Source organism: Pteronotus mesoamericanus, unplaced genomic scaffold, assembly GCF_021234165.1.
Source record: "Pteronotus mesoamericanus isolate MK-2021 breed Mesoamerican mustached bat unplaced genomic scaffold, CSHL_Meso_final contig_291, whole genome shotgun sequence".
NCBI classification, from domain to species: Eukaryota; Metazoa; Chordata; class Mammalia; order Chiroptera; family Mormoopidae; genus Pteronotus; species Pteronotus mesoamericanus.
Genome location: NW_026555124.1, coordinates 10,416,276 through 10,560,454, shown reverse-complemented (window position 1 = coordinate 10,560,454; position 144,179 = coordinate 10,416,276). Strand labels below are relative to the sequence as shown.

Genomic DNA, 144,179 nt, shown 5'->3' with positions numbered 1-144,179 from the left:
AGAAAATAAAAACATCTTAGGAATGAAGGCTACATTAGAAAAAAACAAAAATAGGGATAAAGTATGATAAAAGCATGTTAAAACATGAAGTACAGGCTAGAGAGAAAGATAGCATAAAGAAATAGAAATATAAAAATGATATAGAGAAGTTGTACAGAGGAGGTTCAACTTCTTAAAAAATAGATACGTGATTAAAATAAAATTTGGCAATATAATAAAACAAGTGTTTCTTGAAATAAAGGTTTTAATCTTCAGGTCAAAAAGATGTACTATGTATTTGGAAAAACTGATATAGAAAGATGAATCCAAGTTATATACTACAGGAACTACTCATCTTCAAGAATAAAGAACTAATCACATGAGAATCCAAGCAAAAAAGACAGATTGCTTATGAAGAGGAAGAAATTAGATTGACTTCAGACATCTCTACAGTGATAATCAAATGTTTGAAGATAGTGGTGCCTGACTACATAGTTTTTGAGAGCACGAGGTCATGACCCCAAACTCCTTACCCAGATATGATACATCCAATAACCAGGCAAAGACTTCTGGTTGTTTCTCTATGTCCATTCTCTTCTTTCTTCTTAACACAGAGAACCCAGATTTTGAGCTAGACAATTGCTATCAGCTAAAAGACTATATCTTATAGCCATGTAATAAAATTTCTTCTTGTGAAATATAAGTAGAAATGTCATATGCTACTTCAAAGAAGACTCCTTAAAGGTGAAGGCCTATCCTTCTTGACTCTTCCTTTCATCCTGCTGCCTGAAACATGGATATAATGGCTGGCACTCAAGTAGCCTTCTGAGAAATGAAAGAGCAGTGAGCTGAAAGACTTCAGGTCTCCCAAGAGTTCATTGATCCATTATGCCAGCTCTGGACTTCTATTATGTGAGACAGCAATAAACTTTCAACTTGTTAAAATCTTTTATGTGTTTGGGTGTTGGAGCGGGGGGGAGATTCTTTATTTTGAACCAAACTCTAAATGATTATGCTAGACAGCTGTCCTTCAGGTATAAAGGGACAGGACTTCACAAGCTTGGGAAGAAAATTAGATGATGAAACTGCCAGTGAGAAGCACATCAAAATAATATAGGAATGGGGAATATGGAAGCCACTGTAAAAGAATTAATGAAAAAGTTTTAATTCACTTAAATATAAAAATAAAGTTAAGAACTATGGGAATTATGATTTCAGAACAGAATGTAAGTGATAACAGAAAAATTAAGAATATGGTAGAAAAGTAAGTGTGCGAATTTTCTTGCATTCCATAAGATCTGTAGATATAGTCTCAAGTGGAACTTAAAGAAAAACATTTTACATAATGATTTCAACCTTTTAGTATTTTTCATAACCTTTAAAAGAAATTTAGTAACTAATAACTTTCTTTTTTAAAAACTTAATTTTTATTGTACTTTTTATATTACCTTTTAGTCCCCTTATACCCTCCTTCCCCCAGGGATCACCACACTGTTGTCCATGCCCATGAGTCCTTTTTCCTTTTTGCTCAATCCCTCCACCCAGTAACTAATAACTTTCATAGTTAAGAAACATGTATTTAATGTTCATCGATTCTTAGTTTCATTTCAATTCCCTTCACCACCATTAAATGAAAATCTAAAGTCATTACATATTTTTTGTCTTAAAACAGCATGCAGAGTATAATTCCCATTTTTGTCTACCAATCTGACTCTTTCTTATTCCACTTACATTTACCTGTCTACCTACCTACTATTTTCCTATCTGTATCTTAGATGTATATATAAGGTCTTGAAAGATCTTCAACAAATGTCACTTTTTGTAGGTCCAAATGGTGGAATTTTTTTTCTGTTTTTGAATTTAATAAGGATCATGTTTTAATTTGATAAAATATATCAACTGTAAAAAACTGGTTTTTTTAACAGAGAAATTCTCTCATTTCTTTCTGGAAGTATTTTGTGACTACGCACAAATAAAAATGAACACCTGCCCCCATGCCCAAGCATTAATCAAACTTATATTTGAAGATTTTATTTTTATTACAATGATAAACAAAGGTAGTAACTGTACAGTAGAGACTTTGGAATGAAAAGTCAATATCCTCACCTCTTGTTTTACAGCTCCCTGGGGGCAATACTTAACAATTGTTCTCTAACTTTGTTTGTCAAAGGGAATTTTTAACCTCACAAGAAAATAAAGTAGGTAGGAAATGTTGTATCCTCATTTCATAGATAGGCAAACTGTGTCCAAGGTAACAGATTTAAATAGTGGTAGAGCTGGGATTAGAACTAAAATGTTCTAATTTCCAGAACAGATGTTCCCAGAGAAAAGCAGTAATTATTATTCTCCCCTTGTTGACTACAACTGGTTTTCATGGCAATAAGATAACTAACACATACCCAATAGAGCCATTGGTTCATAGAATTTTCAGCTTGCAAGGGACCTTAGAGGTTGTCTTATGTGGGGATTCTGCAGAGGATTTGGGCAACCTTCTCTTTAGGCTTAAGCTAGAGCCCTGCTGATAGGTGCCTCTGGGCTCCCATTTCAGCCCTCACCCATTTTTTTTCTTATCTGATTTACATATTAATGATCCACATAAGACTCCATTTGAAAAAGAGGCATGATTTTTACAGATAGGTTTGAAACCACTGATAACCTAATCCTACAGAAATGGAAAGGTGATTTAACATAGTCATTGTAAAGTGAGGAAGTTTCAAAAAGTACCAACCAATTCATAGGAGAATAAGCAATCTTGGACAAAACTTATTTTGAGACTGTGTGATATCATTACAATTAGGAGCAACTGCTTTTTTGAATTCACACTTCTCTTTTTTTTTTAAACCACTAGATAAGAAACTCAAGTGTATAGACTGTACAAATCTTGTGTGGTCAAAAAATTGTAGATTTGATGCATGAACAAGAACCAGAGAAAAATTTTAAATGCCTTGCCTTACAATGTTTCATGTTCTAACTTTGACATTTGTCTAACCAGAAGCAGCTGTCTGTAGTTAAAAATGTGGATCCATTTTAAAGGTGGCAACAATGCTCTTTAGTAGATATAAACATCACTGTTTTTGAGGCTGATGAAGGCAGTTAAAGGAAAGATGTAGGTGATTTAACAATTTATATTTTTCAGGTACTTTATAGATTATAATCTAAAAAATTGTATTTGGTCCACTAGGAGGGGTTTTTAGAATGAGACATACCCAGCCTCAGACTCTTTTCACCATTTGCAGCTGGGCAAACCCAGGCAAGCCAGCTTATCCCAAATGATGCTTGGCTTTTCATTTGTGAAATGAAACTACTGTGAGGATTAAGTGTAAATGCATGTATTAAGTGTCTAATCCTTCCTCAAGTAATTGTAACCTTCTTCCTTTCTTTTTCCCAGAAAGCTGGATGTGATGTTTTTATTAATTGGACCCTATTTTAAATATACAGGAATACAAGCTCTGATATAGGTAAAATTTTTTTCTGTATTATTTTGTATTGGTTTCAGGTGTATAGCATAGTGATTAAACAATCGTATACTTTACAAAGTATCCCCCCCCCAATATTTCCAGTACCCATCTGGCACTGTACATAGTTATTCCAATATTATTGACTATGTTCCCTATGCTGTACTTTATATCCCCCTGACTATTCTGTAACTACCAATTTGTATTTCTTAGTCCCTTCACCTCTTTTACCCAGTCCTTCCTCCCCTTTTCCTTCTGTCAATCACTAGTCTGGTCTATATGTCTATGATTCTATTTCAATTTTGTTATGGTAAATTATTTTTAATAAAGAATAATTTTTGCAATCTGAATCATAACTAGTAGTCAGTATACTGCAATGAAAAAGCACTAGGTAAACAATCAGAAGACTTTGATTTTCACCTCCAGTTTGCCACTTTAAGGTTGAATCATATGAAATGATCATTTTATAGGTCACAAATGGTTGAATAGATTTATGATTCTGGATAAAAAATAATCTCTCCAAAATTAGAGAATTACTTGTGATCATTGGTTAAACATTTATCATAAGCCTATTATGTGGCAGGCATTTGTTTTAAGTGATGACTATATAGTAAAGAATATGACACTGTCTTTATGGTACTCTATTCAATAATAGAGACATATAATAAACCAGCAAATAAGCTTGTAAATAATATTTTTTTCAGGTAGTGATAAAATATTTAGTAACTAAATGATCTCTAAGGTTTACTCCAGCTTAAAAATTATAAAATACCAGGTCATTTTTGTAATATTATATTGAATTAGTTAATGTAAGATATAGCTGTGGATAAATTTGTACTTCTTAAAAACAGAAATAAATGCTATAACTGTACGAAATCTTTAGAAATTTCAAACAAAAGGATTTAGGAGGTTATATTATTAGGAAATGGGTTTGGCTGCATGTAACAATCAGAAATACAAAATAGCAGTGCCTTAATAGAGCAATTTTCAACATTTTTCATCTCACAGCATATATAAACTAATACTAAATTCTGAAGCACACCAAAAAAATGTTTTTTGCCGATCTGACAAAAAATAGGTGTAATTTTTATTCATTCACATGGGATGGCTATTGTTGTGTTAGCTGTTGTCATTTTTTATTTGACAATCTAAGGGAAAGGAAGTCATGGTCCCTGACTAAATAGTCAGATATTGCATATTTTAAAAACTCTTGGGGCGCATGTGTTAAACATTGCTGGCTTAAAGAATAAAGGGTTTATTTGTCTTGTGAATCAGGAAGTTCAAATCCAGTTGCTCCAAAGCTAATATGGCATCACAGGGCTTGCAGGGCAAGCTGCTCTTGGTCATTTTTACCATAGGCGTTCTCCTTCACACTTGTTTGCTTAGTGGCAGATGGAAATTCCTCCCATCACACTGCACCAATGTTGCCAGCAAAAGGAAGATAAAGGTGAAGGGGTAAAGCTTAATGAACAGCTTAATATGCCTCCTTTTTCACAAGTGTTCCCAGAAGTCTCTCCTAGCAACTCCCACTTACAACTCATTAGCAGAAACTTGACCACCCCTAAATTTTTCAGCTGGGCACATGGCTACCCTAAACACAATCTGGATTATATTAATATTAATAAGGAGGAGAGTTCAGATGGATGCTGGCTAGAGGACTTGCAGTATCTACTAGAGGGATGTACCAACCTCACTATGAAATATGATTCTGAACATCAGAAACAAACATTTACCAAGGGAAATCATTACTTAAAAATTTTTTGGCATAAATCTTCTCATATAGCAAATGCTGTCTGGCATCCAAATGATCTCCAATTCCCTTCTCCAACCTCTACCTCCATGGATCTATTTAAGTTCTATTTTTTTAATATTTACTAAAGCCTGCTTGTAGTATCAATCCCCAGGCTTGGTTTGAATAAGTATGCAAGCACTCTATTATCTTAAATGATTTTCTATTTTGTTTCTATCACATAAAATTTAAGAAGACATAACTAAACAAAACCAAATGATAAAATAAATAGCTAAGAGGATCATGTTGGAAGAAAAAAGAAAGAAAATAAAATTCAAGGGGTGCTAGTCATACAAGAAGGCAGAGGGCCTTAGGATTATGGTAGGGTTCCACAAGTGTGGATACACCTTATCATCCAGGTTCTAGCAATCTAAATATGTGTATAAAACCTGGTAAAAAAAAAAGTTTACCAAAATTCATTATCCAAATAAAAAAATTGGTTATAATGATACATTGGTATTCATTGTGTACATCAAGTAAAGTGTTTTAGGTGAATGCCAGCTGGTTCCTTCAGACATTCCTTACCCTGGAGTGCAGAGAAACTCTAGAACAGAAAGTGAGAGGTACAGGTACACAGGGCCAGTGCAAGGTGCGATTAAGGTCATACTTGCATGGAGCTGTGGAAGCCATAGAACCAGTCTCTACTGAGCCAGGCCAGTAAGCCAGGACAAGTGGCAAAATGAGACAGATAGTTGAATAGACTCACAAAGCAATTTACAGCTAGATACAGAAGGTAACCTCCCTAGAAATAACATCTAGGCTTCCATTGTATTTTAGCTTCAGGCCCAGAAAAGCAGCAAAACCAAGTGGGTGATGCCAGGACCAACTGCAATTACTAATGACCCCCCTACCCTGAAAGCGCACACCTGTAAAACTGATGAAATTCTGCTGAAACCCTCCCTGAGATCTCCCCTAAGACTCCCACCTGCAAGAGAGATAGAAGCCTTAAGACAAAGGTCCCAGTGCACTCTCTCCCTCTGGGGAGCAGCCCACACTATTTTCTTCTTCTTCTTCCCTCTCTTATTCTCCCACAGGCATGCATCTCCTAAACTCTAAGGGTAACCCACAAGACTTGCAACTGGGGGAGCAATGGGCAGCAGCAGCAGCTATCCTACGCTAATCCCCTGAACCTGTCCCCAAGGCTCCCTTTTCTCTGTGTTCCCTGTGAGTCAAGGCAGCCTAGCCTAGGCTATTCTGTTGCTTCTTTTTTTTTGCTAAGCCCTTCCTTGTTTCACTTTCCCAGCTTTAATAAATGTACCCTCATAATCACCTGAACTCATGTTGTAAAATCTTTGCTGCACAAAGTCAAGAACACACACACTACTGGCTGGCCCTAGGCAGATCTACTTAGGACCAGGTCCTCTGTCTGGTAACACCATGGCAGTGGCTGAAGGCAGATGTGAGGATATAAAGTAGCCCTTGAGAGGCCATCAATTCACCACCCGACTCTTTTGAACCAGGCTTTCTTGGGTTAAAGGCTGGGAATACAAATAGTTAACAGGTTCCCAGGTAATACTTATAGGCACTGAAATTTCAAGGAGCATGGTTCTAGAGTTGTGCTTCTCAAATATTGGTCCACAGACCGGCTACCTCACAATCCCTTTGGAAGTTATAAAAAATAAAGAATAAATAGCAGAGAATTAAAAATCATGTTTTCTAGGAGTCTAAGTATCTGGCTTAGACACTTAGGAATAGATCCAAATACTGTAAGAATGAGCCAGGTGGACCTAGTGACTTGATTCTAACAAATAGAATATGGCAGCAATGATGGAATGTCACATTCCAGATTAGGTTACAATAAAACTGTGGCTTCTGTCTTGCTTGTCCTCTCTTGCTCTCTCTTCTTGGCTTGCTCTGAGGGAAACCTGATGCTGCTTAGTGAGTTGCCTATGGAGAGGCTCACAGGGCGAAGAACTGAGGGAGGCCTCTGGCCACCATCCAGTGGGGAACTGAAGCCCTCAGGCCAACAACCCACAAGGAACTTAGTCCTTCCAACAACCCATGAGTGAGGATCTGAAGCGAATGAGACAGCAGCCCTGCTGACACCTTGATTGGGGTCTTTTAAGATACCTTAATTGAGACCAAAGCACACAGCTAAGCTTCCTGAACCCTGATCTATAGAAACTATAAGACAATAACTGTTCGCTGTTTAAAACTTCTAATTTGAGGGGGGTAATTTGTTACCCAGTAAAGGATAATTAGTACAGAAATGCTTCATGCAAAAATCTTTACCAGTTTTTAACATTTGGCATATAAAAGAGTATGTCATGGTCATATGGCATTTTCTTTCAATGATAAGGAATACCTTATTTCTTGATACTGTCAATAAATATAAAAACTTACTGTGCAATACAAAGTTTGACAGATTAGGGTTCAAGGTAGCCAGAGAGCAACTATAAATCCCCAACACAGAATAGGTGCTTATTAAAATGAACAGAATTGAATTGATAGGCCAGAATAGATGACCAAGAGCACTTAAGGATAGAAGAGATTACACTTGATCCCATTGGTTAGTAGTTTTTGATCCTTTCCATCAGTCAGAATCACCTGCAGGGTGCATTAAAGCACAGATTGCTGGGGCTCTTCTTCAGTTTCTGATTCAGTGTTCCTGAGGTCAGGATGAATAATCTGCATTTCTAAGAAGTTTTCAGGTGATGTTGTTGCTGCTGGACCAGGAACCATGCTTTGAAAACTACTGCAATAGGCAGTAGTTTCTGGAGCTTCCTTGTGCATGTGTGCGTGTGTGAGCATGCACAAGCGTGTTCCCTTGGGTGGGCCGGAGAGGGTGGATGGTTACATGAGAAAGTCCTCCTAGATGACTCATAATGCATCAGAAGAACAGCGAGGTTGACAGCACCAAACTTGGAGCAATTATAAGGCTCTTCCTGAGATAATTAGGTGGTGGTACAGGGGAACATGGAATTTCACAGCCAAGAGAAGTTAAAAAGAAAGTATTGAAAGGGCTTGCTGACATCGTCATTCTCCACCAAATATTGCAATTTAAACAATAACTCTAGCTACAGAGGAAGAAAGTAAAATTACTGTTATTCCAAATGAAACAGCCTCATAGCCATGTTCACCCACCATCAGTAGAGATATTAAAGTACCATTCAGCGTGGCTCCTTCAAGTCAGGTGGTCTGAGCTCTAGTTGCTGCTATAATTAACTCTACTCATTCTATTTACCTGACAGAATTTCCTTTGGGTTTCCAGATGGTCCTGGCTTCCTCTAGGTTCATCAGCTGGAAGTCCTGAAAGCCATTCAAACTCCTCAGATTTGTGCCTGATCTGATTATCCCAATTTCAGAACACTGGGTGTAATTTCCCCTATTGGCATCTGTTGTCTCTGTTTCCAAGTTGAAAATGATTCAAGCAGTCAAAAGAGTAACTGATTGTATTCATTCATAGGCTGTTTTTGAACTGTATTTATTTCCTTCATGTTCTAGAGATAGCGGTGTTAATAGAGTGATTTCCAAAACACAGCGCGTGGAGTTGCTGATTTCCAGGTTTGTGACATCTGCTAAGATGCCATAAATAATAGTGGTGAGGCAGTAGCAAAGAAAGCTTCTATTCATCTGCATCTTAGCATGCTCACCTGAAGATGTGATTACTCTTGCATTTTCCCTATAATTCCTTGAAAATTGTTCAAGAGATCTAGTATGAGTAGGATAATGTCTAAGTGACAATTTAAGATGCTGGCTTAGTTTTGCTGTTTGGGATACTGACCACTTTCCAGCAATTTCCAATACCAATACAATGCCTCCAGGACTGGCAGCATCAAAGCACTATTGGAATATCAATAGCTGTGGTTGATTTACAGGTGTTGATATAAGAAACTGCCAAACCTGTAAGAATTTTTATGAGTTTATTTGAGCCAAACTGACGACAATTACCGGGAAACAAAATCTCAACAGAATGAGAAAATGTTCCAGAGAATGGCAGTTTTGCACCTTATTTTATACAGTACAATCAAAGAAGGAGGCGTAAGGGGATTACATGAAATCTGTTGGTGACAGATTAGGGAGGTAGAAGAAAGCAAAGCAGGGGAATGTCTGGAATTGGATAGAAATTAAAAAGAAAAGACACATACTTCTACATTGATGTGTATTAGATAATTAACAGTTAACAATGAACATGATAACAAAAAAATGAGGGGTTCTTTCACCTGCTGTGGTGGGAGAGTGTGCCCTTAGGGGTCTGTAGAAAAAGGAAATTATCCTGACATTTGAAAGATATGTTACCATAGATGCAAAAAAACAACAGACAGGCTCAGATAAGGTAAAGATTGACCTTTGTCAAGAAAGATACTGGCCAGAACATGACTACCTGCCAGGACAGGCTTTTAATTAGGAAGTTTTAATTTCAGACCATCCTATATGGTTACTTTAGGTCTCTGTAAGGGACACCATGCAGGTCTCCACGAGTTTGTCAGGTTTAGTATGTGGTCCCTTTTTCATCCACACAGATAAAGGAAAAAAATCAAAGTATCTTGAGGGTTGAGAGGATGTAAGTTTTTCTGCAAGGAGTCTCCAGTCTAGCAGGTGAGATATATTTGTGAACAACCAACCAAACTGGTTGGCATAAATAAAATTTCAGGGCCAAAATAAAGCATCCCAAATGCTTTAAAATTTGTTAAAATGCAATGAACACAAATTACTTTCCAGTATTATCATTATAGTTGTTTCCATAACAAAGATCAGTAGAGACTCCTGGACCTGAAAAGTGGGGGAAAAAAGGAGGAGGAGAAGAAATTCTTTTGTTCCTCTCCTTTCCCTGATTTATTTATTAACCTTATTTCTTGAGTAAATATTCAAATAAGCAAGTGACCTGGTTTTTCTCAGTCTATTCTCTGCCCTGCCTCCTTGGCACAGGGCTTGGTGCTGAACACCTGTATGCACATGAAGTATGAGCAAAGTATCCACCTAGATAGATCCAGCAATTAAAATGTTTTTTGTTGTTTTGTTTTTACTTTACCTCCTTTAATAAAACTGCTAAAGGTGTTAACACATATACTTTTAAGTTAAATGAAAGCAAATGCATTTTTTTTTTAATTTCAGTATAAATCTCTTTTAGGCCAAGGTAACAGAGTATTGGTGTAATCTCTGTAGAGTAAAACAGGGTTCACCTCTCATTATGCAGCTAGGCTAATGTTAATATGTCTCCATTCTAAAGGCAGGTTTCAGGGTAAACCGCCCCCAGATGTCTGTACAGGTGTACCTCGTTTTTGTTGTACTGTATAGGTGTTGTATTTTGTTGTTGTTGTTGTTGTTGTTGTTTTCACCAAGTGAAGGCAAGATCCTCCACAAGCAAAGATCACTAGCAAAGATTACGATTTGTTTTATTGTGGTGGTCTGAAGCCAAACTTGAAATATCTCTGAGGTATGCCTATAATCTGTTCTCTGGGGCCAATCTGATCCACAAGGTTTAAAGATTACAAAATGACCATGGATTTAAAAAACGTGGATTTCACTGGATTTTAATTCTTAATCTGTCCATTTTCTCAAATTTATCAAACATACAATTCGTGGCAACCCAAACCCACAAATACACTTACTGCTATCAGGTTGTTTACATCTACTTTGAAGGTCTTTTCAGTTAACCTTTTTCCTGACCCACCCCACAATTTCCTCTGGTTTGTTATTTGACAGACTATCCAAATACTTTACCTAAGTCATTTGCTTCCTTCCTACTGAAAGTTTTTTGTTTTGTTTTTTTTAACTGCTGCCACCAACCCCTTTCTTCCTGAGCAAGGATGAAGATTTTCTTCAGTCTGAAATCAGGGCTTTTACTTTGTAAAATGGAGCATTTTGAATTGCCTGATGGAGGACAGGAGCATGTATGAATTATAAATTCAGCCATAGAGGTATAACATAATTGTTAATATTTAGAGTAACTACATTTAAAGGTAATAAAACATTTCAAGGGGAGGGCCTTCTAGGCTTGTTATAAAGAACAAATAAACTGTTTTCATTACAATTAGCATGTCAATTGTTTATGTGAAAAGAGTTCGTTCTTTAAAATAGTTTCATTATTTCCCTCTGAAAACTCCCCCTTTTAGTCAATTGTTTAATAGATCATATTCTCAGAAATGGCACAAAGTCAAAGTCAAAAGATCACAAACTCCAAGTGAGTGTATTCTGAATCCATGGGCAGGAAGCTTCCTTACTTGCCCAAGGCAGAGGTCAGTGTGTATTTCAGTTCTCCCAACGATAACCTAAGGTTTCCTGAATTTCCTTCCCATAAGGCAGACTTAAAGTAACCCTTTTACACTTCATCACTCCTTTCTTTGGGCCCTAGAGTCTAGGGTATTACTGAATATTCACCTGTTTCTGCCCTGGAAAATCCCCAATGTTAACATAGGCCACATCATACCTAAATGCACTTATTTCTCAATTTAACCTCACTGAAGAATTTCCCAATGTAAAAACAGCACCAAGAAGTGTTTTTAAATTGCCAGATAAAAGAGACCTGGAAACATTACCACTGGGTCCTAAACCAATTCTCCTAGTGACCAGCTTTTGAATTTGGAAGAAGGTTGGATAGTCTAAGATACAACTGGTATTGACAGATTATAGTTCTATATCCTAAACATCCAAGTTAACTACTACTCACATACTCTGGGCTTGAAAATAACAGAACTATCAATTAGTAAAGCCACCTTTGAGCTCAATGATAATAGGGTCTGAGTGTGAGCCATAAGTCATGAGATGGGGATATAACCCTGTCCCCATCATTAATTATAATCTATATAACAGATCAATTCAGAGGAGTGGTTTTACAGGCTTTTGGAACCTTCTGCTCAAAATAAGATGGGAATGGGGCAGATGAATCCCATCATCTATTATTCCATAGATAGAGTTCTACTCTTTTTAATTTCAAAACTTTTTGGATTTTGATGAATAGTCTGTTGAAATATAAATATCTCTTTCAGCATTTATTACAATTTTATATCAGATAACATATCATAAAAAGTTGCTATTTTAGCAGAGGTTGGTCAGGAAGAGAAGGGAAAGCTGAGGCTGATGAGAGAGAAAGAAGGACATCAAAACAAAAAAATTTTCTTAATACCCAACATCACCAAATAATTTATTTGGAATCAGAATTCAAGAATATTTGATGATTGTTGAAATGTATATTTATTCTGATCAGTTTGTGCAACTTATCCAGTGCAAATTATTGGATAAATTTTACATTTCTTCTGGGCTGGAGTTTATTGATGACTTCAAATTTGGGATCTTCAAATCTGAAGTCTGGGAGCACATTCAGCTTCCTTTACCATGCATTTGCTTAAGCTTACAAAGCTCCCTCTTCAACTCTTGCTGATACTCTGGGCCAGTATCAACATGTCTTCCAGAACTGTCGCTTAGTTCTGTATTCCCTAATCTTGTCCATGAAGAGTTTCTGTACAGGATCGAGTTCCTTATTAAATACCACTGCTGTAACACCAATATTCCTCTTCAAATAGACTGAGACTGCAGACTGAATGACAGAGGAGAACCTGAAGAGCCTCTGAAGAATCATAGTGATCCTGTTATGGACAAGAAGGATCCTGGAGACAGTTTCACCAAAACAAATTTTATTACCATTCCCAGCCCACTTTTTTAGGACTACCTTAATCTACTTGCAATTACCCCTGATGATCATCTCTGGATTGAGGCCGGTAATTTTTCTGAACAAATATCAAGCTTAACAATTTGGATGAAGAATAAAGACAACTTTACTACTTGCTAGCCTTCAGTCCAAGGCATGATCATCCCTCTTCCATTGGTAAATGAATGCATTATTGCTTAACTTTCTGAAAGTACTCACTAGTCAAGCTATAATGTTCACCTGGGATTCTTGTGTATACAGAAAATACAACACATGACCTCTGTTTGCTTTTCACTTTTCATAGGAATCAGTAATATCAAGACATTCCCTGCAATGCTAGAAGACTAGAAATTTGCATTTTGAAAATGAAAAAAAATAAGGGAGGATCCATTTAAAGTTTTCTTGTTGATAGTCCAAAATGTCTAGCCCTACCACTAATTGAATTAACAGAATAGAAATCCCAAATAGCTGAATTGCTGCTACAAAGGAAGGAAAATATACATACCAACTGCAGTCTTGTGACCAGTTGTAGAAACAAGGACTAGAGCAACCACTCATGTTTTCATGTTAACACGCACATAATTATAGCTAAGCAGTACCCCCTCTTTCTTACTATTTCATATAAGATATGTTGGTGGTAGTTAATTTTATACTTTAGTTCTTAGGTTACAGGATACCCAGGAGAAACTTTTCCTAAACTAGAAGAATGAACCAGAGAGAGGTCCAAGGAAGAAGACCTTTTAATTTCTCCTTCAGAGATACTGAAAATGTTTTCATTTGCACAAAAGATCATTGCACTTTGTTAGCTGAAAGCATGTTCAGGTTCCTATTGTTTAGAAATTAAAGTATGGTTAGAAGGTTATGTATAGATGTTGAATACAAAGGGGTAGAGTATGATTGCTTTGTTGAGTCACTTTTAGCATGTATTCTGAACTCCTTAAAGAGGTCCTTCCTGTTCTGCAGAAGCTGGAGAGTTAAAAAGCATATTTCTGATTTCCTGACTCCTGAGTTAAAACAGTTGTTTGAATACACATATCTAACTTTGCTTCCTCTTGAAAACCTAGAAAAAGTACAATGAAGAGGGTTTTTTGTTTTGTTTTTTTTTAAGGCATAAACCCTCTGGGGTTGGGAACACAAGGGGCAAGAACAATAACATTTTGGAAGCTACATGGTAGTAACAGGAAGCAGAAAAACAAACCAATTTACATGGTAGAATTCTAAAGATTCAAGAACTCATACTTGATAATATGGAAGCTAGGCTGAAGGGGCACCATGCTGAAATAAGAAGGGTCAAGTGAAAGATGTTTGAGAAACAATTAGATCCTTATTCCCCATTCCATACTCCTGTGTAACCCTCCTTTATCCTAGCAGAACTTGGAGGTTATTCCCTATGGAGGTAAAAGATGTCAGGACTGGGGAAAATCCAACCCTACTGAAGGTTCGGTCCTATACCAACAAATGGTCCTCCAGATGTCTCAAAGGTAAACCTCTAGCTTGATAAGTCCCACCTACTTGCTCAGAGCTACCAGTATTTTCAATCCTCACTTGTTCTTAGCTTTTTAAAATATTTTTCTGAGGTATAATTTATATATAGTATTGAAATGCAAAGATCTTAATTGTACTGAGCAATTTTGGTAAATGCACATCTGTGTAACCCACACCTTTAACACAACATAGAATATTTCCAACATCCCCCCAAATTAGTCCCTCACTTTAAATTATGAACAACAACAAAAATAAATCATAAACAGACAACTAATGATTATAAGACATCTGAGGAAAGACCCTAACATAGAAGATAAGGACTAAAGCAAACGAATTTTTATAAAAGCAACTTAGGAGAAAGAACCCTTTTAGGAAAAATAAAACATACTTTTGAAAAATTATATTAATTCCTTAGAAAGATGAGAAGAGTCTGCACACTAAATGCAATGAAAAATTCAGAGAACAAAAAAAGAGCTCTTAGAAATCAAAAACATGAAAACAGCAATGAAAAAACTTAATAGAATTTTTGGAATATAAAGTTGGAAAAATTTCCCAAAAATAGAGGAAAAAGACTAAAGGAGGAAAATAGGAGAAAAATGATAAGAATAGAGCCCAGTCAGGAGATCCAACATCTAAATAACAGAGGGGAAGAAAGCAGTAATGAATAATTTAAGAGCACACCTAGGGTTTCTAGACTGAAAGGGCCTACTGGATGCCCAAGAGAATGGATGAAAATTAGACTCACACAGCGGCATAGCATTATGAAATTTCACTAGGAACAAAGAAGAAATTCTACTAAAAATTGGTTGCAAAGCAGAAATCAGAACAGCTTCAGATTTCTCAACAGCAGCACTTAAAACTAGCGGTCAATGGAGCAAAGGTCTCAAAACTGAGGGAAAAATATTCCTAATCTAAAATTCTATATTATCACTTTATCAATTAAGTGGAAAGGTAGAATAAAAACACTTTCAGACATCCAAGATCTCAAAAATTTTATCCTTTACATTGCCCCCCCTTTTCCCCCCAGAAAACTGCTAGCAAAGTATGCTCCATCAAATGAGGAAGTAAAGCAAGAAGGAATATATAGGTCCAGCAGAAATAAGGCCTGCTTGAGTGTGGTTGGTAGGGTAATAACATGGGTGTAATAATTTATAGTTTTAATTTGAAAATTTCACCTAAAATGTCATATGGTATGCTTGAGTGTGATATTGTTATGTTACAGAATTACACACTTACAATTTTGTAATAAAATATTTTGTAATAAAATAGGGTTATTTTATTTGTTATATGTTATTTGTGCCAGACCTTGTATATGGGCCACATGAAACAGCAGATTCAACACAGCAGAGAGGCAAAGGGAATTTGTTAGATACCAAGAAGGCAGACCCTTCAATGACTGCTCTACACAAAGCAGAGAATATCTTTTTAGAAAGTCCAAGGCCAAGGACTGTCAACAGCCCATATCTATAGCTGCCCTTGCCTCCAGAATTACTACATAGGCACAGTGAAAGCCCATGCATGGGCAATAAAATGAACTGATGAGACAATAACAGAAGATGTTTCTAACACAATGGTACACTGAAGGCTGGGGTCTCTCTATGTACTGGCAAAACTCTCCTCGCCTTCATTGACCATAATGAAAATACAATACAATACAATAAAGCAAAATAAAATAGCATGAAATAATAAAATAAAATTAAAATCTACCAAAAGAAGAGAAATTCTTCACATTAATATATATATGCTCATATGTTATATATGTAGATGTGTGTGTCTATGTCCTTGTGTATACATAAAATATCTCTGGAGATATTATGAAGAAACCCTAGTTTCCAATATCTACTTTCTTTTGGTTCCTTTTAATCTTTTTACCCTGTACATTAGCTATTCAAAAAATGAACTAATGAATAAAATAACATTTTCTTTAAAATATTACAAACAACATGCCCATCGACTGAGCAGTTTTACTTTTAGGAATTTATCCTACAGATATGCTTGTACAAATGTGAAGTTCTGTCAATACAAGGCCATTCCCTGCAGCGCTATTTGTGATAACAAAGGACTAGCTACTGCCTAAATGTCCGCTGAGAGAGAAATGGTAAGATAAATTGTGTACATCTACACCAGAGAATGCTTTGTAGTCTTTTAAAAAGAAGAATGTAAAAGCTAATTATGTGTTGATATATAATAATATCCAAGATATTCTATTAAATTAAAAAAGGCAAGATTTAGAAGAGAGTGTATAGTTTATTATGAAAACACAGGGAGAAAAATGTCTCTGACCCCTGCAACAGATTACCCTGTTTTATGTTGTTATTGCATTCTGTGTTTTGTCTTTGTTATACTATACCAATGACAATAATAATGATTATTTGAGTTTTAAAGAAATCTCACACTTCTCATACTCCCTTGCAGCTGGTTCTGGGTGTAGAATAGATTGCACCAATTCAGTGCATTATGCAAGATTTGGAAAGCAGACGAGGTAGGCACCGCCTTCTCATGTTCTCAGCTGCTGCTGCTAACAGTAATGGCCATGGAATTACCAGGATTTTCTGTAACAGTGCCTAGTGTCCAGAGATTAGCTTCGTAGTTATCAAAAGGTAATTAAAATGGCAGCTTCCTAATCCCTGGATCAGAGTCTTAGTGGTGTGCTCTTGAGCTCGGCACTTCCAGAGCAAGGTCCTGATTCCCGACTTTCCTGACTGTGGCAATCCTCTGGCAGGACAGTTCAGTGGTGATGTTCTGGAGATCATTAGAAAGGACCCAGGTTATCCCACTCTTGTAAGCCTCTGCAGCAATTCTGTAAGCACCCAATTCCCTGTATTAAATGTGCTTACGCTTAAAATAGGTAGTGATTTGTTTCCTGCAACTTAACTTTAACTGATAGAATTGATAATATGGACTTTAAACATAAAGAAACTGCAAATTTCATTTTAGAATAATTAAAGTAATTTACTTTATCTATCCTGTACACTGTAGGCTACCAAAGTGGGTATTAAAGGGTTTAAAAACTGAGAATTACCAATGATATTCTCTTCTGCATGTACTAACAGCTACTGGCATGTCAAAACATACATAGCAAATCAGGACAGAATGTTTAACTTCATTTTTAAAGTTTATCCAAAATATAGAATGAGTAAATAAATAAGAATTAAGGATTATTATCAATAAGTGAATATTATTTAAATTGATGAAAATGAATATGACTAATAGGTGGGCCATGGCTTACTCCACTCTCTAAGAAATGTGTGATGATATCAATCAAAAGGTATGTCAGAAACCACTGGGTGATTCAGATTTCACTCTCATTGACTAAGTGTCCTGGAATGATTCTCAGCAGGCTGGGAAACCCATTAAAACATCTCATAGTTCATAACAATAACAGGCTCATTACTTTTTAATCACAGTGATACTGTGGGAAATGATGATAATTCTGAATTTCGTCTCTTTTAACATTTCTGCAATGTGAATTTGATAGTGAGTAAAAGGGAGTAATACAAGAGCAATTATAGACTGAGTACCACTGAGCACACACTTTATATATGTTCGTTTCTGATGCAGCATTTTATATTTACACTTAATCCAGTGACATTTTTGTGTGTGCTTTTAGAAAAGAAGTATTTGGAGGTGGATAAAGTAAATGACTGAGAAGTCACAGCTCTTTGCAAAGGCAGGCACACAAATGTACAGTTTCCTGGCAGAGAACAGACAGCAACAAACATCCAATTCTGAGTTTTCAGAGCTAATACTCAGTGTTAATGAGGTTGCCAGTGAAGGCAGAATAAGAATTTCTTTGACTCTCAGGCCTGTTAAAGACTGGTTAGAGCCTTCCAATTCTTGACCATATGTGAATTATCCAGTTGTTGGATTACTGTTTTCTTAAAATTCAACCAGTATAACCCCAATTGACCTGTTCTGTCTGAGGTATATTTAGGAAATATTAACTTTTTTAAATAAAGACTACACAAAACCTTATGGGTGATTATGTCCAGGATAAAAATATAAAATATATTATATATTTATATATAATATAAAATATATATATATATAAATATATGAATTGCTAAAGCTAAAAGGAAATGCTTTTTGGATAACCCAGTTAGTTTTGGAATTAAAATTATTTTGAGCTGACAGGGCCCTTAAAGACTTCTTGTCCAGCCCTGTTTGGAGTAGCTCAGTTGGTTTGAGTGTCATCTCATAATCAAAAGGTTGAGGGTTCGAGTACTAGTCAGGGCACACAACTAACTTGCCAATTCAATCCACAGTCCGGGTGTGGGTGTGTGTAAGCTCCCAGTCCTGACAATATGATCCCCAATCCTGGCACCAATCCGTTGATCTGGCAAGTATGGGATTCAACTAACCAATGCTTTTCTCTTGCATTGATGTTTCTCTCTCTCCCTTCCCTTCTTCCTTCCTCACTCTCAAAAAGCAATTAAAAAAATGTCCTTGGGTAAGGACTAAAAAAAAAGATTTCTTGTCCAAATGTTTCATTTCATAGCTGAGAACACAAATGTAGGGAGGTTTCCTGACTTGCCCAGAATAATAGTTAATTGTGAAATTAAAATGTTTAAATCATAGCTTCTCTTCTATTAGCCTGCACATAAGTTTTTAGAAATATCTTTAGAATTATCTGCAATATGGAGGAAATGATCCACACTGAAGCTCCCTAAGAACAGAGCTGGACTCAGGGGTAATGAGCTGATGGGGTGATGGGGTATGTGGCTGGGGGAAGGGGCCTGCCAGGTGTTACTTCACTCAGCTTTGTTGCCAGCACTATAAGGAGTCTTCAAAATCTGCCCTCACTCTCTTATTTTAATAACTCACTCAGATTGCTTATTACTTTTATACTATCACTTTCCTGAAAGTAAACCTTGTATAGTTCCCCCTCAGTTGCCTTTTGTGAACTATGGAATCTTAGGGAGGAGCTGAACCTATGAGGACTCTGGAAAAATTACCTTTGGGATAGCAGAGAGAATGCTCCGTAGCTCCAGGAGAAGAGAGGAAAGTAAGGTTTGCAGTGTATATTTAATGCTGCTGAGCAGCTGGGGGCCAGAAATCATGAGAATTTACTGAAGCTGTTCAATAGTAGTTGGTGGGGCTCTGCTAGGAGTGAGCAGATGGAGTGAGATGAAGAAGTGTCTATGAAGCCAGGAAATAAATTCCAGAAGCTCACCTCAGTACCACTGGCTGTCTTTCAGGATAAAGACCCACAGTTGGGTGCTTAAATGTACTTGCAGATGTACTCAGATTTTAAAAGGAAGTCTGCTGCACATCACATCCATTAGGATGATTACTGTCAAAATAAACAAACAAAAAAACAAGTATTAGTGAGGATGTGCAGAAATTATAAACCTTGTGTAATGCAGTGGGGAATATAAAATGGTACAGTCTCTATTCACAATATGGCAGTTCTCCCAAAATGTAAAAATAGAATTACCATATGATCCAACAATTCTGAGTATATACCCAAAAAAAGTGAAAGCAAGAACTTAAACAGATATTCATATACCTTTTTCATAGTAACATTATTCACAATAGTTAAAAGGTGAAAACAATCCAAGTGTCCATTGACAGGTGAATAGATAAACAAATGTTGTATATACATACAAAAAATTATTATTTAGTCTTAAAAAGGCATTCAAGGTGGCAATGGAATAGGTGGAAGCTACACTCACCTCCTCTCAGGACCAAATATTACAACTAAATTATAGAACAATCAACCTAAATAACCAACTGAAGCCTAGCGGAACAGAAGTCTTATAAGCAAAGATTTATAGAAGAAGGTACATCGCAACTGGTAGAAAGGGTAGAGATGCAAAAGGGCTGGCCCTGCACCCACGTGTAGTGGTTGAGAATCTGTAGTAATATCTCAGCTGCAAAGGTCCTCCTGAGGAGCGAGGGATCTCAACCCCATGCTGAGAGCACCATAGCCAGGAAGAGGAGCCCATGTAACATCTTGCTATGAAAATCAGTAGGGATTCCATCTGACATGGAGAAATGGCAGTCTGTTAGAAACCTAAGTGCTGTCTTAAAGAGCCAGTGCACAGAATCTCGTTTGCAGCCACTTACACTGGGCTTCTGTGGAGGTAGGCTCAGAGAGGACTGGAGTCCTACAGGGAGAGGCTGGGTTGTGTGGCTTTGGGGAGAGGGCTGAAGGGACAGCCACCAAGGTCCCTGTGCTGAGTCCCTCTCCCATACTGCCCACATATGCCATCTTTCCAGGGTTAAGCACTACCCTCCATATGGCCTCAGTCTTGGGAAATACACCAGCCCCACTCGCTTAACTCCGTGTGGCCCTACCCTACCTGTCTCATGCCAACAGAGGAGCCTGCTTGCTGCGGCTACCCTGGGTCCTCCGTGTAGACTTTCTTGGAGGGCACTTAAGGAGATCCTGCAGACTTAGTGGGAGTCAGAAACACCTGGGGTCAGAAACACACCTAAGTTGTGTGACTCTGGGGAAACAGTCATTTCCCCACATCACACCCCACCAGCAATGCTCCGTAATGAAAAATCCACTGTCCCCACCCTCCCAAATATCTGTGGCCCCACCCATCTGAACTCATGCTCTATGGAGAAGTAGCTGGCTGTGTGTGGCCAGCCTAGGCCCCCAACGTAGACTTTCTTGGTTCTTGAGGAGGTCCAAACACATTTGGGGGGTGGCAAGGATGCACAAAGAAAGACTGAGTTGTGTGGCTCTGAGGTGAGGGCCATTATTCCCTCACATGCCTGACTGGTGCTGCTGTTCCTGTGCAGAGTCCCCTCCATCACATGGCCGGATAGTGGTGTGTTTTAGCTTGATGAACTCTGCTGGCCTCACCCTGATGACTCCCTGAGACCCTGCCCTACCACAAAGGACCACAGACCTCAGGCAGGTGGCAACTGGCCTTGCTGTACACTGAGACTTTTGTTGAATGTCCTCAGACCCAGCACTGGCACTGAATTTGAATCTGTGTCAACCTCGGAACACCACTTGACCCTAAATGGTGACTCACAGTGAACTGGCCTCACACAACGCAAGTACCACCAGAGGCTCTTTCAGATCTTGGGGTTCCCTGGGTCTTTGCTGACCTGCCCAAGGCTCGGTGCTGGTGGAAACCAGCTTTGGTATGCAGTTTGGCCACTTCCACATGGACCCAGGCCCAGCAGAGGCAGCCACAAACTGTGGGTTCCTTAATAGCTTCAGTTAGGCTAGGGTCAGTCACAGGCAGCATCTGATATTAACCTGCACTGGAGACCCACCCAAGAGGTCCCCAAACCAACACACCAGGTGGCTGGCTTCAGACCACATCAGAGCATGACACAATTAACTCCAAAGTCACACCCAAAGGGAGATCTCAGAAGGTACAAGAACCTGCTGGGGCAAATTCCACTTTGTGGGGTCAGTTCCTGCACTGTGTTCAGGTCAATCTTCATAGACACCCAGCCTGAGGGTCAACCCTACCCACAGATGAGCCAATAGCAATCAAAACTCAACTACATCAGGAAGGCTCATGTACCCCCACACAGGGACATTCCTGGAGCACCTAGTTCAGGTGATCAGGGAGAATGTACCACTGGGCCCCACAAGACACTATTCCAAGGCCACCATACTAAAACTAGGAGACATAGCAGATCTACCTAATACACAGAAACAAATACAGAGGGGCAGCCAAAATGAGGAGATAAAGAAACAGGTCCTGAATGAAAGACCAGGAGAGATCCCCAGAAAAAGAACTAAATGAAATGAAGGCAAGGGATCTACTAGATAGAGTTCAAAAATGGCCATAAGGCTATTCAATAAACTTAGAGGAAGAATGAATGAACTCAGTGAAAAGTTAAAGAGATAGTAAATACAAAAAAGAATGTAGATACCAGAAGAAAAGACCAGCTACAAGTAAAAAATATGATAGCTGAAATGAGAAATACACTAGAAAGAATAAACTTCAGATTAAATGAAGCAGAGGATCAAATCAGAGATTTGAAAGACAAGGTAGCAGAAAACAGAGCAGCAATATGACGAAATAATTTTTAAAAACTGAGGCTAGTTTAAGGGACCCCTGGGACAATGTCAAGTGACAACATCTGCATCATAGGGATACTAGAATGAGAAGTGAGAGAGCAAGGGACTGTGAACTTATTTCAAGAAGTAATAAATGAAAAATTCCCCAACCTGGCAAAAGAAAAAGACATACAAGTCGAGGAAGAGCAGAGTTCCAAACAACAAGAGGCCCACTCCAAGACATATCATAATTAAAATGGCAAAGGTTAAAGACAAAGAGAGAACCGTAAAAGTAGTAAGAGCCCTGGCTGGTGTGACTCAGTGGATTGAGTGCCTGCCTGTGAACCAAAGCTCGCTGGTTCGATTATGGTCAGGGCACATTTCTGGGTTGCAGGCAAGGCCCCCAGCTGGGGGCGTGCAAGAGGCAATTAATCTATGTTTCTTTTACTAATCAATGTTTCTCTCCCACTCTTTCTCCTTCCATCCCCCTCTCTCTGAAAGTAAATAAATACAATCTTTTCTTAGAAGTAGCAAGAGAAAGCGAGTTATGAGAGGGGACCACCCCCTCAAAAACGGAATTATCTTCTGGAAGGCGGGCCCCTTGTAGCACAGGTTTCACTCGCTAGGTGAGTGTTCTAGGAACCCATCTGTATCAGTGTACCAGCTGGAGCTGTTGTGAGAGGCTGCACTTGGCTTCAGTGAGTTTTTTTGAAGACTCCTTCAACACACATGTTTTCTAATTTTTCAATGGGTGATTTATGAGCATACCTGCCCACACTGAGCTTAGTGTTCAGCAGTTTTTGACCAAAAATACATGACTCCTGTGCCCCACCCTCCCTATTTACCTGATCTCACTGTGAGTGACTTTTTTTGTTTCCCTGGATGAAAAAATTCCTGAAAGGGAATATTTTGCTTAAGTGGAAGAAGTGAAACAAAAAACAGCAGGAGCACTAAACGACATCAAAATCAGCAAGTTCAAAAACTGTTTTGCACAGTGGAAAAAAGTCTCGATAGGTGTATTACATCAAATGGAGAGTACTTTGAACGTGATTGAAGTTTAAATATGTAAGAATAAATACACAATGTTTTATAAATAAATTCTGGTTATGTTTGTGTCCCTTCTAGTACCTACAAGGGAGCTTTCCTATGACTGTCAACTGATTTCTCAACATAAACTGTTCAGGCCAGATGAGATTGGCATGAAATATTTAAAGTGATAAAAATCAAGGGCCTACAGCCCTGGTTAGGTGGCTCAGGTGGTTGGAGCTTTATCCCGTACACAGTAAGGTAAGGGTTTGATTCCAGTTTAGGGCATATATGAAGGTTGTGGGTTCAATCCCTGGTCAGGGCACGTATGGGAGGCAATTCATTGATATTCCAACCTGCTCCCCCGCCACCACATCGGTGTTTCTTTCTTTCTCTCTCCCTCCCTCCCTTCCTCTCTCTATAAAATCAATAAACATATCCTCAGGTGATCATTCAAAAAAAAAAAAAAAAAAAGCAAGAACATACAACCAAGACTACTTTACCCAGCAAGGCTAGCATTTAAAATTAAAGGAGAAATAAAGAGATTCCCAGACAAGAAAAAGCTAAACAATTTCATTACCATCAAACCATTATTACAAGAAATGTTAAAGGGACTTCTTTTAGAGTATGGAAAATAAAAAGAACTGAATTATAAGAAATGAAATGACAATAAATGTGTACCTATTAATAACCAGTTTATTTCTTGTCTTTTAATTACTATAACTTTATTTTTTCAGTTACATTTTATTAATTATGCTATTACAGTCATCCTGACATGTCCCTTTTTTCCCTGTCCACCCAGTGCCCCCTATAATTCCCCCACCATTGTTCATGTCCTTGCGTAATGTGTATAAGTTCTTTGGCTACTCCATTTTCTATACTGCACTTTACATCCCCATGGCTATTATGTAACCACCTACTTGTACTTATTAATCCCCTCACCTCTTCACCCATTCTTTCCCTCCCCTCTCCCATCTGGCAATCTTTTGGTAACTAACTTCTTTTCTCTTGCTTTTAAGAGTCTCTCTTTATCCTTAACCTTTGGCTTTTTAATAATGATGTGTCTTGGAGTGGGTCTCTTTGTACCCATCCTAATTGTGACTCCGTGCTTCCTGGACTTGCATATCTATTTCCTTCACCAAATTAGGGAAGTTTTCTTTCACTATTTTTTCAGATAGATTTCATATCTGTATGAAATCATATGATCCTATCAATAAATGCAGAAAAAGCTTTTCATGAAACTCCTGTTCCAATTTCTTGCTCTTTCTCTTCTCCTTCTGGCACCCATGAGGTGAATGTTGGACCTCTTAAGTTGTCCCAGAGGCTATTTATATTATCCTCATTTTTTGGGATTCTTTGTTCTTCTTGATGATCTATGTGGGGTTTTTTTTGTTTTTTTTTTTTTTTGCTTCATTGTGTTCCAAATCATTGATTTGATTCTCGGCTTCATGCATTCTATTATTGTTTCTTTGTAAATTGTTCTTTATTTTAATTAGCGTATCCTTTGTTTCTGACTGGTTCTTTTTTTATGCTGCTGATGTCCTCACTAAGTTCCTTGAGCATCCTTATAAAGTGTTTTGAACTCTAGCATTTGATAGATTGCTTATCTCCATTTCCTTAGCTCTTTTTCTTGAGTTTTGATCTATTCTTTCATTTGGGCTATATTTTTTTTGTCTCCTTCATTTGGCAGCCTCCCTGTGTTTCTTACTATGTATTAAGTAGAGCCACTATGACTCCCTGTCTTTGTAGTGTGGCCTAATGTAGTAGGTGTCCTGTAGGGTCCAGTGACATGGCCTCCACTATCACCTAAGCTGGGACCTCGAGGTGCGCCCTTTGTGTGGGCTGAGTACACTCTCCCTTGTATTGGCTGCTGTTGGCAGATCAATGAAAGGGATCTATCCAGCGCAGTCAGTTACAAGGACTGGATGTGACCACTGGCCACCAACATCCTTCCTCCATGGAGGATCAGCTGTACAGTGGCAGGGTGGTGGTTCTCTGACATGGTCTGTAGCTGTCCACTGGGTACGTTGGCCCTGGGGTTTCCCGAGTGGTGCAGACTAAGGTGCAAGCCCCAACCTGTGTTTCACCCAGGGCACCCTGCCCGAGCAGTAAAGGAATATGAGGAGGCTGCTACTTGTGCTGGGCTTGGAGATTCCCAGGTGAAGCCTAGATGTGATTCTAATCTGGCTGCGGGTAGGGCTCACTGAAGCCAACTGTTGCTTGTTTGGTAGGATTTAGGAGCCAAGACCAGACATTCTTATGGAAAAGAAGTTGGGTGGGTCCATATATTGGGTGAGGTAGAGCCTCTGTGGATCTCCAAGGTGGGTCACACAGCGTTAACCAGGTTGATGGAGTCTCAGATATGGCACCAGCCTACAGGCTCTACAGTGGGGAGGGCTCAGCAAAGGGACAATGGCCTCTGCTTGACCCAATGCTAGACACTTCAGCCTCTCCCTGTATACCCTTCAAGCTACCAAGCTACCTTGCTACCCTTCAAGCTACCACCCTGGTGCTGGAGCTCAGAGGGAGTGAATCTGAGTAAGTGAATCCATGTGTGAGATCCCCAAGAGGAACTACTTAGGGCTCTAGCAGCCTCCTCCACTGACAATCCCCACTGGTTTTCACAGCCAGTAGTTGTAGGTATTTATTTCCTGGCACTGGAATCTTGGACTGACGGGTCAGGTGTCAGTCTGGGCCTCCTCGCTCCTGAGATATACCCCCTGAATTTTTATCCATGTGGGTATGAGGCCAGCCTGTTCTGTGTCCACGCCCTGCCACCAGTCTGGATGGATGTGGTTTCTTCAATTCTGCAGTTGTGAGACTTCCATTCAACTCAATTTCTGACATTCCTGGATGATGGTTGTCCTATATTTTAGTTATAATTTTGATATGGTTGTATGAAGAGGTGAGCCATGTCTGTCTATGTCACCATCTTTATTTTATTTTTTAATTTTATTGATTATGCTATTACATTTGTCCCAATTTTTCCACATTTGCCCCCCTCTACCTAGCAACCACCAGTCTCTCAGGCAATCCCCCCATCATTGTTCATGTGCTTGGGTAATGTGTATAAGTTCTTTGGCTACTCCATTTCCTATACTGTATTTTACATCCCCATGGCTCTTCTGTAACTACTCATTTGTGCTTCATAATCCCCTCACCTCCTCACCCATTCTGCCACACCACCCTCCAATATGGTAACCATCAAAACCCTCTATGTATCCATGATTCTGTCTCTGTTCTTTTTGTTTGTTTAGTCTGTTGTTTAGACTCAATTGTTTAATTGTTTATTCAATTGAATAAATACATATTCAATAAATATGCATATATTGCCATTTTATTGTTCACAGTTTTGATCTTCTTTTTCTTAAATAAGTCCTTTTAACATTCATATAATAATTGTTTGGTAATGATGAACTCCTGTAGTTTTTTCTTCTCTGGGAAACTCTTTACCTGCCCTTTGATTTTAGTGCTATCTTTGCTGGGTTGAGCAATCTTGGCTGTAGGTCCCCCTTTTCATGACTTTGAATATTTCTTGCCAATCCTTTCTAGCCTGCAAAGTTTCTTTTGAGAAATCAGCTGACAGTCTTATGGGGATACTCCCGTAGGTAACTAACTGCTTTTCTCTTACTGCTTTTAAGATTCTCTCTTCATCTTTAACCTTTGGCATTTTTATGTCCTAGAGTGGGCCTCTTTGCATCTATCTTGTTTGGGACTCTCTGTGCTTCCTGGGTTTGCATGCCTATTTCCTTCACCACTTAGGGAAATTTTCTTTCATTATTTTTTCAAATAGATTTCCAATTTCTTGCTCTTTTTATTCTCCTTCTGGCACCCTTATGATATGAATGTTGGACCTCTTGAAGTTGTACCAAAGGCTGTTTATACTACCCTCATTTTTTTGGATTCTTTTTTCTTCTTCTTGTTCTGACTGGTTGTTTTTTGCTTCCTTATGTTCCAAATCATTTATTTGATTCTTGGCCTCATCCACTCTACTGTTGTTTCCCTGTAAATTTTAATTTTTTTTCAATTAGTGTATCCTTCATTTTTGACTGGATCTTTTTTATGATGTTGAGATCCTCACCAAGTTCCTTGAGCATCCTTATAAACAGTGTTTTGAACTCTGTATCTGACAAATTGCTCATCTCTATTTTGTTTAGTTCTTTCTCTGGAGTTTTGATCTGTTCTTTCATCTGAGCCATGTTTTTTGTCTCCCCATTTTATCAGCCTCCACGTATTTGTTTCCATATATTAGGTAGAGCTGCTATGACTCTGTGTCTTGGTAGTGTGGCCTAATGTAATAGGTGTCCTGTAGGGCCCAGTGGAACAGTCTCCCCTATTACCTAAGCTGGGTACTCTAGGTGTGCCCTTCACATGGGTTTAGTACATGCTCCTTTTGTGGTTGAACCTTGGTTGCTGTTTGCAGATCAATGGGAGAAATTTGCCGAGGCCAATCAGCTACAAAGACTGTCTGTGACAACTGACCACCAACCTCCACCCTCCATGGAGGATGAGCTGTGCTGGGGCAAGGTGGTGGGTGGTGGTGCTCTGACATGGTCTGTGACTGTCCACCGGGTGTGCTGGCTCTGGAGTTTCCCACATGGTGCAGGCCAAGATCAGCTCTCACCTGTGTTCTGCCTGGGCATGACCTATACAGCAATCTGAGATGGCTGCTATTGTGCTGGGCTTGGAGATTCCCAGGTAAAGCCAAACCATGAATCTAGGCTGGCTGCTGATAGTGCCAGGCCTAGACCCACTAGCAAGAGGTATGGGGAATGGGGACTAGCTGAGGTGGGCTGTTGCTTATTTGAGAGGATTTAGGGGTTGTGAAGCATGAGCTAAGACAAGCCATTCATGTGGAACAGTCACTGTTCACAGCTTGGCTGGGCCCATAAATTGGGTGGGATGGAATCTCTGTGGATCTCCAGGGTGGAGCAAACCGTATTAGCTAAATTGATGGAGTCTCAGATAAGGCAACTTCCTGCTGACTCTGTGGCTCTGTGAATGGAGGGTTCAGAAATGGACAATGGCCTCGGCCTGACTTTCTGTCTTGGAGAAAGCTGTCCCCCAGCTCTTGCCTTGATGCCAGATACTTCAGTTCCTCCATGTATGCCACAAGTGCCTTTCACGCTGCTATCCCAGTGGTGGAGCTGAGGGAGTTAGTTTGAGTAAGTCCATGTTTGGGTTCTTAAAGAGGAACTGCTTGGGATTCCAGAAGTTTCTTACACTGACCCAATCCCCACTGGTTTTTGCAGCAAGAAGTTATGGGGACTTATCTTTCCTGAAGTGGAGCTCTGTGCTGGGGGGCCTGATGTGGGGCTGGGACTCCTTGCTTCTGAGATATCCCTCCTGAATTTTTATCCATCACATGTGGATGTGGGACCAGCTTGTTCCAAGTCTCTGCCCATCCTACCAGTCTGGATGAATGTGATTTATTTAATTCCATAATTGTCAAATTCCATTCAACTCAGTTTCTGACAGTTCTGAGTGATGGTTGTTCTATAGTTTAGTTGTAATTTTGATGTGGTTGTACAAAGATGCAAGATGTGCTTACCTATGCTGCCATCTTGACCAGCCAATAATCTGTAAATGTAAATAGATTAAACACTCCAATCAAAATACATAGCATAGCTGACTAGATAAGAAAACAAAGCCCATATATCATATGTTTCTGTGTAAGATTTGTACTTTTTTCCCAAATTTTTGAGGGAAAAGTAAGGATGTGCATTATAAATGGATGTAATGATTACATACATGGGTATAATAATGGGTACAATAATCCCATGTATAATGCACAGAAAAACATGGGTGTATATTATAAATAGGAGCACATTAAACATGGCAAAATATGGTATATGCTGTTTACAAGAGATCCTCCTCAGAACAAAAACAAACGCAGGGTGAAAGTAAAGGGTTGGAAAAAGCTATTTCATGCCAATGGAAACAAACAAAAAAGAAGCTAGGGTAGCAATACTTATATCAGACAAAATAGACTTTAAAACAAAGGCTGTAATAAGAAACAAAGAAGGACATTACATAATGATAAAGAGATCAATCCAATAAGAAGATATAACCCCTATAAAAATTTATGTACTCAAAATAAGAGCACTTAAATATATAAAACAAATACTGATGGATATAAAAGGAGAGAGTTACAGTAATACAGTCATAGTAGGAGAGTTTAATACCCCATTGATATCAATAACTAGGTCTTCCAGACAGAATTCCACAAGGAAACAGTGGCCTAAAATGACACACTAGACCAGATGGATTTAATTGATATTTTTAAAGCATTTCACCACAAATGAGCAGAATGTACATTCTTCTCATGTGAATGTGAAATATTTTCCAAAATACACCACATGTAAGGACACAAATCAAGTCTCAACAAATGTAAAAAGATTAAAGTCATATCAAGCATCTGCCCTGCCTGGTGTGGCTCATTTGGTTGGAACATCATCCTGAACACCAAAAGGTTGGGGGTTTGATCCCCAGTGAGGGCACATACCTAGGCCATGGGCTTGATATTCCTTCAGAGTGCTTATGAGAGGCAAACAATTAATGTTCCTCTTGCTCTCCCTCCCCCTCCTCTCTGTCTAAAAGCAATGAAAAAGTCCTTGGGTGAGGGTAAAAAAAAAATTACATCAAGCATCTTCTCTGACCACAATGGTATGAAACCAGAAATAAATCACAAAAGAGAAATAAAAACTAAAAAACAAACTGAAAAACACAAAGACATGGAGACCAAATAGCATGTTACTAAAGAATGAATGGGTTAACAATTATATCAAAGAAGAAATCAAAAGCTACCTTAAGACAACTTTAAATGAAAACCACAACAACCCAAAAATCTATGGAACACAGCAGAAGCAGTCCTCAGAGGGAAATTCATAGCAATCCAGGCCTACTTCAAGAAACAAGAATAATCTCAAATAAACAACCTAATCTTGCAATTTAAGAAACTAGAAAAAGAACAGAAAACAAAGCCCAAAGTGACTAGAAGGAAGAGAATAATAAAGATCAGGGTGGAAATAAACAAAATAGAGTCCAAAAAAAAAAAAAGAAAAACCACCACAAAAATCAGTGAAAATGAGAACTGCTTTAAAAAAAAACAGAACTCTTAACCAGTCTCATCAAGAAAGAATAGAGAAAACCTAAATATATAAAATCAGAAATGAAAGAAGTAACAACTGACATGACAGATATACAAAAAAGTATAAGAAAATATTGTGAACAACTGTGCCAATAAATTAGACAATCTGAAAGAGATGGATAAATTACTAGAAACATACAATCTTCCAAAACTGAATCAAAGGAAACAGAAAATATAAACAGACTGATTATAACCAAAGAAAATTTAAGCAGAAATTAAAAAAAAAAAAAAAACAACTCCCAACAAACAAAACTCCTGGACTGGATGAATTCACAGGTGAATTTTAACAAATATTCAAAAAAGAATACCTATCCTTCTCAAAATATTCCAAAAAAATTCAAGAGGAGGGAATACTCCCAAATAATTTTAAAAGGACAGCATTATTGTGATTCCAAAACCAAAAGAAGACACAAGGAAAAAGAAAATTTTGGGCCAATATCCCTGATGAACAGAGATGCTAAAATTCTCAACAAAATATTAGCAAACCCAATTCAGATATACATTAAAAGATCATACACCATGATCAAATGCAATTTATTTCTGGGATGCAAGGTTGGTACATTATTGCCAAATCAATTAATGTGATACACCACATTAATAGAATGAAGGATAAAAGTCACATAATCATATCAATAAATGCAGGAAAAGTTGTTCACAAAATTCAGCACCCATTTATGATTTTAAAAAATTTCAGCAAAGTGGGAATAGAGGGAATATACCTCGACATGATAAAGGTCATATCTGACAAACCCACAGTTAACATCATACTCAATGAAAAAACAAAAAGTGTTTCCTTTAAAATCAGGAAAAAGGGATGCCCACTGTAACCACTCCTATTCAACATAGCACTGGAAGTCCTAGCCAGAAAAATCAGACAAGAAGACGTAGAAGGCGTTTCAATTGGAAAGGAAGAAGTAAAGCTGTCATTATCAGCAGATGATGTGATATTGTATGTAGAAGACCATAGATTCTACCAAAAACTACTAGAACTGATAAATGAATTTAGTAATCTAGCAAGATACAAAATAAATACCCAGAAATCAGTTGCATTTTTGTACACCAATAATGAACTATTAGAAACAGAAACTAAAAAAAAAATCCCATTTACAATTGCATAAAAAAATTATAAATAAATTTAACCAAGGATGTAAAAGACCTATACAGTACTCATAAATCATAAGATACTGAAGAAAGAAGCTGAAGAAGATACAAAGAAGTGGAAACATATACCGTGTTCATGGATAAGAAGAATTAACATTGTTAAAATGTCTATACTACCAAAAACAATCCATAGATTCAGTGTAAGTTCTGTCAAAATATAAATGATGTTTTCCACAGAAATAGAAAATATAATCCAAAAATTTATATGAAAACACAAAAGACCCCAAATAGCCATAGCAATCTTAAGAAAGAACAAATTTGGAGATATCACACTACCTGCTTTCAAACTATACTACCAGGCTATAGTAATCAAAACAGCATGGTACTGGCATAAAAACAAACACATAGATCAATGAAATAGAATAGAGAGTCTAGAAATAAACCAATGCCTTTGTGGTCAATTAATATTTGACAAAGGAGGCCAGAATTTACAACAGCATTAACACAGTCAAATGGTCTTGGGAAAATTGGACAGATACACGCAAAAAGATGAAACTAGATCAGCTTCTTACAACATATACAAGAATAAACTCAAAATAGATTAAAGACTTACGTTAGACTCATAACTATAAAAATCCTACACAGAAACACAGGCAATAACATGTCAGCCATTTCTCATAGCAATATTGGTTCTGATATATCTCCTTGGGCCAGGGAAACAAAAAAGATAAACAAATGAGATTACATCAAACTGAAAAGTTTTTGCACAGCAAAAAAAAACCTTCAAGAAAATGAAAAGACAACTTACTGAATGGGAGAGGATATTTGCTAATGACACATCTGATAAGAGGTTAATATACAAAATTTATAAAGAAGTCATACAAATCAACACCTGAAAAACAATTTAATTCAAAAATGGGCAGAGGACCTGTATAGACACTAGGACATAAAGATGGCCAGTAGATATATGAAAAGATGCTCAATGTCACTAATCATCAGAGAAATACAACTTAAAACCATAATTAGATACCACCTTAGACCTATCAGAGTGGCAATCATCAATAAATCAACAAACAAGTGTTGTCTAGGATGTGGAGGAAAGGTAACCCTCATTCATTGTGGTGGGGCTACAGATTGGTGCAGCCAATAAGGGAGTTCCTCAAAATATTAAAAATGTAACTTCTTTATAACCAAATGAATTCACTGAGTATATATTTAAAGAAACCAAAAATACTAATTCAAAATAATATATGCACTGCTATGTTCATCATAACATTATTTACAATGGCCAAAATGTGAAAGCAACCCAAGTACTCATCACTGGATGAGTGGAGTAAAAACTGGTAGTACAAAACAAACAAATAAACATAAATTCTTACATTACAAAAAAATTATGGTACGTATATACAATGGAATATTACGTAGTCATTAAAAAGAATGCAATCTTACCATTTGTGATAATACAGATGTACCTAGAGGGTACTATGCTAAGTTAAATAAGTCAGAGTAGGACAAATATCATATGCTTTTACTTAGATGTGGAATCTAAAGAACAAAAAATAAACAAGCCAAACAGAAACAGACTCATAGATACAGAGAACAGACTGATGGTTGCCAGAAGTGAGGAGAGTTGGAGAGCTGGGTGAAAAAACGTGAAGGGATTGAGAAGTACAGATTGATAGTTACAAAAAAGTCTTGGGGATGCAAAGTACAACATAAGGAATATAGTTAATAATATTGTAATTACTATGTATGTGCCAGGTGGGTTCTGGGAATATTGGGGGGATGCTTTGTGAAGTATGTGATTTTCTAATCATTATGCTGTACACCTGAAACTAATACAAAATAATATGGACTGTAAACTTTAATTGAAAAATAAAATTACAATGGTGTGGGGATGGCCTAAGAGAGTGGGGGTGTTGGTAGAGGGGGCAACAGGGGAAATATTGGGACAACTGTAATAGCAAAATCAATAAAAAATAATTTAAAAAAATAAAATGAAAAATAAATAAAATGTCAGCTGCTGAACTGTAGATTCCAACTAAAAATAGGAATTAAATTCTGACATATGCTACAACATGGATGAACCTTCAGGACACTATGCTAAGTGAAATAAACCAGTCATAAAAGGACACATACTCTGTGATTACACTTATCTGAGGTACCTAAAGTAGTCAAACTCATAGAGGCCAAAGTAGGATGGTGGTTGCTAAGGTTAGTGTAAGGGGAGCGGGGAGTTAGTGTTTAATAGGTCAGAGATTCAGTTTTATAAGACAAAAAGTGTTTTAAAGATGGATGGTGGTAATGCTTGCACAAAAATGTGAATGCACTGTCACTGAACTATTACGATGGTATTATGATGGTAAAACTTTTTGTTTTATGTATTGTACCATATTAAAAAAAAAACAAAAGAGTACAGCAGTACTCCTAAAGTGTGTTAACTGAATTTATAATGAATTCCTTTTAAAATTAGAGATGAAAATCACAGCCTAACTTCCATCCATTCTTCCCTTTATTCTTTCCTCCCTTGATCCCTCTTTTCTTCCCTTTTTCAAACATTTATAGGCTAATTAATGCATATCAAACATTAAGCGAGGCCGTTGGAGGCTCAAATAAAAGATATCATGCCCTGTTCATAGTCCAGAAGAGGGAAAGCACCCCAGGAAAACAGACATCATCATGTGACCAAGGGTCTCATGGAGACATGCTCAGGTTCCTGTGAGAGGTTGGAGAAGAAAACACCTAACACAGCCTTGGAGATGAAGCTTGTTGGAATTTGGATTTCCTAAGTAAAGTCTTAAAGGGTGAATAAAAGTTTGCCAGTTAAAGGAGAAAAAAATCTGAACTATCTTAGCAATATTAGTAATAACATATTCTATAGTAATAAAACTCCTATACACATATGAGGCCTGTCCAGAATGTATCCAGCCATGCACTATTAAAAAATAGAGACATTTATTGAAGAAGATAAAAGATACAAGAAACATTGTACATAGGACAATGATGCCTTAGTCCCCTTTAAAGTAGACACCTTTGAACCTCACACAGTTCTCCCAGTGTCTCTTCCATTGTTCTAAATGCTCTGCAAAATCCTTTGTTTGAATTGCCATCAGCTGCCCCATTGTATTTTCCTGAATCTCATCAACAGTCTGAAATCTCTTCCCTTTCAAAGGTGGTTTTAGTTTTGGGAAAAGCCAGAATCACAGGGCACAAAATCTAGGCTGTAGAAGGGCTAAGTCACCTGGGTGATTTGATGTTTTGCCAAAAAACTGCACCAGACATGATGCATGAGCGGGCACTTTGTCATGATGAAGTTGCCAATTACCAAGTTGCCCATAACTGCAGCTGTTTTTGTGGTATTGCATCTCTCAACTGACAAGGAACATTGAGGTAGTACTCCTTGTTAATTGTTGGGCCTGGAGGGACATACTCATGATGGAGAGCACCTTCCCAATGAAAAAACACAGTTAACATGGTCTTGATCTTGCTGCAGCTTTGCCGTGGCTTCTTCAGGTGATTTCCATTGGGACAACTGGACCTTCATTTCAGCATCATAGCCAAAAACCCATGATTCATCTCCAATTATGACCTTCTTAAGGAAATCTGGTTCATTGGTAATGGTTTGAATCAAGTCATTAGCAACTGCAGCAAGATGTTCCTTATGCTCTGGTAGCAGAAGCTGTCGAATGAATTTTGCCATGACACATTTCATCCCAAGATCTTGTGTCAAAATCTCAGACACAGTAGCATTTGAAATTCCCACATCAGCTTCTAGTTCTTGCACCATCAGTCACTGATCTTTGCTGATTGCAGCCCATACACATTCAACATTCTCAGTTGTTCTACTTGTTGCAGGCCTTCCAGAATGTGGATCACTTTCAACAGATTCTCCACCATCTTTGAAGTGTATGTGCCACATTTATATTTGCACTGTACTCATTGCGTCATCTCTGAAATCCTTCTGAATTTCCTGAATAGTTTCCACAGAGGAATGTTCAAGCTTAATACAAAATTTGATGCAGATTCGTTGCTCTACTCAGTCATTTTTAATGCGATGGCCACACAGTACACATGCTCACTCAACAGTGCTTAGTCATCCCTGCTAACTAGTACAATGAAGCTGTCATTGTTCACACTTGGCATTCCAGTCTACTCTCCTTGGCTGCCAGGCTAATCGATGTCGTGCAAACTGTTCTCATTATATTAACAATGGCTGTACATTTTCTGGACAGACCTTGTCTATATTATTCATCCAACTAATGTATATTAAATATTAGGTGCCAGGCACAGTCTTATGTGTTGGAAATATAGAGGTGAACAAGACAAAGTCCCTCTGTCATAGAGCTTATGAAGAGATTGTCAATAAATACATAGACAAGTAAATACGTGGGTGTATCAAGTTGTTGTATGTGTTCTGGAGAATAATAGAGTATAGAGAAAAGAAAGGGAGTTTTCAGATGAGGGAAAGGACATCACTAATTTTTATATGGTGGCTGGGGAAGGCCTGACTACCAGAGTAGCACCTGAGCAGAGAGCTAAAGACAGGGAGAAGGGAAGGAGCCTTGCAAGAAGAAGTGGAGGCCAAGGAAACAGCAAGTGCAAAGCTCTTGAGGTAGAAACATGTCATGTGAGTTAGGAGGACAATGTAGCTGGAGTAGGAGGATGGAGAAAGTACTGGGAGAGAAAGTGGTGGGGGTTAAGAGGAGGCCAGTGCTCCCATCATGTAGGGAATTTGAGGTCAGAGTAAGGATCTTGGAATGTACAGTGTGAGATGGAAGCTGCTAGAGGGCTGAGTAAAGGAGTGTCGTGACTTAACTTAGGTTTTAAAGGATCATTTGTCTGCTCTCTTGAGAAGACTGGAAAAGGCAAAGGTGGAAATAATGTAACCAATTAGGAGACTACTGCAATAATCCAGGAAAAATTGATGATGGTTTGGACTAGGGTGACAGCAGTTGAAGTTATCATATTCTAGATATACGTTGAAGGTAGAATCAGTGAGATTGCTGAAAGACTGGACAGCAGGTATAAAACAAAGCAAAAGAATCATGATAACTCCCATGTTGCTGGCCTGAGCAAACTAGACATATTAAGCTGCCATTTACTAAAATGGGAAGCCTGTTAGGTAGAGCAGGTTAGGGATAGAAGTAGGTAGGGAATCAGATATTTGGTTTTGGACATGAAGTTTGCAATCCTTATAAAATATATGTGCAGATATCAATTGGCTGTTATATATGAAGGTCCAGAGTTGGGGGGGGAGTGTAGCTTAAGATATAAATTGGAAGTTCTGTCTTGTATTGGTTCAAAGCCATGGCACTGGATGACATTTTCAAAGGAGTAAAGGTAGTTAGAGAAAACGTCTAATAACTGAGTCATGGGGTACTCAGGGGTGCTCCAAATAATCAAATGTCAGGGAGATGAGGCAGAACCAGCAAAGAACACTAAGAAAAAACAGGCACAGGGATAAAAGGAGAACAAAGGGAGTCCTCAAATCAAGTGAAAAGACACGTTTTAAGGGGGATAGAGTGAGCCACTGTGTCAAATGCTGAAAATAAGTCAAGATCGATGAGGGCTGAGATTGTGCTACTGGGCTTAACAGCATGGAGATCCATAGTGACCTTCTCAGGAGCTGCTTTGGTGGAGTGGTGGGCATGAAACTTTCGTTGAAATGCATCTATGATAAAAAAGCTTTTAATGACTTAATTCTCTATGCCTTGGTTTCCTTAGCTATAAAAAGTGTGTTAGTACTTTCTTCATAGAGTTGTAAAAAATAAATGAAAAACCATATCTGAAGTATCTATTAAGGTCCAGTACATATAAATCCTTAATAAATATTTGTTGTTATTTTAGATTTCAACTCTTCGGGGGGGAAAAAGTCGACATTTACTTACCATCTTCCTTAAGTTATTATCTTTTATAAAAGGCTCAGATAAGAACTGCCACATTCAACTGACCATTTTCTCTTTTATATATTTCTTTTCTTTAAATACAGAAATAAAATGAGAATGCATAGACAAATAGAGAATGAGAGGGAGAAGTAGAGGAATTTGAGAGTGATAAAAGCTCCTTTAAAAGGAATTTTGCTGCAAGGGAAGAAGAAAAATTGAGGGTTGCCAAAGAGTGTTTTTGTTTTAGTTTTCTTTAAGATGAGAAATAACTGTGTGGTGGAGGAAATGGTCCTTTTTGAGAGGGAAAAATTAATCATACAAAGTAGAGAGTGGATGTCCTTGAGAGGAAAAGCAGAATAGAATGTGGCGCCCAAATGCAGATGTTGGTCTTAGGAATATTGACAATTCATCCATGACTGAAGGATAGGCCAAGTCTACAGGTATAAATGTAGGTGGGAGGGCAGATGTAGATTAGCAGTATGTGGAATTTCTCTTCTCATAACTTCTTTCTGCTTTGTAGGATATAAAGAAAGAGCTTCAGCTGAGAGTGAGGAGTGTCAGAGGTGCTGGAGATTTGAGAAGAAATGTGAGATGTGAGATAGTCATCTAGGAGATGGGGAAAATGAGTATATTAAAGAAGGGCAAGAGGATTACCTGGCAGCACTAGGTAACTGAGGGCCTAATTGAGGTTGATGGTGACGAATTTAAAGTGAAAACAGTTAACATGTTTTTCTATTGTGTTTACCTGTGTGGATGGTGGTTCAGAGGAAGTAAGAAGTAACATTATCAGGTTTGGGGTTTTGTCAGGTGAGTATATAATGAAAGGAGACTGGAGTAGAGACTAGCTGGATATGCAAAGGGTGACTGTGATGAAGATGGGATATCAGGGAAGTGAGGCTGTGAGAGAAGGAATGATAAAATGGTGGTAGAGTCCTGACAGGGTACTAGAGGAAGAGCATGGGAAAGTTAAAAGGTGGGTTCAGAGAGTAGGTTACTTGGGATTGAGATGATAAAGAGACATGACCACAGAGGGGATAACTGTGATAGGGTGGAGGACTGGATCATTGTAGGAGAAGTGAAGCAGGGATCAAAGACTTGGAGAGGCCAGGATAGGATCATCTGCATGTTATTGAAATTACCCAGAATTAAGACAGGATTATTTTTGGAGAGAGCGACAGTAAGACAGGAGCTAAATTCTTCAACTAATTAGGATGAATGGACCAGGGTCTGCAGATAACAGCAATTACCATTTTCTAAATACTAATTCTAAACTATTAGCCTTAATATGCCAACTTCAGAGATCCTACAGTCTTGATAATTTTCTCTGCCTATGAGACGGAAAACAATCCTCTCAATGAGACCACTAATATTCAACATACCATCACAGATAATCTGTCTCATCTCCCTGTAAAATAAAGCTTAGATCTAGGAAGAAGACAGTTTACTCAAAGTGGGAAATGAGCTGTCAGGGGCTTTGGGACACATAATTGCAATGGATTAATCATTTATCTTTAACAGTTTTCAACAAATATTTATTGAGGGAAATCTTGTATAAATGCTATAAACTCTTGCTTCTGGTTAATCTTGTCTATAGCATGTTCAATAAATGGGTTCAGCTTTAGTAACTTCAGGAAAAGAAAGCTTATTTATTCAACCACTGTCTCTTGACTCTATGATGCTAAGATGTAGGGCTCTTGCTCTCAAGGTCTAGTGTGTAACAGAGGCAAGAAAAAAAAAAGATATATGGTAGAGAGTGATAAAGACCCTAACAGATGCTTAAGATATAATAGGATAAAGGCATAGAAGTGGGACCAGATATCAAGGAAGGCCTTAGAGAAAGGCATAATTGTGTTGTAAACGAAAGGCCTTGAGAAACCTAACTTGACACAACTTGTATTTTCAAACTATTTTATTTAATAGAAATATCTTTGTATAATCTAATCACTTAGGTTATACATCCATCTGTGACTTGCTCTGTGCCACACACTGTCCTGGATCCTGAGAATGCAGCAGTGAGCTGGACGGATCTTTGCTCACAGTCTGGCACTGAGACTGACACTAAATTTAAATGTGAAGAATGTTGTGGCAGAGAAAGAGTGGAGCTATAACAGAGGGGACCTGGCCTAGTTCAAAGGAGAAATGTTAGCACACAGCTGAACATTTGGCTGTTTGTCTAGTTGGCATGCTGTATTTTTGAAAGTAGAGTCATTCCTACAGTTGTTCTGAATTGCCCATAGGACCTAATCCAGGGCCAGGGGAATGTACTTAGTAGCTCAGAACCAACTGCATGACTGATTAGGTCTCTTCTTTTATGCTGGGGAAGGTACTTCTGGATCTTTACCATTCTGAAAATAATCTAGTTTTGTAGAAATGACAGAGAGAGTTCTGATTACATTTTACCGAATAGTTTTTACTGAGTATTTATTAGTCTTATGTGGTTATGATGGTCATGAGATTGTAGTTGAGATCACTTAATTGGGAAAAGTTCTGTGCTGGAAACTCTAACTTTAGCCAGCAATTTCATAAATTCTCATCATTGGTCATTACAGAACAATTTTTCACTGTGTAATTTTTATGGAAATTGGGTAAGAGGTGCCATCACCAGGGATGGTATATAACAGAAGCTCTTCAACTTACCAACTTCTTCCTTGCAGAATCAGGAAGATATAACCAAAGTCCAAGCCAGAGCAAAAGCTGGTTAACTCTGCCCACAACAGATGGTATTAAAAATAGTTAATATAGTGAGTCTTTCAGGGCGTGTTACAGTTGTATAATTAATAAGTACTTGTGAAATTCATTAAAAACAAAGCCAATTTTCCAAACCCCAGAAACAAAGATGTGCAATACCATCAGAGCTGGAAGGGATTTAGAGGTCATCTAGCTTAGGCTGTGTCAACCAGTAGATTTGAAAGCTTTATTTGATATTTTTAACAAAGACATTAACCAAGATGAACCTTTCCTACTCTGCCAATGTCTCTGAGTAGTTGTGTTGACAGCCCCAACACTACATCCCTCTCTTAATCCTTCCTACATTCATTCAATGGCTTCGATGTCAGCACCCAGCCCTGTGGGGACTTCACGGTTGCAGAGAAACTAAAAAGTGGCAGAATAGTGAGGGAACATTCTAGAGTGATTATAATGTTCTACATATTGAAAAAAGTGTGGGTAATACAGGCATATGCATTTATCAAAACACGGGAATGGTGCATTACAGATTTGTGAATTCTATTGTATGTAGATTATACCCCCAAAAACTGTAAAAAAAACCCCGTTCTAATAAATTCTATACATGCTAAAGTATTTAGAGATTAAGTATATTGATGTTTGTCAATGTATCAAAAATATCAGATGGATTGACAGATAAATGGATCATTATGTGAGAAGGCAAAAGGTAGAATCTAGATAGTTATATGGATGTTCACTGCATAATTCAAATTTTCTGAAAACTTTTCATAATACATATAAATAAGTTATATTTATTTAATAATAGATAATAAATACTAATAAAATAAATAAATTTAAAACTAGTAACTAAAAAACATTTGAAATTTTTTATAATAAAATGTTGAGGGAGGAAAAAGTAGCAGAATAGTCTCTCCTAGGCCAACCCAGCCTAGGAAATGCATGCTCAGAGAGCACGTTATTATTCCATTAATATCCTTAAGGGCTCCCTGTACAATAAAATCTGAGCTCTTTGGCTTGGCATACGGCACATTTCATAATCTGTCCTCTCTGACCACATCTTCAATTCTTCAAGCATAAGCATAAAGCTGTAATGACACATGAACAACTGAGCTGGCTAACCATTTGGTGTCCCTTCAATATGGTATTTATTAAATTAATTTTTAATTATCAAAGCAATACATATACATAATTTAAAAGGTCAAGTAGTGCCAAAATACTTATAGCAAAACACAGCAATATTTTTCACACAGCTCTGTCCCACCCCCACCATCCTATTATCCAGAGACCATCAGTTCCAGCTTTTACAATTGTTTGTATTTGCCTCCAAGTTTCTGGGTGTGTGATTCCCTCTATTCATCAAGTTAGACATTATCTATTGATTTTCTTTCATTGTAGGTGAGGCAATTAGCTCTCTTCATCTTCCTCTGCCCATACCCCCATCTTCCCAACATAGTTGTATCATAGTTTTTGGTTAAATCCCTATTCAGTGTTAATTAATATGACTGTAAGTACTGTTTGCTCATAAGTCAAGAGGTGTATGGTGATTGCATTTTCTTTCTAGTATATCTTTTGGTTTCTCTTGAAGCTGATAACTGACTCTGTTTTTTCATTTGCTTAGATTTCATTGAACTAAATGTGTTTCTACCCCCAACAACAGTTCTATAAAACGCTTCTCACTAAAAATTTTCACATGACCAAACCTGTTAGATAATCTAGTAGTTCTGTTTTGTTCCCCCTGATGGCATCCTTCCTGAAGTCCTTCATCCCACTTAATTTTTAAGAGTCACTTCTAGGCCCACAACATCACTAGTCTATCTGAGGCCTTTTAGGACTTCCTTTGCCATCATCCTGGAGATGCCCTTTTCCTCATTCCTGTATTGGATTCCTTGTTCCCTGGGTACAATGTGTTTATTCGTGATTTATTTCCTTATTTCATGAAATATTATTTAGTAACTTCTTGAGAAAGGATATGTGAAAGAAACATCTTTTTGAAATTTTGCATGTACAAAAATGTCTATCCTACCTTCACATATAATCAATAGTTTGTTTGGGCGGGTGGTGTAGAATTTTATGTGGAAAGTAACTTGTATTCAGACTTTTAATGGCAATACTCCATTAGTTTCTAGCTGTCAATATCATTGCTAAGAAACTCAGTATTACTCTTTTTTCCCAATCCTTTGGAATTATATATTTTTCTTTCTCTGTGAAAGGATTTTCCGCCTCTGAGTTTTTGTTGTTTATTGTCCTGGTTTCTAATTTCCACATTGGAGATTTTACTCAGATCTCCAGTCATCTTTGTCTATCCATTTACAACTTAAAATGAAGTACTCAAAAGCTCTTTGGAACCTTTTTATATGAGGATGGATCTATCTTCTGATTACCTGTAATATAAGCACATGGCTGGCCAACTTTTTCATTTGGTATTCCTAGATTTCCGTTTCTGATGGTGTTTAGTTTCTCCTCTGGGAGGAGGGCAGAGAGGTAGTGCCATTAGAACCTGGCATTGAAGTCCTCACTTCCCTCTTTTCACACTCTAGAGCCTCACTGCCAGCTCTCCTCTGTACCTGATCTCCTGAGACTTTCTCACTAAGCTTCTCCAAAGACCTTACATTCATCTTTGAGGGTGTGGAAAAAGTAGCTCCCATACAGAGTAGGTGGAACCCTATAGGTCTCTCTGTTTCTTATACACTCTTAAACAGTCCCCTTTCCACTCCCTTATCTCCCCTCTGCCTTCCAGATATTTGGTACCACTAATTCCTGAGCCTTTCTCCAGTTGGGTGGAGTGAATCAGTTCCTTCTGATTAACGTGGCCCCATGCAGGAACTTTAGTTTGATCTTTCTCTTCTTTGATTCAGAGTCACAATTGTCTCCTAGTTTTACTAAAGATAGACTCTATGTTTCTAATTCTTGCTATTTTAGGGAAATTTTTTAGGAAAAAAGGAGGGGCAGAGCCATCTTTATTCTGCCATCTGAAAACTGAAAGCCTTCCAAATGAATACTGTATTAAGAACAAGCCCAGTTTTTCCTCGTGTTTCTCCTTTACTCTCATACTACTACCAAACTCACAACAATTCTGATGCCAGGTGTGTGTGGGTTTTTTGCCCCCACACCAAACAATTTTGTGACACCAGCTGAGTGTCTTACAATTTAACTCAATTCTGACACCATCTACCTGGAGATAGCATCATATTCCACAAGTTAAGGTCTCAGTCCCATGAAACTGCCCCCTCCCCAATTTTAGACGGCAAGTATAAGTAGTAGTTCTCCAGGTTACCTACCACTTCTCTCTTACTTGGCTAAAAACTGGAAGTTTCCATGATCCTCTCTCTTGGATTCTATTACTTGCTAGCATACTTACAGAACTCAGGGAAACACTTACATATGTTTACCCATCCTATTAAAAGATATGATAAAGGATATTGATGAACAGCCAGATGAAGAGGTATATAGAGTGAGATTTTGGAATGTCCTGAGAGAAGACGCTTCTGTCCCCATGGAGTTCAAGGGTGTGTCTTACCCTCCCAGTATGTGAATGTGTTTACTGACTTGGAAGTTCTCAGTACTTTTGGGAGTTTTATGGAGGCTTCATCATATAGGCCTGATCAATGATCAACTCCATTTCCAGCCCCACTCTGGAGAATGGGAAGTTAGGCTGAAAATTCCAAGCTTTAATCACAGGTTGGTCTATCTGGTGACCAGCCCCCATCTATGAGCCCAAGAGTTACTGCTATCACCCAGGAAATTCTAAAGGATTTAGAAACTCTGTGTCAGGAACTGGAGTCAAAGATCAAATATGAGAACAAAGGATGTTCCTAGCACTCTTATTACTTAGAAAATTACAAGGGTTTTAGGAACTCTATGTCAGGAACTAGAGGCAGAGACTAATATATATTTTTTCTATTATCTCACAGATATTCTTTATTATTTTTTTAAAGATTTATTTATTTATTTTTCGAGAGAGGGGAAGGCAGGGAAAAAGAGAGGGAGATAAACATCGCTGTGAGAGAGACACGTTGATCAGTTGCCTCTCATATATGCTCTGAATGGGGACTAAACCCATAACCCAGGCATGTGCCCTAACCGGGATCAAATCAACAATGCTTTGCTTTGCAGGATGACACTTAACCAACTGAGCCACATTGGTCAGTGCTATTCAAGAAGTTTTAAGATGAGAGACTGGGGGCTGCACGGGGAAAAAAGACCCACAGTGGTAGAGAAGCTGAGCTCTGATTCTATTAGTAAGCCTTATAACTTGAACTAGTTTAGGTCAAAGGGGGAATGTACTTGCCTATGTAACCAAACCACTGAAAGGACAGGAATGGCTGGTTCTTACTAGAACTAGGCTTTTGATCCTCTCAAGACTTACTCTGGAGACCACTGCATTTTCCAAGTAGTGGGGAATGACTTGTGCTCATATTGACATTAGTATCATCAGAAAGGACAGAACTGCTATCTACTAGTTGGCTATTAGAAGAAAAAACCTAGAGAAATCCTTTGACTGTCTCAGCTTGCATTGTGGACTTGCCCGACAGTGGCCTGGAAAGCTCCATTTGGACCACAGGACTGAGGGAGAAGAGTGGCAAGCCCTGAAACAAATGAGAAGTAACACCAGTGTTACGTAGGGCATTACTGGTGTCCTGCATATTCACTGAACTGTCAACCTACAGCTCACCACTCCCCTATATGGACTTCTCCTTTGATGAGATAGCTAAAAAACATATAGTTCATTTATTACTTCACTTCCTAAATATCTATGAGCATCTACTATATGCCACTGGATACTGGGAATAAAAAGATAAATAAAATCCAGTTGCTAACCTCAAGAAGCTCACAGTCTAATTGTCAAAAGAGCCACATAAATAAACAACTGTAGGCAAGTGTTGTGAGTATAGCAATCCAGATGCTTAAAAGACATGGAGAGAAAGGAGGCTGTAATTTCCTCTGAGGAAGGAGTATTTGAGAATGGTGATACAGCTGGGTTTTGAAAAACATAAATATGAGATCACCAGTCAAATAGAAGAGAGAAGAAATTCCAAGAAGAGATCCATCTGCTAAGTCTCATTTATTCATTTGTTCAAATATATTTATTGATTACTGCTAGATACCATGTACTAAGTAGGCACTGGGGATACAATTCTGAACAAAACAGGCATAGTCCTTGTTCTTGAAGTTTGCATTATGATTATGTCAGACAGTCAAATTATCAAACAAATAAATATCTCATTGCAAACTATATTAATTGCCAGCCAGGAAAGTATATAGTGCAATAAGAACCCAACAGGGTTGATAAGAGTGGGGTGGGGATGTAGGGGGAATAATCACAACAAGGAGTATCTAGGACTCATAACCATTTCCATATGGCTGAGTGAGAACAAATGACCCAGCTGTCTTGGACAGGTCAGTAATCTGTTGTTCCCATTTTACCCTTTGGGTTGTCCCATACTTGTAAATAGTTCTTCAAAACCCATGAACAGAGAATTATGAATTCTAGAGATTTTCCCTTCTTTCAGAAAATTTAGCTTTTCTGAGAATTTCAAACTTCCTTTTGAAAATTATGGATACTCAAATCAGACCTCATCTGTCATGTTGCTGCCCACTGCCCCCATCAATATGTTCAAAACCATCTGGAGTTTCTCAAAATCCTTCAGTGAGTTATCTTTTGTTGTTTTTTTAAAAAAAACTTCTCCAAACAACTGTGTCATCAGCTGCTTTCTCCAATGTAGTGGTTTTTTTTTTAATTTAAGATTTTTTTTATATAAGTATACATGTGATACAAAAGTTTTATCTCATAAAAGTTTATAATTAAAAAAATACATAATTACTTTTATATAATGCTTTCAGTTTAGGCCATCCATTATCATGAATCCTTTTGGTCCCTGAACCTGCCTTTGTTTCCTGTTCTAAGGCTGGATGCAGAATATAACTGCCCCTATAGGGAGGGGCTGAAACTGCTAACAAGGGAACCAGTTTCAGCTATCACTTATGATGCCAAGAGTCACTTAGCACTTAGATGTTATTAAAATGTAAATGAGAGCATAATCTATGTGAATAATTTTCAAGAGGTTTTTTCACAAAAAGTGTATTTTGTGAAATACATTAAATAACATTAAAGATTTAGTTACTAACAAGCTATACTTAAGTCACTTAACTACTTATCAGTCCTTTGAAGTAATATCAATATTTCAGTTTCCAATTTCCACTCTTTGTCGAACTTCTTGTTGAATGCATTAAGCACACCAACAGTTGGAAACATTTTTAAAAGTTGACTTTAGATGCACTCTTTTCTACTTTAAAAATGACTAGTATTTTTGATTCTCATTTAGCAAACCAAAGCTTCCAAGTTTTGTCCTTGTTTGTGATAGTTTCAAGTCGTGGTGAGTCACTGGTGTGTCCTGCAAAGTACCGGCTTCCTGGCTATATCAGGTTAGATTCCTCTGATTCATATCTTTCTCATCTAGAGTGTCCAGATTCATGTATACAGAGAACACCCACCTAGAGGAGCCTATTAAATACTTCACCTAGAGATGATGTCCAGGAGCACCTAGACCAGATTCTGGCACCAATGATCCCTAGCAAAATGGCAAAGTAGGTATAGTATATTACTAGTGCCTTCCCAAAGACCACATCTTTGCTTCTCCCCATGCGCCTTCTCCTCAACTTCAGTTTTTATGTTCTTAGTTCTAGTGAAGAACTTCTGAGGTAGCGTAAGGGAGGCATTGAGCGAGATGAAGTCAAATGTTTGGAATGACTCTGACAGTAAATGATATCTTGAATCTGGAACTACTTGAATGTCTGCGTCCACACCCAAACTGTACTTATACTTCTTGAAAGAGAGGCCCTCAGGGAAGAAGGAAGGGGTCTGTGGGAACAAGGTAAGGGAGGGAAGAGGTGCAGAAAGGAGAAGCCATGATGAGAGCTGCACCCTCAGGAGCAGAAAAGGAGCCATCTACATTTCTAGGTACCAGATAAAAATAAAGTTGCACATCATGTAAGGTTTTTGGAGACTTCATAACTTTCTCATCTTGTTATTTTTTTTATCCCCTTTTATTTCACCATGGTGCCCTCAACAAAGCCCTTAAAACGGAAAGGGCCCGTGAACTTATTTTCATGCACAGAACAACAGGGATATATCCCACTCTACATCCACTGTTGGAGGACATGGAGGACTCCAAGACATGGAGTGGGTTCTAACAGCTCAGAAAAGGAAAAAAACAACAAACAAGAAAACCCAGCAAGCTGAATTTATCAGACATATGTGAAGGAGAAAAATGTTCAAGGAGGCAGGTCACTGAGAGTCTGACTGGGAAGAGAGCCTTAGAGTTCCCTGAACAATCCCTAGGACAGGATATGTCCTGTCCTCTCCTAAATGCTCCATGATTTCAAAAGACCTTTCCTTCTTATTCTTAATCTAAATTCCCATTTAAGCAAGATAGAAAGAGGGAGTGCCTGGACCACCATGGCAAAATTGAGGAAGCTTTGCAGAAGAGGAAGACACAAATGCACTTCTTAATTTGGCATCATCTCTACAGAATTCTTTTATGACTCAGCACCCTTCTGTGCCAGCATCCATGGAATCTCCAGAGCTAACATTATTTTCAAAAGGAATAGCTACTGTTAGGGTGGTTGGTGACTGGGCTGTGAAAAAATTCACAAAGAGAAGAAAGTATAAAAAGTAAAGTATTTACTCACTCTCAAAGAAAGGAAAGGGGCATGGTGTGAAGAGATAGATCAGCATTGAGGGGTAGGGGCTTTGAGCTTTGGTTGGATTATAATTGGATTAAAAGGGGGGTTGCTATTGCTGTGGTATGGCCCCTGGGCTGTTGGGCCATTGTAACAGGAGGCTGCAGACTTCTCCTGCAGGCAGAAGACATTGTCTCCTTTGACTGTAGGGAGTGGTTAGTCATGTTTTGTTCTTGCTTTCCAGTAATTTTCAGTCCTGGGGACATAAGCCAGAAGAGTAAAATGGCAGTCATGTTTAACAAGGTCATAGACCTGCTCAGCAAATGGCGCCACAATAGCAAATGGTGCTGATTTTATCCTTTTAGCTACTCTCTATTTTGAAAGGAGAAGTTAAGGCAGATCCAGGTCAAGAGAAATATCCAGTAGAAGAACTTCTGGAGGCTCCTAACTGGATGTCCCATGATTTCCTCACATTTATTCCTGAATATGATTACATTAGCCAGATGCAAATGGCAAACGTTTCAGGTTAATGATTTGCCAACACAAGTGTCTATATCTTTTCATTCCATTCTTTTAATTACTCAGCATTAATGAAAAGCACCTTTGCATTACTTTTTACCAATACTGAATTTCTTATGCCACTTTCACATATATTCAAAAACAAAGACCCTCAATCAGCCCATCAGAAGCAGGAAACACCTTTCTTCAATCCTCTCATTCCATCTCCAGCCCTGAGTATTCTTTTGATCTAACCGCACATTTACCGTCCATTCTTCTGGGATGCCCTGCTAAGGGAATCTTGAGTAATACTCTAGATATGCCCCATTTCTTGCACTAGTTCCCTTTCCCCCATTCCTTGGGTTTGGGCTCATGACTAAAAGGAACTGTGAGAATACGGCCTGCTGTTTGAGGGTAGAGCCCTTATAGAGTTCTGGTTATGAGGGTGGCCTCTGCTTTTTGACAGCCTGCACTCGTATCCTTGCCTCCTCCACTAATAATTTAGTATTATCTTGAACAAATGCCTGTTTTTCCAAAGCCTATAAATGGGAATCGCAAACCCTTGATATGGCCAGGCTGATAGTGGTGCAGACCTGGCTTCTGCTAAAATAACAACTGGTATAATAATCCCCTATTAGGTAACTCACTTGCACAGCAAAGACAACTGACAGCCCTAATCTTGATTCAAGTGAATCGGCAAAGACCACTTCCAGCCAGCACAGCACTTACATAACACCTAATTGTTAAAGCAAGATATTGTCAGCCAAACAGAGATGCTCCAAGACTTTATTTTCTTACTATGGAAAAGAGCTGGTTTGTGGTTTTCAGCTTTGAAAGATGTGGTAGTTAACCCCCAGATCCACATCTCCAGATATTCATACTTTCGTGTTGTTTTCTTGTATCAGAGTTAGAACATAGAACATGACCATGGCAGAAATAATGAGATGGTCATTTCCTAGGCTAGGTTATAAAAGATATTTTGGTTTCTGCCTTGCTTTCTAAAGGATGCAGCTGCCATGGCTTGAGACAGTCTTGTGAAAAGACTGATGAGGCAAGGAACTGAGGCTTCTTGCCAAGAGCAATGAATGTCAGCCATCTTGGAAGCTAATTCTTCAGTCCTGGTCAAGCCTTTAGATGACTACAGGCCTGGCCAACATCTAGACTTCAACCTCATGAGGAACCCTGAGACAGAACCATCCAACTAAGCTGCTCCCACATTCCTGACCCTCAGAAACTATGAGATAATAAATATGTGTTATTTTAAGCTGCTAAATTTGAGGTAGCTTGGGGGGGAGGGCATAAAGAAAGACATAACTAATACAATACGCTTCTCACTCTTGAACCTCTGTCCCCCAGAGCCAAAATCTGTGTAACATTCCTGCCCAGCAGTAAATGAAATATGTCCAATCACAGATACCCGCTGTGGTAGTAACAGTACCTATTTTATCATGTTGGGAGGATAGAGCAGAATAATATATATATAAAGTAATTAGTAGTGTGAGCCTAGCACATAGTAAGCTCTCAACCAATGCTACTTACCACCATTATACAGAAACATAAACCTGTGGGTGGTTGCTCTGGATCGTGGTGTCTGGGAGGCTTAGGACATGGAATGGTGGGTGAAGATTTAGAGTTAAGGGGGAGGGAAGGAAATTCTAAGGCATTTTCTGCTGCTTCTAGTAGCTCTTAGGGACTAGTCCTCTAGCTGCTCATCTAGGGCTCCATTACACAGAGCAGAGAAATATGATCTACTCACAGAGAAACTGCTTTGATTAGACCAACTGCTCAACTCAGCTGAAGGCTCTACAGGGTCACTGCATTACTGTTGTCCCATTTGTATGAATAAAGAGGATACCTAAGCAATTTTGATATTTTCTATGTCATTTCTATAGGAAAATAGATATGAATTTCACTTGTGTGACTAAAATTTCTTAGTCCTTTAGGACTTTGAATCATTTCAAAAGTCTCCTGTGAAGTAAACAAATCTCTCTACCCAAAGAGATGCTGCTGAATGAAGTTCAGGTAAGAATACACATAGAAAAGTCTCTCCATACTTACCCCCAAATTTCACTGATTGTCTACAGCCAACTTGGTTTGAGCTTCTTCAGAGATTAACTTGGGAACAGTACAGTCATCTGGAGCCATTCTGTACTGAATGAGAGCCATCTGCTTCCCACGTGCCATTTCTGCTTGGATAAATAAAAACAATCACTCTTCATGAAAACCTATTAATTCATATTCCTTCAAAGACACTCAGCCCCACCTTGGAGTAGTAACACCCCTGACAGCAGTTCTTTAGGTATCAAGAATGGATCACCTAGAAAAGACCTTGGAAGTATCTAAAATATTTGTGCATTTCCACAAGAAAAATACCCCTGATTCCTTTTTTTTTGGAAACTTTTCTCTTCCCATCTGTTTGTAATCAGATACTCAGATGATGTACAAAGAATGGGTGAACAATTATTTATATGAGCCTTGGCTTTAGAGCACTAAACTTTTTGGGTTTTGTTGGGTTTTTTTTGCATTTTTTTTTATTGTTGTTCAAGTATAGAGCACTGAGGTTTGATCAGTGACACTGGTTTGATGCATGATTTGTTATAATCTTATTATTATCTGTATTTATAACATGTTTTCATACCTTCATAGATAATTCACTCTTAACGTATTAGGAATCTGGGAGTGATGGGTAAAAGAAGTGACTTGAATTCATTCATTGAACAAGTATTATTGTGCTTACTACATATTGACCTGGTAGTAGCACTGGGATGTAGGGGTGATTCTATATTTATTAAGGGCAGACACTGACTTTTTCACTTTTTTCCTCCTTCAGAAGGTACTATATGTCTGTATCTACCTAGTAGTGATTTTTAACATTATCTGCAGCATTATACTAATTTGCACTACAATTATATATTAAGGGCAGAATTTTATCATTTTAATGCTATACCCATTATAAAGCTTAGGCAGTTCACCTGGGGAAATTGTATTTAGTTCTTTCTCTCAAAGATTATTTTGTCAAAACAAATAAAACCAGGAAAACACCTAAGATACTTTGAGAATCAATGCTACTGTGGTCACAGTAGTATAAAATTAGCCACTTCAATACTATGGATGAAATAAGGAAGAATGGTTAAGAAGTAGCCAAATACAAGCCTGAGAATTACTTAGACAAAAAGAGCTGGTGGTGAAAAAGCTCCAATATCAAAAAGAGAATCACAAAGGCGAAAGTTTATAGCTTTGGCACAGCCCCGACTTTGATAAATCTTTCTAGAGAGCAAAGGGCACTAGAGAGACTAGTGCTTTAAAAAGTCTCCCTAGAAACACTATGAAGAAGGGAAAGAGATATATATACCTACACACATGCATGTATATACATACATAAACACACGTGTATATACATGTATAGTGTTAAATAGAGTATGTCTAAAGGAAAGTAATGGGGAGAAGGAAGGGAGTCAAAGGGAAGCTGAATCCCTGTCCACCTCAGGATTCTGAAAGGCTTTACTTGGCTTGTTGAAGTAAGCAGGTCACTGAAGAAGAGAGCAATCAGAATTCATACCTGCTAAACCTGTTTTTTTTTTTCTTTTCTTTTAGTTTGCCTTCCACTAAGCAGCAGAATGAGGTGGGGATTGTTTATGGACAAAGGCTGGTTTAGCCCCTGCTACCTCTGGAAAGTTAGTCATTTCAGAGTCCATAAATTGGAAAAAAAAATATAAAAGGTACCCTGGGGCTTTTCTTATTCCAATCATTAAAATTGAAGTTTTACGAGAACACGAACTTGCTTATAGCTATAACCCCAGCATAAATAACAGCATACAGTTGGTCCTCAATAAACGTTGTTGATTTAATAAATGGGCGAATTAAAGGATCAAGTTAATGAGATCAATGAATATTGAGTGTTTTCTATATGCTACGGAGAATAAAGGAAAATAGAAGACATAATTGCTGCCTTCAGGAAGTTTTGTAACCAGATATGGTCACAAAGTTAACAATTAAAAAGTAGTTGGAGGAGGGTTAGGGGACTGGGTGAAAAAGGTGAAGGGATTTAGCAAAGGAAAAACCTCACAGACACAGATAACATAGTATGGTGATTACCACAAGGAAACAAGGGTAGGGGGAGGTAGGAGAGGATAAAAGGGGATAAATGGTGATAAATGGATTGACTTCAGGTGATGAACACATAATGCAATCTCCAAATGATGTATTATAGAATTGTATGCCTGAAACCTATATAATTTTGTTAACCAATGTCACCCCAATAAATTCTAAAAGAGGAAAAAATAAATAAAGTGCTTCTATAAGGGAAAAAAAGTAGTTGGAGAACAGTATGTAATAGCAGCCATAATGATAGCTAGGTTAGGAGTGGTTCAGTCTATAGGGCTGGTTCTAATGATTTAAATTTTAAAAATGCGTTAAATCCATCTGTCAAATCTACCTGCAAGTGCAGCACTGTTTTCATTAGAAGTGGAGGTAAGAAGACAAAGAATGAGTTTGTAGCATAGGTATAATGGCCATGTGTTTGGAGCTTCAACTCCATATTTGAAATTAAAGAAAAATCTGTGCTCAATAAATACTTGCAAATTGTCTGATACAGATCCCACAGCCATCTTCTCACCTGTTGCAGAAAATGTGTTACTGCTCTGCATAGTGCACTACAGTTCTTTGATTTAATGAATACGGAAAGTTAGCTTTTAGAGAAATCTTTGCTGATAACTTAAAGATTAATTTCAGTTGCAAACTTATCTCCAGATAGCCGTTTGCAGCTTAAAGTTCAAAGAACAAAGGATTGAATGGATAAAAGCCATTTTGTTTTTCTAATTTGAATGGAGTGAAGCTGTAAACCTGAACTGAGAGTGAAAGATTCTTTAGCTTCTCAGAGAAATTAATGCTATATCACTACACAAATGCTGCAATGCCTATACCTATGTCCTCCCAGTTTTGCTTAATATAGTGTTTCACCAGAATATGCTTGGATAGTAAAATATTTTTCTTTTATACTTTGTTTCCTTCCTACCTGTCCTTAAGTCAGGTTGCAGCAGAAATGAGTGTTTGCTGTTATTCCAAGAACAGGCTTTCCTGACTTAATGGAAAAATAGGGTCACATTAGACTTGTAAAAGGCACTGACAGTTATCCTGAAATTAAAGCAGTCCATAGCACAAGTCTTTTCTAAAGATCTTCATGTTGTGCACTGCACTTAAAATACAAGAAAACTAAAAAACAAACCTTTTTATTGAAAACAAAACAGGTACAGAAAAAGATAAAATAAATGTACAGCTTACTGAATTATTCAGGTAAACATCATCATAACCACCATCCAGGCCAAGAAATAGAACTCTGCCAACCCTAATTCCCACCAAGAAGTCCCTTTGTAATACTCATTCCAAAGAAAAATTCCTCTCAGCCCTGGTCAGCTAGCTCAGTTGGTTAGAGCATTGTCCCTATACACCAAGGTTGTGTGTTTGATCTCTGGACATACAGACTTATAGTCCAGCCTTGCACATACAAGAAGCAACCAATGAATGCATAAATAAGTGGAACAACTAATTGATATTTCTCTCTCTCTCTCTCTCTCTCTCTCTTTCTCTCCCCTTTCCTCTGTCTCTAAAATCAATTAAAAAAAAAAGATAACATCCTCTCTCTCCAAAAGTGTCCATTATTCTGATTATTAAACCAGTTCTGGCTTATTTTAATAGTATTATCACCCAAGTATAATGAAACATCCAATTGTGCATTCCTAGACTATTGTTTAGTCTTATCTGCTATGCAAGTTTTTCTTTTAATTCTCTTTTAATCTATAGGTTCCTCCTCCAGTTCTTTTATTTAGCCTGTGTCTATTGAAGAATCCAGACCATTTAACCTGTACATTTCCTACATCCTGAATGCCACTGACTAAACACTCATGGTGCAGTTCAAGTTTCTCTGTTCTCTTATTTTCTGCATATTGGCAGCTGGATCCAAAGGCATGATCAAATTCAAGTTTCATCCCTTTGAGAAAACTAGGTGCTATGATCTGAATGTTTGAGTCCTCCTCAAATGTGTAAGTTAAAAGCCTACCCTCAAAGGTGATGGTATTCATAGGTGGGAAATTTTGGGAGTGATTAAGTCATGAGGGTGGAGGACTCATAAATGGGATTAGTGCCTTTAGAAATGGGACCACAGAGAGTTCCTTTGCACCTTCCACCATGTGAGGACACAGCAAGAAGATGACCATCTATGAACCATAAAACTGACTCTCACCAGAACTCAACTATGCTGGCATCCTGATCTTAGATTTCCAGTCTCCATAGCTGTGAGCAATAAACTTCTGCTGTTTATAAGACATCCAGTCTGTGGTATTTTGTTACAGAAGCCGGAATGGACTAGGACACTAGATACTGACGTTTTCTTTCTTCAGGAGGTACATATCTGGTTGTCTCTTTTTATGATATGAGCAGCTTGTTGATGCTCAGTGCATTAACTTGTTGAAGGTTGAAAAATGATGATACTCTAAAAGTCCAGCCATTGTTAATATAACAAGAGCAGTTTGTGCAATGTGGATGTAACCTGGCAGCCAAGGAGGGTGGACTGGAATGCACATGTGTAAACAATGATCACTTCACTTTGCTAGACAGTGGGGGCAGTAGACGCTGTTGAGTGAGCATGTGCACTGTGTGGCCCTCACATTCAAAATGACTGAGTGAGTAAAGCAACAAATCTGCACCAAATTTGTGTTAAGGTTGAACATTCCTTTGTAGAAGCTATCTGGATGATTCAGAAGTCTGCAGGAATGGGCAACTGGTGACTGGCAGCTTCATCACTACAATGCACCCTCTCATGCATCACATCTTGTGCAGAGTTTTTTGGCAAAACATCAAATCGCCCAGATGAATCAGCACTCCTACAGCCCAGATTTGGTGCCCTGCAACTTCTGGCTTTTCCCAAAACTGAGACTATCAATGAGATTCAGAAAAATACAGTGGGGCAGCTGATGGCGATTGGGAGAACTGTGTGAACTCCCAAGGTGCCTACTTTGAAGGGGACTGAGCTGTCATTGTCCTATGTATAATGCTTCCTGTATCATTGTATCTTATTCAATAAAGATCTCTATTTTTCATATTGCACAGCTGGATTCTTTCTGGACTCTCTCTTGAGTTTATATATGTATAAATTTTGAAGCTCAAATTGTAATTGTCCTCTCTTTTTCTTTGCCAGTGGGAGCCTCTTTCAGTTGGCTCTTGGGTCTTCTGACATGACATTGGTAAGTCTTCATAACTTCCTCACTATCTATTATAACATTTTGAACTTCATTCTGTGTACAGTTATCCCAGCATTTCAAAAGTTTACTTTACACCACTTTAATTTTACAGAAGACCTACATTAGTACATGTTTTCACAAAACAAAAGGAATTCAAGGAGGATTTTTGCTTTAAAAAATGGCAAAAAGTGAAAATAGTGTTGAGTGTTTGTTTTGCAGAGAGCTGTTGCAGAGGCAGCACATACCCAGAGAAGCAAGAGTTGTACTCCCAAGCTCCTTCCCTAGGAACTATTATTTTCAGCATCTCAGCATCAAGTTGCCCGAGCTTTGATCTGTGTCTGCGAGCATCTACGCTTTATCTCAATTTCTTTTATACATTCTGTTAGCAAGATGTGTCTTAAGGTAATTGCTTCCTCACTTTACACCAACCATTTTGTTATGAAAGTTTTCATAGGAAAACTCTACTTTTAGATGGGGGGAAACCTTATTTACTGCTTGTTATGGGTGGATTTTATCATGAAAATTCATATTTGATGTCTTAACCCTCCTCCATAGTACCTCAGAATGTGACCTTATTTGGAGAGAGGGTCTTTACAAAGGAAATTAAGTTAGAATGAGGTAATTAGAGTGGGCCCAATCTAATATGACTCATGTCCTAATAAAAAGGGGGAAATTTGGAAGCAGAAATATGCAGAGAGAGAAGACAATGTAAGGAAACATAATGAAAAGGCAACCATTTACAAGCCAAGAAGAGAGGCCTGGAACTGATCCTTCATTTACAGCTCTCAAAAGGAACCAACCTTGCCAAAACCTTGATTTTGGATTTCTAGCATCCAGAACTGTAAGACAATAAATTTCCATTGTTTAAGCCACCCAGTTTGTGGTATATTTTTTACAGCTGCCCTAGTAAACTAATACACTGCTAAAGAGCTGAAATCAGCCATTTCCCCACTAAACTCCAGTTTCTCTAGGGAGAGATAGTATTTCAAGACTACAGTATAGCTGTTAGGATGTTCATGGCTGCAGGACTGGTCAGTTTCTAAGCCTCAGCAATGGCCACAGATACACAAATTAAAAAAGAAAACTCCTTTAAAAGAAAAGAAAATTTTTATTATAAAACAACACACAGATACAGAAAAACATATATTTTAAACACAAAATACCTCTGAATTAATAGTGATATTTCTACTTCAAATTCAGGATTATGGGTTTTTTATTTATCCTTGTTCTCAAGAAGAGAGGGTAAAATAGAATCCAAAAGTCCCATAATTGCTATTTACTTTATCTCACATTATGTACACAGCAGGCTGAGAAAAATACAATCACTAAGAACAGCTAAATTTTTTTTTGTATATCCTCTCCCCATTCTCTTCCTAGTTTTAATAGCCGTACTGTAATCTACATTGTCAGGTAGCCGTTACATACCATGTTTTTCCTTTTAGCCCTTGCCTAGTCTTAGTATTTTGTTTCCACATAACATAAGCATTTGTTTAATGCTCATGAGCAGACCTTTATGTCAATGTCTTTAGTCGTTTTGGTCGTCTAAACCTTGTTCTCTAGAAGATTTCTGAGAGAGAAAAAGAAGACATTATGTCCTATATTCTTGCATGTTTATAAATTTGTGTCTGAGTTTTTTATATTTGAAGGTCAGTTTTGCTGAATTCTTGGTTCACATTTGCTTTATTTGATTCCTTTAAATATGTTACTCCATTTTTGTCTGGCCTAAGTGTTGACAAGTCTGGTGTAATCTAACTGTGTTTGTTGTATAACTCTCACATTCTGTAGAACCAGAGGCATGGAATCAAGGAACAGACTGACAGTGACCAGAAGGGGAGATGGAGGGGGAAAGTGGGGAAAGAAAAGGAAGGGTCTAGTCAAGGAACATGTATAAAGGACCCATAGACATGGACAACAGGATGTGGACTGACTGTGGGAGCAGGGGGGTGGGCAGGGCTTGCGGGGGCAAAGGGAGAAAAATTGGGACAACTGTAATAGAACAAAATAAAATAATAAAATAAAATAAAGTAAAAAGATAAATCTCATATCCCTCTTGCCTGGAACACCAAAGGATTCCCCCTCGTCCTCTTTTTTAAAGTCCAATAATTTTACTATATCCTATCTTGGTGATGGTTGTTCTGGGTATATATCCTCAGATACATGGTATAGTCTTTCAATATGTAACTTAAATTCTTTTTTTCTTTTAATTTCAAGAAAGTTTTCTTGAATTATGTTTTTTAGTATTTGTTTTGTTCCTAACTTTGATTTCTTTTTTGAGGACTTAATATCTCTTTGTTGGATCTCTTCTGCCTTTAATTTGTTACTTTCTCCTTGAATTGTTTCTACCTTTTTTAACTTCTTCAATTTAAAAATTCTTATTCTTTTCACCTTTTATTTCTCTCAAAATATTATTTATATATTCTTTTATATTCTTTCTAGTTAAGACTTCATTTCTGAAATGATTTTTCTTATATTTTTAATTCTCTAGGTTCTATCACTCTGAGTTTAAAATAAATGTTTTTTTCATGTCTTAATGTCTTTTAGATTATTTTTCTTAATACCTTCTAGATTATTTTGAAATTGAAGGTTATAATCTTGATGTATTCTGTAGACATATGTTTTGATGTGTTGTCATTGTCAAAATGATGTCATTCTGCTCCTTATTTTGTGTGTGTGTGTGTGTGTGTGTGTGTGTGTGTAGTAACTGACGTATTGTTCAATTTTATGCAAAAAGAGTTTTTTTCCCCTGAATTTTTAGAAAAAGACATGGTTCAGTGTAGCTTTGTTAACTTCACAGAGTTCCTGCCTCTGTTTCCATGAAGTGTTAAAAAATTAACTGCTTGCTCTCTGAGACTTCCAGGCTGTAGATCTTTTCTTTCCTTTGTCTTTATTACCTTTATTCTGATCAATTTTGAATCCACTCTTAGAAGTCTGTCAGCATCTATTCTGAAAGGAAGCCCTAGCTGGTCAGTTTCATGAGTTCATAGGCCAAACTGTTCTAGTCCTTTCTTTCCTCTGTGTAGGCCTCTCACATTCATCTGCTATAAACACCTCCCAATGTCTGCTGCTGTTCCCAAGTCAGTCCATAGCACTTTTCAATAAATATCTGCAGGCTATCTGTTCTACTCTGTTCTCAGGTTCATCAGAGGATCTATTGCTTTCCTCTGCTTTTTACCACACAAATAGCAGGTCTTGTAGATTTTGGTGGCATGTTCTCATTTTTTCATATTTTGGGTTTTCTGGGGATACACTTTCACTTGATTTTATTGTAAATGTTGTAGGGCCCTGGCTGGTGTTGCTCAGTGCCTTGAGTACCAGCCTGGGAACTGAAAGGTCACCAGTTCAATTCCGTCAGGGCACATGCCTGGGTTGCAGGCCAGGCCGCCAGTTGTGGGTTCGTGAGAGGCAACCAGTTGATGTATTTCACACATCGATGTCTCTCTCTCTCTCTCCCCCTCCCTACCCCTCTCTCTTAAATAAATAAATAAATAAATAAATAAATAAAGTCTTCCAAAAAAATGTTTTGGCATTTGCTATCTAATGGCTTCATTTGTTATTATGTGGGGACTTGGAAAGAGTAAAAAACTATGTTGCTGCTACCATCATTGCAGAATCTTCTAAATCTCAAAATATTTTTTAAATGTATATTTAAAGCACAACAGTATTGTCCAGCACACAGACCATAGAAAGATGGTCTCTTGACACAGTAGCTTGTATCATAGATCTTAGAGTTAGACAGAGACTCGATAAGTTATCTGGTGTAGTTCCCTGTGTTCAGGTAAGAAACATAGCATCCTAAACTCAGAATAGGTGGCAGGAACACTCCAAAATTAAGTCAGAGTGGAACCTACCCTTTAGTATTTTAAATTTTGATATTTTCTTACAGTTTTCATGCAATTAAAAATCTAAACATATAAATATATACCACAAACTATTATTCATATTAAAATAAACACACAAACTGCAGGTTTCTCTTACATTTGGGTATGGATTAGTGTTAAAGTTTCTGTATTAGTTATAGTTATAAATTGGAAATATTAATTTAAAACAGCTACTTTTAAAAACAAATCTGAAAATCAGCTAAGAGTAACAGCCAAATCAATCAGTTTATGAATAGCTTTTTGAGTCAGCCAGAATATTTTAATTCAAATTCCTGTGAGTTAACGAGGGAATAAAATCTCTGGTGATGATAAAATATGAACTAATAAGTAATAGAGGGCTTAAAAAAGAGAGAGAAGAAAGAAAGGAAGGAAGGAAGGAAGGAAGGAAGGAAGGAAGCTTTCCATAACAACAAAAAGAAATAACTACAAGATGAAAATAACCTAAAAGCAAACAGAACATATCATTAATAGAGTCCTTCATTATCTTGTGTAGCCTATAATGGAGAAAACAGCAAGTATAATTCTGTTATCTTACCACAGGCAGTGCACATACCCTGTAAAATCTATCTCTTCATTTTCTGGTTGAAAAGATCATTGTAGAAAAGGACTGCCAGGGAGTAGAGGTCATGCTGATTTATTGGCAATTAAACCTGCAGGATTTCTGCACTCCCTTCAAAACAAAGTATGTAAGGCTATTCAGCTAGGATGATTACATAGTGGGCTATCTACTAAAACCCAGGAGTATTTCTATTAGTGCACAACAGATACAATTGACTTGGCTGTATTTAGATTTTTGCTATTTTTTAAAAACAGATTCTTGTTGTATCTTCCTCAAATCACCTAGGCCCAGAGAATTACCTTGTTAGTCAGTTTAATAAAGCAGAATCTTACCAAATGGTATGTAATTCTGCTTGGATGTATAATAACTTTGGTACAAATATAGACTCATTTAACGTAAACAAATGTATTACTGAATCTAAGTAATTTGTCTATGGTGCTTCAGCCCTAGTTTTCTGAAATGTTTTGAGATGATGTTTTAGGGGCTTGATACTTGTTCTGGACTGAATGTTTATGTTTCTCCAAATTCATTGTTGAAATCCTAAACCCTAATATGACAGTATTAGAAGGTGGAGCCTTTGGAGGGTGATTAGGTCATGAAGGGGGAACACTCATAAATGGAATTAATGTGCTAATAAAAGGGACCCCAGAGATCTTTCTCACCCTGTTTCTGCCATGTGAGGACACAAGGAAAAGTCAGCAGTTTGCATCTCAGAAGTGGACTCTCACCAGAACCTCACTGTGCTGGCACCCTGATCTCAGAATTCCAGCCTCCAGAACTATGAGAAATAAATTTCTATTGTTTAAAAACCAAATTATGGTACTTTGTTGTTAATAGCCCAAAGTAAGACAATACTAGTGCAAGTTAGTTAACTTTTAGCCATTCCATGTCTAGACACGATCCAGGTTACTTAGGCTAGTTGTTTAGACCACGAATGCCATTTATATATAGATATTTCCACTTGTCCTATAGATGGTGACAGGCAGACTCAGGTGCTAGGAATGGTGAACTCTCAGCAACATAGGAAGAAAGATAGAAATAGAGTGGATGAGGGTGGAGAAAAATGATCAGATTAACATTTCTGTCTCTGCTTAACCCTACCTGCCAGAATGAATCCGATTGTATTATATTTGAGTTGATATTTATTTCTTAGAAACAGGAATATGGCCACTGTTCCTTGTACCATATAGGACTATCTGCCTCAGGCACTAGCCTGCCTCCACTATTCCTAGCTTTCTCTTCCTCCCTTCTGGCATATATTGCTAAAGTTTCATTTATTCATTCATCCATTGCATTCATTCCCTCAGTGAATATTTACTGAGGCTTTAATACGTGCCAATTACTGTCCTAGCTCCCTGTAATATAGCATGTCTCTATAATGTACTCTGGGTTTAAATTTTTATAAGTAAAAATTTAAATCAAAACCATATATTTATTTTGGAAAATATAGAATAATATAAAGAAGCAGCTTTAATCTACATGTTATCCCAACAAATACTATTAAATCTTTACTGTGCAACTTTTTCAGTCTTTTTTTTAAATCTCTTCTAATGTTTTTAAGTTGAAATAGTACAGGCATGCAAAATATCTGAAATTGACAAAATAAGCACCACATGCCCATTACACAGTTTAAAAAATAAAACACTACACAAACTGTTTAAGGCCCCTTCCCAGTTGTATTCGATTTTGTCACTGTCAGGATTACCACTATTGTAAATTTTATTTTTATTTTTATTTTTTACCACATAATAAATGATATATAGTACAGTTTGAACTGTGCCAGTTTACTTATACTCTTATTTTTCCAATAAATATACAGTTGCCCCTCTGTATCTGCAGATTTTGCATCCACAGATTCAGCCAACCATCGATTGAAAACCGTATTTTCGATCTGCCATTAGGAATTCACAGATGAAGAGGGTCAACTGTATGCACTATTCTATACCATTTCATATAAGGGACTTGAGCATCCATGAATTTTGGTATTCTCAGAGTGTCCCAGGGCCAACAGCCTTCCCCCCAAACACACAGATACCAAGGGACAACTGTATTGTGGTATATTTTTGCTACATATGGATGATATAAAAGACTGTTCTGCATGATTTTAAAACTTTATATTAATATCATTCTGAATACATTCTTCTGCAATTTTATTCCTCACCATTGTTTTTAAAATGTATTCTTATTGATGTACACAGCTCCACTGCATTTATTTTAACAGTTGTATCATTGATATTCCAGTGGATGAATATGCCACAATTTATCCATTCTCCTATGGACTGACATGTAAGTTGGTTCTAATATCTTGTTAAAAACATGCAATAACCATTCTATGCATGTTCCCTTAAGCACATGAGGAAGAATTTCTTTAGGGTATGTACCTTGGAATAACATCATTGAAATAAAGGGTGTAAATTACCTGGATGTTATCAAATGGCTCTTCAAAGTGGCTGTGTAAATTTGCACTCCTACCAGTAATATGTGTAATGTATTTTTCTTTCTTTTCACCCCCAGCATCCAAAATCTTTTTAGTAACAAGGGGTTAATTTTTGTAGCCACAGCTAGCTCATGAGCCTCTTGTGCACTAGAACTTCCAGCCCTTGGAGCATATGTAAGGTCTGGTGTAGCTGTGAAGGGTTCCTGGGGCCTTGCCAAAATACCTGTACACCTCTTGGCCCTTGCTAGGACCAGAGAGCAGAATGGCGACACATTCCTTGGGGGGTGTCCAGGGCCAGTTGGTCAAAGGTAAGGATCTTGCCTCCAGCCTTGAGGATAAGGCTCCTGGTGCAACTTCTCATACAAAGTGCACACACCTTCAGTTTGGACACCTCCTGGACATGCATGTCATGGGCTATAGTCCCTACAGACACAGTGGTTTTGCCCACCTGGCTAGGAATCTTCACCTTCCAGATCATTGGGAAAGGGACAGAGATGGCTGATTGATGCCACTCATGAACACCCTCTTCAGCACCACTTGGTTGAAGGTGGAGTTGATTCATCTGACCAGAAAACTGTACAGCTTGACCAACAGTCCTAGGTAAATGCCCTAGCTCTTGAGCTCCTTCCATCAAAACATTCACTCTTTGTTGTAGTGGATGTCGATGCCCATGATGGCGTCTCCTACTCTTCCAGGTTCAGAAAGTGTAGTGTACTCTTTAAATGTAAAGAAATATATACATGCCAACATTCATGTATGTATCAGATATATATGATGAGTATGTTATGTGTACATATCAGGGGTCAGAAGACCCAAGCCTGGATATTCCCACCTGTCTCTCTTTCCCTCTTATTTGCCCCAACCTAATTCCTGTAACCTTCCTGTCCTTCTAGGCCCTATTCAAGTCCCTCAGAAGGCCTTTCTTATCACAAGGTTCTTCGCATCTCTCCCGTCTCTGACCCTCCAAGGCAGCCCCTCACTACCAGCAGGTGTATTTAGTGTTTCAGGGGTCCATACTGTGGCTCCACATCATATGATCTGCTCCTCAAAGGCAGGAACCCTCCTGAGGATTTACTAGCATCTTCCAGAATCCAGTGCCACATTCATAATGAGTTCTTGATGAAGTTGGTGAATTATTGATGGAGCGAAGGCAGTTTCCTCTTCCTCCCATAGAGAGATCAGGTCATATTTCTGGAGTGATTTCCTAGAAACAACTATCTTCCCTCACTTTGGTAACATCCAGTTAACATGCAGATCCACATACCCATTGCTCCAATAATTTCATTCCCCTGTATGTACTCTAGAGAAGTGCCCTCATACACAGTCCCACTTTTCTCTTACATTTCTTCTCTTAGTAAATTTTCAATGACATTTCACGAACCCTTAGTCTAATGTTAAAGCAACCATTAGTGATAAACCTATTTTTTTGAAAACCATAGCTACATATAGGTCTGTGTATAAGAGCTCACAGTTCATCTTTGTTCAACTTAGAAGAAGTCTATCCTGGGAGTTGTTGGTCTGTTCAGTTACCAAAGCACATTCTATTCTTAGTCCTGGGTCTATGAGAAGTCTGGATTCTCCTATTCTTTATTTCTACTTATCTTCTTTTCTTCTCCTCCCATGTCCTGATCAATATACTGAACTCTTTTTACCATATTTACTCCCAAACCTTATTCTGTTTCCTTCAACAGAATGTCAAATATTCAGCTTTATTTTCTTATCAGGTTTTACTGAATCTTCTTACATTTTGACAGCAGTGTGGTGTAGGTAAAAAAAAAAAAAAAAAGGCAGGCTTTAGAATCCATAAAACTGGGTTTGAACTATGCTCTATTAGTTTACTCTTATATTAGGTAAGTTACTATAATGCCATGATTTGTCAGAAAAATAAGCCCTCTATTTTGTACTATTTCTACTGGGAGAAAACCCACACAAACATGGGGAGAATGTGTAAACTCCACACAGATAGAGGCTCCTTCAGGAATTGATTATTTTCCCTCATCAGTATTATAACAAAATGATGTGGAATGGAAAGACATTATTCAAGGACCTGCTGTTTATATTATATTTATATTATTGTCCAGTGAAATATCTATCTCCTTATACTGGTGCACCTGGTACATATTGTCTTAGTCTATTTGAGCTGCTATAACACCACCATTAACTGGGTAGCGTAAACAACAGAAATTTATTTCTCACAGTCTGGAGGCTGGGAATTCCAAGATCAAGGCACTGGCAGATTTGGTGTCTCGTGAGGACTCAGTTCTTACTTTATAAACAACCATCTTTTTTCTGTGTCCTCACGCTGTGGACAGGGAAGCCAGCTCTCTTGGATCTTTATAATCTCATTCAGGACAGCTCCACCCTCATGACCTAGTCACCTCCCAAAGTCCCCACCTCCAAAATACCATCGCTTTGGGGATTAGGCTTCAGCGTATGAATTGGTAGGAGTAGGGGGGCACAAATATTCAGTCTATAGCTCATACAGAAGGCAATGGCCTCATTACACCAGAGATACCCCATCTCTCTATACAGTGAGTGTGCTTTTTACTACAGGCCTAGTTATTACTTAAAATACTTAATTACATTTTTAATAATAAAAAATTTTGATTACCAGGAAGACTGCCATCAATATGGTCTAGTTAATTTACTTCCTCTGTGTATCCACATGAAGGTAAATGCTCTGCACCATAACTGGTTCAAAAATAACTAGTTCATTCTGAATTAGTTACCTGAAAAAACTATTGGAAAGCCTCAGCCACACTTTCATTTATCCAGGTAGAGCCATCCTAAATTACTGGAGGACATAGGTAACTTAAGATTAAGAATAAAGGAATCATTCATTAGGAAGTGTGAGAAATGTTTTAGGGTTGATTTTGCTTAAATGCAATGTGAATTGAGCATTTGGGAGAGCTTTGCAAATAACACTACCTAAGGGGCTAAACCAACATGGATTGTTTCAGAACAATTAATTCACTTCCAAGCTTCTTGTATCAACATCACCTATTTTCCCTAGTGTAGATAAACAATTTGTTTTTTAAATCAACCAAAAACTGTGATATTCCAAGAACAAGATTACTGGGGTAAAAGAATAACCCCCTAGTCAAATGCAAATCATAGCCATATTGGTATGCTAATGAGTCAAATGATAAACTGTGGATCAGATTTCTTCAGCTGAAATAGCACTTGAAGAGGTTTATTTTCAAATGTTTGGGAGAAAAATTGGGAAAACAATTAAGGTTTATTATGCATTAATATTATCTGTTAAGCAATATGAAAAATTAATAGACTACACTAAAATGAGACATAATTTTTTCTAATGACTTATAAGTTATTGAGAAACAGGGCTTAAAGGAAACATTAATTATTTAAAATTTGGAGTGAATCCTTTTCAAAATTTATTATTTTACAATTTAAAAAATTTAGGTCTGTTTTGTCTAGTTGAGGATAACTTGAGGAGGAGCAAAGAGGAAAACAGTTGGGAAAAGAGGATGAAAGGAGAGACTCCACAAGAAGAAATGTTTACTGATGTTGCTGTCTCTTAACCACTTAAGAAAGTCTTACTTGATTGAATTACTCCCGTCAGCTGATTTTACCCTTTCACACAGCAACTAAGCACTTTTATAGAATTTTTAATATTTACTGGCTTTTTTCATATGCTCATGTAATTTTATAAGTTCCTTAAAATCCAGATCAGGTCTGATCATCCAGCTCAGCTACTTGCCTGCAGGCCAAGTTTGGGAAAGTCAGTTGAAGACTCAAGAACACTAAGACATGTGGTGAAGAGAGCCCCAAAATGGGGTCCCGCAGTCACCCCCACTCATTTTTTGTGTGACCGTGTCCACCTCTACCCTCTCTGTCACTTCTACAAGCTGTGTAACCAAGAACAAGTTGGTGAATCTCCTTGGACTTCAACCTTGACCATTGTAAAAGGGAAATAATAAAGCTTTAGGTGCAAGTCAGTGGTCTCAACCTTGGCTGCATGATGGAATCACCTAGAGAACTTTAAAAATACTGATGTCTAGGTTCTACCCCCACCAGAGGTTCTAAATTCATCAGTGTGGTCGTTACCAGGATATAGGAAGATTTAAAACTCCCTAGGTAATTGTATTGTGTAGACGAGGACAAGAACCAGTGCTTTAGGAGTCATATAAGAACTACATAAAACAAAGAAAAACAGTACCTGACAGTAGTAAGTCAAAAATCACTTGTTTCCTTTTTTTCTCTAGTTGGTTTTTCAATTTGTGTTGGTAGTTGTGTTTGATCCTTGCTGAAGCTAAGGGACAGAGGGAGAATTTTGTTTAAAGATTTGTTTTATTTTTAAAACTTATTATTTTGAAATAATTTTAAACTTACAAAAGAGTTGTGAGAAGAGTACAAAGAATTCCCATATATCCTTCACTCAAATTCACCAATTATTAACAATTAACTACATTTGCTCTGTCATCTTTCCATATTCTCTAAACACATATAATTTTTTTTCTTAACTAGTTGAGAGACAGTTGCAGAAAATGTGCAATGTTTTCCCTAAATATGTATTTATTAAGAATAAAGACATTTTCCACAAGATAATTATTTGGAAAATTTAACACTGATACAATACTATTATCTACCTATAGTTCATAAAGAATTTCTGTAATATTCCCAATAATGTTTGTATGGCATCCCTTTCAGACCCTTCCAAAAATATTCAAGATCCTATCCAGCATCATGCGTTATAGTTGATTGTCATGCCACTTTAGTTTCTTTTAATCTGATATAATTCCTTTGCCTTTCATGATATTGGCATTTTTTTAAAAAGTACAGGTCAGTTGTTCTGTATCCCATGCCATCTTTTTCGTTAGTGTTCAATTTAATAATTTTTAGTAAATATATAGAGTTGTGCAGTCATTACTACAACCTCAATTTAGAACATGTCAATCAATCCTCAAAATTCCCCTTTCCCCAACTCCCCTCCCCAGTCCTAAGTAACCACTGATCTGCTTTCTGCTCTATGGTTTTGCCTTTTCAAAATGTCAAATAATAAAATCATACAGCATGTAGTCTTTTATGGCTGACTTCTTCTACTTAGCCTTATGTTTCTGAGGTTTGTACATTTGTAGTACAGCTTTCTATCTTGTTTTTTACTGATGAATTGTACCACTGTATGGATGTACTTGTATAATTCCTTCCTCCTGAGTGTGGGCATGACCTAGTAACTTGTTCCTAATGAACAGAATGTGGTGGAATGTCACTCCTAAGATTAGGTTATAAAAAGACTATGGCTTCTATTTTGGGGGCTCTCATTCCCCAATGCACAGTTCAGATTCCTCACCCACAGGAACAGTGAGAAAATAAATGTTTGTTGTTTTTAGTTACTAAATTTCAGGGTGATTTGGTCATAACAATAGACAACTAATACACTACATTTTGTTTATCCATTCACCAGTTGGTGGACACTTGGATTGTTTTGACTCTTATGAATAATATTGCTATGAACATTCACACACATGTCTCAAAGGACTATTTTTATGGCACCAAGTTCATGTGGTTTGGCCAATTCTTACAGTTTCAAATACAACTTCGGGTTTTTTAAAAACTGTTCCCTTGATTATATCACTTTCTTATCTTAAATAAAATTGTGCAGTCACCTATGCCTTTCAGTAATATCGTAAATCAGACCACAGTATGTTGAGGAAGTAAATTGACTTAATTTAAAAAACTATTCCTTCCCACTGAGTGTGGGCTGGATTTAGTGACTTGCTTCTAATAAACAGAATGTGGTAGGATGTCACTCCTAATATTAGGTTATAAAAAGACTAGGGCTTCTATCTTGAGGGCTCTCATTCTTTTTCTCTTTCTTGCATCCCTACCTCTACTATAAGATTTATGTTTAAAATCATGTGGTAGGCAGAAAAGAATACATTTCATTCCATCACATATTTGTTATCGAACATGTGGTAAATTAGCTTCTTAATTGGTTTGGGGAGGGAAGAAGATATGGGCCTGGAGAGAGAGCAGAAGCCCAATGTAGAGCAGCAATGGGTGAGGTTCAACACATTTCTCCATTAAGTGGCAACACAGACTCCCAAGAGAGACCCAGTAAATAAAAAAAGAAAAGTTACTTAATTTGTCAAATTAGCTAAATTCAGGTTATCATTTTTTTCTCTTAGAGATTGAATTTTTTAAAGAGAATGTGAAATGAAGTCTTTGCTGATGAGAAAATAAAGTTTAGCCTTGTTCAGACATCATCATTGGCTGAATTACTCATAGTATCTAGCTATTACCTGAACAGTATACATAACCTTTGAATAAGTCCTGATATTTGGTGTTGATGAGAACCCAATTTCTAGTTTATGGACTGCCATCTTGCTATAACCTCACATAGTAGAAGGCGCAGGGGAGCACTGTGGGTTCTCTTTTATAAAGGCACTAGTCCCACTCCTTAGGAATTTACTCTTATGGCCTAATCACTCTCTAAAGGTCCCACATCCTATTATCATCACATCGGTCATTAAGTTTCAACTTTTTAATTTTGGGGAGATACTAACATTCAATATACAGGAGCTTCTTTTGTTAAGTATAATGCAATTAACCAGTATTATATTATAAGTTAATATGTTAAGTATAGTTTTAAATGTGCCTGTGTTTTAATGGAATTTCACTGGTCACATTCTGAGCCCTAGTTTCCCCATCTTCCAACTGAGAGAAGGGATCTAGAAGACTGACTCTCAAGTCTTTAAAAATTCTAACTCTGTAAAGGCAGGATGTATCCCATCACTAACAGGGGTTCATTATAGCAGGAGTTCTCAATAAGGTGGAAGCAGAAGAGGGCCTGGGAATTTGACAAAGCCTGGCCCTGAACATTCTGGCATTATCAATGTTTCCACTCATTCTGTTAGGTCAGTAGTTTTCAAACTATTATGTTCCTTGAGGAACACTGGATGCAAATGCCTAGGTTTTTCCAGACCTCTACCTTTCAGTATCTGCCTATCTTCAACCAGAGCAGGTCAACTTTGATCTGTTTAATAGAGTTGGGCTCCAGGTAAGATTTCATTTAAACAAAAAGCCCCACAACTGTTCTACTTTGAAGGACCGAAAAACTATTATTCTAATTCAGTGCTTGAATTTCTCATACTTTAATGTGTATATGATCACCTGTGGAATCTTTAAAAATACAGATTCTTATTCAGTGGGTTTAGGGTGGAGCCTGGGATTCTGCATTCCTAATAAGCTCCTTGGTGATGTTAATGCTGCTGAGTGTGCTCAGAGAATGAGTAGCAAGGACTGAAATGATCTCTAAGATTTTTAAAATTAAATAATTTTTCTACTCAACCAAAGACTGCTTATGAAAGATTTCCCTTCCCCACAATGATCTTAAATTTATCATATGGTAACTTCTAGATTTCATCTTCTGCCCCCAAGTCTCAATCTATCTGCCTCTATCTTTCCATCTATCTGTCTCATTCTCCCAGGTCCTGTTTTCACTTCTCTCTTTGAAAGGTAAACAACATTTAACCTTCTGGACATGCATTTAAAAATCTTGTCATAAAGTGAACATTGTGCCTCAGCCAGCTCATCTCAGCAAGAGCTAGCTGTGCAGGGTCTGGGAAATTTGCCACAAGTGAGTTATTTAAAGGTAGTTAGGGTGACACACTCTTCTAAATTTAGCATCTTAATGAACTTCTCCAGATTAAGAAGTAACTGTCTTGCACTCTTCCATTCTTTGTGTACAAAATATATCGCATAATTGAGACTGATTATGTTTTTTCCTATGTTTGAGCCTTCAAGTAGTTCTTTTCTCAAAATACTTCCTCAGTTGCCCTTTCCCCACATTATTTTTTTTCCACAACAAACTCTCAGAGCTTCAGTTACTAGAGTTGACCTTCACTAAGCCTCTATAGGGCCCTACATTTCCACATCAAACTGCAGGGGTCAACTATTTCTGTAAAGGTCTAGATAGTAAATATTTTCAGCTTTGCAGTCCATACGTGCCCTGTCACAACTACTTAATTCTGTCCTTTTAATGCCAAACCAGCCATGAACAATATGTAAATAAATGTGTGTGGCTGTGTTCCATTAAAACTTTACTTACAAAAGTGGAAGGCAGGCCAGATTGTCCACCCCTACCTCCAGCCCCAGGTCACACTTTGCTGACCCCTGATCTACACGCATGTTGAAACTGTAGCAGTCAGATTACAGCTCCTGGAAGAATGAAACTGGGATCCTGAGACTAAGTTAAGTAATAACTGTGGGTTGCTAAGTGGTAAAGTTGGGCAAACTGGGTGGTGGCCAGAAGTGGAAAGCTGGGGCCACTTTTTGGGACACCAATAGTAGCTCTCATGCAAGCAGATATGTGAGCAGAGAAGCCAGTCTGCAGACAGAATAAAGCAGACATACAAAGAAAAGCTGGAACTAGAGATCAGATGAGAAAGAAAAAGGGGGAATGAGATTTCTTATAATGTTGTCTGTGCTTCCCACAGTTGCATCTCACATAATCCCTGCCTATTTTTATACTTGTTCCTCATTTATTTTAGCCAACTGGCATGACTTCCTGTTTCTTGCAACCAGATAACTCTTAACTCCAGCAACCTTTTATACTCCAGACATTCCAAGCAACTGGCTGTTCTCTGACAATCATGCTGTCTCACAACTAGGCTTTGCTAGGTTTGGTTCCACTCTCCATCCCCACATTGCCATTTCTCTTTCACATTCTTTTCTTTCTTCAAACTTTGCTCAGGCATCATCCCCTGTGGCTGAGTTAGGACTCCATTCCCACTCCTCCTAATGTAAACCTCTATCACTGCACTTACAACACCACATTATATTTTCTGATTTGTTTGTCTGCAGTTTTAGCTATAGTTTTCATCTCTGTGCTAAGTACAGGGCCTGGTACATAGTAGAAACTTAATATGTTTATTTAATGAATAAGGTAAATGTACACATGGTAAATACTATATCTTTAACATAGGGATAGGTTCTCTCCAGCCTTAAGATTCAGGGTCCTTAGATGTCATGAGCCAAAAGAGAAATAATATAAACTGATAAATTTGTTCTTATGTAAAGGACTATAGAAATGTACTCGATATGCCTGAACACTTAACTTTACTAATAGTGTTGTTCAAACCTATATTCTTACTGAATTATCTGTCTGCCTATTTTTTTAGTAAGTGAATATATTATCATCTCCTGTTAAAACTATTAATTTTTTTATTCCTCCTTGTAGTGCTGTAATTTTTGCTTTATGTACTATGAATTTATGTTATTAGGGGAATAAAACTTGGAATTTTTTTATTTTCCTGGCAAATTAAATCTTTATCATTCAAAGGAGTCTTTCTTTATATCCAGTAGTGCTTTTTGTCATAGAGTCTACTGAATTTGATATTAATATAGTGATTCCAGTTTTCTTTTGATAACATTATATGGTTTAGTTTTTTCCATGCTTTTTCTTTCAACCTTATTGCTTTGAAAATATTTTATTTTTGATTTTAGATTTTAGATAGCGGGGAAAAGGAGGGAGAAAGAGAGGGCAAGGAACACTGATGTGAGAAACATTGATTGGTTGCCTTCCATGGGTGCCCTGAGGGACTGTATCTGCAATCCAGGCAACCCAGACATGTGCCCTGAGCAGAAATCAAACCAGGGACTTCGGTTCTTGGGCAATGCTCAACTGACTGAGCTATACCAGCTGAGGCTCAACCTCTTTGCATTTTTATGTTCCAGAAAAATCTCCTGTAAACAGCATGTAGCTGATTTTGTGTGTGTGTGTGCGTGCATAGTCTGTCACAGTCTGTGCTAGCTGGTTAAATGGATTGGTAGCCCCAGGTTTATCATACCTCTTAATATTTATACCCTCATATAGTTTCCTTTCCTTGACTCTGGGAAGGACATGTATTTTGCTTTATCCAACAAATATGGCAGAAGTAACAAAATGCTTGTTCCAAGTCCTTTTGGAAACCCTAAGCTTGTATATAGGAAGTCTGCCTATCTCCCTGGAGAGACTACATGGAGAGGAGAAAGTCATGAAGCTACTTGAACAAAAACCAAAGAGCCCAATCAACAGTGAGAATGAAGGACTCATACATACAATCTCAATCAAGCTGGCTAACCCCCACCATTGGAGCCATCCTAGCTGAGGTGCCACAGATGAGAGTAAAGAAGCTACCTAGGACATTTCAGCCCCAGCAGTCATCGCCCAGAGCTGAGATGAGCCATCCCTTTCATTTCCTATGTATATTCCTGACCCACAAAATCATGAAATATAATAAAATGGTGGTAGTTTAAAATTACCAAATTTGGGGATAGTTTGTTACATAGCAGTAGGTAACCAAAACAATCTTTTTCATTAAATTAAGATGTTTTCATTTAATGTAACTAGTGATATATTTGGGTTTAAATCTACCATCTCATTAATTACTTTCTATTTGTCCTGCCTGTTATATACCTTCATATTTCTCATATTTTGCATTAAGATTAATTACTTTTTATTACCTTATTCTCTTTCTCCCCATTTTTCGATTGGAAGCTGCATAGTGTTATGATTAATTTTGTGTCAGCTTGGTTATACCAAACACAGTGCCCAGATATTTGTTCAAACATTTTTCTAGATGTTTTCAAGAAGGTCAACATTTAAATTGATGGACTTTGAGTAAAACAATCTACCCTCCATAATATGAGTGGGCCTCATCCAATCAGTTGAAGGCCTTAATAGAACAAAGACTGACCTCCCCTGAGCAAGGAAAAATTCAGCCAGAAAACTGTCTTTGGACCCAAACTGCAGCTCTTCCCCCAGTCTCCAGACTGCTGGCCTACCCGGAAGGTTTTGTACTTACTAAGCCTCCAAAGTCACTTGAGCAAATTCCTTAAAATAAATCTCTCTTTTTATCTATGTATACATATATACACATTCTGTTGGTTCTGTTTCTTTGGTGAACCTTGACTAATATATATTAGTCTTTGTTTATTCTCTTAGTGATTCTTCTAGAGATTAGAAGATAGATTCTTGAGTTACCAGAGTCTACTATTAATTGTAACTTTTTCCATCCTCTAGGACAATGCACGGATTTGAGAACACTTGATTTCTCTTACCCTCTCCTGAGTTATATACTATTGTTCTGTATTTTTAAATACAGAAGACGTTACTATCATTGCCTTATATAGACAATATCAACATAAATTTATTCATCCACATATTTATCATTTTGATTGATCTTTATTTCTTCATGTATATCTGACCCTAAAACTGGAATATTTTCCTTCCGCCTAAAGAATGCCACGATGAGTCTGCTGGTGACAAATACTCTGTTTAAAAATGTCTTAATTTTATCTTCATTTTTAAAATATTTGCTTTCAGTTCTTCAAAATTATCATTTCATCATTTTCTGGCTTCAGATAATTCTTTTGAAAAGTCAGTTGCAAGTTTAATTATTGTTTCTTTAAAGGTTAATTCTATTTTCTCTTGTTGCTCTTAAGCGTTTTCTCTTTGTCTTCAGGTTATAGCAGTATTTTTCATGATATGTCTATGTGTCAATTGTGTAGGTTTTAAAAAATTTATCCCGATAGGGATTCATTAGTTCAAATATTATTTTTGCCCAGTACTATCTTTTCTTTCCTTCTGGAATTCTATTTATGTGTATATTAAATTTTATCATGGTATCTTCCCTGTGCTTATCCTGATTTTTGTATTTTCCATCCCTTTCTTTTTTGTGCTTCTTTCTGTATATTTTCTTTTGACTTACCTTCTAGTTCACTAAGTCTATCTTTATCTGTGTTTAATATACTATAATAGCATCAAGTTCTTATTTTCAATTAGTGAATTAGTTGGTCATAAAATTCCATCTGATTAAGTTTCTACTTATTTGCCTAAATTTTTAATCTTGTGTTATACATAGGTATACATAGTAAGCATTTGTTACTTTTTCAATTAATAATCACAAAAGGAACTTAGTTATTTAATGCAACTACTAATCTAATGTTGCCAATAAAATCTGAAGTTATATCAAGAAAACATGGTTCTTTGAGTGGACATGCATTAATAATCTATACAATATAACATTATACCAGAAAAAGGAATTGAGTACAAAATTTCCCCTGATTTTCGGTGGTTTCCAAATTTCATAGCACAGATTACTGCCCCCCCCCCAAAAAAACCTCCTGTAAAAACAGATTTTAAGTATTTTTAGTAAAATGGTAAAAAGTTGAATAAGGCTTTAAGTTTTCATATTGGGCTGAAGATTTTAAACATCAAGATGGCCCCAAACTGTCAAAAATGACAGATAAAAACCCTTTAGGGTTAATTTCTCAATGCAAACATGTCTTTGTGACTACTGTAATAATATAAAATTTGAAACATACCTGAATACAGTATAGGGATGGAAAATAACACGAGTTCATCTTATTCCTGACCTGTCATCATAAAGCCTTCTGGGTCCAAATATCAAACACTATCCCTCAACATAAAACTAAATTAAGAAGAGTAGGATGACTTTTACCCTACTGGCTGATATTCTTCTACAGAATTATGTTTTACTGCATATAAGGGCAGGTCTCAAGCTCTGTTAACTTGCTTTTCTAGAATGTAATTAGCAGAGCACCAAATTTATAAACTGATATATGGCAACTCAAAAGGGTAAACATACCTTTCAAACAAAAACAAACTTTTTTTTCCTATTGTTGGTTTTATGTGTCATATCATTCTTAACTTATATAGCTACCAACATAAAAAAAATTGGGGAAGCTTTGAACATATCTTGTACTTTTCATCAAGACTAAAGTGCAAAATATCTCCATATCTTTAGTATTTTAATAGGAAAAAAATCATCAAACATACATAATAAAGAAATAGAAGTGACAGGAAAACTAATACAAAAAAAAGACCTCTTTAAATATATACTTAAAGACTGCATAAGACCAATATAATATTTCTTTCTTCAGTGAAATATGTAAATAAACAAAGTTCTCATTGAACTTGAGATTTTGTGTGATCCTCTTTCCCAGGATCGGATAGATATTCCAAAATTAGAAGGGGAAAGCTGTGTTTGATAATTTCACTATCCAAATCCCTTTGGGGTTTGTTTTTGTTCTCTGTTGTTTCTGCTATGGTTTTTGTTGTTTCCTTGGGTGACTATTTCTTACTATGTACTAAACACTGTATTTGTGAAATTATTTATAGAGATGATGATATTACTTTCCTCCACATATAACAGAATTTTAGTTTGCTCCTGCCAAGTGCTTTGGGGGCACAAACTCAAAGGAATTACCTCAATCCAATTTTGGAACTGAACTTACTTAAAATAGATATAGCCCCTTCACTTCTAGGATGTAGCCATTTGGATTTCCAATCCAAAGCAATGGGGCTTCAACAGAGTTCTCCTCCCCTCATCCTTTAACACCTCCTGAACTCTAATTGCCAGCCCCCATCTCTGCTCAGTCATCATCTCAGCAACCTTCTATGGAACGGAAAATGGACCTTCCTGGTTTCCACCATTCCTCAGATCATGGCCTGGTAATTTCTATTTTGCAAGCTCTCTGATACCTTGAGATGATATATTTTGTATTTTGTTGAGTTTTTCTAGTGTCCTCTGTAGGAGGACTGATCCATATTACTGCCAATACTAGGGCTTATAGAAACGCAGATATTATTAAGTATAGGTAGTTCCTTTTAGGGAGTACAATGAAAAAATCCTTAAAGGAAAAAAATATAGACTTTCATTCAAAGTTCAACTTTTTTTTTAACCCAGGTGGCAGATAAGTACTTAGGAAAGTTATATGGTAGTCCTGGTTCCATGTAATTTGAGGAAAATTACTTCTTTCACTAACAAGAATACATTTACTGGTAAGAATACAAGAATCGAACATCACCTCTATTCCAAAAGCTGTTCTAAAAATTTAGACCAGAAACATGAAAAAGACATGGTCATTGACTTCAAAGGGTTAAAATTCTAGATTCTTTATTGGTAAACTGGTTATTTTTAGAATCATTAATTCATGATCAAAAAGTCTTTTGTTAAATACATGTAATACAATGATAAAACGTTTAAAATCTAACCATGGGTATTTGAGTTCCTATCACTTTTCAGCCTAAACATGAGGGCATTTTAAACAATATATTTTCTTTTAATTTTTAAAAAATATTTTATTTCTATGTTTAGAGGAGGGAAAGGAGAGAGAAAGAGAAGAAAACATCACCGTGTGGTTGCCCCTTGTGCACCCCCTCCTGGGTATGTGGCCTGTAACCCAGGCATGTGCCCTGACTGGGAATTGAACCTGCAACGCTTTGGTTTGCAGGACGGTGCTCAATCCACTGAACCACACCAGCTGGGGCTAAACAATATATTTTCTAATGCATTCGTCTTCTAATAAAGTTTACTATGAAATATGTTCTTTTAAAGTTTTTTGGAGAACTAACAACAGCTTTGTAAGAGATCTTAAATGCCAGGATCCTCTTTTTGCTAAAGTGTTAAGTTTTGGTTTCCTAGTCTTTTTACTACAGTAAACTTCTGGGGAAAGCTATTTACTCTGAATCATCTTAATTTTTAATCAGAGCTTTTCCTTGGTAGGTGTTCAAAGTCCTTTTAAAAAGCCTCTAAGTATACAAGTGTCTCTGGACTCTAAACTAAGTGTGACAGATTTCCTAAGACACCTTTATGAACCTCACCCACGGAGATTATTTAAATGGGCCAACCTCTCTGGGGTGAGTCAGTGAGTAGAAAGAATAAGTACAGATAACTTAGTTGATGAAGATGTAGTAGCGTAATTATGTGGCTTTGGACAAGTTACATAATTTTTCTGGATTTGTTTTCTCATCAATGATAGACTTGGCTCCTGGATGACATACCTCTAAAGCATATGTAACTTCCAGTTCTCAAATTCTGTCATTTTTCTAGAGATGATGGGTACTGTTTGCCCACCTGAGTTTAAACTAGATTAGAAGGGCCCTGGCTGGTACAGCTCAGTGGATTGAAGGGCCACCAAAGGGTTGCTGGTTCGATTCCCAGTCAGGGCACATGCCTGGGCTGCAGGCCAGATCCCTGGTGGGGGGTACGTGAGAGGTAACCACATTGATGTTTCTCTCTCTCTCTTTCTCCCTCCTTTACCCTCTCTCTAAAAATAAAACTAAATGAAATCTTGAAAAAATAAAATAGATTAGAAGGAAAAAGAGAAACTAAAGTTCAATGTAGGGGGTGGGCAAAAGTAGGTTTACAATTGTTTATATGGAAAAAGACATGCAGATTATGATTATTACGATAGCTTTATTAACACAAAAGAAGGCCACAATGTAACTGTAAACCTACTTTTGAAAATTCTGTGTGTGTGTGTGTGTGTGTGCATGTGTGTAAGTAGATGAAGACATATTATTAGTGACCACCATTACAATGGCCAGCAGGGATAAAAAGAAGACTGAGGTCTGAGGAGGCTGTGGTTCTCCAGTAGCCACTTTCTCTCAATCTTCCTTCCTTCTTTCCTCAGCTTCCTTTCTACTACACTCTTTCTCCAGGAACTTCCTTCAATTTGTCCACATGAGAGGGCAACGGTGATTGTTCTGAAGGGAGAAAATGAGGTAACTCCCGTTTCAATTGAAGTGCATTGTATATTTGTCTCCTGGTCTCCTACTCTGAATGCAGCTATGCAGCCCTTCAAGACAGTGTAATGAAAAACAGCTGTAACTAACAGACAACTATGGACAAATCATATAAACGCTGTTTTCCTTTGTAGAATGAGGGACTCAAACTTCCATTTTTGTTTTTATATATTCTGATGCCTATAATTCTGTATCTCTGTCATCCCCACAACTTGACCTGTTCTATTGTCTGTAGGCAGCTTGTTCCATACTCAGCTCACTTATACTCAGAGCCTGACACATAGTGAGTATCTAGTTAACATTCATTGTTCAGGAAGGAAATAAACTTCTATCAGTACCTCTTGTGCATCAGTCACAGCCCAGGTCTGTTTCATATACTTTTTCTTTAATCCATTCAACGTATTTGTGAGGTACGTATCACTACTCTAGTTTTTGAAGATGTAGATATATTCAGAAATTTAATTACTAGTATCATTATAATAAAACAAAGACATTTACTTTATATCTGACAGGTTATTTTTCTATGCCTTAGTTTCCTTATCTGTAAAGTGGGAATTTGTGAGTTAGGATAGGGTTAGCAGATCTAACAAACAAATCAGAAAGAATATCTCAAATGGAACATTCTTATATTAAAAAATTATTCTACCTTTACCTGAAATTCAGATGTAACTAGGTACTCCTGTATTTTATTTGCCAACGCTATCTTGGCGCTATGCTTATTACAATGCCTGTAAAGGACTTAGCCCAGTCCCAAGAACTCAGTGGGCACTCTGTAAATGCTATGCTCATTAAATTTTGGTTGTGATTCCAAAGTCTTTTTTTCACTATAAACATGCTGAGCTCAGTTTCCACACAAAATTTCGGTCAGCGAGGGTAACGATACTCTAAGTTTATATTAACGCTTTATCGTTCCTATAGCGCTCTCAAAAAGCCTGGCCGATGGCGGAAAGCTCTTGGGGAAACCCACAGAAGCGGGGGTTGTTGGCGGACGTTGTAGTCTAGGCTTTGGCTCCGCAGTCCGACCGGCTGGGACGGCCACCCTCTCCCCGCTCCGCCCCCACGCCTTCTCCGCCAGTCAGCGGCCGCGCCGCGCCCCGCCACACTCTTATAGGTCCTTCCGGGGATAGACGAGGCCTTTCCATTTTCCCGCCTTCTCCAGCCCCTCCTCAGCCTGAAACCTGCACTGGCCCACCACGTCTCCGCCCTACCTTCCGTGCGAGCCCCGCCCTTCCGGACAACCCTTCCTCCCCTACCCGTGGTTCTGGGCAGCCTCCAGGTCCCCGGCCGGCCCTTCTGTAGGAGGTGGGAGGGGACGGGAAGGGGCTGGCCGAGCACCCCTCCAGATAGGATGAGAGGGGTGGGAACGGGAGGGAAGGGCGGGGCTAATCTCCTAGGCGCCGCGTTGCCATGGCAGCAGGGGGGCCAGAGGGAGCAGGAGGAAGCAGGCGGGAGGGGGATGTGGTGCTGCCGAGGCCGCCACCGCAGCTGCCGCTGCCTTCTCGTTGCCGTGTCTTCCCGGAGGCGGTTGCTGGAAGCGGCCGGGAGTAGCTGCGGTGCTCTGCCATATTGTGTCTTCCCCTACCCGCTCCTTGCTTCCCCGCTGCGGCGGCAGAGCTGACGGTGAGTCCGGGGCGGAACGGCGCCCTCCCCGGCCGGCGCCGCCCGGCGTCGGTGCTCCCCGCCCCGGATCCAGGCGCAGCTCCTGGACTCTGAGGCAGCGCGTGCCGCTGGGCCGGGCGTGGGGCCCGGAGGCGGCTGTCCCGTGACGCGTCCGGACATTTTTGTCCTAAGGCTTTGGCGCCGGCTCGGGGGTCTCCCCAGCGCGCGGCTTGGGTTGTGTGTGGGCTCCACCGGGGTGTCGAACTGAAGGGAGTGCGGCCCCGTGAGGAGTTCGGAGTTTTTTCCTGAAAGGTATTGACCGCCCGGGAGCGGGTGTTGTACTGAGGAAACTGCGGCAAGGGATGCCGTCTCTCCGAAAAGGATCGGAGGTGGCCCAGAGAACACTTCGGGTTCGACTCGGAGAATCTGGTGTTCGAAGAAGTGTCTGCCCCAGGCCTCCCGGGAGTCTTTGCAGCGCCCCTCCTCTGGCTTGTAGTGGATGGAGACGTGCGGGGCGTGGAGTCCTCGTCCGGCTCCAGGCGGACTCTGGCTGGGCCCGGCCAAGTAGTGTACGGGAAGGCTCTGGGCGCCGCCAGGAGTGAACTTAGGGCAGTTGCGTGGTGGGGCATTGGGACGGACAGGTTCGGGTCCCGGGTGTGGGGGTGGCCGACCCTGACACACTTTGGCATCTTATCCAGTAGGCGCCCTGGGGGCCTCTGAAGGTGGCCGTCTAGGTGGGATGGGAGTTTGTTTCAGTGCTGCAATATGGACACTTCCTGTTCGGCCGCTCTCTTGGGGCCGGTGGTTACTCTGCTCTTTAGTTTTCTGTCCTGGAGGTGAGGTTTGAGGACTGCACGAGGCATTTCAGCCTTCTCAGGCCGCCCCACGGCAGCAGCAGCGAGTCTGGATCCGGGGAGGGCGGTGGGAGTCAAGGGAAAGCGGCCCATGTGCACAGTGCTCCATCTTACTCAACTCCACCCCTTTATCTTTTAGCAGAATGCTCTGTTTCCGCCGCTGCTCACGGGAGTTGGGGTATCCAACTCATTGGGAGCACACTCTAGGGATCTTTTTTGACCCGATTTCAATTTGAAGTCTCTCTAAAGCAGCCTATGCACTTAGTTTTCTCTTTAAAGGAAAAAAAGTTATGCAAAGAAATGTCACATGCTTTCTTCTACCCGAACTCCGCCGTGGGGGAGGAGGGCAGTTATTTCAGGTTACTTTACGCTGTTTCTCCTGTCTTCTAATTGTGACAGCCACGTGGCCGGCTGAGAGTAAGAGATTGCCCGAGCGCCACCAGGGCTGAAGCTTCACTAGTAGCCAGGGACTTTGTAACCTTGAAGTAGCTTTGCATCCACATTTATTTTGGTGTTTTCTGAGATGGGGAAGTGGAAGAAATTGAACTGTACGTGTACGAATCTTAAGACTGACTTATTTCCTTGCAGTCCTTGTAAGGTATATATTGACATTTTTGCCCTCTACCGTTTTGAAGATTCATTTTTAAAATCTCAGCAGTGTTAAGTACCATTAAAGATTGATGGGGAATAGAATGTTACCTTACGGAGTTTTCCAACTGGGTTTGGGGGGAAATCGTTTGAATTTCAAAGCCATTAATGAGATGTCCTGATGTAATCAGAAATATTCATATTCTGGAGAATTTCTTTTTGATAGTTTTATAAAAAATGTTTAAAAAAATTTTTTTGCATAAAAAGTCGTTACTTTAAAATATATAAATATATTACTATTGAAAATACTTGTGTAGGGATGAAATAAATGCTTGTTTGATTTGTGTATGTGCACTTTCTGAAGCTTTTTGGCAGGGGAGGTATTAATTGATATGAATGCTAACATGAACAGATTTTGTTTTAAGGGAATGAAATTTAATTTTTAGAATATATAAAAATGGGGTGTCAAACGATTGAAAATTTAAAAATCTTTGGAGTGTTTGGAAAATTTTAGAATTAAGTACAACACCTGATTACTAATGTATCATATTCCATTTTGTGAGTACTTTGGTGGATTTGAATTATTTCTGTAACATATGTTTTTATTTGAATTGGTTTTACTTGAAGAGTGATAAACCACGGCAGACATTTAGGATGTATAGAGAAATAATAGTAAAACTTACTAGAATTTTAATTACATCATAACAATTTTTCTTAATCAACGAGGTTAACAGATAAAAATATCAGAGTGGCTTCAGTGCAGAAAAGATAATGAGATTGAGAAATAAGTGTGTGTGCCCATGCTTAGGTGAGAAAGAAAAGGAAATGAAGTCATGAGATACTTATATAAAGCAGAAAGCATTGAAAACATACACTGGAAGATATCTATTAGTTATAAGATCTGACTGTCAAATGAAACTTTAAAAAAACTGCCATCCAAATAGTTTATGGCTTAGCTACATGTGTTGCTTTTAAATTGTTGTCATTTTAGTAACTGGGTTTTGCATAAGTGCAAAAAGGTCCTTCAAAAACAAAGTTTTGAATGCCCAATGCTTTGCTGATTTCTTAGAGAAGATAAGAGGTCTAAGATTTGATCTCTGTTCGTAGGTTGAAGAAACTAGATGAACACACATGAAAATAAGAGTTTATAATGTGAGAGGATATGGTTAGCAGTTAAATTGTATGATGCAGGTAGGTTCTGTAAGAGTTAAGAGAAGAAAACTAGTGGGTTTGAAAAGGTAGGGGGGTGCTTCTTGAAGAAATAAGGCTTTAGCTTTCTAAAGTCTAACCTTTATGTTACTCCCATTAGATTAATCTTCCCGAAGATTATATCTGATGACCACAACCCTTTATATGAAGCATCAGTACCAAATTTCTTCTCAAGACTTTTCAAACTTTGGTTCCTGTCTTCTCCCATCTTGTCTTCCACTAACCTATAGCAACTTTCTATTCACTACTTCAATGTGGTATACCAATTTTGCTTCTCTTTTACCTTTGCTGATACAATATTTTTCTGTTGAAATGCACTTGCACACATCCGCTTAACTACTGAAGAATCTACTCAGCATTGAAGCTTGGCTGAAATTTTGATTGCTTTGAGAGCTTAGAATAATACAATTTTGGACCTGCTTTTATCACACCAACTGAAAATTTTTTCTCCTCTTCAGTAGTATATACTACTTTTGGGCTGTACCATTCTATACTGCCTTGTTTTCATTTGATGTTTTTTCCACACCTACCATGTGGCAGGCACTAGGAACTGAGGATACCACCTTGAATAGACAAACTCCCATGATCTTTGTTAATTATCTTTTTAGATTTTATCATCCCAAGAAGATTATAAAGTCCTTGACCACCCAGAGGAGACTTATCTTCTTAGTGAATATTTGATTATTTTCTGAATAAAAGAAAGGCAGGGCTTGTAGTATAAGGTAGAAAAATGATAGAAAGGTCTTTCTTTACCTTTCTTTACCTTTTGCAAGGGTGCAAAAAAAATAACCAATTATGGATGGCTTTGAAGACATCACTTCTGAATTTAAATATTATTTAGTCTCCCAAAAAGATGGCATTTGAGCCCAGGAATGATAAAATCCTTATTTGAGGGAGGTTCATTTGATAGCCATGTGCAGAACTAATTATTAATGGTGGGAATGAAGAAGAATGGGAAAGAGAGCAACCTATTGAAGAAAAAATTTAGTAGCTTTAAAAGAAGATGTAGAAGGTGAACATCACAAAGAAGATGGTGAGTTTAGTTAGTTAAGTGTAAGGTGAGTGGAAGATATCAAGGTGAGTTTGAACTTTAGTGACCAGAAGTTAGAAGTGTGGGATAATTCAGTCAATGTAGAGCTGACAGCTAATGTTATGAATTTTTGTCATAGAATTAGTAATTCAAATGTTGAGGACCAAGAATGATATTTTAGAAGACTAGACTTCAAGGGGTATTTGCTTTGTTCATATATGACTTCATAATTAATACTGTAGATTTGTATAATACCTATGCTACTGTTTTATTAATAATTTTATTTTCACTGTATAAGAATGCTATCTCTGTTTTACCACCAAATATAAAGGAACCAAAAGAGTGTTTGTTATCATTTGCTTTCAAGGGATTTTGATTCATGTATTCCTTACTTCTCTTACCCTCACTTTTTTTAAAATTTAAATAATCTTTTTCTTTTAGAATAGTTTACATTCACAAAAAGTACACAGTGTATATATGTCATTCTATTTTTCCTGTTAACTTTTTGCCTTATACTATGGTACATATAGTTACAACGAAGGAAACAAAATTGCTACATTATTATTAACTAAACTACACACTTCATTCAGATTTCACTAGTTTTCCCCTAGTGTCTTTCTTATGTTCTAGAATTCCAGTTTCTCATACTTTTCTTCTTTTTGTTAACTATGACAGTTTTGAGGAGTACTGGCCGAAATTTTGTAGCATGTCCCTCATTTGAGATTTGTCTGATGTTTTCTTCATGATTAGACTGAAGCCACGGGTTTTAGGGAGCAAGACAACAGAGGTGAGCCTTGACCAGAGTGGCCCAATTGGTTGTAGCATTGCCCATAGACCAAAAGATCGTGAGTTTGATTCCCAGGTAGAGCACATACCTGGGTTGTGTGTTCAGTTTCCGGTAGGGATGCGTACAAGAGGCAGCCATTCAATGTTTCTCATTCACATCATGTTTCTCCCTCTCCTTCCCTTCCCCTCTCTCTAAAATCAATAAACTTGCCTTGGGTGAGAATTTTTTTAAAAAAGAAAACAGAGGTAAAGTGCCATTCTCATCACATTATATCAGGGGGTACATACTAACAATATGGTAACATTGATTATATTAACCTTGATCACTTGTTTGAGATCTTTGTCAGATTTTACCCCCACTCCCTCCCATTCCATATTCTGCTCTGGAAGCAAGTCACTTAGCACTGTCCATACCCTAGGCCTTAACCTAATTTTAATTCATGTGTTTTTTATTTCCCTCAACTTTATTTTCTTTTCTATAAATAAACATTTAAACTTGGACAGTTATTTATTGAGCATCTTTTGAGCATCTATTTAAGTGCTAAGAATATAGTGGTGACAAAGAGACTTCATTTCTACTCTTCTGGAGTCTGCCTGATATAAAATGGAATTTATCCTCTTACCAATCAAGCCTTAATTTCACTGACAGTTATAAACATAATATTACTGTAAGGCCTAAAAGTCTAACTAAAGCTCTTTACCTAAGTAGTCACCCAGAATATATGCAGTTATCATAAAGGTTAAATATTATATACCACAAAAATAACCACCTTTTTGCTACCAAAACAGTAGAATGGAAAATTACTTTGATTCTCTCTAAGCCAATGTATTACTGTTAAATTATTGGGACAATTTAATTACCATTAATTATCTTCATATCTAATAAAGTTTGCAGGTTGTATAAGAAAATTCTTGGTTTCTCGACAGTATTTTCATAGGTATTTAGTACTTTTGCTACTTAGAAGCTTTTTTTTGTTTTTCCTTTTCTGAGAAGTGGTTTGAAAGGTGTATTGGGAAAACCACACTGGGAAAAAAACAGACCCTGAGCTATCTTCTTTTGAGAGGCTGTGGTTATTTCTTTATGGAAAAGAAAATGAGGTTGAGGGAAATAAAATTACTCAAAATTTTGAAACTAACTCTTTTGGAGGAAAGTCACTTAATGGAAAAGAGTGATGCCATTTTAACAATGGGAATGTTATTGGGATATTGTTAATACAACAATACCAAGTTTATTGGAGAATAAAATCCGACTAAAGACATGTTGAATGAGGGTTCAGTTAATTATTTCTGGGTAACTGGGATAACTACAAAATGATCTTTCCTTGAACTCTTACTGAATATCTTTCTAAAATGTATTAATGCATTTACACCTTTCGTACTATATTGTACAGACCACTGAGAAAAATTGAATATTTAAATTAGAATTTTGACAGAATTAATATAAAATTTTAAACTATATTAGTAATTTTGGAGGTAAAGAATTGAGGAAATTAATAAACTTATATCCTTGTAGTTTGTGTCTTTATCTTAAAAGAGAAAACACAGAAAAAAAGGAAGAAATTTCTTGTAAATTAAGATTTTACTGTTCATTTTACCTGTCCCATGCCTTTGTCCAACTCTTACATGCTTAAAAGTTTAGTTTAAATGCTACCTCCTCTATACTGATTGAACAACATCTATTAATAATCAATATTTACTACTTTTTATTGAGTGTCTACTATGTTCTGGCATGGTGGTATACTAGTCACATGAATATATAATTTAATTTCCCGTAACAACCGTAGGGAGTGTTTTATTCTTAAGAAACAGATAATAAGACATTATATAAATGCAGAGCTGGGTATTTGAACCCAAGTTTGTCAAACTATGAAAATTCATACTTTGTTTTTTAAAATTATTTTTTATTGACTATGCTATTACAGTTGTCCTAATTTTTCCCTCATTGCCCCCCTCTGCTCAGCACCCCCCACTCCTTCAGACCATCCCCACACCATTGTTCATATCCATGGTCATGTCCTTGGGTCATGTGTGTAAGTTCTTTGGCTACTCCATTTCCTAAGTGTATATTACATCGCCATGGCTATTCTATAATTACCTATTTGTACTTCTTAATGCCCTCACTTCTTCCCCCATTCCCACACAACCTCTCCCATCTGGCAGCCATCAAAACGCTCCCTTTATACATGATTTTGTTTCTGTTCTTGTTTGCTTAGTTTGTTTTTTAGATTCAATTGTTGATAGATATGTATTTTTGCCATTTTATTGTTCATAGTTTTGATCTTTTTCTTAAATAAGTCCCTTTAACATTTCATATAATAATGGTTTGACAATAATGAACTCCTTTAGTTTTTTCTCGTCTAGGGAGCACTCTCTTGCCCTTAGATTCTAAATGATATCTTTGCTGGGTAGAGCAATCTTGGCTGTAGGTCCCTCTTTTCATGATTTTGAACATTTATTGCTAATCCTTTCTAGCCTGCAAAGTTTCTTTTGAGAAATCAGCTGACAGTCTTATGGGGTTACCCCTGTAGGTAACTAACTGCTTTTCTCTTGCTGCTTTTAATATTCTCTCTTTATCTTTAACCTTTGGTGTTTTAGTTATGATGTGTCTTGGAGTGGGCCTCTTTGGATTCATCTTCTTTGGGACTCTCTGTGCTTTCTGAATTTACATGTCTATTTCCTTCAAATTAGGGAAGTTTTTGTTCATTATGTTTTCAAATAAATTTCCAATTTCTTCCTCTTTCTCTTCTCCTGGCAGCCCTATGGGGTGAATGCTGGGCATCTTGAAGTTCTCCCACAGGCTGTTTACACTGTCCTCATTTTTTTAGATCCTTTTTTCTTCTTGTTTTTATGATTGGTTTTTTGCTTCCTTGTATTTCAAATCATCGATTTGATTATTGTCTTCATTCACTCCACTATTGTTCCCCTGTAAATTGTTCTTTTTTTAAAAATTAGTGTATCCTTCGTTTCTGACTGGGTCTTTTTTGTGCTGTTGAGGTCCTCACGAAGTTCCTTGAGCATCCTTATAAACAGTGTTTTGAACTCTACATCTGATAGATTGCTTATCTCCATTTTGTTTAGTTCTTTCTCTGGAGTTTTGATCTGTTCTTTCATTTGGGCCACATTTCTTTTTCTCCTCATTTTGTCAGCCTCTGTGTGTTTGTTTCTGTGTATTAGATAGAGCTGTTATGACTCCATGCCTTGGTAGCATGGTCTAATGTAGTAGGTGTCCTGTAAGGTCCAGTGGCACAGCCTCGCCTGTCACTCAAGCTGCGTATGTGAGGTGTGCCCTCTGTGTAGTTGAGCCTTGATTGCTTTTGGTGGGTCAATGGGAAGGATTTACCCAGGCCAGTCAGCCGCAAGGTCAGGCTTTGACCACTGACCACCAACCTCCTTCTTCTGAGGAGGACAAGCTGTGCAGGGGCAGGGTAGTGGTGCTCTGACATGGTCTGCACTGGGTGTGCAGGCTCTGGGACTTCCCAGGTGGTGCAAGCCAAGGTCAGCCCCAATCTGTGTTCTGCCTGGGGCCACCATGCATGAGCTATAAATCAGTTTGAGATGGCTGCTACTTGTGCTGGAGTTGGAGATTCCCAGGGGAAGCCAAACTGTGAATATTGGCTGGCTGCTGCTAATACGTGGCCTGGGGCCACTTAGGAACATGTATGGGTAATGGGGACTCACTGAGGCTGTTGCTTATTTGATAGGATTTAGGAAGTTGTGAAGCATGAGCCAAGACCAGCCATTCATACGGAAAAGTCATGGTTAACAGTTTGGGTGTGCCTATAAGTGGGGTGGAATGGAATCTCTGGGATCTCCAGGGTGGGACAAACACTATGAGCCAGGTTGTCGGAGTCTCAGATAGGGCAACCGCCTGCTGGCTCTGATTCTGTGGGGGATGGTTCAGAAGAGGACAATGGCCTCTGCCTACCCCAGTGTCTGAGAGAACACTCTTCCCTCCAGCTCTCATCTTCATGCCTGTATACCACTGGTGCCTTTCAAGCTGCTACCCTGGTGCTGGGGCTCAGAGAGAGTGAATCTGAGTAAGTCAGTGTGTGGGTTCTTTAAGGGGAACTGCTTGGGACTCCACAAGTTTCTTGCACCCACTCAATCCCCATTGGTTTTTGCAGCAAGAAGTTATGGGGACTTATTTTTCCTGCATTGGAACCCTGGGCTGGGGAGCCTAGTGTAGGACTGGGACTCCTGACTCCTGAGTTATCCCTTCCAAATTTTTATCCATCATACTTGAGTATGGGACCAGCCTGTCTCTGCACCTCCACCGCTCCTACCAGTCTGGATAGATGTGGTTTCTTTAATTCTGTAGTTGTTGGACTTCCGTTCAACTCAACTTCTGATGGTTCTGAGTGATGGTTCTATATGTTAGTTTTAACTTATGTGGTTGTGCGAGAAGGCAAACCGTGTTTACCTAGGCTATTATCTTGACTGGAAATCAAAAATTCATACTTTGAACTGTAAGCTGAAGTCATTGAAAAATGGAGATTTGTCCTCAGAAAGTAGTAGAGTAGAACACAATAAGGGGTCATGGGATTTTCTTTCTGTTGCAAATACGCAAGTGTTAGAGTCTTTGACATTTAATGCCTAGCTGTGTCCAGTATTTAAAAGTTAACCTGCATTATGGACACCTAGGACTATTGTTAAATTATAGAGAAAGAATTGGATTTAACAGCCTAATACTGATTGGCTAGAGTTTTGAGAATTTTTTTGTTTTCCTTTATATAAAGATAATTCAGAGATAGAAAATAATTAGAAAGCCTAATGGGAGATTCTCTTTATGTTTAGAAGAACAAAAAAAGATTTAAATAATTTGTACAAGGTGAAGATACTCATTTGACAAATATCAAATGCTTACTATGTGTTAGTAATCAGGTGCATGTGAGTAAATAATAGCAACATGAGACATACTCTTCTAGACATAGATTCTTGCGTACTGTAGAAACACAGAGAGTAGGAATTAACTTTTCCCAAGCAGTGAGATTGGGTGGGGTATATTGTGTAATCATGGCAGAGGTTTATTAATGGTGTTATCAGCAGGACTTCTTAAGTGGAGAACTGAAATTTAGGAAGTGAAAAGATCACAAAGCAGAATGGAAAATATAGTATCTGACATAGTATTTTGTATTTGAATGTTAATTGCTTAGTAAATATTTTTAAAATAAATATCATATTTCACTCAAGTTGCTTTTATGTATAGGTTGATAATATCTCCTTTGTTTGGTTGAAGAAAACTTAATGGTATGGCATAATTTTGGTATAATTTTCCCTTTGCGTTTTTAATCTAGTTGACAGCAAGTTAGAGCCAGGCAGTACTTGTTTGAAGCAATCTGTTTAGGAGTACTATGTCCATTGTTTTTTTATTCTCTCTTTTTTCTTTTTTTATTAAATCTGTATTAAGTATTTTATAAGATACAGAACTTTAGTGTTTACAAGGTAATTTCTGTCTATTTCTCTTGAGCTATTGAGATATAAAACTACAATGAAAAAGAAGATATGTAAATACATTTGGAACATAGTAGGAGAGAAAAAAAATCTCTAAAAGATGTTTCCATAAGAATTACATGGAGGAGTTATCTTTGAGTTAGGCTTTAAATATTAGGGTTTTGGTTGAATGGTGGTAGACAAGGTAGACAGTCTGATGTTAGAATAACTGGAGCAAGCTTATAAATAGAGAAATGCACAGGAAGTGTTTGAACAGGATTAGTCTAGTTTGGATTAACTTCAAGTGGGAGAGCATTATCTTGAGGATATAGATATTGAGTCAGATTTATTGATGATAGTGTGCACTTTTTTTTCCGGTCTTTCTTTTGTATTGATACTTAAGAAGTGATCTAGGCAGAATGGCAGCTAGTGTAGTAGTGAAGAGTATGAGCTCTGGTGCTATACTCCTTGAGCTTGTATCCCAGTTGTACCACTTCAAGGTTTGTGATATTAAGCATATCTTTAATTTCTCTGTATCTCTTTCCAGATAGAAAATGAGCACTAATAACTACCTGATAGGGTGGTTATAAAGACTGAAGGAGTTAGTACTAGTGAAACATTTAGAACAATACATGTAAAAAGTACTAGTTCTCACCTTTACATTAATTATGTACATAATTTAGACACACATTCAGGCATGTAGGAAATATACATATAGGTAGGAAATGTAGGTCTCACCATATATGTATCTGTAGGAAAACTAGTAGTATTTGAATTTCAGTTTTCAATAGTATTTAGATTACTGTAGAATGAAAATCCAACCATCTCATTTAATAGATGTCAAAGTTATGTAGTAGTAGAGCTGGAACTGAGATGTCAGACAAACATTTGAGCAGTTAACAAAACAGATAACCAAGTCTACCTTATGGAGCTTTTGGTAAGTCAGGAAAAGATGTGTATTAAACCATTCTAGTTGTGATAAGTGTTATCAAAAAATACAGGATATTATGGAAGAATATAATTTGGGGTACACTTTAATATGGAATGTTGGAGGAGGTTTCCCTTAAGATTTTAAAGTTGAGATGTGAATGATAGTTAGCCAGAGCTAAGTAAAATGAAAAGTGTGTTAGGCAAAGGAAGTAGCATTTGTAAAGGCCCTGAGGGAGGAGAAGGTAGCCTGTTGAGAATCTAAAGTGGGGACAACTAGGGAAATGGTGGCAAAAGAGTGGCCAGAGAAGTTACACAGGGACTAAGTTATGCAGGGTCTCTTGTATACCATGTCAAGAACTTTGGATTTTGATCTAAGAGTCCCCTTGATGGATTGAGCAAGAAAAGGACATTGTCCAAGTTGCATTTTTATAAGATTACTGTAGTTACATTTTAGAGAACAAATTAAAAGGATTAGGCACAGGTGCAGGGAGACTAGTTTAGGAAGGTATTATCAGAGCCACTGTGTATGTTTGTGCAGAACACAACCATAGTGGGTACCATTTATGTAGACTACCATTGTGGTGGTTTAGAAGAATGATGTTAACTTGAACTATAGTTGTTACCATGAAAATGGAGAGAGGGCAGATTTAGGATATAATTGCTCCAAAATCTATCTCCAGACCAGACATGTCTAACTTTCAATCACATATATCCCAAATGCCCACTCCTTGAATATCTCATAAGCATCTCAAACTCATCAGGTCAAAACAACAACAATAATAAAACAACAAAAACCCGTGACAAACATTGAGCTACCTCCAAGAGAAAACCAGCCATTTTCCCTTTCAGTATTCTTTCTATTATCAAGTGGAATGAACATCTACTCTTGCTCATTTTGTCTCCTAATTGTGACAGCTGGGCTACTTAGCTTTCTGTAGCTACAGTTAACATGGCTACTTAGAATTTAGGTTATATTCCATGTAAGTTTATTTAGAAACTTGTGTTTTTTATGAGGGTTAAGTGTTATTTTCTAAAATGCTCTGAGGATCTATTTAATAGAATAGATGTCTTTAATAATTTTTAATATAAAAATATTTTACTTTAGTAAGTACACATATAGGGTTAGTTTAGTCCTATTTAAAATGGACTTAATTTTGCCCTGACCATTGTGGCTCAGTTGGTAGGAGTGTTGTAACTGAAGGGTTGTGGGTTTGATTCCTGAGGTCAGAGCACATGCCTAGGTTGCAGGTTCAGTCCAGGTCTGGCACGCATGGGAGGCAACCAGTTGATGTTTCTTTCTCTTTTCCTCTTTCTCTAAAAAAGCAATGAAAAAAATGTCCTCATGAGGGGATTAAAAATTATAATACAAATAAAGTAAAATGGACTTAATTATGTGTTAAATTAATCATGCTTTTGTGTTGTTTTGGGAATTACATATAAAATCAGTGTATTAAATCATTAAATCAAAAGTTTTACTATACTCAGTTTTACTCCTCTTTTCCAAATTTGACACCAGGGGCTTATTGGTAAGATACCATTTTATGCTTTTATTAAATGTATTTCTAATCATGAGTATGCTTTTTAAAAATGCTTATTTTCAGTGGAACAACTTAATTGGCTGTGAGAGATTTACTCCATGGCTGACTAATTAAGGCTTATGTTCAAGGTATTGAAAATCATCTTACAGTCTTGACAACAAAGAATACCAACAAAGTGGTTTGTATTCAGATGCCAACCAAATTTACCTTTGTGCTTTGGAACATGAGATCTGTTGACTTTCAGGTTTTTATAACTGTTCTTCTCCACGTTACTTTCAAGTGTGATACAAGACTGTCAGAGAACGAAAGTGCCAGTTGGCTAACTGGTCACTATATGGTTTGTAGCACAAGTGATATTGCATCTAATTCCATTAGTGATTATTTTTGTTTTTTTATTTCTGTGTGATCAGTCTTTTTCAGCCTCCAGCATACTTTTGTTTGAACACTACGTTGATTGCTATTCCAAAATTTGAGGAGGTGGATTTCTAAACTAGATTTATTCTGAGAGCTAGTAGTACTTCTTTGTAGTGCTTCTTTTTGTCAATATATTTAATAACATGTAAGGTAATTAGGTGTGATATTTTAGATACTGATAGTTTACAAGTTATTGTGTCATCAGCTTTTTAAACATTTATTAGAAATAGCTATTTTCTTTATTAGAGAAAACAATTTTTACACAATTTATATCTTTTCTGGTACTGCTTTTTACCTTTCTGTGTGAAAGGCAGGTGTGTGCTAGGGATTCATTGTAAAGAGAAATATTTGGTTTTTATGCAGAAAACATCAAATTTGTTACTGTTTAGAATAAAATTTATTCATTTTTTTAACTTATAAAATTATTGCTTCATTTTAACTTCCCCAAGAAACTGATGAACAATTGAGGGTTTTTTTGTTTGTTTTTCGTTATTTTTTTAAGGCAAATGCTGCAACAATGCATAGAAGAACTCTATATATGGTGTATAAATAGTACAAAATTATCTAGATAGAAGTGTCATTTAAACCATGGTTTTACACAGTGTATCAGGGCAAGTTAGGATAGGAGAAAAGTGGATTCAATGAAAGGTTACCACAACAGATTTTTTTCCCCCCAAGATTTTACTATTTTCTGCTTTTAGCATGAGTTGGAGAAAGGCTTCCCCCTCCCCCCATTCATTTGACTTTCCTTTTTTTTTTATCATCCTATTTGAAAAACAGTTTTCCTATGAGACATCTTTGACCCTTTTGTATTCTACACCCCACCCCCTTCTTGACTGGAAAATGCAGCTGCACACATTTTTTGTTTAGAGACAATGGATCACATGCTGTGTCACCTAAATCTATGACGAAGAGGCAGTTTTATTCCTAAGAGACCATAATGCTTCTGTTGTCCTGGATACATGACATCATGTAACATTATAATCAAACATACATCTTTTTGCAGTACATTTGGAACTTGAATCTATCCTTTGATCTCAGTATCGGATTTTATGAGAGGGACAGTATTTATAATCAAGAATCTTACTCAAAACAAAGAAAGTATTGTTAATTCAATAGGAGAAGTTGTGAGTTCCTTCCTTTTTTATCTTTTTTTTTCTTTACTGAGTTACCAAAGTTAACAGATACTTTAAGTTAATAGAATATCTTTAAAGTTATAGCATTCTTAGGTTTATTACACAATGCCTTGCAAATAGTATGTGCTCAATAAATGTTACACTTGATTTTTGCTAACATTATGTGATGATTTTTTCTTTTTTATTGAATTTATTAGGGTGACATGGTTGATAAAATTATAGATTTCAGGTGTACAATTCTATAATACATCATCTGTATATTATATTGTGTGTGTACAACCCCAAGTTATGTCTCCCTCTATCACCATTTATCCTCCCATATCTTCTTCTACCTTCTTCTATCCTCCTTCCCCTTTGGTAATCACTGTACTGTTGCCTGTGTCTGTGAGGTTTTTTGTTTGTTTGTTTGTTTTTGCTTAATCTTTCCATCTTTTTCACCCAATGCGATAAATTAACAAGAAGAAAATTGTTTTTCTAAATGAATAACTCAAGATTTAGAAAATTATTAGTATCTTTAAATTGCTAAAAATATTTCAAGTTGAGCTTAGTATAAGCATTTTATACTATTGAATAAATCTAGGAAATATAATACAGTGGCTTCCAGTCTTGAGAAATGGTACCATATTGTAATTAGTAAATAAAAATAGTTCATTCTTAGGGAGATTGGAGGTGAGCAAAGGAGAGGGAAATTGGAAATTTCTTTATGTATAGTATGTATATCTTAGAGACAGTGTTTAAATTACAGTAAAGAAATGAGGTAATTGCCAGGTAGTTTTAATAAAATGCACAAACATTTTGTATTTCTGTGGTATGACATAGCTCTGTCATAGATTTTTTTTTTTTTTTAATGAAAAACATTGTTTAGTGATCATAATTAAGTGAATGCCTATTTCCCTTTGCTAGGATGCTTTAGCCCAAAGCAAATGGTTTTTTAATATTAGTTCATTTAAAGTGATTGGATGAGAAAGCCCAAACCCGAGATGGGAGGTCTATTCTCTGGTCACTCTTTTGACATTTATAAGATTGTTTGATTTACCGATGACATTAAGTTCTTGGTGGGAAGTAAAATGGCAAGTTAGTAAGAATAAAGTTTCCAAATGTCTGAAGGCCATGTAAAATGACAGAATTAGTAATTGGAAATGCATTTAATTCAATATAACAACAACAACAAAAAAAAACCATCATTTGTCATATGCTTCAGGAATTCACATGTTTAAAATAAGTATAATGAAACTGAGTTTAAGTAGGAAGCTGGGCTAGTAGGGTGAAAAGGATGAGAAACAACTTCATCTGTAGAGTCAGATGCTGCCATATAGTTTATGGTTAATCATCCCTTGCTTTAAGCATAGGCCTGACTATAAGTCTTCAGGCCTCTCAGTAGCATTGCTCAAGTGTTGGTTTCAACTTCCCAATTCCAGTACAGCATAATAGGTGGCATGGTTCTTTTTCATACCAGTGTAGTAAAAGCTTTTTAGAAACAGCAAAATTGATTTTCCTCATTACCCTTTACAGGTAATGAGGGATGAAATATTAAGTTGTGCAATAAAATAAATAAATTGGTATAAATTTGCTTTGGATAGAAAAAGTTGACCGTCACATTTTATTTTGATTTGAATTTTTTCAGTGTCCTTTTTTATTCTCTAATAAAAACTTTTAGATAGTATAATAGGTTAAATGTAAATTTTAACCGTTAAAGATTATCTTCCAAATAATAACAGATTTAGGGGTCTAACAATCATAATATGTGTAAGATAACTTAATTAAATTGAAAAATGTAACATGAAGAGATTTGATGCTTTTGAAAAGTATTAAACATCATTAATAGAACTGAGTTAACTGAAATTATTTCTCATTTGCTATGGTGCTGTATTACTTAGTAAAAGAAACACTAAAAACTTCTATACTAATGAGAGTTGCTGGACTGAGAGCCTGAGTTCTTGCCATTTTATTTTATATCCATGAACTCATATTTTAAAAATATTATAGATGTATGCTGAAATTCACAATATAAGTAATACCTTGAGAGTAGCAAAAAATTATTACTTTGAATATTTTAACTTGATTAGAATTTTTTAACAAGGTAGTAGATTCTGAATTAGTTGTATACAAATGAATGTAACTATATATGTAGGTATTTATATTTCTGTCCTGTTTTGATTATAGCATTATATTTGCCATACATATAATTAGCATTATATATAGCATTGTCTTTTCTTTTTGTTATTGGTAATGCCATTACTAGTGAAAACTAAATATTTTTTATTTCAGAGGTAGTGCAGTTATTTTCATTATTTTTTCTAATTTGTGTGTGTGTGTGTGTAAGTGAATGTTATCAGCCAGAGCTGTAAATAAAGGAATCAGAGAGAGAGAGAGAGTCACACTAGATAATAAAATACTAAAGAAAGTTCTGAAAGTTTATATGATTTAAGTTCTTTTATATTATTTAAATTAGAAAGATTTGTAGGGTTCTGTCATGTTTCATGATTGGATAAAATATTGACATAACCTAACAAATAAAGTTCATGGACACAAAGAAGTGAAAATCGCATCATGAAGAAAATGATGAAACTGACATTGCAGCACTTTTCTGAGAAGGCCTAATTTCAGTTGGCTGTTTAGCCAATGGGTGTCATTGGTTATGAAGGGGACCCATCCTCAACACTAGAATTTTTTTTTTTTTAATTTTCAAACCTCAAAACAAAGTATTGTTACTGATTTTGTACTATAATTTTTTTACTTGAAAGATACCACATTTATAAGTCTATTACTTTAGGAAGAAAGCAAGTTATACTTTTAAAAATTAATAACTAATAATCACTACCTCTACAGCTAGTATTTATTCTATATATGTTACCTCTGCTCTAAGTGCTTTATATTTATTCTCATTTAATTTGTGCTAACAACCTTATGCAAATAGGTACTATTAGAATTCCAAATTGATATGTCATACAGCCTATTGAATGGTAGAGCTGGGATTTGAACCTAGGCAGTGACTTTTCATAGCTCATGCTCTTAACCATCTGCTTCACTACCTCCAGATGTGGTTATGATATCAAGAGTAATGATTTAGATTTTATTTTTGTTCTTTTTTATAATATAAAATTCTTTTTTTAAAAAAAGATTTTATTTATTTATTTTTAGAGACAAGGGAAAGGAGGGAGAAAGTAAAGAGGAGAAATATCGGTTGGTTGTCTCTCACATGCCCCCATTTGGGGACCTGGCCCACAACACAGGCATGTGCTCTGACGGGGGAATTGAACCAGAAAGCTTTCAGTCCACAGGCCAGCATTCAGTCCACTGAGCCATACCAGCTAGGGCAATAATAGGAAATTCTTTACAACTTCAAATATACTACCCTCTTAAGTTTCTGTTTAATATCTCCTTGTGTTAAGTACCATATTTTGCTGTGTATAATTTGTACTTGTTTGCCCAAATTTTTGAGGGAAAAATAAGGATGTGCATTGTACAAGGATAGTACCTGAAATCCTTTGTATCTTTTCTTGTGTTTTGTAATTATTTGTTACATAAAATTTCTTGTACTATAATATGTTCAAAAGTAAAGGCTAAAATTCCTTTATAATACAAAAAACAAGTATCTAAATATAAATGAATGAATGAATGAATTAAAAATTTAAAACTAAAGGTTTTTTTCCTGAAAGGTGGGGCCAAAAACATGGGTATGCATTATACATGGGAGCACATTACATACAGCACAATATAGTATATTATTTCTCTAGAAAAAAAAAGCCTTCCATTTTACAGTTGTACACTATTTCACTATAGAATCTAACAACTATGACAACAGAGCGATGGGTTTAGTAGAGGAAGTGTCTTCTTGAAACTTCTTAGAAAAGGACCAGAAGTTACTCTGAATAGTATACTTCTCTTTCTCTGTCTTCTATCTATATTGCTAGCTAAAGAGACATTGTAGTCATAATCCACTTGGCTAATATGTTGGCTTTGGAATGTTTGGCTATTATGTTGGCTTTGGAATGTATTTTAAATCCCTATATACATTTAGGTACTTCTGACATTTTAGAATTCATATTTTCTGCTTATCAGGAGCTTGCTTACTCTGTATCTTCCACTATTAAACCATAAATAGACAAAAAGAGACTCCTAAGTAGCTGGGAGAAAAATTTCAAAGTATATGCATTAAATTTGTGCACCTTAAGGTGAGCTTGTTACACTTATCCAATCTTACTGTGATCTTACATGAAATATATTTGACTTTCCAGTTTATAGCAAATAATGGTTCTATAATTCCATCCCCATGATTTAGAAATCAAAAATGCTCTGAAAACCTAAAGTTTTATTTATTGGCAAAACATGATCTGAACTGATATAAAACTACTGATGTTCTTTATTTAGTTCCCTTTTAGTGTGAATATACATGTTGCTGCAAAAATATTAACATGTTTTTTATGGGGCGCTACCTCAGACTTCACTGACACATCATATAACCCTCTTTTGCATTGTAGTCCCTTTCTAAAACCAAATACTTTGAATTCTGAAATGCATCTCAAAAGATTTTAGATAAGGGGTCATACACCTGTATGATAAGGTATAGTGAATAACAGTACCTGATTCACTGTGCCTGATTGACCAAATGAGGACTAAGATTAATCCAGTAACTGAAGCATAGCCATGTGAGGCCTTATAGCGTGGAACAATATTTCTCAACTTAATTATGTGGATCCATTATGTAGAAAAAAATTAGAGATCCCATTTTGAGAATCACTTTTATTTCCTTAAGCAGTTTTGTTTTTTTTTAAACTTTTTAATCTCACCTGAGGACATGTTTTACAGAGGAGGAGGGAGAGAAAGAGGGAACCATTGATGTGAGAGTTGCCTCTCACAGCTGCCCTGACCAGGACCAAACCAGCAACCCTGGGCATGTGCCCTGACCTTTTGCTTTATGGCAGGGTGCTCCAACTGAGTCACACCACCAGGGTCCTCAAGTAGTTTTTCATTTTTCTCTTTGAAAATGTTAAAATAGGCCCTGGCCAGGTAGCTCAGTTGGTTAGAGCGTTGTTTCAATACACCAAGGTTGCAGGTTTGATCCCCTGTCAGGGCCCATGTAAGAATCAACCAATGAATGCATAAATAAGTGGAACAAGAAATCACTGTTTCTCTCTCTCTGTCTCTCTCTCTCCCTCTCCCACCTGCTTCCCCCATTCCCCTCTCTTTAAAATCAATTTTATTTTTTTATTTTTTATTTTTTATATTTTTTTGTAGGCTGGAAGGTAAATGAATAGAGCAATGCTTTCTATCGAATCATCTCTCCTAAGCCAGTATTTTAATGTCCCAAAGTTTAATTAACAGAACAGGGAAGATGCCCTGAACTGAACTCAACACTTTGGAATAAAATCAATTTTAAAAATGAAAAAAAAAAATGGTAAAATGCATTTTTATACTGTTACTGAAATGAAAGCAAAAAATGAAAATTTACAGAACTTGTGGCCCCTGGAGGATATCCTTGGGGCATCCTGATTTGGGAAACACTGATAAACTGGCCAATAGTCCTGTATACTTCAGCAGCTTCTATAAGCATTACTCTTTATTAAGTGTTTGTTTATAATGATGGACCTAAATCATAGTTAAGAGGTTAAGATATATTTACTGTATTTATGGAGCATGGTTTTTTAAAGGGATGAAAGCACCCTCTTTTTAAAAATCTATACCAAGTTTTTGATAACCATCTTTAACCTGCAAGGAAATGTTCTCTACCTAATTCCGTTTGAAAATCACTGTAATAATGAGCTAACAGAAGTACTGTAAGTCAAATTCCTCAAGTGTGCTGAGACAGAAGAAACTTAAGAACACGTGCTCTAACATGCAGGATAATGTATGTTAGAGATATTGCCATCAGAAAGTAATGTAAACATCGGTTTTCAGCAGCATAGTGAACTAAATATGTGGACCAGCCTTTCTGCTGAAAATAACTTAAAATACTGGATAAAAATGCATCAACGCTCTGGCACAAAAGTAAAGAATATTTAGCCCAAACACTAATTGGAAACCTAGAGAGTTAAGCTGAATGCTGAAGCTGGCTATTGCCTTGAGGGTTCACCAAATTAAGTGAACTGTTTTCCTTGCCTTGTAAGGCTCAGGGATTGAGAGGCAAAGCCCAGACCCAGCCAATGTAGAACATCAAGCAGGAAATAGTCTTCCCCGTTAATTTGGTATTTTATAGGGCTATACATTCTAGGTGTAACAGGGATCTAGAAATTCTTTCCCTTAGTGTCCCCAAGGATAACAAAGAAGATTATCTTTCTAGATTATTTCTGCTAATGGGAAAAATAAAATCTCTGCTGAAAATTTATTACCACAAACCAGCCCTCTCACTGGTTTGCAGCCTGAATTCATGCTAACCCTCAAGCTAAGAATTTAAAAGGATCTTGGATTGCTACAACTCCCAGAAAACTGACAGAAGCACAAATCATCATCCTCGAATGTTTCCATTAGAAAAGTTTTAGTGAAAATCATTAGCTTGTAATAAAAAAATTGTAGACATCTAGGGAAAGCAGGGTACAATATAAGATAGAAGAATCGGACTCGCAAGTAGTTCACATCTTGAAGTTATCAGATGTAAAATATAAAATAATGTGTTCAGTGAAAGCTTAAAAATGAGGAAAAGCGCAGATACTTTGTAAAAAAAAAATCAGAGGTTCTAGAAATGAAAATAGACAGTAATCAAAATTAAAACAAGGGATAAAAACAAATAGACCCCACTGAAGAAAAATTGATATAATGAAAGATAAATCTGGAGAAATTCAGAATGTAACACAGAGAGACAACAAGTGGAAAATAAAAGAGGTTAATAAAGGGAGATTTTTAGAGAAAACACAGAGCACCTTCAAAGGATTAAGTTCCTTTCAATAACAATAATAGGAATAGAAGACCATGAAATGATGATAATGAAAATAAATCTAACAACTGTGACTTATTGTAGTTCAAGCTAGAGTTCTATAGCTAGCAAAAATATCTTTTAAAAACAAGAGCTAAATAAACACATGTTCAGAGAAATAAAATCTGGAAGTTCACCAGCAGACTACTTTTTAAGTAGAAGGAAAATGGTCACAGAAAGTCTGAAATTCAAGAAGGAATGATAAAGAGAGTGGTAAGTGGTTATAACTACCATTTTATATTTAGGAGGTTCCTTAATTATTTTGGGCAACACCTCTAATACTGTATAATGCAGCATTTTAATTTTCAGCTGTAGTTCTGTGCCTTAGTTTTCCTTTTCTTATTTAGTCTCTGTCATGTATTTCCTCTCACACCAGTGTTAATACCAACCTACTAAGCAAAAGTGCACTCCTCTAACCTTTTGGGAAATGGTCTAAGAATTCCAATATAGGATTTTATTTGTCTTGTTCTAGAGTAGAATGTCACTGTAACATTGAACATAATATGTAGACATCTTTGAGAGATGCATGAGCTGCACAGCTCAGGGAGGGGGTGGGGAGGAGGTATGTTTAAATCCTGAGCTCTTCTGAAGGTATTGTCATGGCCGATTTATAGTGAAGCTGTAGACAGGGGTTCCAGAGAGATTGTACTGGGTGTATTTGAACTCTTCCCCTTTAAAGATCCTCCTATGAGAAGAAACTGTTCTTCCTGAAATGTAGAAGGTTTGGATTCTGAACACAAATGTGTATACTGCTAAAATGTACATTTACCTACCTTATTTTTTTTTTTTTTGTAGCAGTGTCTTAGTTTTAGAAATTGGTTTATTAGTAGATGTATTTATTACCTGGGTTATGGAGGTTATAGACCTAAGACATTAGAGTACTTAAAATCCCATATTATAGTCTCTTGGTGTTAAATGCTTATTTTGAGTGACATTTATTATTGCAACAATTACATGTGGTTTGTTGGAGTATTGTTCTTAAAAGATTAAGCAAAGAAAATGTTAACATCTCTAGCCCAGATTTCCTTTTATTTCTTTACTTGCTTTGCTTTCTGAAACAAACTTTCAGTATATATGATCTGCTACTGAATGGTTTCAGTTCACTTTAAGAAGTAGTTGCTCATAAGATTAGAATTTTCTAAATACATAAAAGTAAAAGTTTTCTTGATTTTGGTGTGAAATGTACAGACTTTTCTGTTGTGATATTATATATGTATTTCTGAAAATACTAAAACTGGACAGTTAATGGGGCAACTCACCCAAAACATTTGAAACTTAATAGCCAGAATACTAACACAAATAAATCTTAACAAGAGTACTAGAATATTTTAAAAGATACAGTATTAAATTTTTTACCAAAAAAAACCTACAGTCAATTTAGGATTTCAACACAAACTAGCTTGATGGTACTGTGTGCAAGGAAGGGTTGAAAGTACAGGGTTATAGAAGCGAGAGTAAAGTGCATAAAAATTTGAGAGGGGAGATTATTATTAAGCACTTCCAGGAAAAGACATCTGGCCAAGCTGTGAGAAAAGGAAGAACATGGGTTGAAAGAGAATTGTGTATAGTACTATATATTCATCAGCTTGCTACTCTTTCATTGTGTTAGCCTATTTTGGGTTCAGCTGTTGTTATTCAGTAATACAAAAATATAGGCCGGGAAAAATCATGTACAAACCAGTGTACATGATTTCCATATTTTAGTAAAGTCATTCCCCTATTTACATGTGAGCTGATTGGTGTACAGAAAAGCTTGTTGATAGAATAGGCTGTACTAAGAATATGAGGTGGCTTCTGTTTTTGGTTTGAGGTCTTTGATAAGTCCGTAACCTTTTCATAATTTGATTTTTTTGTGAAATAGAAATATGAGGGGGAACTGCTTCAAAAACAGAATTGTCTTTTGCAGGGTGGTCCCCTTATAGTACAGGCTTCCTCCGTTAGATGCGTGTTCTAGTAACCCATCTATATGTGTGAACCAGCTGGTGGTGTTGTGAAAGGCTGCGTTCTGCTTCAGTGAATTGTTTTTTAAGACTCTTTCAGTGCATTTGCCCTTTTCATGATGGGTGATTTATGAGCACATCTGCCCACACTGTGCTGAATGTTCAGCAGTTTTTAACCAAAAATGGCATGACCCCTATGCCCTACCCTCCCTAGTCACCCAGTCTTGCCCCAGCAACATTTTGGTTTTTTGTTTGTTTGTTTGTTTCCCTTATGAAGAAAGTCCTCAAATGGGTTTTGCCAGTGTGGAAGAGGTGAAACAAAAAATGGCAGAAGCACCATAAGGCATCAAACTCAAGTAGTTCAAAAACTGTTTTGAGCAATGGAAAAACACATCTCAATAGGTATAGTGCATCAAATAGAGAGTACTTTGAAGGTTACTGAGGTTTAAACATATAAGAATAAATATACAATTTTTTATGAATAAATTCCGGTTTTCTTTTTTTGTCCCCCCTAGTACTACAACTAAAAATAATCTAGCAGAGCCTTTTCCTGTTTGCATTTCTTTTATTTTTAAACTATAAAAATAATAAACACATTAAAGAAATACTGGAAAATAGAAGAACAAAGAAAAAATTACCAAGTTATACAAACCACTGTTCCTGTTCACTTTTTGTTTATTTTCTATTTTTTACCAGTTTTTAATAAAGCTGTTTTGTTTACCTCATAATCTTTAAGGCAGTCATTAAAAATGACTGCCAAATATTACATTGAATAGATGTAGTTTAGTTTACTTTTCTTCTGTAATAAAATATATAAGTTGTTTATAGTTGTCTGTCATCATCCATAATCCTTGGATGCACATCTGTGTGTGTGTGTGCTGTGTAAAAGAGGTAGCCCTGGCTGGGTGGCTCAGTTGGTTTAAGCATCATCCCATACACCAAAAAGGTTGTTGGTTGGATCCCAGGTTGGGGCTTGTACAGAAGACAATCGATTGATGTTTCTCTCTCACATGGATGTTTCTTTCTCTCTCTGTTTCTCTTCTCACTCCTTTGCCCCCCAGCCTGGGATCCAGCCAGGTTGGGGATGATTTGTATAATGACTTTGACGTATTTCATGATATAATACTGGTTTTTATCTTAAAGTAATAAGATTTTATTCTAAACTTGCAGTTCAGAGGAATAACATATTTGTAGCCATCTAAATTAGTTTCTGTCACCTTATATTCTCATATCTGTCAACAATATCTATTAGTTTTAAGTAGTTATGCTAAAATATAAATTCCTGAAGAGATTGAGTATACTTTAATGGACAAAGAACTTGACTATTAAACTCAGCCTGGTTTATAATTTTGGCTCTACTTTTTATTAGCTTTAGAACCTTAGGTGAATGGCTTACTTCACTTCCATTTTCTTTTTTATAAACAGAGAATTTCAATTCTCTGATTGTTACCACTGAGGATATTTCCTAGCATTAAGGATGTATTTCTAAAATAAATAACCCTTAAAGGTGGGTAGCTCAGCACCTGGTACAGAGTAGACATGCATGTTGATTATTAATTAATTTCAAATAAGCAGAATGCAAATGACTGCTCTACATCTAAAATTGATCAACATCTGTGAATCATTTTATTCATCTGTAATAATTGGGTTAATAATAGTTCCTATTTTATAGGGTTTAATTGATGGTTGAGATAATGTTTAGTGCAATGGCTGGCCCCCGAATTATTTTCAATAACTAATGCTATTGATAACTTAGTGCCCTGAGATTATATCTGCTAGTAGATTGAGTGCACTTTAATGGACAAAGAACTTGACTATTGTATTCAGTCTGGTTTATAATTTTGGCTTCTGCTTTAATAAGCAGAATCCAAATGACTGCTCTACATCTCAAATTGACTGATTTTCATAAGTCTTGGAATTCTAAGTAAAGTAAAACATTGGAGGTACTATATTTTGCCATATGTAATGTGCACCTACATTTTTGGCCCAAACTTTCAGGAAAAAAATCTTCTGTTTAGTTTTTTAGTTCATTTTTATTCATTTATATCTATATACTTGTTTTTTGTATTATAATGGAATATTAACATTTATTTTTTAACACATTATAGCACAAGAAATTTTCTGTAATGAATAATTAAAAACAGAAGAACAGATACAAGGGATTTCAGGTGTACCCATGTGTAATGCACATCCTTATTTTTCCCTCAGCAATTTGGGCAAAATGTGCATTGTACACTGCAAAATATGGTACTTCTCATATTTCAGTTACAGAAATGTAAGTAGATTGATTAGAATAATGGAAAACATAAAAAGTTTTTCACTGAATTCAGAAATGAGGTACCTTTATGAATTGTTAAATGGATTAAATAGTATATTAGTTCTATCACTTTCTCCCTTGGTCAGTTGTTCTCCCATGTTAAGTGTTCTTGAATTGAAGGATGTTTAAAAAGTAAAAGAAAAGTCATTAGAGAAAATAGAAATAAAAACAAATGGTTTAGAGAGTTTTTTCTCTTTAAAAATACAGTAACACTTCAGCCCTGGCTGGTGTGGCTCAGTGGATTGAGCTCCGCGCTTTGAACCCAAGGGTCACTGGTTGGATTCCCAGTCAGGGCACATGCCTGGGTTGTGGGTTGGGTCCCCAGTTGAGGGCGTGTGAGAGACAACTGATTGATGTAGCTCTCACACATTGATGTTTCTCTCCTCTCTTTCTCTCTCCCTTCCCCTTTCTCTCAAAGTCAATAAATTTAAAAAAAAATACAGTAACACTTCACACTTACTAAGAGAATGTATCAGTATGTGATGAGATTATACACAATGTAGACGTAAAATACTGGAGTTTACAAAAGAAATAACTTACAGTAAATATAATTTTACTGATAATGAATTTAATGAATAAGAAATGTTAGTATGATGTAATAAAAATATTAAAAATGATTTCTCTTTATAGTAAATATTTTAGATTTGAGGAAAGGGTTTATTTAGAATTATTGTTTAAGCAATATTTTAAATTTATTTTCTGTATTAAGCAATATGTATGACTATTATAGTAAAAACATAGATCCTTAGAATCCATAGATTATAAAGTCTTATAATTCAGAGAAATAGTCTGTTCCTTTTTAATGATAACCATTCCTTATTAGGTAGTAACTGTGGGCTAGGAATTTTAATAAATACTCAAAATACATTGTTTAATCTTGTTTACATCACCAAGACACATGGTACTATAATGCCTCCTTTTATTTACAGCCATTTCAAATAATATGAAATAAATTCTCTTACTCATACTGTAACCTTTACTATCTTCATTATACAAATGTTGTGCTTAAATATTATGTGAGATAATTGCAAAATTTCTCCAATTTGGGGATATATAAATATATATTTTATTTTTCATGAGCCTAAGAAGTTTAAGCATTACATTGATTGATAATTGTTTCCTTTGTTGCAGAATTCTAAGAGTAAATGGGTCCAGTAATTGGAATGACTCCAGAAAAAAGAGCTGAAACTCCAGGAGTTGAAAAGTTTGCAGGATTAAGCCAGATTTACAAAATGGGAAGCTTGCCTGAAGCTGTTGATGCTGCCAGGCCAAAGGCTACTGTAGTGGACAATGAATCAGCAGATGATGAACTCACAAACTTGAACTGGCTTCATGAAAGTACTAATCTTCTAACAAACTTCAGCTTTGGAAGTGAGGGTCTTCCAATTGTTAGTCCCTTGTATGACATAGAGGGAGATGATGTGCCATCATTAGGACCATCTTGCTACCAGAATCCAGAAAAAAAATCAGCAACTTCGAAGCCCCCATACTCTTTTAGTCTTCTTATTTATATGGCTATAGAGCACTCTCCAAATAAATGTTTGCCTGTCAAAGAAATTTATAGCTGGATTCTGGACCGCTTCCCATATTTTGCTACGGCACCAACAGGCTGGAAGAACTCTGTTCGACACAATCTGTCCCTGAATAAATGTTTTCAGAAAGTGGAAAGAAGCCATGGCAAGGTCAGTGTTATGAACATTGCTGTATTTGGGGAGGTGGGGAGAGTTAACATGGAGACCTTAAAATATGGGGAAATCAGAGGAAGACAAAAATAGCCGAGTCAGACTGCTTCAGCTTGGTGTTAATTATATCCATCATTTGTTTTCAGTCTACTGTAGATATATAAATTAGTTTTTTAAATATTCCAATTCCTATTATTAGTTTCTATAGTGTTTCTATCAGTGTATCAATAAATTATTCATATTTATTCAGTCTGACAACCTTTGCCTTATTGAAATGTAGACCATTTACATTAATGTAATTGATATGGTTGGATTTAAATCTGTTACCATGCTATTTGTAAAAATCCTGTTTGCTCAGTTTATTTGTTGTTTTTTTTTTTTTCCTTTTCCCCCACTCTTCCTGCCTTCTTTTGGATTGAGTATCTTTTTATGATTCAGTTTTATCTCTACTTTGGCTTATTAGCTATTTATTTTTTTTACTTGTCACTGTATAATCTTTAGTATATCTCTTTATCACAGTCTACTTTCAAATAATGTTATATACCATTTCATTTATAATTGGACTTTTACAGAACAAGTTGACTAATCCTGATGTCCTATCTGGATCAATTTCTTTTTCCTGGAGAAGTTTATTTAACATTTCTTATAATTCAGTTCCATTAGCAATGAAATACTTTGTCAACCATTTTGTGGTAGAGAGGCACAGAATTCTAGGTTGGCAGTTTTTGTTTTTTTGGTTTTTTTTTCCTTTATTTTTTTTTGTTTTTTTTTTCTTTATTTTTTTTTCTTTTTTTTTCTCTTTACATTTGTCTCTGCCTTCCCCCCATAGGTTGGCAGTTTTTAAGTACAGTAGCTCCCCCCGCCCTTATTTACTGGGGTATGTTTCAAGACCTCCAGTTGATGCAGATAGTACGGAACCCTATATATATGAATATACTTTGTTTTTTCCTGTACATGCATACTTATGATAAAGTTTAATTTGTAAATTAGGCACAGTTACAGATTAACAATAACTGATAATAAAATAGAACAATTGCAACAATTGTAAAACTTGAATATGGCCTCTCTTTTTCTCTCACAAAAAATCTTATTGTTCCGTAGTCACCCTTGTTCTTGTGATGATGTGAGATGATGAAATGCCTATGGGATGAGATGAAGTGAGACAAATGATGTAGGCATTGTGACTTAGTGTTAGGCTACTCTTGACCTTCTGACCATACATCAAAAAAGGATCATCTGCTTTAGGTGATCCTGGGTCATTGAACTATGACAATATTGATGTTTGGATGGCAACAGCAGACATTGTCAATGGTTGGGAAATTTTATAGTTTCAGACCGCAGTTGACTGCAAGTAACTGAAACTGTGGGAAGCAAAACCACAGATAGGGGAACTACTGTACTTTAAAGATGCTGCTCTCTTGTCTTTTGGCTTGCATAATTTCTAATGAGAAGTCTCCTGCCATTCTTATCTTTGTTACTGTTATGTTTCTTTTTTAACTGTCTTCAAGATTTTTTTCCTTATCACTACTTTTCAGTAGTTTGACTATGATGTGTCTGATTGTGTTATTTTTAGTTTTTATCCTGCACTGGTTTTTTAGAGGTTCTTGGATCCATGGTTTGTTGTCTTTCATTAAATTTCAAAAAATTTTTGCTCATTATCTCTTCAGATATTTCTTTTGGCTCACTTTCTACTTCTGGGAATCCAGGTAAAAATGTCAGACCATTTGCTATTATCTCACCTCTTAGTTGCTCTGGCCTTTTTCCTATTCTTTTCTCCCTTTGTTCCAGTTTGGATCGTTTCTGTTGATCTTTACACAGACAGGTTCTCTCTTCTGTTGTGTTAATTCTGATGATAAACCTGATAAAGGATTCTTCATATTTATTTTTAGCATTTGCCTTTTAAAAAATACTCTTCATCTCTCTGTTAAAATTTCCCACTAGATACACAAACATATCCATCTTAGTTGTGGTATCTGTCTGATCATTTCAGTATCTGGTCCATCTCTGGGTCTAGTTTCGTTGACAATTTTGTCTCCTGTTTTAGTGTGTGTTTCATAATTTTGGATTGAATGTCAATGTAAAAAAATGGTAGAAGTTGAAGTAAATAATATTTCCACCCAGAAATAGGCATGCCTCTACTTCTGTCAGGTTGATAGTGTGAACAGGTATTGGTCATTCTAGTTAATAGTTGAACTAAGATTGGGTTTTGTGACTGTCATAGTTGCCTTCAGCATACCACAAGTGTCAAAGTCCCTACAGGGATGGACTGCCAGTACTTTGGGCTTAATGTAAGAACTGGTGTATCATGATTTTTTTCAGCATTTCTACTCTACCTTCATCTTTCAGCTAGTGCCACATTTGAGGGCAGGAGAGGCATTTGGACATTCCTCTTCATGCTCTTGCCTTTCCCATAGCGATAGATTGTTAGTGCTTATTACTTGGTGCAAGGCTTTTGTGTAGGGTGGGTTTCTTAGTTCTTCTGTTCCAGTTTTAATCTTAAGCAGGCCCTGTATGCCTATGCCCCTAGAGAGGATCTTTTCATGCCTTGTCCAGGAGCAGACAGTCTCTCCCATCTACTTGACATGGAGTCCAGAGCTGCATTCATCAATAACCAATTATGTACATGGGACTAGTGATTGGCATATTGGACAGCACAGGTATAGGATATTTCTGCCATTGTAGAAAGTTCTACTGGAAAGCACTGTTCCAGAGCTCAGGCCTATCTCCTGCTTATTCCCATTGTGGCAGGTAAACTGGCTAATATCAGTGGGATGTCATGTACAAGTGAATGACCATTTCCTCTCTCAGTATAGCAGATTTGTGCTTTGTTTCATTGGAGGATCTGGGCATGAGCTGATTTTCTGCCCTTCTCCTAATGACATATGACACACTGCTTAGTGTCAGTGAAGTATGAGGATAGTTCGGGTTTGTATTTCTCTCCCAGCAGCCATCATTTGCGTGGGATTGAGGTGGGTAGGGTATTTTGTCTCTCGGTAGCAGACAGCTTTTGCCTCATATTGGAGCTTTGTCCAGAGCATAGGAAGGTTGTGTGCACAGTGACACCTGATCTCACCTCATGCTCATTCAGGGCCTGTAGCATAGATGAGTTTTGCCTTGGTAGATTCTATACATCTATCTTCATCTCCAAGGGTGTCTCTCCTAGGTTTCCTGCCCTGTCTACACTCTTCCTCTAGAGCACAGAATGGATGCCCATGGAAACATGCTGGCTAGTGGATGCAAACTCTCTTTCTGTCAGGGAATGCCAGGGATGCTAACTTATCTTGCTAGCTCACACTTGGCTTTTAAGAATTTGTTAAATTTTGAGTAGGTTTTTTCTTTCCCTTCTTTTATGACTGCCACTTCTTCCATGCTCTGCCAAAGGTAAAATAGTCCATATGTTCCATCTCCCCTCACAGGGCTCTGTCACAGTTTAGAATTTAGTTATTTCATTTGTCTTGCACTTTTAGATCTCATACAGTCATATAAAAAATGATGATTTTGTAGATTATTTTGGGTTTTTTTCTTGTTAGGCTGGGAGTGATGTTCTGTTATGGCTTAGTATACCCTAAGTGGAAGTAGAAATTTATTTTTAGGTGAAATAAAAGTTAAAAGAGTTACTAATTATATTTTTAGGTAACAGAAGTATTTTCTAGGATAGTGCTGCTCAAACTTAAATGTACCAACTCATCATCTAAGGATCTTGTTAAAATGCAGATTGTGATTCAGCAAATCTAGGATGGGGAAAGAGGCTCTCATTTCTAACAGGCTTCCAGGTGATCCTGATGCTGCTAGTCCATGGACACACCCTGAGTAGCAAGACATTAGAACATATCATCATCTTATAGGTAACTTAGAGGAGATTGTATTAGTTATTTATTGCCATGTAACAAATTGCTATGTATCACATAGCTAAGAAGAAGTCATTGAGACAAGTAGCAACCAAGAGATTTAGGATCAAAATGTATAAGCAGCTGTGTGCTGCTAAATGTTTAATAATTGGGTGGGGGTGAGGATATAGCTCTTGCAGATTTCTGTGATACAAATACTTCCATCATGGCCAGTTTCAAGCTAAAAACATTAAATGTGAAGTTGATGAGATGTTTACAATCAGCAACATACCGTTGTATATAAAGAACTCATATAATTCAATAAGGAAAAGAAAACAATAGAAAAATGGGCAAGAATATGAAGTGACAGTTCACAGAGGAGGAGATACAGCTGGCTTGTAAACATATGCAAAAATGTTCATCCTTACTAATAATCAACAACATACAAATTAAAAGAACAAAAGGCCACTTTTTACCTATTAAAATGTAAAAATTTTAAATGTTTGATAGTATCAAATTAGATGAGGATGACACGGGGTGGGGGAAGGGAATCAATAGTTTCACACCATTGATTACAAAGGAGTGTAAATTAATATGGCCATACTTGAAGGCAACGTGGCAGAATTTATTACAGTTAGAAATGTGCATATCTTTTGTTCTAGTAGATCAGATTCTGATTTCTCCCCTAGAGTAACATTCATACTTGCATAGAAGATGATGTATATAAGAATATTCACTGTGGTATTATTTGTAATAAAAGTTGCAGAATAATATGTCCAATGTGGTATGATCAAAAGGAACTTGTTTTTATCTATAATTTTGAAATGTATGCATTATTTATATCATTAACTTGAGTGTTTTTGAATGGTCAGAGAAAGAAATAAATTAAGGAAGTGAGAGCTAGCAAATGGGAGAGCGTAAAGTCCAGAGTACAGGGAGAGTGTGATAAAGAGAAAGAAATCATGTTATGAGATAGTAAAGAATATGAGGATAAATATAGAATTGTTATATATTGGGACAAAAGTGATCAAGCTGTTACCACAAGTCAGGGTAGGAGGGAAGCAGCTCACAGGTGATGGTCTTCACAAAAATCAATAGACTTCTTTGTTTAAATGTCTGAAATTTGGACACAAACTGATAGATTCAAGTAGGATTGGAAAGGCTTACGGATTTTTTAATTTATGAAATACTTCTTGAATCAATGCCTCAAGATCACAGTATTTCTCTTCTAATCTGCAGAAAGCAAGTAGGGTATACTTACTTCCGTTAAATGTTGGCAACCTTGGCAATACTTTTCTAATGACTAGCTGTTACGTAGAGATGATGATCTCAAAAAGAAGGCAAGATGGCAAGGTCTAGGTCAAACTATAAAGTGGTGATATTCAATCAGTTTGTATGGCTGCTATCTAGATTTTTGCCCTATTATTCATACCATAGTTACTGCTCTAAAAGACAGGTCTAAAAATCTTGGCTTGATATTTTTCTGCTTCATGGTTTTAAAATTAACAAAAGTTAGACATGGTGTTTTTTTGGTTCGTTTTGGTTTTGTTTTTATGTTTTAAACATTAAAATCCAAGCCTTTTATCTATTTTTCTGAATTTTAATAAAGCCAACCTTGGATTTTAGAAGTTTCCATTTAATCTAAAAATACATTTGTAAAACTTAGCTTCCTTTGGAAAAAAAATTTAGCTGGGAAATAAGAAATTCAACATTTTACCTGGTGTAGTACAATTTTACTCTGTATATTTGCATGATCGTGGCTTGTTTCAATAGCTGAATTTCGGGGGGGAAAGTCACGGTAATTGCTTTAAAAATTCATGCTATAAGCAAGAGGCATGAATGCAGTTTTAATTAGTTAATTCTTTTTAATTCAGTGGTTCTAAAAACCACTGAAAAGGTAGTCAAGAGAGGAACTCTACTAAAATGTATAAGACAAGTACATAAAAACATTTCAAGATTAGTGAACATTGTCTCTTCTCCTAGTCTATTATTTACAACTTCCATTAAGGTAAATATTTTTAAAATTCAGCTCATTTCTTCAAAACCTTCATTGGTTCTCTACCAAATAAATCCAGAAAGCTTAGAGTTCCAAAATGCATAATAGTAAATTAGAGAATGCACATTTCCTGTTTTTACTGCACAAAAAATTCACCTTGTTTTATGCAAATTTAGTTTAAAACAATTCTTAACTTCTAAAGCTCTTAATTATTTGTGTTCTGTCATCTAAGCACATTAATGAAGGGACAAAGTTTTAACCTGCGAGTTAGTTAAAAATAAGTTCCTTTTTGCTGTAGACTCGAAAACATAGATTAGCAAATGCATAGTTTTATCTCTTGTTACTGAGAGTTGTGAACAGACCCAGCGAAAGGAAGTGCTGCCATGGTAACATAAACCAGACTGTTATTTGGAGACCTTATTCAAGATTCTTAACTGCCCTGAACTGCAAGTTTCGGTAGCAGTTTTACTAATTTGCTATTTCAAGGAAATAGCAATTCTACCATTACCAAAACAATTTGCAATTCTCATAATAGAATTTGAAAAGTAGACTTGAACTAAACAGTTTCTAGGCGTATAATCTCAGCAATACCAAGGTACAACATGGCTAGATTTATTAAAATGATTATCTTAGTCAATATATGAAAAGTAATACATCCATATCTTTATGAAACTGGAATGGTTTGGGAGCAAAGGATATTATGGGTGCTAACATTTTATAATTTTGTTTGCCTATCAAAACAATTTATCATTTGAGCCAGGTTGAATATATATCTAATTGAAGAAGTTTGATCATTTAATCTAAAAATACATTTGTAAAACTTAACTTCCTTTGGGGAAAAATAATTCAAATACTTGTTTAGCACAGTTATGTGGTATCTTGCCACAGAACGCTAGAAAAAAGTTTTACCTGATATATGATATATTACTTTCCATGTCATGGTATGATATGCCACCCATGTTTTTCTTTTCCTATATATTTAAGTTGTTAGGATGTTAAAAACTGCCTTACACTCGATTACTATACCTTTCCTCAGATGAGAGCTTTTTTCCCCTTCTAAATTAGTTTATTCCTCATTCTTTGCTACCTAACTTTTGTCTCTTATGCAGAATTGACTTTTATTCTTACTGTTAATTTTTTTTTAATTCTCTCATCTCTTAGAAGTAGGAATATACTGTTAAGAAACCATATAAACTCTATGTATGCTAATTTCAGAATAACCCCTTAGTATTCATTTATTTTGTATGTCTGTCACTTACATATAAATCACCTTTGAATCTCATCACAGATCAGTTAAATGGCCTGTTTTTTTTTTTTATTTTATAGATAAATTATGCATGAGGACTTATTCTTAGAGATATGATTTGTTCAGTATCACATAGCCAGTCAATAAGCAGTGTTAGGACCTCAGTTTTTAAACCTGCAGAAGTGTTTTCATTGTGCCATTCTGCCTTAATGATTAACACATGATATTCAAAGGTTAAAGAGCCTCAGTAATAGACTAATATTACCTTCAGAAAGAATTTGGGAAATGAAAGCACTCTGGAATTCATCACATCAACAGCAATCATCATAGCTTATATCATACAGGATTTTATACAAACAAAGCAGGAGAACAGAAAACATAAATTGTATTATTGTCTAAGTATTGCTAATGTGCTTTAAAGTATAATTCAAATTAAGGAAATGGTTTTTGAGATAGAAAAGGTATAAAAAAATTTAATAGTTTGAATCTCACTAATCTTGTGGGTTAGTTCTGAGGAAGTTTGGTACGTCCCATGGTGGGAGAGGGGACAGGCTATATTTATAATTGATTTTTGCTATTTGTAGAGAAGAAATATCTAGTATCCAGCTTTTATTGAATGCTTATGTATCTGGCAGTGTTCTAAGCAATTTATGTGAATTAACTTGTATAACACAGTAATTTTTAAAGTAGGTATAATTTATACAGAGATATATTTTGAGCACATTAGTACACAGAGAACATAGGCATTTTTCTAAAGGTTACACAGCTGTTAAGTGGTATAGCCAGTTTCTAAAGTAGGCAGTCTGGCTCCAAGGCTTGTACTCTTAACCACTATGCAAATAGTCTTTAGCTCTGGGGAAGTGGGATGAGATTGCCATTAGACTCCCTTGTTGTATGATTTTGGAGTTCTGTGTGTAAGCTGTGTGTGGATGTGGTGCATTTTTAGAATATGCCTATAATTGGGTTTCTGTTCAGGATGTGCAAGTGGAGATGTTCAGCTAAGGAAATAGGAAGGATTTATCTTGAAGTTAGAGTTAATGGTTGATATGACAGTTCTTAAGAAGGTCTTAAGTTACTTCACTTGACCAGCTGAGCTAGTGTGTATAATGTATTGATGGTTTTTAAATACTCTCTTGCCCTGGCCAATGTGGCTCTGTTGGCTGGAGTGTCGTCCCATAATCAAAGAGTTGTGGGTTCAGTCCCTGGTGTAGGCGCATATGATCTACCTTTGGGGCATGTATGGGAGGCAACCAGTTGATGCTTCTCCCTTGCATTGATGTTTTTCTCCCTTCTCTCTCTAAAAAACAATGAAAAAAAATGTCCTTTGGTGAGGATAAAAAAATTTTATTTTAATACTCTCTTGAGTTTATTTATCAATTCTGTTCTTTTTCTCATTTCTCATTTATATATTTATCAATTTTCTTTTTATACAATTTTATATAATATATTTATATTCTAAAATATTATATAATTTTATTTTTCTTTTTTTCCCCCATGGATGTAGTAAAAGCTTATGTCAGATATTTCAGTTCTTGCTTAAGAAGGAGAGTGTTTGGGGATATAAATTTGCCTGTAAGTAGAACTTTGGCCACATCTGCTTAGTTTTGTTACAACAATGTTTTCCATACCCTTTAATTACTTAGGTAACCTATAATTGTGGTTTTTGATCCAAGAGTGTTTATAAATTTCCAGGTGGTCAGAGAACTTTGTTGTTGTGGGATTGTTAACTGTTTTTTTCTTTCTGTATTGGGGTCTAAAATTGTGATTTTTTTTAAAAAAAAGATTTTATTTATTTTTACAGAGATGGGAAGGGAGGGAAAAAGACAGGGAGAGAAACATCGATGTGTGAGAAATACATCAACTGGTTGCGTCTGACACACCCCCTAGTCGGGACCTGGCCCGCAACCAAGGAATGTCCCCTGACTGGGAATCGAACCTTCATCCCTTGGGTTCACAGGCCAGCACTCAACTCACTGAGCCCCAACAGCTAGGGCAAAAAAATTGTGATCTTTTAAAGGGAATTAATTTTTCGTTATGGCCTAATCAATATTTGTAGTTGTTTTTTCCATTAATATTTAGAAAGCATATTCTACGAGAGTTCACTGATTAGATTACATCAGTTTTTCTCATAGGTATTCCACAGAACACTAACTCTGTAAATGTTACCTGAGAAAAAAGAGGTCTGTGTCATATAACTTTGGAAACCACATAAATCAGGTTTAATTATAGCAGGACTATTTAGAATAATCTGATAATATGTAGTGTGGTAAAATATGCAGCATTTTTAAACCTATTCAAAGGAAATATCTCATAACCTGGTCTTTTCCTTGCATGTGGATAATATTAGCGAGGTTCTTCAGGTATCTTGTTCACTTACCTTCCTGACAAGCTGTTCTGTCATGTTATGGGAACTGTGGATCAGACAGTCCTTTCTTTTAGGTATCTCCTATTTGTAATTTAGTATGCAATTTCATTTATATTTTCTCCAGTTTCCAGTAATCATACACATTACATTATTTTAGATTTTATTGATTGTTTTACCGGCATCTGGGCTTGTGTGCCCTTTGCCACATTACCAAGAAGTCCCTCAAATGTTGAAACTTAAACTGTCTTGAGGGAAGGAATGATGCTTTTTCCTTTTTTATTTTTTTACAGGAGTCTTTCCCATACCTCTGACACTGACTTACTACTCTTTGAGACTTTTGCCATGCAATTTATTAAATTATTTGCTATTAATTCCATTAAAAAATAAAAGTAATTTTTTGATGTCTCACTTAATATCATAAACACTAACAGTTTTGGGAAAATGATGCTGCATAGAAAGTCTTGTTTTTCTTTTTTCTTTTTCTGTAGCAATAATAATGGCTAACATTTATTGACATTTTAATGTGTGGAGTGCCACGTTACGCAGTTCTCCATGCTGTGCACTGCATAATTTGCAGTTGTTATCATTCTCACAGATTATGATGTAAATGGCATGTTCTAGAGTTGTGTGGCCCTGTGTGCTAGTCACTTGGCAGGGTACTTTATGCATAATTTAACCCAGATAACTCTTTGTGGTATAGGTACTTTATTATTCTACATTACAAGTGAGGGAATAATGGTCCAGAGAGATGGAAGTTAAGTCAGTCACATAGCAGGTCAGTTGCAGAGCTGGAGATAAGAACCCAAACAGTCTGCCTTCAGGGATTTTGATCACACAGTGCAGTCTTAACAAGCTTACTTCAGCTTTTGCATTGTACTCAAAAGATACTTTAAGAGGTTTTATCTTCATATTTATAAAAACATTCAGACACTAATTGTGTATGTTAAAGTCCCAGATTATTAATTCTTGTGTATTTTTTTCTAGGTTAATGGGAAAGGTTCCCTATGGTGTGTTGATCCAGAATATAAACCCAATCTTATGCAAGCACTGAAGAAGCAACCGTTTCCCTCAGCATTAACATCTCCACAGAGGTATAGGATCTTCCATATTAGTGTCCGTGGTGATTTATGAGATTTCCTTGTATGAGATGGAAAAACTCAACAAAGTTGTAGGCGTTTTGGGGTGTTTTATTTTATAAAGAATTATTTATAGATAATATGTTAGTCTAAGGCAATTTTACTTATAGTCTAACTTGTGTTATTAGGAAACAGGCTGTTGGGTAGGTAAGGATATAAATTCGGGGAAATGTAGTTAATACTGAATATGTTATAACTAAACTCTAAAGAAAGTTATATTTTTGTTTGTTTGTTTTTGCTGGTAAATATAATTGTAATGTATTTCCTTGCCTTTTGTTTTCAAACTCAGTGGCTCCTATTGGTCTCACAGCTTTCCCATTTTAAGTCACATCTGAAAATGATGTGACCTCCTTAAATCTGATATTTCCTTTTTCTAAAGAAGCCTTCAGAACCTTTTTGAATTCTATTATGTATATTCATTTGAGTTAAAATGCCAGATTTTGTCAAGATATTTTTAAGTGTTGTGTATAATGGTTAATTTGATCTTTAAAAAAATTTTAAACCTTATTAATAAAATAATAAATGGAAATTTTCAAACATACGCAAAAGTAGGGAGAAAGTTATAATGCACTCCCAGCTGCAACATTATTACCATTTCATATATTGGTTAGTTTCTTAAAGTAGAATTAACTTTTAGAGATAGCTGAAATACAGTAAAAAATTAGTATATCTAATTTACTGTAGCTTGTTTAACATATTAGTAGATAAAAGGATCATTATAAAAAGAACTACTGAGTGGTTTATTCTTTTGAATGAAATCTGGAAAAGAAATTATCAGTTAATATCCTCATTGTTTGGGAGTTGACATTTTCTTTATTAGTTAATGTTGGTGCTTATGTTCCATTTAAAAAATGATAATAATTTAGAAACTAGTGGTAAGTTCTGTGATGGTCACTTATGTATTCTATTTAGCTATGCTATTTTTTTTAATTAAAGATTAAATGGGAGAATTGGCACTATTTTTTGTATATCAAAACCACACTTTATTGTGCCTCTCATGTTGTATTTTCATGTTTATATCTTTTACTTTATCATATGTTTAAAGGTAAATAAAGATGATTTCATGGCTTAAAATTAGGTAGATTAAACAATGACAGCATAAAGGTTATAATCTTTGGCCTTAAAACATTATCTTAATATTTTTAGAAACATTTTATCTTTTTCATTGTTGGGCAAAATGACAGTTTCATTTGACATGCCTTGGTGTAGCCCCTTTCATATCATAATTGGTAATTCTGAGGAAGAGAACAAGATGCAATGTATGTAAAACTGTAAATAGGAAATGGACTTTTAATTTAGTTAGAAAAACAGATTTTTTTTTTAATGCTATCACAAGTTCCAAAAAAACAGAAGTAGTTTGTCCCCAGAATGTTTTAATTTTTGGAAATAAAAAGAAATTGCTAGTCTCTTTTAATGAATATAGAAAGCTTAATGTGATAATGATATTTACTAATAAAATCAGGAACTTACCTGTTTTGCATCATTACCATATAGTACTCCTTAAACATTTGTTTTGATAAACACTTATTTCTGTGGGAACACCTATAATGATATTATGTCAAACTTCAGCATTCAGTGCAACACCAAATAATAACTTATGTATTGCCTTTTGTTCCAGGCATTTTAAATGCATTATCCTTATTTAATTAGCAGAGCAACCTTAGGTGGGAGGTTTAATTATTCCTGTTTTACAGGTGAAGAAACTAAGAGATTAACTATTTTGCCTAAAAACGTCCAGATAGCTGTGATTTAATCTTGAATCTTACGCTCTTTCTGCTTTGGCAGACTCTTCCTAAACTGAGTAGTATTAACAAAGAAAACAAGGTAAAAATAGTTTGTAGGGTTTCTTGTTTTTTGGGGTTTTTTGGTACACATTAGTTGTGTCTGTGACTAAGTTCTGTAAAAAGTGAAATAAAGGTTTGTATAAGCACATTTGTCTTTATTTTTTTTCAGTGACTCTTTATCACCTCACTACTTAAGCTCTGTGCTCAAGCAGAACCAGGTGCGAAACCTCAAAGGTATGTTAAGATCACTATTTGAAATCATTAAAAACTCAGAAAAATAGGATTTAAAATTTTTTTTCTAACTATAAAACAATTATATGTTTATTGTTGAAAATTTAAAAAATAAATACATTTGTAAAGGAGAAACTAAAAGTTATCCTGTATTCCCCTGTTAACATTTTGATAGAATTGTTTTGGTTCTTTTTATGCTTTATATATGAGTAGATATTTTTGCGTGCGTGCACAGACACACCCACAGACGTAGGTTTTCTCCAAATACTGGGCTCATACTATGTACACTGTTGTATATCCCAGTTTTTCATTTCCTTTTTTGTGTATTTTCCCTTGAAAATAGGAAAATATTTCTCAGTAATATCAGTAGAGTGTTACGTATCTTTTCAAGTACGTCTTTGGCTAGAATAGGAGGTTGGCATTCTATGACTCATGGTCCATATCTGGCTGTCACCTGTTTTTGTATGGCTTATAAATTAGGGATGGTTTTATACTTGTAAATAGTTAAAAAATAATAATATTTCGAGGCTTATAAAATTTTGCTGCAACAGCAGAGTTAAGCAGTTGAACCAGAGACCTCTGTAGTGTATCCTTGGTTTTACCTCTTGACCCACAAAGCCTAAAATACTTACTTAATGACCCTTTATAGAGGCAGTTTGCCAACCTCTGGATTAAATATAGTTCAGAAAATTCTTTTATAGGTTATTTAAGTGTAAATAACTTTAAGAAGGCAAGTTAACTTTTAGAATTTTGTAAACTTCTTTTTGAATGTATATCAAAATTCTGAAACAGTGGGTTATTTCCCCTACTCATAATATTATAGATTAGTGATATATTAACATAAAGTTTTCTGGCATTGTTTCTTTGGAGCCTAGAGAAATTTTTATGATTTTTATAAATTCTTAAAACTGATTTTAGAGAGAGAGGGGAAGGGAAAAAGAGAAATACTGATTTGTTGTTCTACTTACCTTACTTACGCATTCATTGATTGATTCTTATATGGGCCCTGACCAAGGATCAAACCTGCAAACTTGACATATCGGGACAACACACTATCTAACTGAGCTATCTGGCTAGGGCAGACTGATTTTTAAAAGTAGAAATGCTCAGACCAAAAGCATTTTTCCATGTGTCAGAAACATATCAGCTCTTTGGAACTACACTAAGCTGAGCATAGGAAGCAGTGTAATGATGGTCTGTAAACATAAGGTAGGGAGAGAAAGTGAAAAATCTTAAGAGAAATTTGCAAAGAAGTTAAGTGGGTATGGAGACCACTTCAGATATGTTCTGGGTTAATGTAAGTATCCATTTTTCTATTATGTGATGGATAAATGTGGTTTCTCTTTACATTTATGTATTGTGGAAATCTTATTTTTTTATTACCTTGTTAATTTCTGACCCTTAGTCTTTTAAAAGCTGAGTTCATATAATCATTTTGAGAACATTTTCTTTCTGAATTGTAGGGTTTATTTAGAATCTTGTCTTGCTCTTATTCCATTTCATATAAATTCTGCTGCTGCTTTTTGGGGAGCAGACACTTTCCCAAATTTCTCCTGCTAGTATCAACCACCATTTTTATAACTGAAGTGTAGGTACTTATCTTTCATTTAATGATTTATATATATTATGCATGATCTCCCCAGGGTTACTTGCACCTTACTTCTCTTTATTTCTATACTCATAAGTCTTAAGTCTATTCCCGTACTAATAATTAACTTGGTGGGGAAGGTGTATGGTGTTCTGGGGTAAAACAAATGTAGGTTTGTCCTGGAATAGAGTATAAAGTTCTCATGGGTTTTAAGAGAAAAATATAAGACTTAGAAAAATGTAAGAAAATGTATATTTAAATTAGGTTGCTTTAGGGCATTTTCATAGACTTCTGAGGAAATTTGCTTTTTCTCCTCTCGATATTATTTCCAGGGAAAAGTTTGAAAAATAGAACACTAAATGATTAATGATTATTTATTCTACAAGTAATTATTGAGTTATTACATAGTACCAGGTGTTGTAGTGTAGGGGTTGGTTTTGCATATGCAGAGATGAAAGAGACTCAGGTTCTGCTCACAGAAAACATTGAGTTTGATTGAAGAAGGTTGGCTAGAATTATGCAGAGTACACTGGGGGAAAAGGAAGTGAATGGCAAATTATGCTTAGAGATAAGTTAGGAAAGACATCGTAGGAGAAGAAAGAGTGATGGTTGAGCTGGGCTCAAAACTTGTGAGGATTCTTAACCTTGGGTAGGGGTTGGCACTGTGCACTTGCTGGGTACTGCAGGCTGATGAATATGGCTGATGCCTAGGAGTATAGAATAGGACCAGGTAGCCTTGGTCTGGTGGCTATAGATGTGATCATTTACTATGAACAAGACAAATGAAGAAGTTTAAGCAGGCATTAACCAAATCAAGGAGAACCTTGTTAACATGAGTATGAACTTCTTCCTATGATTATAAACCTTAGTTAACATTGAGTTGCTTACTATGGTGCTTTGCCTGCATTATCTCATTTAATCCTCACAACTCCCTGAGCTACTGGTACTCTCTTTTACAATAAGGAAACTAAAGTTGGGAGAAATTAAGTAACTTTCTCAAGATGACACAACTAGTAAATAGTATAGAAGGAACTCTGACTTTGGAGCCTCTTCTCCTACCCGATATGAGACATTGGGGGAGCTGGTGAAGGACCTTTAAAGAATGAGGTGACATTATCAGTTTTATAAAGATTACTTATGTTTCATTGTTGGGCTCCAATGTTAGAGTATAATATTAGATTCGTTTATCACTTTATGGAAACATCTTTCTTATTACATTAGAGCTACCTTTAGACATATACGAGAGAGTAAAAGTAGTTAGGCGTAGGAACTTCAGAAACCAGTATCAGCCAAAACAGGTATAGCAGATGGTTTAAAGTGTAGTTGTCTATCTTGTTCACCTTAAAATCACTGATTTTATGTGTTAGTATCGATGGTACAGTATTGTGTAACAGGTTGCAAGAGGCACAGGAATTTCATACTGAGATAGTAAAACAAAACCTTTTTTGTCAGTGTTTGGTTTGCTGTGCATTTGTAGTAAATTCATCTGTCTAAACATATTTATTGAGCACTTGGCACTATTCAAGGCTACCAAGGATATGTCAGTGAAGGTCCTGGCTGGGTAGCTCGGTTGGTAGAGCATTATCCTGCTACACCAAGGTTGCAGGTTTCAGTCTCGGGTCAGGGCACATAAAAGAATCAACCAATAAATTAAAAAAAAAAAAAAAAAGACATCAGTAAATAACAAAGCAGGCAAAAATGGAATTCACATTCTAGTTTATAGATTTCAGTATTTATATATCAGCACTATAGTATACTACAAGCAGATATAAACTTTAGATTGTGATAATGTTAGAAGCTAAGTGCAGGTCTAAACTCAAATTTAAGGTTGCAAATAAGCATAATTTGTATCTTCATTATAATGAAATTAAACCCATGGTCCAGGCAGCTTAAAGTGTCAGTAGTTTATTGAAATTGCTCTCCTAAAGAATCACAAGAGACAGTTTCTCCATTTGGATGCTCTGTAAATGTGTATGTTAATTTTGATAGAGGCAATAAATCCTCTTAGTTATTACTGAGCTTATACCTATTTAAATTTCTGCCTCTACGTTTCTCATATCATACCTTAAGGAAATGGACTGAGAATGAGATAACAGAAACTTCTAAGTAGTGTCAGAGGAAATATATACAAAAGACTTTATAAAAACAAAATTTTTGTTCTTCATGAGCTGGCTGTTTTAGATAACATAGCTAATAGCACGTGTTTTAAAAACAGAGCCACCTTTAAAATAGTGTTAAGTGCTTACCAGTGAAAAAATAACATTACAAGGTGTTTTTTATTGTGACAATAAGCAAATAAGTCTTCAGTTTAATTTTATACCAATACCGATTGCACCAAGAGTCTTTGTTGTTCAAAGAAGCTCAAGATTGTATCTTAGACAAATCATTGATAATCAGGTATTCTTGTTTACAGAGTGTTAAGAGTCAGTTCTCTAATGCATATTTTAACATTGAAGTTAAACTTTTTTACCAGAGTTAGAGTTAATTGATAAGGCATTGTGGGAAGCATACTTACAAATGTTCTAAATCAAGCAAATCAGATGTAGATAAAATCCTTTTGCAAATAAGTTTTGGTCTCATAAAGTTAATTCTATGGGAGAGTCAAATTAATTAGGATATAGTAACTTTTCTACAAGAAATATGTGTTATTTAAGGAACACATCTATCATTCTGTTGTCACAGAAACAGTACCTCATTTTGTTATCACTTTAAATATTCAAAAACTAAGAAAAGAAATGGTGTTCAGGCAGCTCACTTATATTCCCAGGATAAGCCTTTATCAGTTTTCTTTAGTTTTAGGTATAGTGTTCAGAAATACAACTCCTTGAATTATAATGGAAGTTTACCATAAGAAGTCAATTAGAGATATACTAAATTTTAGTAAGATTTTCTGTGTTTCATTTATAAGATTATAAATTTTCTGTAATTATTTCCTCATTATAATGAATTTCAGTGGTATTAGATTTGCTCCCTCACCAGGACCTCCTTTATATATATAATTGGAAATAAGAAAACTTTTTTTATTAAAAGAAAAATTATTTCATGGAGCAGCAAAATCTGTTAGTGCTTTTGCATAATGCTATGTAAGTTGTGCCCTGCACAAGGACACCTGGCTGAGGAATGAGTAGGGTCTGAAATTCAGCCCACACTCCAGTCCTCAAGCTGTGTGCCTTGATATGGGGAAGCATCCACCTGGAGGGAGAGTTGCCTCTTTTCCAATTCACACAGAGATACAATATGGGCTCCCGGCTGTACCTTTTTGTCCTCAGAGATATGTTAGAATACTGAACTCTATCAAGCTGCAGTCAGGTCTCATTTTAAAAGACAGAAATAAGAAAAGCCTTTGTTTTGCTATCCTCTTAGCTATGGCATGTGAAGCATGGATTCAGTTTTTTTTCTTAACTAGCTGTTCTTTCTGCCTGAATTGCTTTTCCTTCAGATACTCACATGGCTTCATTCTCTGACCTTCCTGAGGTCTTTGCTCAGCTATCACCCTCTCCTGTTCCCTAACCTCTGTATTAAAAATTGCGGCCACTTTTCTCAGTATCACCCTTCCCTCTTAGTGATTTTTCTTCCCAGTGCTTATCACTCTCTGGCATACTGTGTTGTAATTATTTCTTTGTGTTTTGAGATTAGGGGTTTTCCTGTTTTGTTTTCTGCTGTATTCCCACAGCCTGGAATGCTGTCAGGCTCATAATAGGACACTCAATTTATTGAGTGAATAACAGAATAAATAATTTACATTATATTCTGTAATTTTCTGCAGAATTTCCTACTCCAATCATGGATCCCTACTAAGTATTAAAGGATGATAATGGAGTACAAATCAAAGGTCTGGGTTCTGAAGTAGTCTGCTGGGGGTCAGATCCTACCGCTGTCATTCCTAGAGACTCCTGTGTCTGTTTTGTTATCTTTAAGATGGAAATATGAATAATACGCATATCATAAAGTTGTGAGGATTAGATGAGCTAATAATACTTAACACATGCCAAGACCATTTTCAAAGTACTCACTAGTTTGGTGATACTCAGCTTAATGTAAGGAAAGGGGGACAAAGATAGAATACACTTACTCTACACATTTATTAAGGACCTACTGTTGTTCCAGACATTATGGAAGACAGTAGATAAGATATGGTTCCTATCCTAAAGAAGCTGGCAGTCAAATTGGAAAGACATTCACGTAGAGTCTGTTTCATGAGGTCATATTTTCTTTAAGGGAAGAGCTCTAATAGTATGTGCTCACTTATAGCAAACATCTTATGATTTACTTAAGCTTGTTTATTAAATTCAATAACAAACATTTCCTGCCTTTACAGAATTTACAGTCGAGTTGGGGGGAAAAACAAGGCAGTATCTTCATGACTTTATTATTTAAAATAACTTTATAATTACATACTGCAAGTAAAATTGAAAACTTCAGGATAATAAAAATTTTCCAGCTTTGAGATAGAAATGGGAAGTTTCGTATTTGAGTCTTATTTTAAACGTTGCTTTATAATCTAAAAATTTTAAATGTTTTCTAACTTTTCCTTCACATTTTAGGTTATTCCATTTCACTTTTTAAAAAATTTTATTTATTGATTTTGGAATGAGAGAATGAGAAACATTGATCTGTTGTTCCACTTACTCATGCACTCATTGGTTGATTCTTGTATGTACCCTGACCAGGATCAAACCCACAACTCATATCGGACGATGTTCTAACCAACAAAGCTACCCCACCAGGGCTACCATTTCACTTTGATTCCATAACAATTATTCAGACTAATAGATCACTAAGATGGAGAGGAACTTCCATTATAAAAATAGATCTGAAAGCAAAATGACCTTGTTTGGAGTAGAACATGCTGATTTTACCATCCTTTAGAGCCCATTTTTCTTATGGAATATGCATAATTACGTTTGACCTCTTGACTATTGTATAACTGTAGTACTTATAGACTTATATATAATTATGGCTAAAGGCATCAGTACTAATATTTTTGTGCCAGCAATAATTATTCATTTAGCTTTGATAGATTCACATGATCTAGACTGACCAATTATGTATATTTTTATTTCCTGTAACTAGCATGTATGGGTAATTAATGCATTATTTTATAACTGCAGGTATGCATAGGTAAGGATATTTTTTAAATACTAAGGAGGTAAAACTGTTAAAAAGTAATAACACATTTTTAGGTAACAGTCTATTTAAAGGCAAACCTTTTAAAAATGCAGTTCAGGTTTTTATTTTCATTGTAAATAATTGAAAGAGAACTTTTTATCTCTTGTACCTCTCAATCCTCCTTTATACAATACTGTTCACAAACCTGTTCATAATTTTAAATGAACAAAATTAAGTTGTAAAATATGTACCTCATTTTGTTTAATTTTTTAAATTTTTATTAAATTGATACTGGTTAATAAAATTATATAGGTTTCAGGTTTGCAACTCTATAATTACACCATCTATATATTATATTGGGTGTTCACCACCTGAAGTCAAGTCTCCTTCCATCACCATTCTTTTTTTAAGTAGGAGAATATACACCAAAACCGTAACATTGGTTACCTTTGGGTACATGCAAATACTTGTGATCAAAAATGTTGTCACTCTTTTCCTTTTTCAGAATCTGATATTGATGCTGCCACTGCAATGATGCTTTTAAATACTTCTATAGAACAAGGAATTTTAGAATGTAAGTAATCATGCTTTTCTTTTTAAAATACATTTTTGTGAGTGCCTTTTCAAATATAATTTAGAATGCAAGATATTTAAATGTTATAGCAAAAATATTCTTTCCAGCTAAATTGTGTTTTTATCTGAATAACTTAGGTTCTGTTTTAGTATATTTCCATTAATTTAATGAGGATTGGAGAGACTGAGGTTAATGCTAAGATATATCATGTTACATTGAACAAGAAATGAAGAAATAAATAGCATGTTTAAAAATTAAGCTTGAAAATTTTAAAGGATTCTACAAGTGAGATATAAGAAACCAGTTCAAAAAGCCAGCAAAATATATGAACAGGTAGATCTCAGGAAGAAATACATATGGACAACATGCATTTGAAAAAAAAATATATAACTTCTCTAGAAATCAAGGAAATGCAATATGAAATAGTACTGAGATACTTTTTTGTCTAAGAGATTATGAAGAATTTAAATGATTTATGATATTAAGTGTTAAGTATGGGAACTGAGTGTTGTCCTAACTGTAGGATATAAATTGGTACAACCATTTTGGAGGGTAATTTGGAAATATCAAATGTAAGTTTAAATGTGTATATCCCTTTTACTTAATAATTCCATTTTTTTTAGAAAAATATTTTCATATGTGTGAGAAAAGGCATCTAACAGGATTTTCATTACAGTGTTATTTGTAGTAGTGAAAAATTGGGAACCTACAAATAACAACAAGGAAATGGTTAGCAAACCATTGTAGTGATACATTCAGTGTAGTGATAACATAGATATTGAGGCATTCTGTGCAAGCAGTTCAAATAATTATATTTTCCCTGAGAAGGGCAAGACATATCATTAACTGGTTTAAAAATGTTTCAGATTAATACCTACAGGATGATATGGTTTGTGTAAAAAGAAAAGAAGAAGAAGAACCTACAAAACATTACTAATCGATAGCACTAACTGTTCAGAAATGATATAGCTGTTTTAAATGGCCTGCTTTTTTTAATCAAATGCATTTGACCTATTAGAAGTTTTATTTTCCACAGGTGAGAAGCCTCTTTCTCTTAAAACAGCAATGCAAAAAAAAAGGAGTTATGGCAATGCATTTAATCATCCCAGTGCTATGCGGTTACAAGAAAGTGATTCTTTAGCCACCAGCATTGATCCAAAAGAAGATCACAATTACAGTGCAAATAGCATTGCAACACAACGTTGTGCATCCAGGTCTAGCGTGTCTTCCCTGTCTTCTGTGGATGAGGTATATGAATTTATCCCAAAGAGTAGTCATGTGGGAAGTGATGGCAGTGAAGGATTTCACAGTGAAGAAGATACAGACGTTGATTACGAAGATGATCCTCTTGGAGACAGTGGCTATGCATCACAGGCTTGTGCAGATACCTCCGCCAATGGGCAACCAGGCAAAAAGATGCGGAAACAGTCATGTCAAGAAATTGATGAGGAGCTCAAAGAGGCAGCTGGATCTCTGCTCCACCTTGCTGGAATTCGTACATGTCTGGGTTCCCTAATAAGTACTGCAAAAACACAAAATCAAAAGCAGCGGAAAAAATAGAAATACCTGTTAGTGTGAAATTATTTTAAAGTGTGGCAATACTCTCCTACTTAATTCTTTACAAGGGATATCAAAGCCATATGGACTTGTTTTTGTTTTAGGGTGGGGAAGGGATGCTAATTACTTGTTTATTTCAAAACATTTTTGTTTGTGTTTTAACTTTAGTTAAACGTTGTTAGGATCATGCCCAACCATAAATACGATGTGAAGTCCTAAAAGCATAATTTTTGTGATGTGTCTTCAAGATTCTGAAATTTTATATAAGAAAACCCACAGCTTCTGTCTTAAACTTGTAGGAGCAATCTCTTATTCTACTAATATGTCAAAATGTAATATTGGCAACTTTTTTTACAATCTGTAATTAACTGCTGATCCAGCTAAAAATTTTGCCAGTGTCTTTCTTATGTACTCCTTTCTGACATATGCAATCCAGTAGGATAAAATTTAAATTTTTTCTTTTCTCTTAATTTTTTGTTGTTGCTGAAGCCTGACAAAGTTGAATATAAATTGGAAAAAGACCTTAGGTATGTAGAAACTTATTTTTGGTTACACAGGCAAAGAGTACAACAAAGATTTATAAGATTTAAAAAAGACAGTTTTGTGGTGTGATATCATCTAAGATCACTCCAATTCCTATTACAATATTATCTTTGAAAATTTTTACTGGTCAGATGCTGCATAGCATTAACTGGAGCCTTCTGTTCTTTCCCAGAGTGCTTTGCAACCATTGTTTAAATATTAGCCACTAGCTGTCATTTGTTGAATAAAAACTATCCAATGAGAGGATATAGGCATAGAGTTGTTTCAACAGAGTTAACACGCATTTTGACACATTTATGCAATAAGAGAACCTTTTCATTTGCCAGTTAAATGTACTGCACTCTGAGAATCGTGTAGTAGGAATGGAGTATAATCTAACACAAATATTTTGAATATACTATGTATGTCATCCTAACTGAAGGTAGGTCATTTAGGAAAAAACTTCTGTCCAAGCTTTGTATGTATTAAATTTGTATATACCCAATTAAAAAGGATTTAACAAAATTGTGGAGACAAAATACCCTCATGGATCTCAAAATTTATATAAAATGAAGTCTTACGCAATACACCCTTTTGAGGAGGTAGTGTAATATCTATTATGTGCCATTAATCCATACTAAAGTATCTTGTATGATAGTTCCAAATGTGCATTGACTAAGGCATTTTAAGTATTTGAAAAAATCTGCTTGTATGAAACATTTTTTTCATATCATTTATATAATTTGACTATATTATTTAGGAGGTGTAAGGGATACTAATAAAACTAAACTTTTTCATTATATATTTTTTTACAATGGCAGAAGCAACTTTCCAACATCCTGTTTCATAGGCAATGATCTTGTTTTCATTTTCTGATGATTTAATATATACAGGGTCCGGCAGAGATAATGCCTGCATGAGTGTGGTTGGTAGGATAATAATATGGGTGTGATAATTTATAGTTTCACCTGAAATGTCATATGGTATGCTTGAGTGTGATATTGTTATGTTCCAGAATTACATGCTTATGATTTTGTAATAAAAGATTTTGTAATAAAAAAGGGTGTTATTTGTGCTGGACCTTGTACATAAATACATATACGCAGATACATACACATAGGCTTATGATTTTGATTTGATTTGATTATGAAAGTATTCAGCTATTTCTATGACTATAAAGCATTGTCTTGGATTTTTTTTGAGACAAATATTTAACCTCTAAATTTTATTAGAGCAAAACTGTCAAATGAGAAGCATAATGAAAATGTCTTTTTCAACTGGCAAAACTTCAAGCCAGGAATAACAACATTAATATAATCTGTTCTGTTTCTATGTTAATTGTAATTGAACCTGGATAGCTACATTAATAGAATCAGTGCTGTTGAAATTTGGTAATTTTTAAATTTGCTATTAAGGAAAAATAATCTTTAAGCATGCAGGATGAGGCACTCAGACTTTTCTTCATATATGTCACGTCTACTGCAGAAAGTGGCTAGCCCAAGTTGACATCTTTTACTCTAGACAGTGAATATAACACCAAAAATTTCTTTACCACAGTATAAAATAGTACACAGATTATAAAATCATTTTAGTAACAGTATTTTAAAACTACCATGGCCTTGTGAATAGACCTTAGTAACAGTATTTCAATGATCTTGTTGCAATTTATTTTGTTTGACTGAAATTCTGTACCAAAATGTTCTCTGTAGTTCCTATTAGGTGATTAGTCTTTGTAAGTGAAGGAAAATGACCTAAGAAAAGGATGGGCGGGGAGAGTTGTTCCCAGTTTTAATAGGAATATTGAAAATTATTTTGTCTTAACTCTTTAAACCTGATTTTGTTTCCCTGTTCATGTACTCTTCCCACAAATTTAAAAGTTGAAGTTATATTTATGACTAGCAAGGGCAATAAACACTTTTGCACTAAAAATTAACAGGAAGAAGTTACATGATATTTTACACTTAATTCTTGTACAGAATTTAGTGCCTAACTTTCCATTTGCTGATTTACCAACACAATTATTTTCAAGGGGAAGAGCCTTTTTAATTATGGTCCCCCATTATTACTTCCATAGACATTATAATCTCATTTCTCAGGTGTATTGAGATAAAAATATGGCTAATAACCACTCAGTTAAGGAAAGTCATTTGAAGTCCTATGGACTGGAAATTGTATTTATCATCAATAATATATCATCAACAAATTTTACTGTAATAAAGCAACAATCCTGGAGAACTTACATATTTTCCAACAGATTTTAAAACTGTGATTTAAGCTAACTTTTAATTTGCCTTGCATCAATATAATTTGTTACGACAAATTTCAGTTTATAAATAGATCCATAGGAAGAGTTTTGCCTCAACACAATCTTTATCTTTCACATCCCAAATAGAATCAGTGTTTCTTGACTACTATATATTTTCAAAATTTGTTTGTGCAATATGTTACTAAATTAGTATTTTATTTTCAAATTCAGATAAAACGTTACTTGTATTCATGGAAAAGCTAATTATTGGTGGATCACCTCCTTTTTTCCACCTGTAAGCCTTTCCTGTTCTCCTTATAGCCAGCATGACTTTTCTTAACGTAGGTTTCTTTGTAGATAGTAAAGTTAGAATATATATTTTTTTCTTTGCTACTTTCTGAGATATTAGGTAAAGGGTTCATAGTAGATGGCTGGTTAAACATGTGTTAGCACGAATTCAAAGCTAGAGAAAGTGTTAAAAAGGGAATGTGTGTGTCTTGGTAGACCAGGAAGCCTTTCGTGGCAATTTAAGCAACAGATGTGAATACTTCACAAATCTGTTAAGACGAAATACTACAGTAACTTAGCAACCTTTTGTGAAGACCATAGCATTTAAATAAGAAACTTTGAGGCTTTCTGGTTTACAGATATTTTATACTTTTTGTTTGAAATGTGTAAGCTTTGATTAAACAAAATTTACTTCAGTTTGTTAATGATGTAGTCAAAATATTTATTGAAAAACAGAGTATTTTAATGTTATACCTGCCATTTTTTCTTAAAGCACATTTTTTTTGCATCTAACTGCCAGTGCCATTGTCAACACTTGTTTTTAAAGTGTTGTACAGTTCTTATTAAACTAAGTGCTTAATTTTAAAGTATTATGTTGCCATCATTATAGTGTATAAAAATGTGTAATTGCCAATTCATTGTAACTATTATTTATTTTTAATGAAAGTGTAAGAATGCTATTTGATTCAATAAATTTGAATTATACTGTTTCCTTATCCTCTTTTCTAATGTAGCGTAAAAATTGCCCCGAGTTTGAGTTTTAACTACCAGTAGATGAGCAGTTCAAGTGAATCACTTCTCAGTTGCCAGTCTTTGCTCATATTAAAAACAAGTTAACAAAAGTTTAGTTTTTGTATTTAATCTCTGATTATTAAAATGTTTATAAAGTTTATTTTTACCAAAGAGATGCAATTCATTATGATAAGGTATTGCAGAATAAACCTTGTTTTATAACATTTTTGTGTTTTCTCTGTTTTTGGGGGGTGGGTAGTGTAGATATAGGTGACTCATAGTCCTATACACACACTTTCCATTTTAGTGTTAAACGAAGTTGGGATTATATATAGGTAAAAAATAAAATTTCAATTTCAAGATATTTTTAAAGTTTGCTTTTTTTTAAGTATTGTTTTTCCTGGTTTTTACATGTCATCTTAATCATTGAAAGCTAAAGTAGTGTTAGTTAAATTGTTTTCTTCCTAAAGTTGAACTTCTTTTCTAATTCACATACATATATATGAGATTTTGAAATACAAGTAGGAAAAATTAAATAGAATATGAAATTATTAAGATTATTTTTAAATACCACTAATACCATATGTTTAAATATTGAGGCATCCATTGTAAAATGGAATAATATACAACCAACATCTTGATTTTTATTTTGCCCCTATCATTTCCCTTTGCATAGAGTTGTTTATTTAAAATGAGTCATGTAAGACAGGGATCTTCATTTTAAACTACCATCACCCATTCTAAGACCTTCCAAAGCATCCCTTTGAAATACAAAGTCATTTAAAAATCATAGCCACTGGGTAGGTGGTGAACACATAATACAATATACAGATGATGTATTATAGGATTGTGCACTTGAGACCTATATAATCTTATTAACCAATGTCATCCCAATAAAGTCAATAAAATGTTTGTTTTTTTTTTAATTACAGCCATTTAGGAGTCATGTATTTGTTTCATATGAGAGCTTTATTCTCTCTGTTGCAATCACCATTTTCTAGGGCATACCAATCCTGAAGGGGAAAGATACACCATTTTTAGAAAAATAACATTAAAATATGGGTTAAAAACATTTAGCATTTTCCTCAGGAATTTCAGGACATTCTACTTTGGTAGTTTTTAAAACCAAATCTAGCACAAAATGTGCAAAACCTTAGATGTAAAAATTTTCAAAATTTAAGAATGAAAACAATTACTAATTTTAAAAATAACAGCATTATTATGCTCCATGAACTTTTAAGTATAGAAATGTTTAGAAGTTGTCAACTGAAAATTGAAATAGCCTTGTGCTACACAGAGAATATAACTCTTGTATTTAAGGATAGTTTGTCTTCCAAAAGTTATTTACAAATACGTTGTTGAGAAGATAGCTTTGTCATTGAACTTCAAGGCAAGTTATAAAGTCTGTCTCTTAATGTAGTGAATAACCATCCCTTCTGAACTGAGAGTGATTCTTACACAAATGTTTTCCTCAACCTTGAGATTTTGGTTTAAATATATACTGATAAATCATTCTTGTTGGAAAAATTTAATAAAATAGGAAACTAGGAGTTGGACAGAAAAGAGAGATTGTATAAAATACTAAGGTGAGATTTAAGAACCTGAAGCAAAATTACTGTCTACTGGTTGGGAATTCTAAATAGAGACTGCAACGAAATTAAAGAGCTCTGCAAAGTAATTAAATTCATATGATAATCTTGTATATCGGTAACCTTGTATATCAGGAGAGGAACTGAGAAAAAGTTCCACACCCTGGTTAACTGAGCATCTTTTCACTCGCATTGGGCTTTAAGTTTTGGATATATGAGATGCACTGAGAAGCAAAAACAATTCCTCTCAAAAATGTAAATACAGTTATGACTTGTGATTGCCATGAAAGAAAAGATAGAAAGCTATGAAAACATTAACTTTGAATCTAGTAATTGAGGGAAGGCCACCCTGAGGAATGATGTAAGCTGAGGTGTTAAAGAAACAGGTATTAACTTTGGAATGAAAGTGCTGGCAGCCAAACAGCACCAGGTGTTAGACCTTGGTTCAGCAACCTCACTACTTGAGTTCTGGCTAAGAATTCAGAGCCAAGACTCAAACTATAAGAGAAAATTCATTTAGAAAATCACAGAGGTAGAAGTGAGTCATAGAAAAAATGAGCTCAGGAAACAAGATACAGATGCAAAAGAAGGGCGATTGGAGTTTAGGGGATAGAGATAACACTCCTTGAGAGGCAAAAGGGAGGAAAGGTGTGGCCATGCTGGGATTGGGGGGAGGGGGGAGAGAAAGCACTTACAAGGGCTTTTATCTGGAGGTCTCGGGAGGGTCTCCACAAGATACCAGCTTTCCAGGTGTGCCCTCTCAGGGTCGTGGGCTCCACTGATGGTTGGTGCCAAGGCAGGGGGTCATTAGTCAATGCAGCTGGTCCCGACATCAGCCACGGCATTGCTTCTCTGATTTTGCTGTTTGGGCCTGGAGCTGAAACACAGCGAAGGCCTAGATGTCATCTCCAGGGGTTAATGCTTAAGGGAGAGATCAAGCAAGGGCTTGTAGTTTTGCCCATTGTTAAGCACTCGGGGCTCTCCCCACTGGTGACCCTCTGCACCTGGCCTGTCATTCCTACTCTGCTCATACCTATGTAATTACCTACTACACAGGTATGGCAAATTGTTCTGGGTGGAGAGTAACAGTATGCACTAAGATTCCTGTGATGGGAAAAACATGAGATTTTTCAGTTAACTAAAAAACTAGTGGGGCTATAAAGCAAAGACCTGGAGCCAGATTTTGCAAAACTATGCAGATCATAGATTTGGGCTTTTAAGCACCTAGGCAAGCCACTGAAGGTATATGCAGTTTAAGAGATTTTCCTGACACTTTGGCTTGTAACCAATAGAGAGACAGGACCAGGCTTAAGCTCTTCTGTAAACCAGAAAACTGGACCAGACACTATATGAAGCAACATTTTTTGATAAGATCAAAAAAAGTGATATACCTCTAGACAGATTAACTAATGGGACACCAACTAGCTAAATCAAAAATGAGATAAAAACAGACATAAAAACAGATACTATGGATATTAAAAGGGTAATAAAACATTACTAAGAATGTTATGCCAATAAATTCAACAACTTAGATGAAATGAACAGCTTTCTCAAAAGACAAATCACTAAACCTAAATCAAAAAGTAGAAATCTTAATAATCTTGTACTTACTTTTAATTGAATTAATAATTATTAGTAATTAAAAACCCTCCAACAAGATGCAACCCCAAAAGCACAACCCACAAAAGAAAACAATCAGTAAGTCGCAGTTTATTAAAATGAAAAAAACTGCTCTGTGAAAGTTACTGCTAAGGGGATGAGAAAACAAGCCATGGTCTGGGAGTAATTATTTGCAAAACAGAAAAAAAAGAACACTGGCATCAAAAATACCAAAAATCCTTACATTTGACAATAAGAAAACAATACAAATTTTAAAATGGGCAAAAATATCTAAACAGACCCCAAAAATAGCAAATAACGATTGTGCATAGATGCCCAACATTATATATTATTAGGGAAATACCAATTTAAAGAACAGTGATATACTATTATCTACCTATTAAAAGCCAAAATCCAAAACACTGACAACAACATGAAATTCTAGCAGTAATGTGGAGCAATAGGATCTCATTCATTACTGGTGGGAATGAAAAATGGTATAGCCTCTTTAGAAGACAGATTAGAAGTTTCTTACAAAACTAAACATTCTCTTATTGTATGACCTAGCAATTACGCTCCCTGGTATTTTGCCCAAATAAGTTGAATACTTAAATCCACACGAATACTTAACCTGTGCACAGTTTTTTAGTTATAGAAGCTTTATTCATATTTGCCAAAACTTGGAAGCCACCAAGATGTCTTTCAGTATGTGAATGGATTAAAAGCTATTACATCCATACAGTGGAATATTATTCAGCCATAAAAAGAAATGTCTATAGACATTTCTCCATGGAAGATACACAAATGGACAACAAGCATTTGAAAAGATGCTGAACATCACCAATTAGTGGTAGATAAATGCAAATGAAAACCACAATGAGATGCCCACAATGAGATACACCTCACATAAGGATGTAGAAAAATTGGAACGCTTGTACTCTATTGGTAGAAATGTAGAATGGTGCAACTGCTATGGAAAGAATATGGAAGTTCTTAAAGAAATTAAAAATAAAATTACCATAGGATCCAGCAACTATACTTTTGGGTATATACCCAAAAGAATTGAAAGCAGTATCACAAGAAGACATTTGTAAATCCATGTTCATTGCAGCCTTATTTGCAATAGCAAAAAAGGAAACTATTTTTGTCCATTGACAAATGGATAAACAAAATGTGGTATCATATAACAATGAAATATTATTCAGTCTTAAAAAGGAGGGAAATTTTGACATCCTACAACACAGACGAACCTTGAGGGTAGTATGTTAAGTGAAATAAGCCAGACACAAGAAGAAAAATACTGTGTGATTCCATTTATATTAGGAACCTAGAGTAGTCTAATTGATAGATACAGGAAGTGGAAGGATGATTGGCAGATACTGGGGGAAGAGGGAAATGGGAAGTTGTTTAATGAATATGAAGTCTAAGTTTTGCAAGATGAGAGTTCTGGAGATTGGTTGCACAACAATGTGAATGTCCTTAATGCTACCAAACTGTGCACTTAAAAATGGTTAAAACGATAAGTTTCATGTTACTGTATTTCACATTTAGAAAGTAGGAAGAAGGAAAGAGAGGGGGAGAGGAAGAGAAAGGGGGCGGGGAGAGAGAGAGAGAGAAGTTATCTAGCCACACAGACATGGAAGAAACTTAAGTGCATATTGCTAAGTGAAAGAAACCCATGAAAAAGCTACATACTGTGATTCCAACTATATGACATTCTGGGAAAAGCAAAATCATGGAGACAGTAAAAAGATCAGTGGTGGCCAGCAATTTCAGGGGAGGGAGGGAAGGATGAATTGGTAAAGCACAGAGAATTTTTAAGGCACTGAAACTACTCTATATGGATACTGCCATGAACACTGGAGTACAAGTATCTGTTTAAATCCCTGCTTTCAATTATTGTGGGTATGTACCTTAAAGTCGAATTGTTGAATGATATGGTAATTCTATGTTTAATTTTTTTTGAGGAACCATCCTACCGCTTTACCCTTTTACATTCCCATCAACAATGCTTAAGTGTCCCAGTTTCTCCATATCCTTTCCAACAATTGTTCTTTCCTTTCCTTTTTTATAATAGTTATCCTAATGCGGCTGAAGTAGGGTGTCCCAAACTTTACATGTCTTGCAAACAGAGGCACTGCCAGTCTTTTCTTCCAGACTATATACATTTTCAAGGTGTCTGTATGGTGAACAGCCAGAGAAGACAGAGATCGTGTCTCCCTCCGGACGGGAGGACAGGTTTGATACCTAGGACAATAAAGATAGCGGCTCCCTCTAGGGCAAAGGTCAGATGTATTTGCTTGCAACCTGATCATATTATTGTTTATTGTATTAAATCTTATACTAGGTAAAGTAAAAGTAAATATAAAACAGAATATTGATCAAATTATAACACTACTGATTCTAGAACAACACAGTTAACTGGTGCCAAGAACCCAGATGTTTGGTATCTTTCTAGTTAAATGAGCAAGAACCACGTCAGCAGCAGGACTTTTCCTTCCCATCTAGTAAGATTTTATTTAAAGAACTCCCGCCCGCTTTCTGCTTTCACTCACATACCAGCCTGAATTCTTAAAGGAAATTCTCTAGGATATTGGTTTTTCCTGAATGTGTTTGATGATAATTCTGAGAATGAGTGATTCCTTGAAATATCATTATGTGTAAATACTATCTTTCCTTTTTTATAGAGGAACTTTTCCCAGGAAATGTATGGTCAGCTTTAATTCACTTTAAGAATAATGTTGATTATTCAAATAAAAAAATTACAATATCCAAATACTTGCAATCAGCTCTTGGGAGAGGCAGTGGTGTACTTACACATTTCAGCTGACACACCATAGGTTCTTTTATCAGTGGAGGTAAAAGTAGGGCTATATATAATGTATTAGTATTCTCTCTCTCTAATTGCTTTCCAGTAGAATCGCAGAAAGGAATTCTCACTCCTCTTCTGTTTCCCAGGAGGGCTTGCCTTTGTTACAGCTCAACTATAAGCTTTATATGGAGCTGCAGCTTTCAAAATAGAGCATTAATTGGAAGCAATTATCCAATTATACCAGCTGTGACTATGCTGTATAATGAATATTTACCAAGAAAAGAACACATTTAACAGATGATTTAATATAGCAGCCTGGCATAATGAATCTGCAACCGACACTCCAATCTCATAGCTAGTCTTCATTGGCTACAATATTGAATGGTACACCAGTAGTTTGAGTCAGTACAAATAATAAAATAAGGACTATTAGGCCCTGGTTTTCAAAGCAATGTCAACATATGTGATGTAAGTTTCAAAAGTAATCAAAAACATTTGTGCTTGTTTATTATCTAAAATGAGTGAGATTTCTCCAATTGCTTGATTTTAAAAGTAGACAAGCTTTCAACTTTAATCGAGTTCTTAAAAATTCTTCTGAAGTCTTATGTGTGTACCCTGAAGTCTTATTATAGGGCTGTCCTTGAAACTGCTGCTTTGTAACCACTTTAGGTACTTCTCAGATAAACACCAAGAAGAGCCTGCCTTGTGTGAAATTCCACTCTGCAACCAGTGTGTGATAATGCGCTGCGGGGTAGTCATTTACTGCCTGTAATCTATTCAGCTTCAGGAGTGCTGACCAAGTGCTTGAGGGGGAACAGGCTTTGGCTGGGCTAGCATTGATTATATGGATGTGAAGATAATCCATATGCTGTCAAAGAATATTTTTATGGGCAAATATCCACTACTAACACCTGCAAAATTGGTTTTGCAAGAAATGTTTCATCTATTTATTAGCTTTCTATTAAACAAAACAAAGGAAACAAAACACTTTGCTACCAACTCTTGAGTCATCTTACTGGTGTTGTCTTGACAAAGAGATGCTGTTCCTCTATGTGCTATGATGTCACCTTTGTCCAATCATAACCTTTCTTAAGAGAGTGGGGGATAACTCTCTGGAGACAAGGTGAGTGACAGCAGCAAGCAATGTAGCAGTCACTAGGCAACAGGATCCAGCCTTCAGTGGAAGAGAATTTTCAAACATTTAACCCTCACGCCGTTGGGGTTTCTTGTCACTGATACGGCAGTAATCTTTGGACAAAAGAACTAATATGAATAATGCAGCTTAAAAAATTTTTTTTCTACAGCTATGTTTTTAGAGACAACGTGAGGAATCATTCCATTTAGCGCTAAGGACTTTACTTGGTTTGAAAAGACTGGGAAAGTTACTATGTTGCACAGCTGAAACAAATACAAAATAATATTGAACATAAACTTTAATTGAAAAAAATGTTAAAAAGAAAATATTGGCAAATTTAGAAAATTTTGAAACCTCTTTTTCACACGGGCCACAGTATAAGCAACATGACTCTATCCTCCGTGTTTAGAACTGCTACTCAGGTGCTCCCCTTAAACCAGTCTGTCACTCAGGCATGTAGTCTGTGCCTTGGTCAATGTCATGCTGCTGCAAGAGGGCTGGTTTTGAGTGGAGCTGAAATCAGCCTGTACTTCACAGGCCAAGACACACCCTTATTCTGGCAGTCTTTAGAAAGATATCTTTATCTATCTAATTTGTTGCCCTGACAAAGTGCTATTTTGTTATTTGCTGGAGGCGGTGCTTTTTCTTAATTGGCACAAACTTGCTGTGTGAGCTCTTGGGTGGGGTGCTGTGCAAATATAGCTTATTTTTCTAACTCTTCTGTAGAAACTTCTACAATGTTATCCCTCCTCTTTTTCACTTGATTATGCTAGAGAATTTAGCACAGGGCTGGACAGACCCAGGCGAGACTGGTGGTATTGTTTCCAAATGGGACTTATAGAATCATCTCATTCAAGTTGTTTTGGTTCGTTTCTAGAAAAAAAACAGTCTTTTAGAATTTCTCTCACGAAGAGATAACAGACTAAGGGTAAAAATACTGCAAAGTCACGGAGACCAACAGGTTCCAACTCTATGTGAGCTTCTAAAATAAACAGTGTGTTTATTTTTTTAAAGTCCAGTTGCTGAACTGAACTGTCTCCACGTGACCTTTTTTGTGGCACTGGAGGCTGCACACCCCTGGCCTTTTCCAGGAGCTAACCTCCAACGAACATTCAGAACTCAGTAGAGGTCATTTCCTCTCTAACCCCAAAACTCTAGCGAGGCATCCCACCTGCATGAGCCCTTTACACACAGATGTGGCACTATCACACTGGGACATTTGGTCCATTTCCTGGTCCGTGTACCCCTTGTTTGCATTTAACTATTGTAAATTGAATAGGTATACACAGCGAATTTGAATCTGATACCCTTGTATATCTGTAGAATCTTGAGGTTACTGACGAAAAATGTCTAAATAAAACTTTTCACCCTAGGAGAGCCAAAATCAAGTGTGGGAAAAGTAATTGACAAACTGTCTAATTTCTGTGATGTCTGTAACTTATGAGAATCCTTCGGATAAGTGGTAGGAGAGAATTTTTCCAAATTTCTACATGTACAAATATAGATAAATGTTGCTATGCATTTAAAGTTCATTAATTTAATTAAAATACGTTAACATGGTTCCCAATGATAAAAATAAACAAAAAAAGAAAAACAAAACTGTCTTTAGAGTTTTGTGTCTCAGGGATTGGTACAGCACTTAGCTCTCAATAAATATTTGTTGAGAGGATAAAAGGGTAAAATAAAAGAACAGACACAAAAATGCATTTAAATCTTCCAAGTTTTTGTTGAGAGATTTGCCAGTATTTTAGTACCGCAGAGGTAGCTAGCTACAGCCATGTGAACCAGCGACCAGAAGGGGATTTGAGGTCCTGCAAGCAATTGTAAGCAGTAAATAGATATGTAAAACAGCATTCATTGTTCAAACCATTCCCAAAGGGAGTCTAGACAGCCACAATATCGTGGCAAGGTAGGACACCCTCTAAAGGACATTACCAGGTGGATTGAATCTAGATTATCCTCCCATTTCATTAATTTGAATCTGGTCAGCTAAACTTTCTTAAAAGTGAAGCTTATAAGGAAAGTAGGAAAATAAATGCATAAAACAAAAAAGTGTACCAAAACTTATGGGATGCAGCTAAAGCGGTGCTAAAAGGGAAATTTATAGCTAAATACCTATATTAGAAAAGCAGAAAGGCCTCAAATTAATAATCTAAACTTCCACTTAAAAAAAGAACAACTTTTCATAAAGGGGAGAGCAAACAAAACACAAAGGGAGAAGAAGAACAGAAATAATAAAGATAAAAGTAGAAATAAATAAATTGAATGTCATTAGAGAAAAGTAATTTGAAAATTTCAAAAGTGGGTTCTTTGAAAAGATCTAGAAAATAGACAAACTTTTAGCTTGACTGACCAAGAAAAAAAAAGATACAAATGACTGAAATCAGGAATGAAATAGGGACGTCTCGACCAACCTTACAGAAATTAAAATAATTTTAAAGAAATACTGCTGCAACAGTATGCCAATAAATTAGATGACTTAGATGAATAGGACATATTTCTAGAAAGACAAATAACTGAAATTGACTTAAGAAGAAAAAAATAGAAAAATGTGTATAAACACTTTTTCTTAAAATATTTTCCTTTATTTTTAGAGAAGTTTCAGGTTCACAAAAAACTGAAAGGAAGGGACAGAGATTTCTTATATAACACCTGTCTTCACGCATGCATAGACTTCTCCATTTTCAACACCCTTTACTATAGTGATACATTTGTTACAAACTGATGTACCTGCACTGACTGACACATCATAATCACCCAAAGTCCATAGTTGACCTTAGGGTTCACTCTTGGCTTTGTAAATTCTATGGGTCTGGACAAATTAATAATGATATGTATCCACCATTTTAGTATCATACAAAATATTTTCATTGCCCTCTAAACTCTCTGTTCTTCACCTGTTAGTACCTTCCCTCCACACCAACTCCTGGTGACCACTGAGCTTTTGAATGTCTCTATGGTTTGGCTTTTTCCAGAATTATAGTTGGAATTCTAAGGTATGTAGTTTTTTAAGATTGGCTTTTTTCTCTTACTATATGCAGTTAAGGTTCCTCCATGTCTTTCCATGGCTCCTTTCTTTTTAGCACTAAACAATAGCCCGTTATCCGGACGTACTGTAATTTACTTATTCATTCATCTACATCTCATTGCTACCAAATTTAGGCAATTATGAAAAAAGCTGCTATAAATATCCACACACAGGTATTTGTAAGGACATAAATTTTCAACTCATTTGGGTAAATACCAAGGACATCAGTTGCTGAATCATATGGTAAGAGTATGTTTAGTTTTGTAAGAAACCACCAAGCTGTCTTGCAAAGTGGTTGTACCATTTTGCATTCCCAGTTAAAATATATGAGGATTCCTATTGCTCCACATCCTTACTAGCATTTGGTGGTGTCACTGTTCCAGATTTTGGATTTTAATAGGTGTATAATGGTATCTTACTGTTTTAATTTGCATTTCCCTGATGGTATATGATTTGGAGCACCTTTTTATATGCTTATTTGTTGTCTGCATATCTTCTTTGTTGAAGGTCTTTGGCTCATTTTTTAATTGGATTGCTTTTATTCTTATTGTTAAGTTTTAAGAGGTCTTTGTATATTTTGGATAACAACCTTTTATCAGATTGTCTTTTGCAAATATTTTCTCCCAGACTGTGCTTATCTTCTCATTCTCTTGATATTGTCTCTCACAGAGCAGAAGGTTTCAATTTTAATGCCTGCTTATAAATTATTTCTCTCATGGACTGTGCCTTTAGTGTTGTATCTAAAAAGTCGTCGCCATACCCAAGGCCATCTAGATTTTCTCCTATGTAATCTTCTAAGAGTTTTACAGTTTTCCATTTTACACTTAGGTCTGCAATCCATTTTGAGTTAATTTTTGTGAAGTATATAAGGTCTGGGTCTAGATTCTCTCTCTCTTTCTTTTGGTATGTGGAAAAATATTTTCCTTTTAAGAATTTTTTTTTAACATATGTGCAATACAGGTAGAAATAAAGTACAGATAAACAAAAAAGAGGAAGGGTTAATGGTTGCCATCCCTGACTCCTAGTTTTCAGGTCACTCCATGACCTGAAGACAACTGATAACATTTTGAAGTGAAACTTTCAAATACGTGCGCGTGCGCGCGCACACACGTAACAGGATGTTAAAATGGGATTCTTTCTGCTTCCTTTTGGCTCAGGCCCTAAAGGCTGATAACAATACAACAGGCGCCCAAGGATTCTACATCCTAAACATCCAACAACCAGTGGAGGGGGTAGATTGAGAGATTATGAAACAGGTTCTGCCAGCATTAAGCACTCACCCCTCCAGCCTATAAAAGTGAGAGTTGAAGAATAGTGAGAAAAGTTTTATGAAGAGCATGTTGGTGGGCTGGGTCCTGCCCCAGATCCCAGTACATCTCTTCATCGCAAGCCAAGTGACAGGGCCTTCCAGAGACCCACTCAGAAAACGTGGCATGTGCCTCCCAAAGTTTGGGGACTGGTATCCCCTCAGCCAAAAGAAACCTACTGGTGAGAGATTGGGGCTGGACCTCAGCCTGCCTGCCAGCGAGGAGAAAGAGGGTCTGCACTTCCACAGTGGCAGGCAAAGGTGCATGAGCTCCACCAGGGGCCAGGTGGACCTGAGGAGGGAGCTGGCCTGGGTTGTTGTTAAAGGGAACCACACAGGAGGACTCCTGAGGGGGAGGGTAAAGGGCCCAGGAGAGGGTTAGTGTGGGCTGAAGGCTTCCAGCCAGAGGAAAAATGGTATCCTCAACAAAGAACCTTGAAACAACCTGCAAAGATACCTGCCAGAGAAAGAGGCTGCGAAGCTGCATCCACCGCACCCACAGGACTGTCTTCCCGCCCCCCCCCCGTCCCCCCGCGCCCCCCCCACCCCGTCCCACTCCTGGGGCCCGGCCTGGGAAGGGAAGAGGGGCTCCTAGGAGAGAGGGGCGGCAACCGTCAACCCTTCCAGATTCTAAGCTTGGAGCAAGTTGGCCTGGAAGAAAAGATGCCTTTTGAATGGAAAGAAGTTCAGGATAGACTGGTCATTCTAATTTTCGAAGTAAGACTGTCCAGCCAATTGAAAGGGACCAGAAAATCTTTGAGACCTGCATGAGATTTCATCCAAGAATAGGAAAAGGACAAAACCAGGGAGCAGGTTTGAAGGAAATGTGGGAGAAAGGAAACACTTGCTTTATTGTTGCACGTGTGTCCTGTCTTGTTCAACAAAATGGTAATGAATACCAATATTTTTAAACAAGCATTGGATTGTACCCAGGTTCTTATATAAGCAAAATGACTTAATATATGTGAAAATTCTAGCATGATATTTGGCATAAAATAAACACTATATATAATTGTTAGCTATTATTATCATTATTAATTTTGTAACCTGACTTTTTTATTTAACAACATATCCTAAGTATATTTTCATGTCAATAAATACAATTATGGCATATAACCAATTGTGAGATCCGCACTGTTCTATTCACTAATGTATCCTTCAATTTACAACAGTACCTGTACAT

General features: G+C 36.4%; 1 protein-coding gene, 1 non-coding gene and 2 pseudogenes across 3 annotated transcripts; 1 reads left to right on the top strand and 3 right to left on the bottom strand.

Annotated features, from left to right (window-relative positions):
- Window positions 1-12,394: 12,394 nt before the first annotated feature.
- On the bottom strand, window positions 12,395-12,742 carry LOC129072026 (ATP synthase-coupling factor 6, mitochondrial-like; annotated as a pseudogene).
- A 49,771-nt stretch (window positions 12,743-62,513) lies between these two features.
- LOC129072009 (60S ribosomal protein L18-like) lies at window positions 62,514-63,080 on the bottom strand (annotated as a pseudogene).
- Window positions 63,081-79,394: 16,314 nt separating this feature from the next.
- On the top strand, window positions 79,395-131,657 carry FOXN2 (forkhead box N2). 2 transcript variants are annotated; one of them, XM_054575472.1, is made up of 6 exons: window positions 79,395-79,584; window positions 105,777-106,327; window positions 116,746-116,852; window positions 118,851-118,915; window positions 126,115-126,183; window positions 127,220-131,657. In XM_054575472.1, the coding sequence occupies exons 2-6, from the start codon at window positions 105,791-105,793 to the stop codon at window positions 127,741-127,743; spliced, it is 1,302 nt and encodes a 433-aa protein (XP_054431447.1). In that variant the 5' UTR covers window positions 79,395-79,584; window positions 105,777-105,790; the 3' UTR covers window positions 127,744-131,657. The 2 variants fall into 2 exon arrangements, with proteins under 2 accessions (XP_054431447.1, XP_054431448.1); XM_054575473.1 differs by lacking the exon at window positions 79,395-79,584 and adding an exon at window positions 79,687-79,875.
- LOC129072073 (small nucleolar RNA SNORA36 family) lies at window positions 98,709-98,843 on the bottom strand. The gene has a single exon (XR_008529337.1). It is a non-coding gene; the product is annotated as a small nucleolar RNA SNORA36 family (small nucleolar RNA).
- Window positions 131,658-144,179: the final 12,522 nt, after the last annotated feature.

Excerpts from the sequence above, each read along its gene's own strand:
- FOXN2 (XM_054575472.1), top strand. The coding sequence starts at position 105,791 with ATGGGTCCAGTAATTGGAATGACTCCAGAAAAAAGAGCTGAAACTCCA. Across the intron at positions 116,853-118,850 it reads GCATTAACATCTCCACAGAG|TGACTCTTTATCACCTCACT; the intron begins GTATAGGATCTT and ends ATTTTTTTTCAG. Across the intron at positions 118,916-126,114 it reads CCAGGTGCGAAACCTCAAAG|AATCTGATATTGATGCTGCC; the intron begins GTATGTTAAGAT and ends TTCCTTTTTCAG.